This window comes from Myiozetetes cayanensis, unplaced genomic scaffold, assembly GCF_022539395.1.
Source record: "Myiozetetes cayanensis isolate MyiCay16 unplaced genomic scaffold, myiCay2020 scf9, whole genome shotgun sequence".
In the NCBI taxonomy this organism is placed as follows: domain Eukaryota; kingdom Metazoa; phylum Chordata; class Aves; order Passeriformes; family Tyrannidae; genus Myiozetetes; species Myiozetetes cayanensis.
In genome coordinates, this window is record NW_026088185.1 from 37,699,997 (window position 1) to 37,815,937 (window position 115,941).

The 115,941-nt window shown below is 49.9% G+C and overlaps 2 protein-coding genes across 4 annotated transcripts; one reads left to right on the plus strand and one right to left on the minus strand.

The window, feature by feature from the left end:
- Positions 1–28,882: 28,882 nt before the first annotated feature.
- Positions 28,883–29,625, minus strand: RPRM (reprimo, TP53 dependent G2 arrest mediator homolog). The gene has a single exon (XM_050339723.1). The coding sequence runs from the start codon at positions 29,477–29,479 to the stop codon at positions 29,072–29,074; it is 408 nt and encodes a 135-aa protein (XP_050195680.1). The 5' UTR covers positions 29,480–29,625; the 3' UTR covers positions 28,883–29,071.
- Positions 29,626–53,616: 23,991 nt separating this feature from the next.
- On the plus strand, positions 53,617–110,926 carry GALNT13 (polypeptide N-acetylgalactosaminyltransferase 13). 3 transcript variants are annotated; one of them, XM_050339674.1, is made up of 13 exons: positions 53,617–53,925; positions 62,358–62,457; positions 63,005–63,249; positions 74,261–74,429; positions 79,399–79,565; positions 81,259–81,466; positions 82,325–82,495; positions 88,185–88,302; positions 93,925–94,105; positions 97,720–97,859; positions 99,699–99,797; positions 100,860–100,994; positions 106,982–107,193. In XM_050339674.1, the coding sequence occupies exons 3-13, from the start codon at positions 63,009–63,011 to the stop codon at positions 107,165–107,167; spliced, it is 1,815 nt and encodes a 604-aa protein (XP_050195631.1). In that variant the 5' UTR covers positions 53,617–53,925; positions 62,358–62,457; positions 63,005–63,008; the 3' UTR covers positions 107,168–107,193. The 3 variants fall into 3 exon arrangements, with proteins under 3 accessions (XP_050195631.1, XP_050195629.1, XP_050195630.1); XM_050339672.1 differs by lacking the exon at positions 106,982–107,193 and adding an exon at positions 109,178–110,926 and having other exon boundaries at positions 53,620–53,925; XM_050339673.1 differs by lacking the exons at positions 53,617–53,925; positions 62,358–62,457; positions 63,005–63,249; positions 106,982–107,193 and adding exons at positions 73,195–73,258; positions 109,178–110,926.
- The last annotated feature ends 5,015 nt before the right edge of the window (positions 110,927–115,941 follow it).

Genomic DNA, 115,941 nt, shown 5'->3' on the forward strand with positions numbered 1-115,941 from the left:
CTTCAGGAGACGTGTCAGGGACTGGTGGGTTGAGGGCTGGGGTCTGTTTTGGACGTGCAGCTTTCAGGAATCCCAGAATCCCACAGTGGTTTGGGTTGGAAGGGGCCTTAAAGCTCATCCAGTTCCAGGGACACTTTCCACCCTCCCAGGTTGCTCAGCTGGGTGTGTTTCACCAGTGCTTTGCTCCAAGTCCCAAATCTGGAATTAGAGCTCTGATTTACCAAATTCACCTGGGAATCTGCTCCTGAAGGTGAAGCTGTGGGTCTAACCCTGACCCACATGATTTCCTGGGGTGGCAAACAGGGCTGAGGGTATTTCTGGTCACATCCCAGTGTGGTCCCTTCGTGCAGGACAGTTCACAACAACTTCACAGCTCTGGGGATGGGGCAGGGCAACAAAGAGGAACCTCTTGTCATGGAATCCCAGGCTGGTTTGGGTGGGAAGGGACCTTAAAGCCCATCCATCCCACCCCTGCCATGGGCAGGGACACCTTCCACCAGCCCAGGTCGCTCCAAGCCCCGTCCAGCCTGGCCTGGGACACTTCCAGGGATGCAGGGGCAGCCACAGCTTCTCTGGGCAAGGGAGGACACTCCTGCCCTTCTCTGAACGTTGAAACCTTAACAAGTGCTTTGGCCTCTCCTGCTGATCTGCCTGGTGGCACAAAAACACCAAAACCCTTTTCAAGGACATCCAAAGTTCCAGCTTTCAAAGCCAATTAAGACTTAACTGAAAAAAAGCCCTTCTCAGGCCTGCTGTCCTTGAGGTGTCATTTTGTCTGTGAAGAGGCCAGCTCAACAAAGCTATTTTTTCTGGTTAACACCTCCACCACCTTCCTCTCTGCCCCTTTCTGCCCTTTGAGACTTGACTGACAATTTTTGAAGAATTCATTCTTACACCTGGGAACGGTGCCAGGCTTGAGCAGCTTTTTTTGGGGCAGATGCTTCACACTGTCCATGTGTTTGTGCAACCTCATGCTGCTGATCACGGGTTCCTAATTTTCCCCTGGACTGTAAATTTAAAGAAAAATGAGTGGGAGGGGAAAAAGACTTGAAATATATTTTAAAACCCATCCCAGTCATTGCTGTAGGTAGGTGTGGATTAATAATGCTTATTTTAGGCCTGGTTTACTGCCCTTTCTCCTCATAAAGCCAGGATGGACCTTATCCCTTAAATCTGATTTGTGCAGTGCCTTGGGTTGTAAGACAGGAAAAGCACTTTCCAGAGTTTATTGTATTTTATGATCATATTTTGAGCTTCCCAAGGCCGTGGAGTTGTGTAACCCTCTATCCAATAAGGTCATGAATAATGGACAGGGCAAGAGCTGCCTCAATCCCTTCCTGTCTTGCCCATTATTGAGTTACAGCAAAGAAGGAGGGAGGGAAGAGGTGGGAATTGAATCACACCCTGACACTTTTGGGCCTCCACAGCTCCAGGCCCTCCCAAACTGGGTGAAGTTCAGGGGTTTTTATGCCTTCTTGCGCCATTTCAGCTCAGTGTTGGCTGTGGAAACGAAGTTAAAGGCTCATCCCAGAAAAGCCTGAAGCCTTCCAGGAGCTGTAAATGGAGGGAGGTGACGGGATCTGGGCACAGTTCTCTCCCAGAAGGAAAGGGTGGTTGGGAGTGTGGGTGATGTTTGCCTGCAAAGACTGGGAAAAGGCTCTTCCTTGATGGTTTTTGTGCCACAAACCCCCAGCAAGATGGGGAAAAAAAATGTGGGTTTGGATGATGGAATCCCAAAACTGCCTGGCTTGGAAGGGACACCTCCCACTGGACCAGGTCACTCCAAGCCCTGCCCAACCAAAAATACACTGGCCAAAATGCTGGGCTCTGCTGAAGAGCTTCAGCAACTGTGCCCTGGGTTTGTGTGGGGGAAACAAAAACTTCCCTGTGCAGAAATAAATTAAAATTTCCTGCCGGAAATTTGCCCTTCCTTTGACCGGAGAATTTTGGTTTAGTCGTGAGGTTAAATATAAATTAATCAGAAATACTATTGAAGCTGCTCCATTTGTTTCAACAAATGCTGGATTGATTTAAAGGAGAAAAGAAGGGTTTTGGAAGGCCTGCCTTATTGAAAAATGTTGGCCAGATAAACAGCAGCAATTAGCCCTTAACGAGGACAGAGAGTACGAACAGCCTGATTCCAAACTCCCGTGTTTATTTGCCGAGCAAAATCTGTTCCCATCAAACAAAAGAGATCAAAAAAATTATTCTGGCCAGGGATGAAAATATTTTGCGCTTCTTGCTCCTAAACTGAGTGAACAATTTCCATTTAAGTCCAACAGCGCCCTGCCCGCTTTTGTGCTGAATTGATTGAAATATTAATTTTCGCTCTAATATCTCAGTGTTTTTACTGTCTGTATTTTGTGGAGGTGGTTGATGTTATTCCCTGGGCTGTTGGACAAGTGGAAACTGAGGCAGGGACCCCACTGGTAAGAAAGTGAGACGTTTCTGGCTGTTTTCAGCAGCTTTTAGGGGGTGTTTGGTGTGAGGATCCAGCCCCGGGTTGGATGTGCCATTCCAAGCTGGATGTGCAGTTCAATCCCGTTCAGCTAATTGTTATTACTGTTGAAATGAAGTCTGCAGAATGAAGGCAGTTGGCTGGAACTGGCCTAGAACAGAAACTGGAAGAGTCATCCAAATATTTCTCGGAGTTGATAAGAATTTGGCCTCGCTATAAGATGAAATTACTCCTTAAACTGCAGCACAGGGAGCTGAGCTTAAAATAGCACAAGTTGTTTCCTCCAGCTGCTAAACTGCTGCTTAGTGGCCCAAATTATTCCCATTAAAGAGATATTCCTGAGCCTGCATCGTGCCCTTAAATAAGTGTTTTCCTTATGGGGAAAACTCAGGTGAAGTGAGGAAACAGCAACAGAAAGAGAAGGGCTTGGAGTGTGTGGGCAGGAATTCTGCTTGGGAATGGGGGGGTGGGAAAATTCAGGGTAGAGGCAGCACCAGCATTTAGGAATGGGAGTAATTAACGACCATCATGTGGTGAATTTTGCAAGTCTTTAAGCCTTTAATGAGGACTGGACAGCTCTGGGTAAGATGCTGGAGTTCTGAGAGGAGTCAGGGTGGTGCCAGGGCAGGTGGTGGCTGTCAGTGAGCAAGAAGCCTCTCAGTGTCACTGAAAACTGGTTTAATTATTGCAAGAAACGTGCTTAGCTGAATGCAGCACTAAAAATTTACTTTGTTGTCCCCAGCTGAGCAAAAAAGAGCTGCAAACAAGCAGTAGTTCCTGAATGCAAGAGGTGAAAGGATGTCACTGTTAGCAAATTAAAACAATTATGGGAGGGATGTTTGGCTTTATTTCTGGTGGTGGGTTCCTTCAGTCTGAATTTTACACTCCAGCTATCTTAGGGGGAAAAAAAATCAAAACTCAACCAAAAAAAAACCTCAAAGCTCCCAACACACCCACCCCCAACCAACAGCTCAGAAACTTCCTGGGTGTACAGGGACAAATCCCTGCTCAGTTCTGGAGGAAGAGCTCAAGTCAAGGTTAAAGCCTCAATATTTATTTATTCAGAGCCTGCAGGAGCTGAAAGGAGCCTCTTCCCAGGTTCTGTCAGCAGGGACTTCATTGCTGTGGGATGGGAGTGGAAAGACTCCCTAAAAACACATTTTCTTTTGAAGGTGCTGGGTTTTGCTGAAACGTCACCTAAACAGGTTGTGCTGGTGGAAGGAAGGAAGGAAGATGAGTGGGGTTAGGGGGGATGTTGGGAAGGAATTGCTGGCTGGGAGGGTGGGCAGGCCCTGGCACAGGGTGCCCAGAGAAGCTGTGGCTGCCCCTGGGTCCCTGGCAGTGTCCAAGTGCCCATGGACATGGGCAGAACAAGCCCCTTTTTGGGTGTGTTTCCATAATTTCCATAAATATCTGTCCATTTTCCTTCGTGCTCTCCCTGAAGGGAGGCAGAAACCAATGGGACTCTTCATTTTGGGGGTTCTGCTCTCTGGTATCTTTCAAGACCCAGTTATGTGATAAATTCTTCCACTTCTCATCTTGTGGCTGGGAAGAAAGGCCCGAGATGTTACAAAACTATCAAAAGTCATCATCAAAGCCTTGGCCAGATGGATTTGGAACCTCACCCCATAAACACAGGAAACGGAGTTTTCCAGGTTGTCCCTGTACCTTGATCCAAACCAAATCCAAACAGATTTCAATAAACCCTTCAAATTTACAAGGGGGCAAAAATGATGAGAAAAATCACATCCAATTTGCTTGTTCTTATCAGATGAGGTTCATTAAACCCACACCACAACATCTAAAGCCGTGAGAGGCTTTTTAGTGGCTTTCATGCAGATTTTGTGTATTTTGAGCAGGGTTACGAAGAGAAATTCTGCAACCAGATTAAAACCTTGTTAGCAAACCATCTGTCCTGTGTGCAGGAGTGGGGAGGGACCTCATTGCTCGTGGCTGAGTCCCTGCAGATCCCAAACCTGTTGGTTTTGGGAAGGTTCTTCTCCGTGTCCCTCCCTCAGAGCCGGGACGTGGCACCTCGAGGTGTTGGGGCTTGGGGACCTTTGTGCAGTCCTGGGCTCGATGTGGAAATAAATCCATGTGAATTTAACTTGTCCCAAGCCTCCTGTCTCTGGTTGCTGCTGGTTCTGCACCAGGTGGGGCCCTGACATTTAACTGAAACCAGAGAGTTGTCAAAGGCAGCTGCAATGAGAGGGAACAAAGGCTTTAATACAAACCCTGCAGGTTTTAGGCTCGCTGTGGTTAGATGGAGTTTTTTTTTCCCCCTCATTGTCTCTCAGGAGCAATGGGAGGTTGCTGGTGGCATTTTACATCCCTTTGAAAACAAACCTCCAACAGTGACAATGAAGTTTGCTTGGGAATTGGCTGTTTTTTCCCTCTGCAACGTGAAAATTACTGAAGTTGGAGTCTTTTTTTTCTTTTTTTTTTTCACTATTATCACTGTGGTTTTTTTCAGTGTGCTGTGCTTGCCATTGATTTTATTTGCTGCTCTTTGTTGAAGAGTTGGTACTTTCAAATTTGAAACCTGCCAAGACATGAATTCATCCTGGACAAAGGAGTTTGGGAACATCAGATGCCTGAGCCCCACTGGGGCCACGAGGGGTGAATGGTTGAAAAGATCAAACCCCAGCCAGGCTGGGGAGGACTCTGCTTTGCTTTCCCCTGCCAGGCTGGTGACCTCTTTTAATGAAGTCCCTCCATCTGAAATGCTGCAAAAGGGAGTAACCTGAGCAGTAACAGAGCCAGGGGGTGGTTTTTAAAGCTCTCTGGTGGCCTCTGATCTTTAAATGCTTGGTCTGGTTGCTCAGGAGGTGGATCTTGGGCTGGGAATTCTTTGCTTTCCAATGGTTTCCCTGTTTGGGGGTACAAGAATCCCCCCAGTGCCCCACTGGTACAAGATGCTGCAGTGCTGAAAGCTGATAATGGCCCAGAGGTAGATCAAAAGGATCATTTCCCACCCAAATTACAGTGATCTTCACGTCCTTGGTTGTCTTTTATGGAGGAATTTTGGGTGGGTGGTACTTGGAGACTCTGACGTGGGGGGGGGGGATCTGAATTTTAGCTGAAATGAAGGGGTATTTCAGTTTTAACATTTTAACCTCTGGCCTTTCCCATCAGGGTGCTGGGAGGAGTGGCTCTCAACTCCTTAATAATCTTCAGGATGTTCTTTCAAGGAAGGAGAAGGTCAGAGGTGGAAGCCTGGACATGAGACCTGTGGGGGGGAATGGTGTGATCCCAAATCCAGCTGGGCCCAGGCACCTCTCTCTGGGATCCAAAGGTGGAGAATTGGGGTTTTCTCCTGCTAGTTCCTGTTGCAGTCGTGTCTGGGGGTTGAAATGTGCTGGGAAGGGAATGTGGAGCAGAGCCAAGGCCAGACAGGAACAGGGTGACAGAAGGTTTGGGGTGGAGGAACCAGAGATGGGACTTCACGTGAGTGATAAAGTGATAAAGGCAATTTAAAGCAACCTGACTAATTAAAAACTCAAATCAAATCAAGGGTTTATAAATAACATGATTTAGAGCCGTTTGCCTGCCAAATCCAAACTCTGGGGGCAGCTCAGGGAAGGACAGAGGATCCCAGCCCTGATGGAGCTCAGGAGCTGAAGGTCTATGGAGCATTTTCCTGCAGCTCTGTGGTCTGGGGGATTTGGGGGCACGGATTTTGAGGTGGGGGGCAGTGTTTGGGCACTTGGCCTTTGAAAATAGACATCAAGCCTGTGCAAAGAGCGCAAGGGAAGCAAAGATGTTCCCCAGTGACAGGGCAGCACCAAAGAGTGCCCTGGAAAAAACAACTGCCCTGCAGCAGCATCGAATCCCGATGGATTTTCTGTGCAGCTCCAAGGCAGCAAGAGAGAAAAACCAGCTTATTTCAGTGGGCACAGAGTGGTGCCCCGTTCCTGCCACGAGGGGCTGGGTTAGGACCACGTGGGTTCCCAAAAGCGCCCCGTGAGGAAGCAAATCCTTTATTTTGTGCTGAATTTGGGCTGCAGAGGGCCAGGGAAAAACCCGGAGGGGTCGTGGAGGGGAGTAAAAGCCTTTGCATCCTGCTGTTACATAAACACAGGTTCTCTCCCTGTCCAAAATCGATTGTCCTGGGAGCAGCACTCCGTGCTGGCACCGGGCAGTGCTTTGTCACAAGCCATTACCCCACGCTGCAGCAAATCACAGCCACTGGCACCTCCCGGGCACCCGCGGGGCTGCTGCTCCCCACACACCTCCTGGGGCTCACAGGGCACACAGGGCACACAGGGCACACAGGGCTCACAGGGCACACAGGGCACACAGGGCTCACAGGGCACACAGGGCTCACAGGGCTCACAGGGCACAAAGGGCACACAGGGCACACAGGGCTCACAGGGCACACAGGGCACACAGGGCACAGGCCAAGGCTCTCCTCAGGCTTCTCCAAAGGCACAATGTCTGAAAAAGGAAAGAGAGTAGAACAGGAAATGGGAATATCTGCTGGAAAGGCTCTTCTGTTTCCTCTCTGCTCTGGAGCCAGGCTGGGAGAGCTGGGGGGTTCCCCTGGAGAAGAGAAGGCTCCAGGGACACCTGAGAGCCCCTTGCAGGGCCTAAAGGAGCTCCAGGAGAGCTGGAGAGGGACTGGGGACAAGGCATGGAGGGACAGGACACAGGGAATGGCTTCCCACTGCCAGAGGGCAGGGAGAGATGGGATACTGGGAAGGAATTGCTGGCTGGGAGGGTGGGCAGGCCCTGGCACAGGTTGGGCAGAGAAGCTGTGGCTGCCCCTGGATCCCTGGAAGTGTCCAAGGCCAGGTTGGAGCATCCTGGGCTGGTGGAAGGTGTCCCTGCCCATGGCAGGGGTGGCACTGGAGGGGTTTCATGTCCTTTCCAACCCAAACCACTCTGGAATTCTCTACAGATCGTGCAGAACACCAACAAGCCTTAACTTTGGAAGCTGAAATACTTTCCTATCATTGATGGGGAAATTAGAAAAACAGGATTAAAGAAGGCACAAGCACTCACACCCAGACACAGCTGAAAAAGCTCATAAATGCTGTGTGTTTTGTAAAATGAGGAGATGCTGCTGTGCTGGTGGAGGTGGGAGGAGGAACGTGGAAACCAGAGCTGGGGCTGAGGGGATGCCTGGGAAAGGTTTTGTCTTCTCATCATGTTTTGGAAAATGTAGTTGATAGGGCAAGTATTGACAGACTGGGTTAGACCAGACGTGATGTCAGCCCAGCTTTGGAGTCCTTCCCAGGCAGCTCATCCTATCCAGGGATGGGGACTCCACCTGCCCTGGGCAGTCTGTTCTGATGCCTGACACCCTTTCTGGGAACAAATTTTTCCTGATATCCCACCTGAACCTCCCCTGGCACAACCTGAGGCCGTTTTCTCCTGTGCAGAGAGGTGGAGAACGATGGAGGAGCTTTCCCCCTTTCCCCCTCTGCTCCTCATAAATGACCTTTCCCAGCTGAACCACTCAATCCATTAAGTGCTGCACTTCCAGCTGGTTTGGTCAAACCTCCCTTCCCCTCTTCCCCTTGGCTTTCCCATTCCAGTGTTTCGTGTCAATACATTTTTGGCAGAACCCACAGAGTGTTCATTCTGCCCTTTCTGGCCATCCTGACGAGGACTTCAGGCAGCCTCTGCAAAGTCTTGCTCCTGTTTTCCCTCCCTCCCAGTCCCTTTGTCAGGTTGTGATGGTCCATCAGCACCAAAGGGCTCCCCACAGTTTGGTCATGGATTGGGAAACACCAAATTCGGTCATCCCTGAGCTAACCCTGCAGCACAGGAGGTGTGGAGGGGACAGGGGGCTCCTGCTGTCCCTGTGCCTCAGCCAGAAAAGAGTGGGAGCCCTTCCCAGCGTGGCCCTGGCCTGGGCACTGATGTCACAGCACACATTAAACCCAAATATTGCCAGGAAAGGGCAAAAGCCATCAGTGGGTGTAATTTATGGCAGTGGCACTCGTTTAGCCTCGTGCCTTTAAACACACAGGGAGGGTATCAAGCAACAAAACCTCACAGCAGAGCTGTTCCACCGCACAGCAAGGCAGAAATATTTAAACTGGAGGTGCCTGGGGTCTCAGCACTGGCACAAAAAGGCTGAGGAATCGTTCCAGGCTGGCAGAGGTTCATCCCAGAGCTCCCAAACACTGCTCATCCTCCCCGAGCAGGAGGAGCTGCCCTGCCTGGGGTTGAGCAGCCCCAGAGTGCCCCTGCCCTGAATTCCCTCCTGTGGCAGGGGCTGAATCCATTCCCAGGCTGTTCTCCAGGAAAGGGGATAATTCACCACTGAGGTTTCCCTGCAGATATAAATTTTGGCTTCTGTAAGGCTTTAGGGGTTTTTTTTTGCAACCTATTTCTAGTGAAATAATCCCTCTGGGGTCGGCCTGGAGGGAAATGCTGCTGAGCTTTAGGGGAGAGGAGGGTTAGGTGGGATATTTGGGAATATTTCTCCACTGAAGGGGTTGTCCAGCCCTGGCACAGCTGCCCAGGGCAGGGGTGGAACCCCCAACCCTGGAGGGATTTAAAAGCCCCGTGGATGTTGTGCTTAATTAATATATTATTTTTCCTTTTGTGCCTTCAATTCGTGCTTTTCATCAGTATTTCTGCTTCTCTCATTGACACTGGGAGTTGTAATAAATGTGGTTTTCTCTGGTAGGTCTCCCTGGAATTTGATGTAACAAGGTGGGAAGAGTCTCAAATTGCTCCAGGAGAGGTTCAGGTTGAATATTAGGGAAAATTTCTCCCTGGAAAGGGTGGTCAGGCACTGGAAGGGGCTGTCCAGGGCAGTGGGGGAGTTCCCACCCCTGGAGGGGGTGAAAAAGTCTGAGATCCCTGGGCTCCCCAGCAGGGCTGGCATTCCATGGAACCATCCTGGGATGGAGCAGCTGGCTCAGTTAGAGGGAAATGGTTTGAACAATATTCCTCCCTCTCTCCCTTTGTTTTTGTTTCCATCAGGATATGAAGAGCTTAATATAGAGCTCAAGTGGAGCTTCTCAAATGAAGGCCCAGCTGGCAAAATGTGTTGTCTGAAGCAAAATTTCCCCCATTTGGAATGCACATGTTAAAATCAAAGCTTGCTGGTGTGTTTGCATGATAATATTTACAACCCAGGGCAAAATGAGTATTCTTATTTTAATATATTTAATTTTATGAAATACTTCTGTTAGAAGAAGCTGAATTTATAGATCTTATTTTAATATATTTAATTTTATTAAATGCTTCCAGTTAGAGAAAGCAGAGTTTATAGCAGTGTGTGACTTCTGTACAGATGGGACTCTTCTGTGCACCCAGAAATTCAGTGTTTCCCCAAATCCCTTCTCCTCCAGCATCTTTGAGCAGAGCCAAAACTCCACCACACACATTGAGGAGAAATCACTGTGTTTTAGTAAAGCATCACGTGGGGATGGAGTTTAATTTTATAATCTAATTATGTCAAATTAAACCTTTGTGGATATTGGGAAGGAATTGCTGGCTGGGAGGGTGGGCAGGCCCTGGCACAGGTTGGGCAGAGAAGCTGTGGCTGCCCCTGGATCCCTGGAAGTGTCCCAGGCCAGGCTGGATGGGGCTTGGAGCAGCCTGGGATGGTGGAAGGTGTCCCTGCCCATGGCAGGGGTGGAATGGGATGGGATTTAATGTCCCTTCCAACCCAAACCATTCCAGGATTCCTTGCTCTGCTTGGTTTATTTTTATGGAGAGAGGAGCTCCGTGGTTAAAACCAACCTCTCCCTGCTCAGGGGGATGGCTGAAAAACGTGCATTTTGGGTAAAGGTCAGATTTACCAAAGGTTTTGAGATCCAGTGTTAAGTTTTTGGACTTTTCCTCCCCTCCTTGGTGTGTGAGATCACCTGGAGCTGCAGTTGGTAGCACAGATCCAGCACTGGCAGGACTGTGGTCACTCTTTATCCAGCCCACACCACGAGATGGGGTTTCTTTAGAAATTGTTTCTGTCCAAGGGGTCATTTGAAGCCTGATTTTCATTGCAGTAGCAGGTTCAGTGAGAGTGATTCATGTGATGTTGTGTAATTGTGGAGTGAAGGAGGAGGTTTGTGTCGAAGGTGGGGATGGCCCTTCCCTGAAGCCTGTGTCCATCCTGCAGCTTTGTGTTCCTGCTTTCTGAGTCAAACCACTGAGCCTGGCCTGAGCCCAGAGCTGCATTAGGAGAAAAGCCCTGGGGGGCTGGGGGAGAGCAGCTCTGACCCCGTGGGGAGCCACATCAACCAGCAAGGCAGCCCAGAGCAGCAGCTCCCCGGGAGGGGCAGTGCCAGCTCCTAAATGGATCTGCTGCCGTCTCCAGAGCCCTTAAGAGCCTGTGAGGAGCTGAGCCAGGAGCTCTGGGGATGAGGAACCTCTGCAGAGTCATCCCTGGCTGACCACGTGTGGCCTCTGCTTTTGGCTCTTGGGGTGGTGTAGAAAAAATGGGGCCTAATAGGAATAAAATAATTAGTGGTGGTGTTTTGTTTGTTTGTTTGTTTGTTTGGGAGGTTTGGTTTTGGTTTGTGTGTTTGGTTTGGTTTGGGGGTTTGTTTGTCTTTTTTGTTTGTTTTTATTTTATTTTTATTTTTTGAGGAAGCTCGCTAAGCCCCAGCTTTATAAAGGGAAGTGCTGTAATAGCAGGAAGCTACTCCAGAATGCTTTCCAGAGAAACCAGTGACTTCAAACTCTCTTGACAAGTGTAGGGAGCTCTTCACGCTTCCATAAGACAAAGAATTGGTCTCCTCCAGTCCCTGTGAGGATGAAACAGAACCTGCTCTCTTTTGTGCTTGCTGTGACCCCACATTTCCTTTCTTTTTTTCTGCTTGATTTTCCAACTCACAAGTTTATTTTTAATGGGAAAGTAAGATTTTTAATCATCCCAATGCCATTTCAATAGTGCAAACCATGGGGTGGGGGGACCCTGGCACAGGTTGGGCAGAGAAGCTGCCCCTGGATCCCTGGAAGTGTCCAAGGCCAGGCTGGAGCACCCTGGGATAGTGGAAGGTGTCCCTGCCCATGGCAGGGGTGGTACTGGATGGGCTTTAAGGTCCCTTCCCACCCAAACCATTCCAGGATTCCCTGGGTCTAGGACAGGCCCCTTTGGGTTCATTTTGGTTCCGTGTTAATTGGCAGATGACAAATGACCCTCCCTGCTGGGCCTCCCCTCGGAATGGAGATTAATCAGTTCAAGGCACAAACAGAACAATTAAAAATCAGTGGCTCTGCAGTCATTAGAGGGCAAGATTTCATTAATGTTAATAGCTATGGAAATTAGGGAACTAATCAACCCCGGTGATCTCCAGGAGAAGCCGCCTCGGGCTCTGCTTTCATGGCCCACAGGATGGGGCCAAACATTTGGGTTACGTTCCTTGATGTCATTTTGTGATTGCTGCTCGTGGTGAGGGTGAAAATCAGGCTTGTTGCTGCTGTCTTATTTGAGTGCTTGGCAACAGCACAGAATCCTGGAGTCCTTAGGGCTGGAAAAGCCCTGCCAGCCCATGGAGTTCCCCCTGTGCCCAATGCCCACCTTGTCCCCAGCCGTGCCCCTGTTCCTGCAGGAGAAACAGGAGCAGTGTGTGCTCCAGGGCTGGAAAAGCAGGGCTGCCTGTCCTGCCTCTGCTTCCCTGTGCACAAAGAGATTTATGTTTTCCATAAAAGCAGCTTTCAGGCACTTCCATCTCGGTGAAATCATTTTAGCAGCTCTTGTCTTGGGGTTGAAAGCCGTGAGCTGGTGGCCCCGAGGCACCACTGACAGGATGAGCTCTGCCTTCCCCCCAAAAGCTGCTCTATTCCCATCATTTCCCTTTCCCTGCAGGTCAAACAGGACCTTGGAGCTGCTGGAAGTCTTAGCAGAGCATCCTAATTGCCCAGAAATGAGGAGTTTTGTGGGTGTGCTGCCACTGATCCGTCTGTTTGCTGCAGGCAGGAGTTATTTCATCCCTTAATTCAGTTTGGACACCATAAACCTGCTCTCTGCCCTGTTCCCTGGTGGGAGTGGGATGTCCAGAGCTCTTTTTTCCAGTGCTGAGGTGCCACAGGAGATCAGGAGTTCTCTGCCTGAGCCAAAAACATACCAGGAATGGGATCAGTGGAAGCCTCAACCTCTCACAGGGTTCACCCACCCCACCTCCCTCAGCAGGGAGGCTGCCCCCTCTTTTGATGTAAAAATGAAATGTGAGCTCCTGTAACTGTAGGAATTGCCCTTTATCCATCACCTGGTTTTTCCCATGGGTGCAGGACCAAAGCAGGGAAAAGTAATTTCTCCACAAGATCATTCCCCACCATCCTGCTGTTCTTTCAAAGACAGACTTGGGCCATACAACTTATTTATGTGAACTAACTGTCTTTGATAAAGCTCAGCTGAGTGTTTGTTCATGGAAAACATGTTTGCAGTTGGGCAATGATCCGTCCTGAGCCTTCCCTCCAGGATTTTGGAATCCCCAGCACGGTGGACAGAGCAGTTTCCATCTCCTCTGGATAAAATGATCAATCTGGGGCTCTTTGGCACGGGAAACTGTGACTGGGAGCAACTGGAGCAACACACTGGAGTCTGTGGCACCGGGCTGGGGGTTTAGTGCCGGGAAAATTAGGCAAGAGAACAAATCCCCCTCCCCTTCCAGCCAGGGCTCCGTGTGTGCTGAGTGTGTTCTGCTGTCCTGGCACTGCCCAGCTGATCCAGTGCCCAGTGCTGGGCAAGCTCAGCTCTCAAACACAGACCTCAGGAGCTTCTCCCACTTTGGGTCTGTTTGGGAACTCTTTCCAGTTCTGCCCTTGACCATTTTGTCTTTCTGAGTGGAGGAAATCCCGGGGTCGTGGAATGGTTTGGGCTGGAAAAGCCCTCCAAGGGCATCGAGTCCAACCATTCCCCAGCACTGCCCAGGCCACCACTGCCCCCTGTCCCCAAGTGCCACACCCACAGGGCTCTGAAATCCCTGCAGGGATGGGGACTCCCAGGACAACCCTTTCCACAAGGGAATGTTTCCAACATCCGACCCAAAGCTCCCTTGGTGCAGCTTCATTTCCCTGGGTACGTCCCTGTGATCCCAAATTCATCAGATGCTCTGATTTCACTGCAATTAATCTTTCTGGATCAGTTGACAGGCTCCAATATTTTTGCTTTCACAAGGCAGAAGGAAGGAAACCGAAGTCTTTTGCATGGTTACAATTGCCAAGGAAACCACTCCGCTGTTTCCACGGCTGGAATTTCATTTTTTCCTCTGTGTGGCAGTTGGAGAAGTGTCTGATTACAGAGCAGGAACCCTCCCAGTCTCCACGTACTGCTTGTCAAAGTCTTCATCATTTTATATCAGTTTATCCACGAGTTTCTGCCACCCATTCTGGAGCTCCTTGGAGCTGCTGCTTTTCATTTCCAAAGCTGGGACACTTGGTGGAATCCCCCAATTACAGAATTATCTGTATTCAGGATGTTTTCCAGCCATCTCAGGTCTTTTCTAAAATCACCTCTTAGCTAATTGCTTTCTTAGAGTCTTTATTTTAAAGCAGGTTGCCCTGAAGATTTTTTTAGAGTCTTTATTTGAAGGAAGGTCCCTCTGAAGAATTTCTAGCGCTTGAAAGATTTTACCAGATCAAGCAGATTCTGGAAAATCGTGGGATTCTATTTTTAAAAAGCAGTGTTATTTGTGGAAAAGCAGATTTCTGAGCACGGCAGGGAGTTTAAATGAGTTGTGGTACGAAAATGTAAACAGCAGCTTTCCAGTTGTCCCGGGTAAACTTCAAGTTGCCCGACTTTTCCTTGATATCTCTTGTTTCCAGCCATCCTTAATAACCCAAAATGTATTTTGTTGAAGTTTTCCTGACTTAAAGGCTGAGGAAAACCGATGGAGTATTAAATACAAGCACTTTTCAAAGCAAAGAAAGCGGGACCAAGAGTTTGGCTGATGGGCTTTAGCACCAAAGTGAGTTTTGTGGGTGTGAGAGGCACCTTTTTGGGTGAAGAGCAGCCCAAGGGATCATTCTGATCATTCCAAGGGGTTGCATTTCACAGCAGGGAGAGCAGAGCTGGGCTGAGGACCTGGTAGAACAACCTGACACTGGAAATACCTGGTCCACTGAATTTTTTTTGCCTTCCTCATCTGTACCTACAAATCTGGGTATAAAACTTTCCCAGACTGGCACAAGTCCCTGCTTTTCCTTGTCTCACTCCTGCCAGTGCTTGGAGAAGCCCTCCCGTGGTTTTAGGAATTCCTAGTGGAGTGGAATCCCAGAATCATGGAAGGAATCCTGGTGTTATCCAGCACAAGGCAGTTTTTAAGAGCAGGTCAAGATCAGGCTCCATCACTGTCCCTTGTGGGCTGGTGGTGACCACAGTGGTGCTGGGTTATTGTTTGACTCAGTGACCTGAGAGGGCTTTTCCAGCAATTCTGTAGTTCTGTGAATCCTTTGATTTGGAGGATTCTCGTGACATTTTGTGGGAAGAGTGAATTTGTGCCCAGCGTTTCCAGAAGAGACCTTGGATACAGGGACGTGCCTGGCAGGGAGGAGGAGGAGGAGGAGGAGGAAGGCAGGGGTGGCCCCAGGCCATGACACCATCCCAGGGGCTCTGGAGCTGAACCACAGCTGGGGCTTCAGGAGAAATGGGGGAACTTCCCCCTTGGTGGGAAATCCTGAGTGGGGACAGGCACAGGGAGCAGGCTGTGTGACCTGGAGGTAAATTAAACCTGAGTGTAAAGTTATCCCTGGGTGCAGGCTGCCCTCCCTGCCCTGATCAGCTGGCTTGGGGTTGGGTCTCCTGGGGGTTCCAGCTGTGTTTCAGTCACAGACTCCACAACACAGCCCTGATCCAAGAGGCAGCTGCTCCCTGTGCTCGTTTGGGGTGCAGCCAGACCCTTCCCCAGGAGCTGGAGCTTGGGGCTCCCGTGGCAGATGGGTCTGGGGTTTCAGCACTTCTCAAACACAGCTCCTTTTTCACCCCACGCCTGGACATGTGTTGATGAGCCGTGGTTTGAATCAGCTCCCGACCTGTGATTTTTAATTCAGCCTGTAATGGCCTTTCAGAGGGGCTTTGTGTTGGAGAATATAATTCAGGCTAATTATCCCAGGGAAGTTTTCAGAGCACTCTGCTGGCAGCCCAGATATCATCTCCATTCTCCTCTCCCTGCTAATCACTCTGGATGAGCCTTTCTCGCCCAGACCTTTCTGACCACACTCAATTTTCTCGAAACAAACACTTCATCCCCGGTTATCAGACAGCAAAATGCCTGAGAAATCACATTATATTCAGCAAAAAGCCTCGGAAAGCACAGATTGGCTCCTTCTCTCCCTCAGAGAATGGACAATAGAGGATTTTTGTATTGTTCATTTTTCTTCTGTCACAAGATCCCTCATCTTTTATTTTCCTCTCCTATATCCTGGACAGTCTCTAATCCTTTTCTGGAGCCTGGAGGAGGAGGTTATTTTTCAGTTTAAAATGAGACAGGGCTAAACCCTCCAGCCTGCTGTGAGCATCCTTGTCTGCCTTTCTTTGCTCTTTTAACTCATTCCCACAGTTACCACAGAAATGCAATCTGCACGTTCAGGATCCTGGCCCTGGCTCCTGGCATCCAGGGGCCATTTCCTGGGAATGGTGCCTCTGGCATTCCAGAACCAAAAGAAGAGAACATTGAAAACTGTTTGAAAAGAGAGTGCAAGGAGCCCCCTTTGCCATGGGGGGAGGATAAACTGGGATTTGTGGGGACACAATCCACTTGAGTCCCACCAAGCTCCTTTTTCCTTCTTGTCCTGTACATGGAATTTTTATTCTTCTCTAGGGTGAGTATTCATGCTAAACCATGATTGAAATATAGAGAATATTATCTAGCACTTATTGACTATTTGAAGCACAGAAAATTTCATCATTCTTGTGGACTTCCAATCCCTGGAAGCGTCCAAGGCCAGCTTGGATGGACATGGAGCAACCTGGGCCAGTGGAAGGTGTCCCTGCCCGTGGCACTGGGTGAGCTTTCAGGTCCTTCCAAGCCAAACCATTCCATGATTCCATGATCAGACCGGGCAGCTCTGGCTCTGCTGAGCCCAGGACACCCTGCAGGGTCCCCCAGAGGCTGCTGTGGGGACAAACCTTGACCCCCTGCCCAGCAGAGCAGGGCTGGGTGAGGTGGCCAGGCCAGAGGAGAGGACCTGCAGGTGGGAAGCTTTCCCAGCACCCTGAGCCATTTCTCTCAGCCCCACAAGCACCAGCCTGTTTCCCAAGCAGATTCAATGCAGCTGACCCAGGGGGGCTGCCCAGGGAATGCAGGATTTCATTTACAGTGTCAGCTCCAGTGACAGCTTCATCTGCCAAGTTATGAATTGGCTGCAGCAGCTTCACCTGCCAGGATGTTTCACTGGGCTGATTGTCTGACTCTCCCAGATGTTTAAACCAGCTCCTGTTCTCTAAATGAATCTAATGTTGGGCTTTTGTCCTCTCTCACAAAGGCACAAAACTCAGTTCCATTTAATCACTCCTTTGGCTCTGTGAATTGCCCCTTGTTCCTCCATCCTGGTGACGACCCCTCTGGAAAGGACCAGCTCCCGGCTGGAGAGGGAGCTTTGTTCTCTCTCTCCACTCTTGAGGGTTCCTGAATCAGAAGGAATGAAAAAGAAGTGCAGAGAAGTTTGTCAGTGGAAGCACAAAGCCCTGAAGGAAATTAATTCCCCCTATTAATGGGATTTGGAGGAGAACAGCAAAGCTCACCTTGGGAAAACGAGCAGTGGTGGAACCATTTCTGTGGTCCAGTATTCATCCTTGGACAGCAACATCTGCCAGCTGGCTGTGCTGTCACCCCCAGCATCCCTCTGGGCAGCCCCAGCAGAGGGGCAGCAGCTGCTGGAAGGGGCTTTTCTCTCCTGGTCACCCCTCCCCAGGGAAAGGGGCTTTGCAGGCTGACTGAGGGAGGTGGCACCTCAAGATTTCTTCCTTCCATGAACCCTCGGCCCCTCCAAGCTCCAGCAGGAGCTGAGGGCACTTTGTTGCTTCTTGATAAATCTCTGCAGTGCTCAGAATTAAGAGCTAAAAGGACATTTCACTGATTTGTTTTCCCTCACCCCCATTCCCTGGTTCTATCCCACTGATCTGCACCTTCCTCTTCCCCCTGAAGGAAAATGGTCCCTCATCACCTAAAAATGACCCTTCCTGGTCATCAGGGGACTTTCTGCTCATGCTGTGGGGTGGATAAAGTCACAAGATCGTGGAATTATTTAGGCTGGAAATGCCCTCCAAGTCCAGCTGTTCCCCAGCAGTGCCAAGGCCACCACTAAATGTGTCCCCAAGTGCCACATCCACAGGGCTCTTAAATCCCCCCAGGGATGGGGAATCCACCCCTCCCCTGGGCAGCTGTGCCGGGGCTGGACAACCCACAGCATCCCTGTGGCCATGTAATTTTGGGGGTCTTAAATGTGTGTGCATTTGTTTTATTTTTGAAGTATTTCTAGCTTTTATAATTTATTATTTTTATTATTTATTATTTATACCTGTCAAAGAGCGGAAGCACCAACGAACACCAATTTTTCAGCTGCTCAGGTCATGTCAAGCTGATTTAAACTTCAATCCATTGCTCAGTGTGGATTTATCCTGCACAGGCAGAGGGAGGTTCAAAGGGCTTCTCTGGTCACCCCAGAAATTTGGTTTGAAAAAAAAAAAAGCTGATAAAAAAGAGCCCAAATAAAGCTTTTTATGCACTGCTGGCTATGGGGGCTCCACGCTGTGTCACCAGCAAAGGAAGAGCAAAAATTTACTGATAGTTTCATTCATGAGCTCTTAATCAGTGCTAAAAATGCCAAAGGGAGAGAAGAAATGGCAGGAATTTTTGGGAGTCTCTGTGCTTGGGAGCATCTCTTGGAACTGTGACGAGCATCAGCCAGATTGTTATTTGGATGATGAACCACCCAAAGTGGAGGGTTTTAAGTTTCTCCTGCTAAAAATTATGGGATTTTCAATGACAGTCTGAAATGCTGGAGGAAAGTGAGTGGGAATCCTGGAGCAGGGATAAGGGCAAACCCCGGGATCACCAGGGTGCATCCACAGCCACCCCCGGCTGCTCCTCCAGGAGTGGGGTGCAGGACACAAATCAGCATTTTGGACTGGGTATGGCCAGGCTCTGCCCCGTGTGCCATCACTGGTGAAGTGACACCTGCCAACAAGAGCAATGTCTCATCCAAGGCTTTGATGGGTTGGGATTGGATCCACAGGACACGACAGCCCCCGCCGTGCCGTGGGATCAGCGCTGGGGGGTTCCTGCACCCCACAACTGCAGGGCTGGCTCTCCAGGGCAGGGCTCAGCCAGCACAGTGGGAGGGAAATGGGCCTCTCCATCTGGAGAGTCTGCAGGCCCAGAGCCCCTGGCTCGGGATGAGGTGGATCCCGTTATCCCAATGGCCTCTCCCAAGGGATCTCCTCTGCTGGATGCAGAGGAAACGAGGGGCTAAAAGCAGGGAGCTCTTAGAGAGGCCCATGAGCTGTAAATGGCAGAGCTCCCCACCCCCCTGAGCCCCCTCATCCACCATTCCATTCCCTGTTTCAGTCCCTGTTTCAGGGCTGCCATTCCAGCTCTCGGAGCACTAATGGAGACTCATCAGACCCTTCCGTATCTCCTCCTGCCCTGGGAGAGGACTCGTGGCAAACACCCAGGGCAGTGCCTGCTCTCCAGAAGGAATCTTCCCAGGATTGCTGCTCCTTGGAAGAGTGCCCAGGACACGAGTGTGCCCGTCCATCACCTCTAACTCAGCCTGTCATTGCTTTTCCACCATCAAACATCCCTCTTGGATGAGCTGCTTTACTGCTGCTTTTCATCTCTTTCCATTTTCCCAACTTGGACTTCTCTTCACAGCAACATCATGGGGTCACAGAGCTGGGGTTTCACGGTGGGAATGAGGGCAGCTGGACTCAGGGACTCCCAAATTGACTGTGCCTCCAGCATATGTTGGAGGTATGTGGTGCTCCAGCCCAGCAAGTGGCTGGAGCAGAGCACTCTGTGTGTTTTACGGCCTCATTAAGTCATTGCTGGGCTGGATTTCAGTCTCTGCCCCATCAATCATTTCCCTAAAAACGTGTCAGAAGAAAACAAAACCGTGAATTAGAAGGGAGGTGCAACAAAACTCCGTAGTGATGGTCCAGGTTTTGTGCTGCACTGTGGGGTTTTTCATGAGCCATAGATGATATTTGTACTTTCTACTCGTTAATTTGCTTTTGCTTTTAGATTTGGGAGGAAAAAATGTGTGTGGGTTTTTTTGTTTGGTTGATTTTTTGTTGGTTTGGTTTGGGTTTTTTTGGTTTTATTTTTTTTTTCCTGAGATGGAACAATCCCACCACAGAGATGCTGTTGAACACTGCACACCTCTGAGGTAGGAAATGCAGTTGTGTGTCAGCCCTGCTTGGCAGCTGCAAGAGTGGGAGCTGTCCCTGCCCAGGGCAGGGGGATCAGATGGGCTTTAAGGGCCCTTCCAACCCAAACCACTGTGGGATTCTGGGATCCCAAGCATTCCGTGGCAAACCCTCCTTCCTGGCGCTCCTTGGAATGGTTCAGGAACAAAAATGAGGATGGGTGAGCTCTGACCCCACAGCAAAGCCAGACAATGCCTTGGACTGTCCCACATTCCGGGCATTCGTTCTGCCAGAATTCATCCGGCATTTTGACATAAACCCCTCCAGAATAAAGGAAGGAAAACGCTCCTGGCTGGGCATCCAGCTCACCCAGCACCAGCTGATTGCCTCTGGCACCCCAGCTCCCCCTCCCAGAGCAGGGATATCGACCCTGCTGAGCTCAGGGAAGAGCAGGACAAATTATTTTCGGCCTCCTCTCGGAGCACTGGGTTGGATCGATGGCAGTTCTCACTTTCCCAGCTGCTGGTGACTCGCTACAACCACCCTGTTCAGGCAATTAGGGGAATGAATAGAGGAACAAAACAAGCTGTTTTCTCCTCGCTCCGCTGGACAGCGAGGCTGGAGCCAAAGCAGCAGCCCTGGATGCATGGAATGTGGTGCTGAGCCACGGGATGTCACATCACTGAGGGTGTGAGCTGTGAATGCACCTTCAAACAGTGCTCCAACGTAATGGAGTGCTCCAAATGCTACTGGTTCATAGCTGGGAAATGCCAGGATGGCAATAATTGGCAGAAATCTGTTATTAGAAGTGATTTTTCAGCCTAATTTCACACGTTCCATGGCTCAGCTGAGCTCTCACAGGTACAGGCCCGTGCCACAGGCAGTGCCCACCAGCTCTGAGGGGGAGGGAGGAGATGTGGAATCGTGGGTTCCTTCCTTTGTTTGATCGAGGAAAATCACTGGATTGAGGGTGGGGTTCTGGTTTAAACACTGGGGGGACCCTCAGCCAGGACATGGAGGAGCTGGAGCTGGGAAGGGGCTGGAGCAGCAGGAGGGGCTGAGGGAGCTGGGGGGGCTCAGCCTGGAGAAAAGGAGGCTCAGGAGGAGAGGGAACGGCCTCAGCTGTGCCAGGGGAGGCTCAGGTTGGACATGAGGAGGAATTTCTTATGGAAAGGGTGGTCAGGCCCTGGCAGGGGCTGCCCAGGGAGGTTTGGATGTGGCACTTGAGGACATGGTCAGTGGTGACCCAGGTGGTGATGCTGCTGACTCGGTGATCTCAAAGGTCTTCTCCAACCTTAACAATTCCATGATTCCACATTGACTCCCCCATGAGTTCCCACCCTTCCTGTCCCTCTCCAAGACAATGAGCTCATGCCTTTAATCAAATTCCCTGCACATCCCCCCAGTGGAGCTCCCTGGAAGCCTTTAGCTCCTATTATAGCACAAGTTAATAATATTTTCCCCAAAGCCTCCTTTTAATTAATGTGTGTTTTCATTTTCTGTCCAAGCCATGACGAATGGGAGGTGTCACTGGCTCGTGCCTGCTGTGCTCCATTTTCCAATCACACTGGATTTTTTCCCAAGGTAATTCACTTCTCACTCACGGAATACCCCGTGGATTTGCTTTGTTCAGGCTCAGAGTGTTACTTGTGTATAAAAATGGTCGTGGTGTGGTGTTTGCAGAGAGGGAAAAGGGATCTGAAGTGTGCAAAGAACAGAATTAAGATAATGTGTGGCTTCCTCTCTGCTGATGTTCCAAGGAGGTTTGACACGAGGGAGAACCAGAGAGATGGAATTGGGGATTATTTGCTGATGGGATTAATATTGGTGTGTAGGCTCAGCCTGGGGGAAAGAGCTCCAGATAATCTCAGGGATCTTCTCCGTCTCAGACACGGCTCTTCAGCAGCTCTGAGTTTATATTTGGCAGAGGGAAAGGGAGATGTGGCTTTGATCAACCATGTGGGGATTTTAGTGGAAGTTTGGGTCATGGAATCATGGAATGGTTTGTGTTGGGAGGGACATTAAATCCCATCCAGTGCCACCCCTGCCATGGGCAGGGACACCTTCCACTGGCCCAGGATGCTCCAACCTGGCCTTGGACACTTCCAGGGAGCCAGGGGCAGCCACAGCTTCTCTGCCCAACCTGTGCCAGGGTCTCCTCACCCTCCCAGCCAGCAATTCCTTCCCAATATCCCATCTCTCCCTGCCTTCTGGCAGTGGGAAGCCATTCCCTGTGTCCTGTCCCTCCATGCCTTGTCCCCAGTCCCTCTCCAGCTCTCCTGGAGCCCCTTTAGGCCCTGCAAGGGGCTCTCAGGTGTCCCTGGAGCTAAAACCAGGGACCAAGTGACCCCCCAGCTCTCCCAGCCTGGCTCCAGAGCAGAGGGATCCAGCCCTGGAGCAGCTTTGTGGGCTCCTCTGGATTTGCCCCAAATGCATTTGGGAAACTCTCAATATGTATTTTGAAAGCTTTGAGTGGCAGCTCCAACCTCCCCCTCTCCCCCCAGTTCCCTGAGGGGTAACAGGAACTGAACCCTCTCCCCTGCTGTCCACCAGCCCCTGGGCTTCTGCAGGGAGGGAATTAAAGCAAACTGCTCCTTTTCTCCACTTTCTGAAACTTCTGAGTGGAATTCAGCTCGTTTTCTTTTCTTGGTAACTTCTGAGTGGTTTTTGTGTCCAATTAATGTTTGCAGCGTGATTGGCACTCTGCATTCCCACAGCTCCAGTGCCACACAGTGATCAGCTTGGCCAGGGAATTCCAGCAGACAGTGATGGAGAGGCTGGACTGGAAAAGCAGATTGAGCTCCTTGTGAATGCAGCAACATCCTACAGGGAATAGATTCTCAAGTTTAGAGTAAAAGTCATAAATAAAAGAATTTTTCCTCTCTTCCCTATAGGGATTTTTCCACAGCCAACAGCTCTCATTGTCAAGACTTTCCCACAAACCAAAAAAAATTGCTTTATTCCATCTTGGCCTCTTCCAGCCCATCTTTTCTGGACAGACCTCATCTCCAAACTGCTTTCCACCCCAGCAGGTCGATGTGTATCACACATTCCACTCCCTTGTTTCCTTTTCTTTCTCCAGGCTCACATGTGGATTTTTTTAGGTGTATTTCTTTCTTCATCGGTTTTCCAGGTTCCTGGCAATTTCTGTTGCTCCTCCTCTCACTTACCATTTTGTTGGTGGTGTCCCAGTGGGATTTCACCCCAAATTCCAGGAACAAACCAGAGCAGGGACCACGAATCCATCCTTTATTTCCCAGCGTGGTCACAAACAGAGCTGAGATTTCACGGGGCAGGTTCTGGTGCACATTTACATTTTTCACACTGCAAAATCCTCCCTAAGTTCCTCTGAGGCCCAAAGTCTGGGGGTGAATCCTTGTGCCCATCACTTCAGCTCCTGGAGCTGGGGAAGGACTTGGACTTGGTTGGAGTGAGGGCCAAGACATCCCTTCTATGTCTTGATTTTATGATGTTATCCCTGGGGTAAATCACCTGCTCCTTTCTCTTAAGCTCTTCTAAACTCAACTGAGCATCTGTTTCCTTCTGCAGTTGCTGTGACAGGAAATTAGAGGAGCTAAAATGCAGGAAATAAACAGGGAATTTGCACTGAGGAAGTGGCAGCGATGGAATGGGAGCACAGAGCCCCCCACGCTGCCAAGGCTGGACCCTTCCCTGCCTTCCTGAGGTCCCACCGGCACCTCCTCCTCAATTCCCACTCCATCTCCTCCATCCCCATGCCCTGTCACTCCATCTCCTCCATCCCCATGCCCTGTCACTCCATCTCCTCCATCCCCATGCCCTGTCACTCCATCTCCTCCATCCCCATGCCCTGTCACTCCATCTCCTCCATCCCCATGCCCTGTCACTCCATCTCCTCCACTTTGCTGTGGGTTTGATGGCCCTGAGGTTCCTCCAGTTGGGCTCCCTGGAGACACTTCCAAAATAGAAGCAAGTAGGGGGAAAAACCCCTCCTAACCTGATTATGATGGAGTAAAGGACAGAAAAGTGATATATTGCTTTGTGTATATGTCATATCATGTGCTCATGACACTGTTTTTCCATGGGCTAAAAATACATCCCATAACTGTGGAATGGGTCCCAAGCTGCTGGTGGCTGAGTTGATGGATAAGCTCAGACCTGAGGAGCTCAGGCTGCCTTTGGTTTCTGCCTTCAGAGGAAGTGTCTGGTCCCCAGTGATAAAAAAATCTAATTTTTGGCATCGAAAAATAGAGGTGTTTCATAAAAGAAATCAGCCTCCTATAAATATATTAGTGATCACAGAGTGAGTCATGGAATCATGGAATGGTTTGGTTGGAAGGAAACTTAAATCTCATCCCATCTCCACCTCCTGCCATGGGCAGGGACACCTTTCACCAGCCCAGGATGCTCCAACCTGGCCTTGGACACTTCCAGGGATCCAGGGGCAGCCACAGCTTCTCTGCCCAACCTGGGCCAGGGCCTGCCCACCCTCCCAGCCAGCAATTCCTTCCCAATATCCCATCTCTCCCTGCCCTCTGACAGTGGGAAGCCATTCCCTGTGTCCTGTCCCTCCATCCCTTGTCCCCAGTCCCTGTCCAGCTCTCCTGGAGCCCCTTCAGGCCCTGCCAGGGGCTCTCAGGTGTCCCTGGAGCCTTCTCTTCTCCAGGTGACCCCCCCAGCTCTCCCAGCCTGTGTCCATATTACAGAGGGAATAAGTGATGTTGGGTTCACCAAAATCCCTTGGTCTCAGTGTAAGGTCAGGGAAGGAGGGATGGGAGAAGGTGGTGCTGGCACAACTTTGCCTTGGAGCACAAGTGGAGGGTTGGGAGGAGATAAAAACCAGACCTTGATGCAAAGAGGTGCCTGAACAGTTCATAATAGTTCCTACACCAGGCACAGAGTCCCATGTCTGTGAAATACCTGTCCCATGGGGGGGATTGGCTGGAGGAATTTGGCTGCCAGGAACAGCTCATGGGCAGCTCCAGAAAGTGAGGGTTTGGACAGTACCTTCAAACCTTAATTATGGGGATGGCACTGCTGGTTTGTCTTCTCAAAGGACTGAAAGCCTGGCTGTCCCCTGGGGCTCCACGGGCTGTTAGACATTGCCAGTCCTGGCTGGAATCAATGGCAGCAATCCATTCCTGCACAAACAGGGCTGGGAGGGAGGGAGGGGAGCCCCTCTGATGATCCCTCTGGTAAGCAGGAACGTGGGCTCACGTGGAAGGAGGGAGTGCAGCTGAACAGGAAGGGTTTTGGGGAGCACACTCCCAGTCAGGGCTGGGAGCCCCATTCCCAGCTGTGCTGCAGGATCCAGGATCACTCCATGGCTACTTCTTATGATATAATTATAAATATTAAGGCAAATCGTGAAGCTGTAACTGTCACTTAGAGCCAAGTTTGGTGTTTTTTACCTGCAAATGAACTGCAGGATCTTATTTCCCTTCTTGGAGCTGAACTGCTTTAAAAATCAATGGGAGTTTTGCCTGAGTGTGAGGTTGGAATAAACCTCCCTCCACCCACGTGTGTCTGAGCTGCCAAAGTGCACCTTGTCCTCACCCTTCAGACAGTGTTGGATCATTATTACCCAAAAGAGGTGGAAAACAGACAATTAAAACTGTACAGCCATCCAGAGCAATTAGGCTGAGAGCACTCCCAGGGTTATCAGGCAGCAATTGCAGGTGCTGGAGTGCTTTTAAGGAGTGTCTCCCATCTGAAACACGGAATCAGCCACTCCAGTGGGCCCTGGGGAGCTCTTGGTTCCTGTCCTGGGGGATCAGCAGCACTTTGGAGGTGGGAGGGTGAAATCCATCACCTGCAGTTCCTGCCAGGGGGGAGCAGGGGCAGCAGGAGTGCCAGGGTGAGTTTGGTGGGGGTTCATTCCCAGGGCTGCTCTGGCTCCAGTGTTTTCCAGGCTGTGTGGGGCAGTGGCCTCGGGCTCTGCTGTGCAGACACCACGATTTTCATTCCAGGCAAAGGCAGTGGTGTTCCCACTGCGTGGACAGTAATTAGGAATTCAGGCAGCCTGGGGTGAGGCCACTTCAACCTTGACTTCAGGAAAGGCAGATTGGAGCTTTTTCATTGCAGCACTCAAGGAGAATCACAAATACACCCTGAGGGACCTGCTCTGGTTGGGGCTGAACAGACTTTTTGGGTGTTGTTCTCTCCAAGCAGCTGAAGTGGGATGCCCTGGAATCCCAGAATGGTTTGGGCTGGAAGGGACCTGAAAGATCACCTTGTTCTAGCTCCCCTGCCATGGGAATCCCACTGGGAGAGGTTCTGCTGCAAAGTCCTTCCCACCCCAGCAGTCACTGGGAATTGCAAGGGCCAGGGCTGCCTCAGAAATTGGAAATATTCCCTATATGGGATCATGTTTTAGCAGGGCCTGGAGGGACAGGACACAGGGAATGGCTTCCCACTGCCAGAGGGCAGGGATGGATGGGAGATTGGGAAGGAATTGCTGGCTGGGAGGGTGGGCAGGCCCTGGCACAGGTTGGGCAGAGAAGCTGTGGCTGCCCCTGGATCCCTGGAAGTGTCCAAGGCCAGGTTGGACGGGGCTTGGAGCACCCTGGGCTGGTGGGAGGTGTCCCTGCCCATGGCAGGGGTGGGACTGGATGATCAGGAGACAGCAGGCTGGACTATCTGACCCTCAATGGTCCCTTCCAACCCAAACCATTCCATGATTCTCCCGTTCTCTGATCTGACAGCAATGGCTGAGCTGCTCAGGTCTCCCAGCTCACTCAGCTGTCTGCTCCTCTGGGAATTTCACGGCTGGAAACATTATGGGAAGCAGGAATGCACATCAGTGAAAGGCCCCTGGAGTTTTGGTGGTAAAGGGAACATTCTCAACCATTTCAGCTGAACACAAAGGCACAAGCACAGGGAAGCAGGGCAGGGTTTGGACTGTCTGCATTCCAGCTCTGGGACTGTGGACCCCCCTGTGTGTATCCACACTGTTTGACCCCAAACACACCCATTTCCTGGCCCCTCAGCACCCCAAGGAGGTTTGTTTCCAGGAGCTGAGGGAGCTGGGCTTGATGACCCCACAGACTCCCCTCAGCTTTCCAGGTGTTTTCCCAAAAACACCCCTGAAACGCCGAGTGCAGCTGAAAAATCCCCATTCACTGGAGGTTCCTGCCCCTGGAACACGCAGGGCAGGGCTTCACACCCGTGTTGGAAGGGAGCAAGGTGCTCCCTGGGCTGGAGGAGCAGCTTCCCAAGGCAGGGAGTGCCTGGAGCACCCAGAGCACGGGCAGAACCTGCCCAGCCCCCTCTCAGAGCTCCTCCATCCCCCGGGACAGTGTCGGGCTGAGGAGATGCCAGAGCTCTGGGTGGGGTCTCAGAGGTTCTTCTTCCCCTTCCACCCTCCTGCCCACCCAGGGGTTATGAATATCCCAGCTCTCCATCCATTCCCTGTGCCCATTCCCAAATCCCCATGGTGTGGACATCGAGAGAGGCCCAAGCGCCTCGGATGGACTGGATGTGTCTGAGCAGCTCTGCATCCACCCCTTTCCCAAGTGTTCCCTGCCTAAAATGGAGCTTCTTTTTAGGGATTAAGGAGTCACAAGAGCTGGCTTAGGTGGGGGGTCCCACCTTCTAAGGGTTCCTGAGCACCAGGGAAAGAGGGATCTCAGGCTGAGGCTGAAATGCCACAATTTTATAGACAGAACCAGGAGTTTACTTTCCCCCAGATTTATGGTGTTGGGAAGAGCTGTGGCCTCTGGCAAAGGTTAAACAAAGTGTATAATTATATAATGTATAATCCAAGCCTTCCCTATAATTAAAAAAGGATGCCCAATGAATCCAGCTCCCAGAAAGTGTCCAAGCACTCAATGTGCCTTGCAAGGCAGGCTATGGGAATGATGTGCTCTCCATAACACCACCAAGTGATGCATGTTAAACAGCTAGAAATGCTCTGTAATGACTGAAACATCTGTATTAGTTTTCCCTCTTACTGTATTATCTTAAAATTCTGCTTTGTCTAACATTCCTCTGGCACTAAAGGGGTAAAGAAAGGAGAGTTTTGGCTAAATTTCTCAGGGCTGTTTCAGATGAGATGGCTCAGGAACAATTTTTTTTTTGCTGTAATGACGAGTCCACAGTGTGTTTGTTCCCCAGAGAACAGGCAGATCTGTTCTTTGTCTTTCCCTTAAATGTAGCTGTAAATGAGGGAGCACACGGGGAACTGAACTCCCTTGGGATGCTCTGCTTTGTCTCACTTCCCATCAGAAGATGTTGTGTCAGGCTCCAGCTTTATTTCACCCCCTCCCAGCTCAGGTGTCAATGAGTTTCACCTTGTCCATCACAATTTAAGCTCCTGATAGCATCTCCTGGAGGTGTCTGGAACACTTTGGTGGCTCAGCCATCTCGGCACCCAGGGTGAACCAAGCAGCCTGGAAATCTGGCTGGCTGCTCCAGAAAACTCCCTGATCATTATCGGCATTAAAAATAATCGACAATTAGCATCTTACTGCGGGGCTTCGGGGGTCGTGAGAGCCGCTATCTCACGGACACGTTGTCTGAGCCTATTTTGCCCCCAGCCCGCTGCCGCGTCCTCGGCAGGTGTTCGTGCCGGTCCCACTCCCCTCCAGCAAGCGCGGAGACATCAGTTTATCACCGAGCAGCCGGGGGAGCCCCCGGGGATGTGATAAACAGCTCCGAAAGATGCTCTGGTGCCCCCACGGAGGGAAGGGATGGAGAGAACAGAACCCCGTGCCGGCAGCAGCTTCTCCCTCCCGAAAACGTGACCGTGCAAAGTCACCTGTTGGCCAGCTAGGCTTTAAAAAACCGACGTATTGTGGTTTTCCAGAGCCAAACCCGGACTGAGGGGATGCAGCCGGGGTGGTTTGAGTTATTTCCCTGGCCACAGCCGGGAGCCGCGGGATCCACGGGGCAGGAGCGCGGTCCCAGCATCTCCCCCGCGCCCAGGGATGCGCGTCCCGCGTCCGCCCAGCCTTGTGCGACCGGGGAGGGCTGGGAAAGCGCTGGGAAAGGGAAATTTTAGCACAGCTGCGAGGAAAAACCTGCACGGACGGGCCCCGGGGGGAGAGGGAAGGGTTCACCCCGGTGCATCCCGGCCGCCCCCCGCGCCCCTCCGCGGCACCCCGGGACGCGCAGGGAGGGATGGAGGGATAAAGGCGGACGGAATAAGGACCCCCAGACCTGTTGCCATCAGAGCACGCTTTACTTGGCAGCCCGCGGGCGGACGGGACGGGCCGGGCGGCTCCGGGCGCCCCGCGCGGCTCCGCGGCCTCCGGGATCCCGGGAATCGTCCGTGGGGCGGTTTTTGAGGAGGAAAAAGCTCCGAGCCGAGGCGGCGGCGTGTCCGCAGCGGGGCCGGGCGCCGTCCCGGGGCCGGGCGGTCAGTACGGCCCCACCACCACCGCCTCCACCTCCTTGGACGGCCGGCGGTCCTTCACCAGGAAGTTGATCATCCCCTCGGACTTGATGAGCAGGTTGCAGCCGAGGAAGAAGATGCCGAAGACGACGGTGAGGGCGAGGACGCACATGACGGCGATCTGCACGACCCGCATGATGTACAGGCTGCGCTCCTCGGCCGCGCCGCTGCCGTCGGTCACCACGGAGGCGGCGGTGCAGCAGCGCAGCGCCCGCTCCAGCTCCAGCGCCGCGGCCCCGGCCCCCGCCAGCAGCCCCGCGGCCGCCGAGGAGCCGTTCGGCCCTCCCTGCAGCCCCGCGGCCCCGCCGAGCGCTCCCGGGAGCCCCGGCGGGCCGCTCATGCCGGCCGGCAGCCCCGCCGAGGAGCCGTTCATCCCTCCGATCCCGCAGCGCCGAGCCGCTCACCCCGCCCGGCAGCCCCTCCGCCGCCGCCGCCGCATGCAGGCGGGCCGGGCCGGGCCGGGCTGAGCCGTGCCGGGCCGGGCTGAGCCGTGCCGAGCCCACCCGAGCCGAGCCCGACAGAGCCGAGCCCACCCAGCCTGGCCGAGCAGCCCTCGCCGCGCTGCCCGCCCCGCCCCGGGGAGAGGGAGGGCAGAGAGGGAGGGGAGACGGCTCGGGGGACGGCAGGGAGCGGGGAGAGAGAGGGAGGGGACGAGTTTGGGGGTGGGAGGTGGGAGAAGGGAGGGGAGAGGGTTGGCGGGGTGGAGGGAGGGTTGTGGTGGGAGGGAAGGAAAGGAGGGGATTTGGGGGCTGGAGGGAGAGGAAGGGTTTTGGGGGTGGGAGAAGGGAGGGAGAGGGTTTGTGGAGCTGGAGGGAGGAGTGGGGCGGGGAGAGGGGAGAGCGGGAGGGAGAGGAGGTGGTTTGGTGGGGGCTGAAGGGATAGTTGGAGTTAAGAAAGGGTGGGGAAGGGGGGAAGAAGGAGAGGAGAGGTTTTGGGGGCCGGAGGAGAGGAGGGGGATTGGGGAGCGGGAGGAGGGAGCGGGATTGGGTTTGGGGGGTCGAAGGGGGATCGACGTGGGAAGGGGTCGGAGAGGGGGAAGAAGGACTGAGGTGACAGGGTTTGGGGGGCGGAGGGAGAGGGTTTGGGGAGCGGGTTTTCAAAGAGCAGGTTGGAGGGGTGTGGGGAGGGGGATCTGGGGGAGCAGGATTTTGCCAGTGGGTTTTGTGCAGTGGCTTTGGCAAACGGATTTCAGGGATGCGCTTTTCCTAAGGGAGGGAGCTTTGGGAGGTGGCTCTGAGGGAATGGGGTTCGGGAGTGTTTTTAGGAGAACAGACTCGCAGATTTTGGGGAAGCAGGATTTCCCAAGTGGGTTTTTAAGGAACGGGTTCTGGGCTGTGCATTTCCAGGGAGTGGATTTTGGGAGTGTTTGGGGGGAAACTTGTTTTGCAGGAGGTTTCTGCAGAGATGGGGGCAGTGCCAGTCCCGGGGCTGCGAGAAGAGCCAGCCCAGCCCTCTGGGCATCTGTGGGCTCAGTCGGGTGAACCTTCCCCTCCCCAAAGACCCTCCCCCCGGTCTGTTTTCATTGAGGGTTCAGCCACGGGGAGTTTTTCGGAGCCTCCCCGTGTGCCCAGGTGAGGTGACACCGGGAGTGGTGACACCGGGCTGGTGGCAGTGCTGTGACACCGGGGCTGCACTTGGCCACGGGGGCACCGGGACTGTGCACCCCTGAGACCCCTGCCCAGCCCTGGGGAGGCACCCGAGCGCCCCAGGGACCAAAACGGCTTCCCAGAGGCACCCAAGTGCGTGGGAATTGCTGGGAATTCGTGTCCCCACTCAGCAGTTCTCAGGGAGTGCCCAGCCCTGGTGCTGCTCCTGGGACCAGCTTTCCCATCGGAGGTTTGGAGGTTTGGGGGATAAATGGAAGGTGGCAGGAGCTCCTGACAGCTGGGATGGTGGTTTGGGAGGGTGTCCTGACACTCCAGCTCCCTGGGATAGGCAGGACAGTCCCTCCCGTGCTGGGCTGAGTGATAACTTGGGATATTTCCTGGAGGAGGATGTGGATGCAGGCAGAGCTTGGAGCTGCTGCCATGGTTAACCCTGCCCTCTCCCTGCCTGAGGGGAGATTCCATTATCCCAAACAGCCCCAGGAATGTGTGAGGGGGCTGTGAGCAAACCCTGCCGTGGCACGGGGAGGGGGTGAGATATCCAGGTGGCACCTCAGGCTGTCCAGGGGTGGTCCCCATGGGAATGAACCCGCAGGGAGGCCGAGGCCAGCACGGAGAAATGATGTTTTCTGGACCTCTTGCAGTCAATTTGCCTTTGGTGGCTGTTTCATGTGTGGATGTGGCACCTGGGGACACGGGTTAGTGGTGGATGTGGCAGTGCTGGGGAGCGGTTGGGCTCGATGGGCTCAGAGGGCTTTTCCAACCTAAACACTTCCATGATTCTCTGATTCCATGGATAACAACCATCCAGAGCCTGGCTGTAACCCGTTCCCATGTCCTGGTCTCGATGCAGCCCATCCCCCTGGCCCCTTTGGGGTGGCAGTCCCCATGTGGAGCCCCCGAGGCCGTGCTGGCTGTGCCGCTGGTCCAGCACACGGCACGCGGTGGGAACACTTTGTTTTTCCTGCTGGAAAAGAAGACAGTACCAATTCTAATCAGCAATGGGAGTGCTGGCAGTTATTCCAGCCAGAGGAAAACCTGGAAGAGATGTTGGAACTCCACATGATTCCCGTTTGCAGCGTGTGGTCTCTCTGCCTCCCCGGCAGGACCCTCGGTCAAGGACTGCCCTCGCACCCCTCTCCATCTCCCAGCTCTTGGCACCTCAGCAGGAGCTGGGAAAATGATTCACACCCCTAAATTATGTCAGGAAAACGGATCCCATCCCTGAGCTATGATGTCTGGGAAGTCCTGTGTGTGCTTTCAGCTCTGGGAAGCTGAGAGCAGGGAGAGCTGGATCCATGGGCCCTCTCCTGCTCTGTGGATCACCAGCAAGTTCTCCACGGATTAATCACTTGCAATTCCTAAACTGAAAGTGCTTTGGGAATGTTTTCTGACTGGTGAGTCTCATGGACCCCTAAGGCAGCAGCATTAGGGGGGCTTTGCAGCCTCATGGTAGTGGCCGTGTCAAAAAAGTACGAAAAATGTGCCAAAAATGTACCAAAGAGAGAAATTATGGATAACACGATTCCTTTAACATTAAGATTTCATCTTTATTAGTTTTCTGGGATAAGGAAACAGTATCAAGAGTAGCCTTGGTCTGAGCAGGCCCACCCAGTGGAATTTCACAGCAGGATGTGATTTAACCTCTTGTCATCCCTGTCACCGCTTTGCTTGGTTTTATCCTCGTGGTTTGCAAGATGGACTTGGATTAGCATTGAAAAGCAAATTGTATTTCATCTTTCCAGTGAAAAAAGGGGCTAAAAGATCTGAGGCAGTGCAGTGTCAGTGGGTGCAGAGCCTGTCAAGGGAAGGGAAGGGAAGGGATCACTCCCCTTCCCTCTGGGTTTGTGGATCACTGGGAGGCACCAAGAAATCGTAGGTGATTTAAAGACTATTTTGTAGAGTTATGGGATGGGAAAGACTGTTCTCATGTGCAGTGTTCTGATGTGGAAAAACCATCTGGGAAAAGAAGTGTGTGGGGGGGGGAACCACAACAGCACTTTGTGCAAAGGGACAGAGTTGGGGAACAATCCCCTGGAAGAGGCGACACAGCCCTGACTCGGGGGGTGAGGCTGGGGGGCAGTGGAGCTCCGGGTGGGATTGGTGTGGAATTGTGGGGCTGGGGGGCAGTGGAGCCCAGTGCTCCAGGTGGGATTGGTGTGGAATTGCCCAGGGATGGCACCACCATCCTGTGTCCCTCACAGCAGGAGCTGGGGAGCCAGAGCAGCTCTGGCCATGCAGAGGCTCCTTGGGTACCCACAGGGTCAGGTTTGGGGGCACCAGGGCTGTGTGTGGGGTATGGGCACCCCAAACTCACCTGGGGAAACCCCTGGGATTGTGGGTCAGTTGGGTCGAGGCATGGAGATGAGGATGGGAGGGGAATATGGTTGGGGATGGAAATGGGGATGGGGAGAGGAATAGGATGGGATGGGTTTGAGATTGGGATGGGATGGGGAAGGAATGAGGATGAGGACAGAGATCGGCGGGGGGATGAGATGGGATGGGGATGGGTATGGGATAGGGATGGGGACAGGGATCTGTGTTTCAGCCCCCTTGGCTGGCAGCATCCAGCTTCCAGAACAGAGATTAAAACCATTCTGGGGAGTGAGGGAAGGTCAGGCCAAGCTCTGCCGCTGTCCTGAGGGGCTCCAGGAGGATCCAGCTCCCCATGAGGTGCCTGCCCAGCACCAGAACCAGCACTCACCCTGCCCACCCCCGCTATGCCTCGGGGACAGCAGTGCCCGGGGAGGGGACCCCACACCCGGCTGGGGTGCTGGGACACACCGAGGGGACATCCCTGTCCCAGCTGTGGGATCCTGTCATTTCCTGTCCCTCCCATCCCTGTCCCAGCTGTGGGATCCTGTCATTCCACACATCCCTGTCCCGGCTGTGGGATCCTGTCATTCCACACATCCCTGTCCCAGCTGTGGGATCCTGTCATTCCCTGTCCCTCCCATCCCTGTCCCAGCTGTGGGATCCTGTCATTCCCTGTCCCTCCCATCCCTGTCCTAGCTGTGGAATCCTGTCATTCCCTGTCCCTCACACCCCTGTCCTAGCTGTGGAATCCTGTCATTCCCTGTCCCGGCTGTGGGATCCTGTCATTCCCTGTCATTCCACACATCCCTGTCCCGGCTGTGGGATCCTGTCATTCCACACATCCCTGTCCCAGCTGTGGGATCCTGTCATTCCTCACATCACTGTCCCGGCTGTGGGATCCTGTCATTCCCTGTCCCACACATCCCTGTCCCGGCTGTGGGATCCTGTCATTCCCTGTCCCTCCCATCCCTGTCCCAGCTGTGGGATCCTGTCATTCCACACATCCCTGTCCCAGCTGTGGGATCCTGTCATTCCACACATCCCTGTCCCAGCTGTGGGATCCTGTCATTCCCTGTCCCACACATCCCTGTCCCAGCTGTGGGATCCTGTCATTCCCTGTCATTCCACACATCCCTGTCCCAGCTCTGGGATCCTGTCCCGCCGCGTCCAAGCCGTTCCAAGGGATGCGGCGCGGGCCGGGATTGCGGGCCAGCAGTGACACCTAGTGACATCTGGGACACCGGGACACGGGCACAGACTGCCATGGATGCGGGCACAGGCATGGCCACAGCTCCGGGCAGCCCCTGCTCCCACGGCTTCCCTTTTCCCAGGGCAGAAATGCCATTTCTGAAATCACAGGCACCTGCCTTAGCACTGCTCTGTCACTGCCCAGCTCTGCTCCCCTCCCTCAGCTTCCGACTCCTGGCACCGACTGAACAGGCTGGAATCACACAACCATGGAACCCTGGAATGCTTTGGGTGGAAGGGACATTAAATCCCATCCAGTGCCACCCCCTGCCCTGGGCAGGGACACCTTCCACCAGCCCAGGATGCTCCAAGCCCTGTCCAACCTGGCCTTGGACACTTCCAGGGATGCAGGGGCAGCCACAGCTTCTCTGCCCAACCTGTGCCAGGGCCTGCCCACCCTCCCAGCCAGCAATTCCTTCCCAATCTCCCATCTCTCCCTGCCCTCTGGCAGTGGGAACCATTCCATTCCCAGCATGGAGCACAGCCCAACTCTCCAGTGCCAGGCTCAGGACACACTGGGTGGATACTGGAGGTAGCACATGCCTTGAAAACCTTCAGGACAGGGGAAAAGAGGGAACTTAACGTGGTTAATGGGATTTCTGGGAAGACCTGCGGTGCTGGGAGGTGAGGGGGGGGCTGTCCTGTCCCACAAAGCCCACCCCAATCACTGAGCCCTCCCCTCCTGTGCCTCGCTGGCTCTCACGGCTCCAATGACCACCAGTGGAAACATCTGGGTTAAAAACAGACTAAAAGTAAACTGAAATGTTTTTGTGACTGGTTTAGACAAGGTGTAATCTGGTATTTAAGAGCACTTTGTGTTTGCTCTTGCTGAGAGCAGCAGCAGTGGGGATGGGAAGGTGAAGAGGATGGGCAGGCACTGCCTGCAGCCACCCCACTTCCCTATGGGAAATACCCTGGGAATCACAGGGACTGATAAAAGCCCCGAAAACTCCCCAGCGAAATTTTAGAAACCTTGCAGCTTGGAGGGTTTTTTTCATATTTTTTCCCCTACATTTTCGCTTGGCTTGTTATCAGAATTTGTTCTGTTTTGATCAGGGCAATGAAAACAAGGCTTGGGCTTCTCCACCACTTCTTGTGAGGACGTGAGAAATTGGGTATTTATAAAACATGTCAGTCAGGGGATGGAGGAAACTCTGGGAGCCATTCCGGGCGTGTTCCAGCGGTAATGAGCTGTAAATACACCCTCGTTTGGTGGCTGAGTTGAACCGTATTTATTTATCCTGCTTAGACCTGCAGGAATATCTGTGTTGATCAGCTCCCCCGAGCCCCTCATCAGAAAAGCTTAATGAAGAGAACAGGCAGGTGTTTTTAGGAGCTTTTCCCGTTAATTCTGAGGCAGGATCGTGCCAGGATCCCTCTCATCCTGGGCTCCAGCAGGGAACCCCTGCTGGCAGCAGAGCTAATGCCCCTCCACAGGGTCCTCCAGGCTCGGGGTATCAAAATTCACAGCTTGGTTCTCCTCCACTTTGTTAGAAAAAGTGGAATAATCTGGAATGAAAGTGTGGGAAGCAATCCCATGGATTGGTGAGGTTTGATTGAGTTCACAGGGAGAGCAGCCCTGGGGGTGTTGGGGGATGAGAGGCTGGACGTGCCCTGGCCACGTGAGCTCACACCCCAAAACATCCCCCCTGTCCTGGGGGGGTCACCTGGAGAAGAGAAGGATCCAGGGACACCTGAGAGCCCCTTCCAGGGCCTGAAGGGGCTCCAGGAGAGCTGGAGAGGGACTGGGGACAAGGCATGGAGGGACAGGACACAGGGGATGGCTTCCCACTGCCAGAGGGCAGGGAGAGATGGGAGATTGGGAAGGAATTGCTGGCTGGGAGGGTGGGCAGGCCCTGGCACAGGTTGGGCAGAGAAGCTGTGGCTGCCCCTGGATCCCTGGAAGTGTCCAAGGCCAGGCTGGAGCAGCCTGGGCTGGTGGAAGGTGTCCCTGCCCGTGGAACGAGATGAGCTTTAAGGTCCCTTCCAACACACACCACTCTGGGATTCTATCAGACCAGGGTAAAATTAACACCTACTCTTGAATTACATTATTTTTCCATTCTTTTTTTGGGGAAAAGCAACACTGAGGGAAGCACCATTTTAAGGAAAGCAGCCTTGGAGCTCTGACATCAGCCACATCCCAAGTGCCATCTGTGAACAGCTGGGAAGTCAACCTGCTGGTGATTCCCAACTCCACTGCCTCGTGGGGTGTTACCCCTGAACAAATCCAGAGGCTGTGTGGGAGAGTTTCCAGCTGCTGCAGATGTGCTCTACAAAATTTCCAAGCAAAGCTCAAATGCACAGTGTGAAAATGCCAAAAAAAAAAAAAAAAAATCCCTGGGAATGAAAACCTGCTTTAAAATCCCTGTTAGCAGCTTGATCCCAACGAGTTCCTGTCCCACACATCAGACTGTGCAATCTGACAATACATAATCAACATTTACTCATTATTTTAAGCTTCCCAGATGCCTTGGATCATGGGATAATGGGGAAAACTCTGCTGTCCCCTCACAGGGTAGCAGCTGAGAGTGGTTTTTTCAGGAGGACAATCAAAAATCCCATTAATCTGCCAATGCCATCAAATCCTTTTCCTATGCCAGTGATATTCAGTCACTTTTTAAATGGATAAGCAATGAGGGGGGTGGTATTTTAGTAGGATGGAGTGATCTCCTGCTTTGGGAGCTGTGAATGGAATAAATGGAATAAATGGAATAAATGGAACCAGGTTCCAGGGGTCAGCCCTTCCCACCTGCTGGCCATCAGCTCCAGGTGCCCTGGGCTGGGGCAGAGCCCTGGGGAAGGTGGAACAGGGTGTGCCTGGATAAACCAGAGCTCTGAGCTGTCCCAGGAGATGCTGGAGCAGAGTTTGCCCTCCTGGAGGCACAGCATGGAATGGAAGGTAGGACACACCATTTTTGAGTGTTATTTTGTGAGTGAGGGCAGGGGGGTGGGGGAGGATCGTTGTGCTCTTGGGTGTTCTCCCTCCAGACCAGTCTGCAGGTCCTGCTGGTTCCTCAGGAGGGAACTGGGATGGGAGGTGGAGAGGAGGAGCCCAGGGACCTGCTGCTGGTTCCCATCTCCAGCAAAGCCTCCTGGCTCTGGTTGGAACAGTTGAATCTGCAGCTCTGTGAGCGTGGAGGGATTTCTTTGAGCAGGGAAATCCCCAAATCCTGCTGCAGCCCCTGTAGTTGCTGCTGCTCAGGTCTGGGCTGGATTTTCCCAGTACCTCTGGTCCTGCCTTGCACCCTCTGAATTTATTTGCCATTTCTTGGTAACGTGGAAAAGGCTTTTTCTGGTGATCCCAGCAGGGAAATCAGGGCTTGCAGAAACCTCCTCACTGTGTCAGTGATGCAAAGACTCTGAGACTCCTTTCCACCCTGTTCTTCACTCACATCCTGTGCTTTTTCAAGTGTTGCAGTGTGCAAATAATGCTTTCTATGTGCTCGAGGTGCTGAGACGAAAAATAATTGGCTTTCACTTCGTTTGGGTTGCTGTCATACAAACACCAAGTCAGCACTCCAGGAAAAGGGAGGTTTCTGTACATCTCAGCAAGAAAAAAAGAGGCTATTTCTGTGGGTGAACATTTGATCCACATGCAGTGAATTCAATATTAAAGTGTGAAATTCAAACTCAGAGTACTTTAAGTTAAAATCTTGTGTGTAGGCTTTGTGTGAGATAGAGGTTTATTTGCTTTAAAACTCAGGGTTTTTTTTTTAAGAACCACGTGTGTAATTGTTTAACTTTTGATTCCTATCAGACACATAGAGTGGGTTGGGTTGGGAGGGACCTCAAAGCCCATCCAGTCCCACCTCTTGCCGTGGGCAGGGACATTTTTCCAGAGCAGGGATGAGGATGGAGCAGCTCCCAGGTGCTCAGAGTTCCCCGGATTTGTCGGCCCAGCAGCTCCCAGGGGTTCCACTCTGGAGCTGTGTCTGTCTCAGCTCGGCAGCTGTTGCCAAGGAAACACCTGAAATCAAGGGCAGTAACCAATTAAGTGTGTTAATTATACTGGGAGGCGCCATGAGAGCCAAACCAGCCTGGCTGAGCTCTGGATGTGATGGGGGGGAGATTCAGACAAAGAAATTGTGGAATTTGTGAACAGGGGGGAAAAACAGTGCCTTAAATCCCAGGTGGTTTGGGAAATTGCTGCAAGAGAGGCTCAACAAGGAAACATATTTGGGTAAATTATGTGTTATTGGATTATTAATGTCCAAAAAGAAAAGGAAATTAGAGAAGAAATTGTTAAATTAAGCCTGACCTTGTTAAGAGGAGTGTTTTGATCCCCATGTGCTGCTGGTGATGGGAGGAAAATCCACACCAGCCTCTCCCTGGCTTGGCTGAAGAGTTGCCCTTGTCTCTGTAGTGGGAACAGGGATTTTCCACAAGTTTAGAGGAAAAACTCAGTTGTGCTTCACCTCTATCGATTGTTTCACATGAAGTGCCTTTGGAAGGATGGGAAATGTGCTTTCATTTCGAAGAGAGAGCCCTTTCCTGGCAGTGCTGGGGGCTCAGGGAGCTGTGGTGGCTTCGTGGGTCAGTGGGAATGGCTGAGCCAGCTCCCACCTCTGCTGGATGGAGGCACAAATTAAACCATCCTCAGGAAAAGCAGCACGAGGGACAAACTGCTCCGTTATCCCAGGAGCCACAGCGCAGCTCCCCAGTGTTTGATACAACTTCATGAGTTGTTCTCAAGCCTTGATTGCAAGAGTAGCATTTTTGAGCAGGCTGGCAAAGCACTTTATACCCTCCCTTAGGCTGAGGGAACGATAAAACCATTTCTTTGTGTGTCCAAATATCAGAAGGGGAAAATAATCCATTTTTCCCGAGCTGGTTGTTGTTGGTTGTTCCTGCTTTGGAACAGGGAGCTGCTCACGGACAGAGCTGTTGTGTGGTGGTTGCTCCAGCAGTAAAAACGTGCTTATCTCCTGCTTGGGCTCTGCTCCAGCTGTCACTGGGAGCCAGGGATGCAGCATCCCACTGGGAAGCAATGCATACTGGAGGCTGAACTGGGAGCACTGGTGTGGCAGCTCTTGGGAAACCTGCTCCCAGCTGGAGTCACTGGGCACTGCCCTGGCTCTGGGATGTGTCCCAAAGCCACACTCAACCCCAGGGAATGAGACTGGGAGGTGTTGAGGGACTGGGTGGGGGTGGAAAGCTTGGCTGCTCCGTCCATCTTCCCTCCTGGAAAGGGATTTCCACGTGGTGATGTTGGTGAGAGCCGGTGTGGGAGCTGCCCTGGGGCTCCAGCCAGCACCTGGATGGATGGATGGATGGATGGATGGATGGGTTCCAGGGATCTCCTCCCATCCCAGACCTTCTCTTGGTCAGGTTTTCCTGCAGTGGAGCAGAAGGAAAGCTCTGAGTGCCACGTGGGCAGGGCCAGTGATGGCAGGGATGGCATTCCCAGTGCATTCCCTCAGCTCAGACTGGGACCAGCAGGGCCAGTGATGGCAGGGATGGCATTCCCAGTGCATTCCCTCAGCTCAGACTGGGACCAGCAGGGCCAGTGATGGCAGGGATGGCATTCCCAGTGCATTCCCTCAGCTCAGACTGGGACCAGCACAGCCTGGAGCTCTGGGGGGCTTTGCCATGGAGAGGGAATGACCTCAAGCTGCACTAGGGGAGATTTAGGTTGGATACTGGGGGGATTTATTCCCCAAAAGGAGGGTTGTCCTGACGGGCAGGGCTGTGCCAGGGTGATGCTGTGCCCTGCTAATTAGCCAGGTTAATCCTCAGTGTTTAATTCAGGGCTAATTACGGAGATCCCAATCACAGTTCATGGCCCAGGCCCTGCAGCTCCAGCAGGGCTGTTTTGGGAACGTTCACTCCTGGATTCCACCCCCCAGGCTCAGGAACTGCACCAGCTGTGGCTGGACCTTTGGGAGACAGGTGGGAAAAAGCAGAGGGAAGAGGAGGGAAAGGGCAGAAACCTTTTCCAGGGGCTGGACATCATCTCCTCCCTGGTCTGTGCAGCTCCAGACCAGCTGTGGTTTCACCCCAAGCACAGGGTGGGAGTTGAAAACCGTCTTTTATTCTGGAGGTGTGAAATAAATACATCTTCTATTCTGGACATGGGATGTGTCAGAGGCACAGGGGAATCTGGAGCAGAGGAGCAGCCCTGGGGGGGAACAGCCTTAAAAATACTTCAAATAACCCCTAAAGCCCCTCTGCCTGTGGGGTTTTTCACATTTATCCCGGAGGGAAAGAGGGGCTGTGACTGCAGCAGGAGCTGAGGGGGGGTTGGGCAAAGTGAGTTTGAGTTTTTAGGGTGGGATTCCTGGAGAATTGGGGGAAGGAGCCTCGGGAGGAGGGTGAGAGAGGCTGGAGGGGACTCTGGAGCACCACGGACAGCACAGGGGAGGTTTGGGGATGTGAGGAGGTGACAGGAACACCCACGGGAGCAGCAGCTCCAATCCAGGCTGGGATCCCACAGTGGGCGTGGGAAGAGCTTTTCCATAGGGATGAGGACGTTTCTCTTCCTGGAATACTGGGATAGCTGATGTTCCCTGCTCAGCTCAGCAGCCTCAGCCCCACACAGGGACCACGCTGGGCAGGGGGTGCAGAAAAACACAAACCATCTTTCTAAGAAATAATCTCCAAAGGAGATGTTTTCCACAACATTGATTTGTCTTCATTGTCTTCATCAATTCAGAATTTGTGTGGGAATGTTTGAAGCTCAAGAGCAACCAGCTCCCACAAAGAAATAAACTCACTGTCCAGAAAGAGCTACAAAAATCAGGAAAATGCTCAGCTAAGCAAAACATCAGGCACAGGGGAATAAATGTTAAATATGGAGACAAAGACGGGGGAGTTCAGCACAGGATTTGGGGGAAATAAATATTAAATATGGACACAAAAATGTGGAAAATCAGCACAGGATTTGCGAGAAATATTAAATATGGACACAAAAAAATCTGGGAGCTCAGCACAGGATTTGGGAAACAGAAATATGGACACAAAAAAATCTGGGAGCTCAGCACAGGATTTGGGGGAAATAAATATGGACACAAAAATGTGGGAGCTCAGCACAGGATTTGGGGGAAATAAATATTAAATATGGACACAAAAATGTGGGAGCTCAGCACAGGATTTGGGGGAAATAAATATTAAATATGGACACAAAAAATGTGGGAGCTCAGCACAGGATTTGGGGAAAATAAATATGGACACAAAAATGTGGGGGCTCAGCACAGGATTTGGGGGAAATAAATATTAAATATGGACACCAAAAATGTGGGAGCTCAGCACAGGATTTGCAGACACTCTGTGCTGGCAGCATTTAAAAATTAAATCCAGGAAGGTTTAATGTTTAAACAGGTGTTTAAAATTCCCCCTGGGCAGTTTTGCCAGTGGTTTGTGGTTGCTGAGTGTGCCAGGCCAGGCTGTGAGTGCCCCTCATGCAGCCCAGCCCAGTTTAACCAGTGCTGGGCATGGCCTGGATGCCAGGGGTGCTGGGAGGGGGCAGGGGCTGGAAAGCAGGACAAGATGTGGGGGTTTAGCCATCAGAAATGATCAGGTTAAGCCAGGACAGCTCAGGCTGGGCTGGGATCAGCCCTGGAGCCTCCTGAGGAAAAGCTGCTCCTGCTCACACGTGTCCCCACAGCTCAGCACAGGGAAGGAGCCCCCAGGTGGCTTTTGGGAGGGCTTAAAATACGGGAATCTGCCCTGGGATGGTGGATGTGAGTCCTGGTGGCCTTTAAAGCAGAGTGACCTCCGGGTAAAAACACCCCTGTCCTAAAATTTCAGTGCACAGGCTCTGAGGGGTTCTAAAATTAGGGGAGAGACCTTCCCCCAAAAGCAGCATTTCTGTAAAAACACAGGAAAATAAACGTGCTCTTCACACCTGCTGAACCTGCCAAAGAAACAGGCACGAGGGTGAGGGGAGCCAGCAGGGAGAGCTGGTTTAATCACAGAATCCCAGCCTGGATTGGGTTGGAAAGAGCTTTAAGGATCATCCAGTGCCATGGGCAGGGACACCTTCCCCTCTCCCAGGGTGCTCCAACCTGGCCTTGGACGCTTCCATGCTTGGCAACAACAATTAGAGCTTGGTTGTGGCTCAGAGAACGAGTTCATTGGGAAGGAACAGTTATTTTTTTATAGCAACAGTTAATTGTAAGCAAAACGAGAAGGGAAAATGGTCTCACAGGTCTCCAACCCCTGTGCTGCCTCAGCAGGGAAGGGAAAGCAGCACCAGGCCCAAAACACAAAGCTTTTATTTTTTGGCTGTTCCTTTTTAAGGCCCTGGGAGAACAATGACATTAAAGTAGGTCTCATAAATAATTCACCCCCTGGCTTAATGCCTTTTTTGTGCACGGGCCAATTATCCAAACAAACACCGGGCTTTCTGTAGAGCAGGAAATGGAAAAAGTGGTTCCTGTGACACGTTAGATGTGCTCTCCTTTGGGCTGTGCTACCAGGTACAACTGCAGGGCTTCTCTCTCAACCATTCTTCAAATGGGATTGCCAGAAAAGGTTCTTCTTTTTCATTTTTCTCCAGGAGAAACTAATAGAGAAGCTGTCATATAGTTCTGAAATCAAATCTCGACCAGGTTTGCTCTGGCTCAGTGAAAAAAAAAAAACAACAACCTCCTTGATCTGTTTCCTTTTAGTGAATTCCTGCCAGAATTTGCATTTCTCTTGAAAATATTGTGCTTTATAGTAAAGCTTTGAACAAGCATGTTAAAGTTACCAATCCTAAACGTGCTTTGTGCTTGTTCATAAAAATAAGGGACTTTCAGTGCATTATTCCTAAATGTGATTTTTTAAGACCCTCTCCCTGCTGGTGCTCGTGGTGGGTCAGAATCTGCAAAGCCTCCCCACCTCCAGGGGTTGAGGGAGGTGGTGCTGACCAAACCTTTGCTTTATTAAATTATCTCATTGGTACCTGCCTTTGTAAAATCCCTCTCCTGTATGAGGTGAGATTGGATTAATCTCCCATTCCAGCAGTGGGCTCGTGGCAAGGAGTGTCTGTAAAGTTTTATGCCTCCAATATTGGGAGAGCTCCGGTGACCTCAGTGCAGAGCGCTGGGATGGGAGGGATTTGAGCTTTCCCAGGTGACAACTCCACTGGTTGGTTTAAGTGGCTCTGGTGCTGCAGAGGAGGCTCTGGAGCAGCACTCGCTCCTCTGAGAACCCCGTGAGGGGGTGGAGCTGTTGGGTGTCCCCGCTGGGGTTGGAGGTGTCTCAGAGGAGGATGAATGGCCCCGTTTCCCTGCTCACAAATCAGCCCCGGGCTCTGTAATTGCCCTTCACATCCTTATTTATGGTCCCTTTGCTCAGAACGAGGCTTAAGGCTGGGAAAACAGAAATGTTTAGTTAATGGATTTTTCTGAGCCGCTGCAAGAAATTTATTTGTGTTATAACTTCTCCAAAGAGCCCGGTTTTAGAGCTGTGTCCCTTTGCCAGGAGAGGCAGATCCCAAAAGGGATCTGCTCAGGTCCCTCTGCCAGAGCTTGGGAAGGGCAAGGGATGGGAAAGGAGGGGGGAGTGTTTGTATTTGGGGTCTCTGAGGGAGCTGGGGGGGCTCAGCCTGGAGAAAAGGAGGCTCAGGGGGGACCTTCTGGCTCTGCAATCCCTGATGGATCCAAGTGGGAATTGGGCTCTGCTCCCAGGGAACAGGGACAGGAGGAGAGGGAACGGCCTCAGCTGTGCCAGGGGAGGGGCAGGTGGGACATCAGCAGGAATTTCTCCTGGAAAGGGCTGTCCAGAGCTGACAAAGCTGCAGTGGCAGAGTCCCCATCCCTGGGAGTGTTCAAAAACCGTGTGGATGTGGCACTTGGGGACACGGTCAGTGGTGACCATGGCGGTGGTGCTGGTTGGGGGTTGGACTTGATGATATTAAAGGTCTTTTCCAGACTTAACAACTCTGTAATTCTAATTGGAAAAGGAGGTGAGCAGCATTTCTGCTGCCCTTTTCTTTCAGTGCTCTTTGGGACTCTGCCATAACAATTTATATTGTTCAGGAGTGGAAGGCTGGGGTGGCACCGAACTCCCCTGCTCAAAATTCAAGGATCTTCTCCCACCTCAGTGATTCTACAGGTGTTCCACCACAGCTCCCAGAGGATTTAGAGGAAAAAAAAAACCTAAAAATTACATTCTAGCCCAGGGATAAGAGTCTTGAACTGAAAATGCCACCAGAAAAGCTCAGCAGAATTCTTTCTCATCCTTATTTTTGTTGCCTTCTGCCTCCTCCAGTTCAGTCTCAGGTTTCCTATCTAGGTTGGGTGTTTGGGGATTTCTCTGTCTCACACTGTGATTCCTTCCTGTCTGAGTTCCTTTAGAAAAGAACTTCAGGAACTTTCCTTTCTGGCTCTGCCTGATAAGGGCTGCTCTTGGAAGATCAGGTGTGTTTTTCCCTTTTTTCATCTTTCCCTCCCTCCCAGTGTGATTTCTCTCCCCTGGCCAGTTCTCTCTCCCTCTGCACAGCACATCTGTCTTGTCTTTCCCTCCTGTTTTCCTCCCCTTGCTCCCACTGTTCTCTCCAGTTCAGTTTGTCTCATCTCCATGAAAATATTCACTCCCACTTCCCTCCAGCTGCCTCCACCCAAGCTTTTACTCTGCTTTAATTTAGACCTCGTGGATATTTCAAGTTAAACAACAAAAAAAAAATTACTGCTTTTGCTTAAAATGAGCTCTGCCTGGGCTTGTGAGGCATTTTGGGGCAGGACTGATGTTCTCCACACCACACAGTCCATGCATTGATAACAGGCCTGTTACTCTGGTTCTCTGATCTCATTCCTTCAAAGTTGAATTCCCCACACCAGGATGTTTAGTTAACAGTTTAATTCATCACTAACTACCTAAGAAATTTCCTTATATGAATTATTTTAATTAAACAGCCCCCTTTTTATGTCTATTCCTCTTTTTTTCCCCTTTTATAACAGCAGATTATTGTTAATCCTGCCTTATGTGGCATCAGTTCTCGGCTGTAGGCAGGGTTGGAATGGAATCCAAGGGAATCCAGTGTCTGAAGGGACATGGGATGGAGACTAAATTACATCCTTATACCTTTGATACGTTATTTGACTATGAATTTTTAGACAAACTGGAGGGCAGGGGGTCTTGCAGTGCCTGAAAAGCACACGTGTATGTGAGACTGTTTTATGACCACTGGAATTCTTTTTTTTTTTTATTTATTTAGTGTTGCATCCGGGGGTAAGAAATAGCTATTTTCTTCCAGGGATCCAGGAGCAGTCACAGCTTCTCTGGGCAACTTAATTTGAAGGATTTTCCCTTCTTCCAAGTTCCTGATTCTGTTAGAAAGTCTGGAATCAGGGAGCTCAGAGCTGGGCAGCTGATCCCAAATCCAACTGGCACAGAGCTCCACTTGTAATCCCTTTATTGTGCAGACTCAGGATTGGTTTTCATGGAACCAAAGAGCAGCAGGTTGGAAGGGGAATCCCAAGGACCATCTGGTCTGATTTTAACTCAACAACAGATCACTGTCCTTGAACTCATTCCCACCTTTGTGCTGCTCCAGGATGAGTGAACCCACACCCACAGCCACCTGGAGCAGCAGGAGGGGTTGAGGGAGCTGGGGAGGCTCAGCCTGGAGAAAAGGAGGCTCAGGGGGGACCTTCTGGCTCTGCAATCCCTGACAGGAGGGGGGAGCTGGGGGGGGTCGGGCTCTGCTCCCAGGGAACAGGGACAGGAGGAGAGGGAACGGCCTCAGCTGTGCCAGGGGAGGGGCAGGTGGGACATCAGCAGGAATTTCTCCTGGAAAGGGCTGTCCAGCACTGGCACAGCTGGAAGTCCCCATCCCTGGAGGGATTTGAAATCCATGTGGGTGTGGCACTTGGGGCCAGGGGCCAGTGGTGGCCTGGGCAGTGCTGGGGGCTGGTTGGACTCGATGGTCTTCAAGGTCTTTTCCAACCTGAGCGATTCCATCAGCCTGGGATTTCTTTGGGTGGAGTTACAGCCCTGAGCTGAGGCAGGAAGAAGTGAAATGGCTGAGAGCAGGCTCTGGATCCTGCCAGGCGTGAAATTCCGACAGCAGCATCCAAGGAGGCAATTAAGCCACTTCCAGGTTTGGATGTTACTTGGAGACGGGCTCCACCACGGCAGCTGCTCTCCCAAGGTGTGGGTGGCATCTTCCCACCACCAGAAAGATTTCAATGAGCTGCCTGCTCTCCCATGGATTCACAGAGTGCAAAATTAAACCAAACCAGTGCGCTTTTGAACAAGGGAAATTCTGCAAGCAATAGGAGTGACATTTGGGTAACGCCTCGGGAAAACATTTGGGAAGGGTTCTTACCGAGGGAATGGACTTTCTCCTTTTATAGCACACTTCATTCCCTCCCCAGGAATATTTCTGTGAGTGTTGTAGGTACCGAGGCCAAACCCCTCTGCATTTAAATGGAGGGAACTGAGACACCGAGTTTGCACCACAATGGGTAATAACTGTTCCTTTATTTGTACCTAAGAACATCTGCGGGTTATTTTCGAGCCAAAAAAAAGCTTGTTGGTTGCTATTCTGGGTGTAAAAACGTGATCTCTCACTTCAAACGTGGCAGAAGTCATGACAGGAGCAAAGCAAACCCCCGGGGAATGCTGTACCTGGAATATCTGCTTCCCTACCAGCAGCGAGGTCACCGCCGGGCGTGATCGATGTGCTCTCAAAACGAAACATTTCCCCGGGCAGAGGAGCCATTAAGGCTGAATTAATGCCGTAAATATCTAACAGCCCACTTCAGGTGAATAATTCTGATTAAAACATCAGGTGCGACCGCTGAAACCTAAACCCAGCCTGAGCCCCCGCAGAGTGGGGCGTTTATTTATTGCCACCTTTATTTCGTGAGCAGCAAGTGCGTTTAGGGGCTCGTTTGGGTCACAGAGGGTGATCTTGATTGAAAAAAAAAACAAAACAAAACACAAAACCTCTCATTTTACTTGTGAGTTCCAGATATGAAATTATCCGTGTGAGATAGAAGAGAGGAATGGAACACAGAGAACTCCTTTTGCTTTCTCAGAGGAAGATAAAACTTCTTCACCCCCTGTCAGGGGAGTCACTCAGACATCCCCAGGTTTTTCAGCCTCCCTTTTCCCTGGGGGGATGATTTGTTTCGTGGCTGATGAGTTGTTTCGAGCGTGACCTGCACGACACCAGATCAAACTCCTGGCACCGTTTCGTGTCTTCCGTTTGAGACTCTCATTTCTTTTGGTTTGATTTTATTTTCAGGGACTCTAAGGGGGTTTGTAAAACACTATTTTTTCCTCTGAGTTGAGACGGAAAAGGCAGGAATTTCTCCTCGAGGCTTCTGGGGTTTCCCAGAGGCTGAAACCCCGAAAGCAGTTCCATGGTGTGAATTCCAGTCATTTTTATTTCTAATAACAATTGTCTGCCTTGGTCTCTGAGTTCCAATATTCACAAAGCATCGTTTCTAGAGAAGGTTTTGAAGTACAATTTGCCCTTCCCGGAGACAGAGATTGGAAGCACAGATTAAGGAAAAACAAACAAACAAACAAACCAAACAATTGCTAGGATGATGCTGGTAACAGAAGTTTGAATTTTAAAACAGATCATTCAGAGGGGAAAGATGAATTGTGTCGACAAAGAAAAACGAGTTTTACTAAAACAATGTCTTCATTTATCCTGGGAGTTTTACTGTGGACAAGCTGAGGGGAGGATGAGATGGGATGGAAATCCTGCTGGGGTTTGGCAGAGTGGCAGATCTTTATCTGACACCCAAAACGTTCCTGAGAAGCAAAAGGAAATATTAAAAGCATGGAAGTGGGATGCATTTTTAGACAGAGCACCAAATCCTGCCCTGCACAAGGGGAGGTGTGTTAAACTGGCTGAGCTGTGTGACCCGAGGGGGTGGGATTGCAGCTGAGGTGCCCCAGCAGTTGTGTGTGCTGATTTTGGAGGAGCTTTAGCAGGAATTCAGGAGCTGGGGGAAGGATCCCTGAGGCTTCACCTGGGTTAGCACATTAAACTGGCCTGGCACCATCCTCTGGCACTGAGAGCACTGGCAGGGGATGGGGATGCCTTTTCCTCCACTGGTGAACGTGGAATCTGGTTTGGCATCTGAGTGCAGAGCCAGAAATGTCCTTTAGAATTTGGTTTGCTATTTATCTGCTCCCAGGACACTCAGAGAATCACAGAGGGGCTTGGGGTGGAAGGGACCCCATTAAGGACTCTGTGTTCATACAGAGAAGCAAAAAGATTTCTGTGTCACATAACCAGTTCACTCGATCTTTTAAGGGTGATTTGCATTCTAAAATCAACACTAACCCACCTTCTCTCCACTCTGGGAAGGTGGCAATATCACCTGGGGGTGAAAAAAAAGCGCCCTAAAGTCCCCTTTCAGTCACAAATGAGTTTGCTCAGCTTTAACTGAGTTCAGGTGGTTTTATGCTGCTTTTAACAACCAGCCAAAACAAAACCACTCCTGGCCTAAAATTATGGTAAGTTAGAGGTAATGAAAAATCTGGGCTTCAGACACTCCCCCACTGAATGAAATGGCTTCACTGAGAAGGGGAGAGAACTAATAAAGTCGTAATAAATGTCAGGAAGATGGGAGGCCTTTATTGGAAAAAACCTCAAGTACTGCTTTTAACAACTGGAGCTGTCAGGGATATAAATGATAATGGGCATTGAGGGAAAGGAAGTTATAAATCCTTCATTTTTGAGAGGAGTTTGGATCAAACAGGAAGGAATGGGTTGATGACAAAATTGATTCTCTGGTAATGGCAAATGTGTGGAGAACAGTGTTTGGAATGCAGAGCTAAAGGGGTTTCCCCACATATTTTCTCCTCTCACAAGTGCTTTGCATCAAAGGTGTCCCTGTCCTTTGGATCATCCTCACCCTCAAACTGAGAGTGAGGATGGGATCTGCCATCACTGGCTGGGGCTGGGCAGAGGGTTTGGGGCCAGTTTCAGCTGCAAACAGCGGGATGTGGTGCCCTGAGGAACCTTCTCCAGCACAGGCTGGGCCACTGAGGAAACCCAGAGCTCAGGGTGCTCCTCACCTGCTTCTCACTGGAGCTGAGACACAATTCACTGGAATTTAGGGCTCTTTTTTCCCTGTGGAAAGAGCCTCAAACTCGGTGTAAAGGCTTAGACTCAGCTCCATGCATGTTTCCAGCTTTACCAACCTTGCTCACCTTTCTAATTTGAAGCAGAGGGTGCATTTAATTAAGAAGCAAAACATGGCCCAGCATTAGTGCCCTTATTTCACTGCCACCAGCAGGGAGATATCTCCTGGTCTTTAATGAAGAAATCAGAAGCAGAGGTAGAGGATCCCCCAGAGGCAGGAGCAGCCTGGGGTTCACCTGGATAAAGCAGGGAGGCAGAGCCAAGGCACAGGGACATGAAATCACAGCCAGGTGACACCTGTCTGAGCAGCAGCTCCAGTCTGAGGGACCTGAACTGCTGCCAGTGCAGGTGATTTACCCCTTCCCACACCTCCTCCAGCAGCTGAGAGCTCTGAGTGTCAAACCCTGCCCCAAAAATCCTCCGGGATTGCTGTTGGAGGCATTAAGGGAGCACAGGGAACACGAGGGGGGCTCAACCTCCTCACCCAGGGCAGGAACATTCCTAAGCTTGTCCCATTTCTTCTCACACAGAACAGGTTGTGTTGTGTGGGCAGCCCCTGTTGGAGGCTGGGATTAAGGGATGCTGTTCCAAAGGACATTGCAGGGGGCTGATGAACAGTTACATTTGCTTTACCTGTGGCTGTGCATTTGAAGAGGTAACACAGCCAGAGCAGTAACAGTGAGTGAGTGGAACAGGCTGCTGTTCCCTGGGAAGGAATGGATGGATCACTCTGGAAGGCAGCACCCACTGCACAGCTGTCAGCACTGTTTTATTTCTTAGGTGCTAGGAAAGGGTTCTGTGTTTTGGGTAATTATTGATGTAAAACTCAGATGAAAACAAATCATCTCCTCCCTCCAGCTTTGTTTTCCTTTCTGCAGATCAGACCCCAGTCACAGGATCTGTTCTGGGAAACAAACACCCAGACATTTATTCTCCAGCAAAAATAGAGTTACCTTCTGGCATGACAGATTGGCTGGGAGGTCAGGGTAGATGTTCCAGCAGAGCCAGGAATGCGTTTTCTGGCCCAACACTAAAACCACTTGTAAATAATGCAGTGCCAGATTTGAAACACTTGCCAGGAAAAAGCCCTGGTTTGATTGAAGTGCTGCAGAGCTCCAGCCTGGGAGAGCTTTGTCACAACCCAAGCACTGCCCAGAGGAGCTGTGGCTGCCCCTGGATCCTTGGAAGTGTCCAAGGCCAGGTTGGACGGGGCTTGGAGCATCCTGGGCTGGTGGAAGGTGTCCCTGCCCATGGCAGGGGGTGGCACTGAATGGGATTTAAAGTCCTTCCAACCCAAACCATCCTGGGATGATTTTTTTTCTCCCCCTGAGCAGTGCCTGGATGCTGTTGTAGAGCACAAACATCCACTTCCCAGGCTAATCTTCCTTTTAGTTGGTGGAACAGATACCTGCTGTCTTTATTCAGGAAAATAAACCTCCAGGTGTTACTTGGGCAGTGGGACCACACAGAGCTTGAAAATAAGAGTTTAAAAGGTATTTTCTGTGGCAAAAAGGTTTTATACTTCACATGTCCCCAGCTAGATTCCTGTAATAGAGGTTATTTCCTCTGTGCTGCCACGATTTCTGTCTTGGGCATTGGCTTTATCCCTCTGCTAAAGGTGTCATGGGGAAAAAAAGAATGGACACATTTCATTGAGTGGCTGGCAATGATCTGGAGTGGATGTTTGGAAAATGGGCTAAGGAAGAGCAGAAATATAAAATAATTCTGGAAAATGGGCTAAGGAAGAGCAAAACTATAGAATTCCAGCTGAATTCTTCCAGGAATGTCTCTTCACACCCATTTCCATCTGCTGGGACTTTGGGTTTCAGCAGCAGCTGAAATGTTGTCCAAAAGCACCTGAGCCCCACCAGGACAGCTGGGATGTGCTGCTGGGTGCCCTCACTGGGGGCTCCTCCAGCCCAAACCATGGAGAATCATTTATATTATATTTTTTATGGCATCTGGGATTTCATGGGCTTCACTCTGTCTTCTCCTCTGGCCTTCACAGGTGGTGGGTATTTTTTTTCCCTACTAGAACTTTTCTTTTTCTCTCCCAGAGCAAACAGGAATCCTGAACATCCTCTTTGTTTCCAGATGCATGAGTGGTATCATGGTCAGGTTATTGCATCCCAGAATCCTGCAGTGGTTTTGGGTTGGGAGGACCTTAAAGCTCATCCCATCCCACCCCCTGCAACGGGCAAGGACACTTTTCCCAAACCCTTCCATGAGCAAAACTGAAGGATTTTTGTGCTGCTCTTCCAAACAGGTGCCAGCAGGACTGAATTAATAATTCAGCCACTGAATTTTGCTGTTCCTTTTCTATTTATCATGTGGTGATGAATAGAAATTATTTCCACATAATAGAATGTAATAGAAATAATGAATGGTGCCAAACTGTGTGGATCATTGTTTGCTTCTGCTGTGGTTTCCCACTTGGAGCAAACACCTTACTCTGAGGATTAGGAGGGAAGAGGGAAAGGATACCCTGCACTTGCACAGGGAACATCCATTTGTGCATCTCAACGTGCTTTCCAGGAAGCAATTAATGCTCTCACAGCGCTGAGGGGCTGGAGATAAGAAAGCTGCAATGCAGAGGAATTGACTGGCTCATCCTCAGGGACACAGGGAATGCTGGATTCCCACTCTTGCACTGCTTTGCTGGCTCTGAGTTGACCTCAGGAATCGTTTAACCCTTTACTGCATATCTCATATACAAGGAGCAATTAAAAAACTCTGAGCAATTATCTCAGAGTGGGTTTTGGGAAGTGTAAGAGGCCTTCAAATCATGTAGTCAAATATTTCAGATCAGAGTGAAAAAATGTGTTTATTACTTGTTTTATAAGGGGGAAATTGCTTATATTACTTATTTTTGTAAGAGGAACAGAAACACAAAGTGCCAAGAGGTTTCTCATCCTTGCATCAAAGCACTTCAGTTTGTGCACTCACTTTTCAGTGTCAAAAAAAAGAAAGATATTATTCAACTGACAACACAAGGCTGTAAGCCAGGAGTTTCTGGCTGTGCTTTGGTGCTGCCAAGGCTGGTCACAGGCAGGGGAGGGAGAGGAGGGCAGAGATTGCTGGATCCAAACATCAACCTTCCTGGACAGGCTGGGAGAGCTGGGGGGTCACCTGGAGAAGAGAAGGATCCAGGGACACCTGAGAGCCCCTTGCAGGGCCTAAAGGGGCTCCAGGAGAGCTGGAGAGGGACTGGGGACAAGGCATGGAGGGACAGGACACAGGGAATGGCTTCCCAGTGCCAGAGGGCAGGGAGAGATGGGAGATTGGGAAGGAATTGCTGGCTGGGAGGGTGGGCAGGCCCTGGCACAGGTTGGGCAGAGAAGCTGTGGTTGCCCCTGGATCCCTGGAAGTGTCCAAGGCCAGGCTGGAGCATCCTGGGCTGGTGGAAGGTGTCCCTGCCCATGGCAGAGGTGAGACTGGATGGGCTTGAAGGTTCCTTCTATTATTCCATGATTTATCCACTCCTCCCTCCGGGAATGTCTGTGCAGTCTTTATGTGGCTCCTCACGCACTCAGGATGATCAGCATTTACCTTTTTGCTTTCCTTTTCTCCCGAGGGATGTTTCCCTCAGGAGGGCAGCGTGCAGGGCCGGCCGGAGCGGTGCGGGGGGACGGTGCGTCTGTGAACCCAGCCCTGCCCTGCTGGGACGGGCACAGCGCTGGGCGAGGGGCAGAGGAACCTTTGGCATCGACCTGAGATGTGGTGCCGTAGATGTGCTTCAGTGGCCCTGCCTTCCCCTGCTCCCCTCAGCACCCCCCTGCTCCCTCCATCCGCCCCCCGCTGCCCCCGGCATCACTGCCCGCTCCCCTCGCTCTGCTCAGCTCCCCTTCCCACATCCCCCGACGCTCTCAGCCCCCCTGCCTTCCTCCCGGCTTCCCCCATCACCCCATCCCACATCCCCCGATCCCCTCAGCATCCCCTGCTCTCCTCCTCACCCCTCCCGGCTCCCATTACCGGTTCCCCCGACCCTCTCAGCCCCTCTGCCTTGCACTCGGCTCCCGCATCCCCCGATCTCCGCTCCTCCATCCTCCCTCCCCGCATCCCCCGATCTCCGCTCCTCCATCCTCCCTCCCCGCATCCCCCGATCTCCGCTCCTCCATCCTCCCTTCCCGCATCCCCCGATCTCCGCTCCTCCATCCTCCCTTCCCGCATCCCCCGATCTCCGCTCCTCCATCCTCCCTTCCCGCATCCCTTCCTTCCCCCGCCTCCCTCCCCGCCCCTTCCCCGCCCGCGCCGCCCCCGCCCCTTCCCGGCCGGCGCTGCTCTCGAGGCGCGGAGCCTCCCCCGGTACCTGCCCGTCCTTCCATCCCTCCATCCATCCTCCCATCCCTCCATCCTCTCATCCCTCCATCCCTCCATCCTCCCGGCCTCTCCGCCGGGCCGGGCCGGGCCGCACCCCGCGGGTTCCGCAGCCATTGCCGGCCAAGGCGGTGCCGATCCCGATCCTGATCCCGATCCCGGCGGCCCCGGGGGCCGCGCTCCCCCCGCACCTTCCCGGCCATGCGGGGGAGGCGGGCGGCGGCTCCGCGCTGAGCCCCGGGCCGAGGGACAGAGCCCCGGGCAGAGGGGGCTGAGCTCGGGGCTGCTCCGCAGGTAAGAGCCGGGACCCGGCTCCTTTGCCGCTTCCCGGGGGGCTGTGGGGCTGGCGGGGCGATGCTCTTGGCGCTCCCCCGCCCTCATCCCGCTGCCTTTGCTGCCGCTCCCAGCGCGGTTGGTTAATCGGGGATCAGCCTGACCCGGAGCGCGATGTGTGACAAGCCGGGATTGAATCCCAGCCCTGGCGCGCACGGATTTGCTCCGGGATCTCCCCCCAGGAACCGACACCGTCTCCGCTGGGTGAGGCTGCCGGGAAGGATCGAAATATCCCTGGAAAACCACGGGCAGAGGCTGTGTGTGGTAGGGACGGAGCAACGTTTTGGGCTTTCAGCCGTGAGTTTCCCTGGAATAATGTTTAGGGCTGCCATAGGTTTCCCTGGAATAGCGTTTTGGGCTGACGGTGGTTTCAGCCGTGGGTTTCCCTGGAATAGCGCTTTGGGCTGATGGTTTCAGCCGCAGGTTTCCCTGGAATAGCGCTTTGGGCTGATGGTTTCAGCCGCAGGTTTCCCTGGAATAGCGCTTTGGGCTGCCGGTTTCAGCCGCAGGTTTCCCTGGAAGCCGCTCAGCCCGGCTCGTTCCCGTTTTTCCCAGCGCTCACACAGAGCAGGAAGCACCCGCTGCCAGCTCGGAACACCGGGAGGATTTCACTGCCCGCTGATATTCCTCCTACATGGATACAAACCGGTGTAAATGGGATTTGGCACAGCTGCTTGAAGCTGGGGTTTTTCCTAAAAAATTCTGAAGTTGGGATGCCAAGCGTTTTTCCGAGGATCGGGTGAGCGCTCCTCCCGAGCTAACGGCAGATAAAGTTTATTTTGCAGCGTTTGAGAAGAAAATTCGCCAATCCGAAATAGCAACGAGGAAATAACTGTTAGAGCTGCTGGTGTTTCTTCTCTGTTGCAAAATAATGGGCCGGATAGTTCTTTGGGTGCTGGAAATAGCAGGAGGAAAGATTAATGCGAGATTAAGGCAGGCTCGGGATGATGCAGAGGAGAGCAGGAGGCAAAGATTATTTTAACTGCTTGGTGGCTGCTGGACTTTGAGGAGAGAGATGAGGCCTTAATGATTGTGGTTTTCAAGTCTGTTTTGATTTTGCTGTCATGCACATCTGTGGTCTTGGTGTTCTGTGTTATCAGTAGAACCAAAAAAGGTGATGCCGAGAACAGCTTAAAAAAAAATCGATATAACTTCAGAAGTGGTGCTTTATCTCTTGGTGATTTTTTTAGCCAGGCCTGTTACTACAAAACCTTTTGGATTTTATTTATTTTTTTTAGTATAAAAAGTGGGTTTGGATGGAATTAAACTGTTTGCAACACGGCATCAACTCGGATTGCCCTGGGGTTGGTTTTTGGAGGTTTATTTCTTCCTGGAAATGGTGTTCTAAGGAACAGATTATCTGCTGTGTGTCCTACCTTTGTGTTCACACCCGAGTGAGCCGTGTTTGCAAGTTCCCAGAGATGTCTGTGCTGGCAGCAGACGCTGATGCTCAGGGAACAGGGTGGAATTCCACACTCCCGGCCTCCTGTTGGACTGTGGATGAGCTTGAAGAAAATCTGAGTGTAAATAACTGCTTTTCCTGCCCAAGCGAGGGACTGGAGGGAGGAAATCAGCCCACGGGCTCTGGGCTTTGGGGCTCTTAACACCCTCCTCCCACCCATCCCAGAAACAGCGCTGCTTCCTCAGGAGGGAGAGGTGACAGAGCTGTTCCCACCATCTGTACCCCAAAACCGCCCTTCCTGGGGGAAAATAAAGTGTAAAAACGTTCCTTATCAACCTCATAAGCAAAAGCTTAGGGCTGTTTTGTGTGTGGGAATGTGCATTGGTTTTGGGGCGAGGCATGGCAGGAATGACCAAACCCCACTGTTGGGTGACAGAACAAGTAAGGCCCAAGAAGAAAAGCAGAATTGCTCTGGAAATAAGAAACAAGGAAAACTTGGCGTGTTTTTCTATGTAAGGCACAACTCCAGGGGGGTTTGTACACCAGTAGGTAAATTCAAGAGAATATTTTGCCTGAATATGGGGGAGAATTGAGTTCCATGTGGCTGCACATCACTTTTATGAGCACAGGAGAATATGTTTAGCTTTTTGGTTTTTTTTGGTTTGTTTTGTTTTTAAATCCAACATGGTGGAGCTGGTCAGTTCTAACAAATCTGCTCTTCAAAAACTTGGAGATGAGTGGAAAATACGAAAGGATTTGACTGTGCATATTCTGCTTCTCTTGTGATGACCAGTTTTAAGTTGGAGGGGGTGTGATGTGATAACTTATTGATTGTACAAACAGCCTTTTTAGTACTCAGGGACTGGTTTTTTTCCAAGATTTGTTCTGTTGGGATGGGAGAAGTGAGGGAATAATGATTTTTGTCCATGGAGCACAGAGTCTGATGACGAGCAGCTGGGGGGGCTCAGCCTGGAGAAAAGGAGGCTCAGGGGGGACCTTCTGGCTCTGCAGATCCCTGACAGGAGGGGGAGCTGCGGGGAGTTGGGGAGTTCCCTGCTCCCAGGGAACAAGTGGTGGGACAAAAGGAATTGGCCTCAAGTTGCATCAGAGAAGTTTTAGGTTGGATATTGGGAAAATTCCTTCCTGGAAAGGGCTGTCCAGCCCTGGCACAGCTGCCCAGGGCAGGGGTGGAGTCCTCGTCCCCCCATGGATTTAAAATCCATGTAGTTGTGGCACTTGGGGACATGGGCCAGTGGTGAACACGGTGCTGGTTGATGGTTGGATTTTATGATCTTAGAGGTCTTTTCCAGCCTCAAGGATTCCCTGATCTGTCAGTGGCACTGCTGCAGTTTTGGTGTGATGTTGATAAGCAGTGGTCCCACAACTCCTGCCCAGCCACACGTTTGCCACAGATCCGTGGGGAAATATGCCTGTACAGGGAGGCTGCTTGGCTGTGTCCTTCCTCCGGTACTTGTCCCTGAATCCTGGAATATCCCGAGCTGGAAGGGACCCACAGGACCATCCAGTCCAAGCCCTGGCCCTGCACAGACACCCCAGCAATCCCCTCCTGTCCCTCAGAGCGTTGTCCAAACCCTGGTGAGCTCTGGCAGCCTTGGGGCTGTGCCCACTGCCCTGTGGTGTTTCCTGATCGTTGGATCTCTGCCCTGCCTTGCTCCAGCATTTTCCTCCTGTTTGATGAGCTGGAAAACTCCTCCTGGGTGGGACCTGTCAGGCTGTCAATACCACTTGTCACTTCCCGGCTATGTGGGAGAGCACCCACCATCTGAAGGCAGATAATTATAATTCGGCTGCTAATTAGCTGTGAGGAGGCCCTGCAGCAGCCTGGGGGGGATAAATACCTGCCTCACCTGGGGATGGGAGACTGCAGAGAGGGGCAGATGCCAAATCTGGATGGCAAGGAGAAATCTGGGAGGGTGGCAGCCAAAGCTCTCCAATGTGCTTGTATCCCTTGTCAAGTGGGCTGAGCCTGGGGAAAGAACCTGGAAAAACGAGTGGGAGGAGGACTTGGAGCTGCTAATCCGTTATAGCCCCTGGGGTTGTCTTCTGCTGTCTGGGGATTGAGTTAATTGCCAACGTTGAGTCCTTGCAGAGAAGCTGTGGCTGCCCCTGGATCCCTGGGAATGTCCAAGGCCAGGTTGGACAGGGCTTGGAGCAACCTGGGCCAGTGGAAGGTGTCCCTGCCCAGGGCAGGGGGGCTGGAACAGGACAGTCCTTAATATCCCTTCCAACCCAAACCACTCCATGAGCCTACAACGTTCTTTTAAGGTTTGTGGGACATTTTTAGTCTTTATTTTTAGTTGACTTGAGGTTTTTGGTGCTTTGAGCCGACATGTTGGTAGAACAACCTGCTTTAGCACGAGGTCGGTGCCTGAAGGCAAGGGCTTTAAAGGAGGGGTAAACCCAGATCAGTTCTCCCCAAACTTGCCATCCTTTGCAGGGTAAATGACTTGCAGGGAGGTGGCTCTGAACACAAAAGCTCTTCCTGTCTCTCTTCGGGGATGTGGTGCTCTGAGGGCTCGGCTCGGGCACGAGCTGGTGCTTGGCATTGCCTGAACAAAGCAGCACAAAGCACAGGGTGGGCTTTCATTCCGGAGCGCTCGGCTTGCATGAATTAATTAGTCTTTTCCACTTTAATTTCTGAGTCACGGAAATGCATTCTGAAGTGAAGAATAGGTCTGTTATCAAATGTCAAGCAGCCTATTTCAGGAAAGGAGAGAGGGAGAGAAACCAATTCTTGAGGCACAAAACGCTGGGTGGCTCTGACTAGAGGTACCTAATTTCTATTTTCACCCTCTTTTTTTCTTTACTGAAAGAGTTCCCGTGTCGATCTCGGAGTCTGACGGTTCCAGCACGAGAAGTTCTTCTGACAGCTGTACATGAATTAATAAGCTGCTCACGGCATTAAATGCTGCTGTGTGGTTTTTGGAGGTGTGTGTAGTCAGCTTCGGTCAGACCCAGCTGGCCAGAAGATTTTTGCAGGCAAGATACAGCTTTAAATATGGTATTTAAAAATTAAGGGGCGTTTAGAAAGAGAGGGTTGCAAACCTTCCTGGCCAAATCTCTCTGTGACCGACGCTTCGATGTTGTTGTCTGGGAGCTGCGGTGAATCACAGGGACAACTCCGAGGAGCAGCCACACTCATCCTTTGATTTATTAGAGCTGAAGGCTGGGAATCTTGGAATTCAGGCGAGCTGAGCTCTGCTCTGCCTCCCTTGAGTGGGGAAAAAAAAAAAGAGAGATTTGTGATCGCTTTTATTTCCTGATGGGAATTTCTTCCAGCGAATCCCGCGGTGGGTGCTCAGCTCTCGACCCCTCCGTGTCCCGGGCTGATGGAAGGGCTGTGACGGAGCAGATGAGCTGCAGGGCTCCGCTCGGAAAGCCTCCAGCACTCCTCGCTGGAGGGCTCTGGGGATGCTCTCGCTCCTCAGTGGCATTTATTTCTTAAAAACCCTGTGTTCTGCTGCTCCCCCGAGCTGGGGGATCATGAACACCAACAGCGCTGCGTTAGCGCCAGGATTTGCCGGCAGCTGGAATTTATTGTTCGATTAACGGGCTCATAAACGAGCTGGAATTCTCATCCACAGGGCTCTTGTGGTCCGTGTCAGAGCAGTGTCTGCGGCCGTCCTGAGGTTCCTATTCCTTCACCTTCCGCCTAAATTCTTTGGAGTATGTGTGAAAGGAGCACTCGAGGCTGTGAATGAGGCGCTTGTGCCACACAGACGTGTCAAGCGGGATGGATTTCAGCGCTGGAGGAGGTGTTAAGTCACATACATTAAAAGAATGGTCTGCGTGACGAATGGGAGATTCCCTGGAAAACGCAGCACGCCTCGGTTAAATAATGAAAAGGCAGGAAATTACCTCTGGAGGAACAGCGGCGTGACTCCATCCACTGTGCACAGCGCTGGAAATGTGCCCCGAGAACCTCAGCCGAGGCAGATTTCTACCCTCCCTGCATGTTTTCTTCCCCTCAATACTTTCAGAGGGATGTAAAGGACGAGAGGAGGAGGAGGAGTTGCTCTCTTTGTGGTTGATGCTGTGCAGAGGTCCCGGGAAGGTCTCTCTGTAGCTGTGGATGATGTTTAATGTGATGTTTGGCCAAACCTGGTTTAGAAACCAGAAGTACCAATAACACCAGATTTTCAGGAACGTTTTTGCTTTCTGTGAGGTGCTGCTGAGCTGCAGTGAGAGCCCTGCTGTGGTTTGGGTCACAGCCCTGTCCCTTGTCCCCTGAGAACCAACACAGGGGTGGATTTTGGGCTCTCTTCAGTTCCTCTTCCACTGCCACCATCCCAGTGGTTGGAGTGAAACTTTCAAGTGGGACTGGGTCTCCTTGTCCTTGTCCTTTGGGAGGCTTTGGAATGCTGCTGGATTCCTGGTGCCCTGTGATCCCCTTGGCACTGCCCAGCACATCCAGCTGCTCCCAAATGGCTGTGGGACCTGCAGGATCAGCTCTGGGAGAGGCTGCAGGAGCCTGGAACCACTGGAGAGCAGGAAAAACAACTCCCTTCCCCACCCTGAGAGCAATCCCCAAACCTCCCTGCAGCTGGGAAAGCCAGGCTGGGCTCCCCAGTTCCATTTGCATCCGGTGACTGATGGGGAAACTGGGGAGCCACTGGACAGCCTGGGAGGGATTTTGGGGAGCCTGGTCCCAGGGGAGCAGCCTGGGAGGGATTTTGGGGAGCCTGATCCCCAGGGGAGCAGCCTGGGAGGGATTTTGGGAGAGTCTGGTCCCTGGGGGAGCAGCCTGGGAGGGATTTTGGGAGAGTCTGGTCCCCACAGGAGCAGGCCCTTGGTTGCCAGGCAACCCCTGGCTGATGCTGCACAGCAGCTTGCTGGGGATGCAGGCAGATGTGGCCACATCTGGCAGAGGAAGGAGGTGTGGGATTCCTCCCCACCTTTGCCTCTCACAAATGTTAGATTAAGCTATGTTTCTATCAGGCCCAGCTCCTGGAAGTCCCTCATGAAGCTTTTAAGGTGGCATTAAGAGCAATGTTGGCTTGAAAACTGATGTTCAGCCCTGTTTTGGGTTTCATTCCATAAAAGAATTGGACTGTTTAGGTTTGAAACCATTTTCCCATGCTAATAATTTGGGGTGTGCATCCTTCCTTATCCAGGCACCCAGATGCCATCAGTCAGTTCTGTGTCCCTGGGAGGACAGATGGCCAGCACAGGTTGCAGTCTCACAGGTTTTTGGAGATCAGATGAAGCAGTTTTGATGTTAATTTGGAAGATGCAATCACAGTTGTAGGATGTCGCTGGACTCAGACTCCAACTGGGTGAGAAACTGGACAGCTCTGCTGATTTTCTGTGGGGAATGTTTGCCAACAGTTTATTTCTGTCTGGCTCGAGGATTAGGACACTTAATTTGTGTGGAGCCCTAAGAGTGACAAGAGATTAAGGGGCTGTTGGAGGATGTGCTGATCCTGATTTACAGAAAGTGGCCATTTGGGAAGGGAAGGACTCTGACCTGCTGGGGAGAGGCCAGGGGAGGACACAAGGGTGGTCTGAGGGCTGGAGCAGCTCTGCTGGGAGGAAAGGCTGGGAGAATTGTTCAGCCTGGAGAGGGGAAGGCTTTGGGGTGACACCCCATCAGTCTGGGAAAGAGCCTGGAATTACCCCAGATTTCACTAAAACAGTGAGACTGGCAGAGCTGGTGGGAAAATTCTGGCTCAAGAATTGGGGTTTCTGTTGGATCAATGTTTATTTTGCCTCACAGAGGTGCTGTGAAAGTGAGTTAGGAGCTTTGGAGGCAGCTGGATGGAGTGGTGATGAATGTTGTGGCTTTGAGCCCCCTGAGAAAATTAAATATTGTTCATTCCGTGTATGGCCTGGCTGGTGGGGAACAAACAGGGGCCGTGTGGGGACTCACAACAGAAATGCTGAACAATTGCTTTGTTTTAACAAATTGTAGCTGCAGAGGTGTGGGGTTTTTTTTTCAGTAAATGAGAAAAGCAAGTCAAGGTTTTACATCTCCAGTTCTGCCACTTATTCAGTGGATTCAGGATTTGCAGCCTCCATAATGTTGTCCTACCACAGCACTTTATTGTGGCAGTTTTGGGAAAGGCTGGCAGTGCAGATCATTTCTAAATTTGCATCCTGTTTTCTGTAACAAAAACCTGCTTTTATTGCTTCTAACACTGCCAAACTGCAGGGTTTGGGGGCAGGAGTTTCCCTCGCTGCTCTGCTGCAAGATAATGTTTTAAAATTAGCTTTATTCTTGGAAGTGGTGGCTGAAAACCTCAGCATTTTTTTACCTTCCTCCTCTTCCTGGAAGCCTTGCTATTCTGTATTTTACTTACAGTAAACGTGGTCTTTGAGAAGCTTCATCTCTTCTGAGGTCTGGAGGGGGTTTTGTTACAGAACCACAAAATCCTGGAATGGTTTGGGTCGGGAAGGACCTTTATAATTCCCTTCCTGTAACAAAACTGTTCCTGGTGACCAGTGTGGAGATGAATTTTGCTCCCCTGAAACACCAATTCCTGAGCCCTGAAATCCTAAATCAACTGCTGTGAGTGCCTCAGCAGGAAGAGCCACTGATTGTGTTGATCCTGAAGACAGATGGAAAATGTTATTAATGATGACACAGCACAATAATGCTTTGAGAGTAATTTAAAAAAAACTTTATTCAAATCATTCCAGCTCTTCCATCCCATTGGTTCAGATGAGCTGGAATTAAAATGGAATGGAAAATGTAAAGCTGCCGGTTGTGATGCTGCTGGATTGGAGAGCTGAGGGGTTGGAGTCAGGATGGAAAACTGCAATGGATAAAGTATTCCTTCCTGGAAAGGGTGGTCAGGCACTGGCACAGCTGCCCAGGGAGGTTTGGAGTGCCCAGCCCTGGAGGTGTCCCTGGCACTCAGTGCTCTGGGCTGGGGACAGGGTGGGGATGGGCACAGGGGGATCCATGGGCTGGGAGGGCTTTCCACCCTCAGTCATCCATGAAAATTGAATTTAATGTTTTCTTTTATAGGTGCTTGGAAAATTCTCCAGCAGTTCAGTGCTGAGGGGGTGCTTTGGGAGCATGGCCGAGGCAGGACTCCCAGTCCTGGCCTGGAGTGCAGGTTGTGATGGTGAGTGGGAGGTTTAATTACAGTCATCTGAACAATATAAATTCCATCCAGGGTAGAGATCAGAGAATCAGACTGGTTTGGGTGGGAAGGGACCTTAAATCCCACCCAGTCCCACCCTCTGCCATGGGCAGGGACACCTTCCACCAGCCCAGGATGCTCCAACCTGGCCTTGGACACTTCCAGGGATCCAGGGCAGCCCCAGCTTCTCTGCCCAACCTGTGCCAGGGCCTGCCCACCCTCCCAGCCAGCAATTCCTTCCCAATATCCCATCTCTCCTTGTCCTCTCCTGTCCCTCCATGCCTTGTCCCCAGTCCCTCTCCAGCTCTCCTGGAGCCCCTTTAGGCCCTGCAAGGGGCTCTCAGCTCTCCCAGAGCCTTCTCTTCTCCAGGTGACAAGATAAAAATTGCTTATAGCATTGAGAGATCTGCAGTAGAGAGATCTACAGCGTAAAATACGTGGAGGGAAGTGCAGATTTGTGTTCTGATAAGAAAGCAGTGCCTGGTGCTGTGACTGTGACTGTGACCGTGCCGTGTTTGTCTCCCTGCAGGGCGATGCCCGTCCCTGCTGCCAGGGCGGGTTTGAGCTGTGGGGCTGTGATCCCCTCACCCCCACGGTGCTGCCCTGGCTCCGGAGCCATCCCCTGGCAGAGGATGAGGAGGTTCATTTACTGCAAGGTGGTTCTGGCCACGTCCCTGCTGTGGGTGCTGGTGGACGTGTTCCTGCTGCTCTACTTCAGCGAGTGCAACAAGTGTGATGACAAGAAGGAGAGGTCGCTGCTGCCCGCCCTGAGGGGTAAGTGCCACCTCTCAGATAAATGCATTTATTCCCTTTAAGTGTCTTTAACCTTTGTCTTAATGGCTTTTCCAACCAGACAAAATCCCAGGGCCTGAATCACTTTCTGTGCTGCTTGGGTGGTTTCTCAGCAGCTTCAGCTGTCTTTGTGTGTCATGGGATGGTTTGGGGTGAGAGGGGCTCAAATGACCATTTCAGTGATGTGTTGGAACGCTGCTGTGTTTATTTCCATAAAAAGCGAATATGAAAATGTAAATATTAAAAAAAAATAAATATAAAAAGTAAATAACGTAAATATAAAAAAAAGGTGAATATAAAATGTAAATATAAAAAAATAAATATAAAAAGTAAATAACGTAAATATATAAAAAAAAGTGAATATAAAATGTAAATATAAAAAAATAAATATAAACTGTAAATAACGTAAATATAAAAAAAAAGTGAATATAAAAAATGTAAATATAAAAAAATAAATATAAAAAGTAAATAACGTAAATATATAAAAAAAAGTGAATATAAAATGTAAATAGAAAAGGTAAATATAAAACCGTAAATAGAAAAGGTAAATATAAAACTGTAAATAGAAAAGGTAAATATAAAACCGTAAATAGAAAAGGTAAATAGAAAAGGTAAATATAAAACCGTAAATGGAAAAGGTAAATAGAAAAGGTAAATATAAACTTGTAAATAGAAAAATGTGAATATAAATGCTAAGTAGGCACTGGAAATTAAAAAAACCCACAAAAACAACAGAGTAATTTTTCATTTTAGCAAAATGCCTTCTTTTATTTCTCCTGGAGCTATTTGTGTTTTACTTCAGGAGTTAAAAATGTCGTTTAAATTTAAGGAGCTCCCAATCCAGGCTTCGAAATCCTCTCTCCGGCAGGGCCGGGGAGTTGTTCTGAAGGAGAGGGAGTTGTTTTAAAGCACCTGCAGACAAAGCACCATCACCTTTGTCTCACTAATAGTTCGTTTATGGGCTCTGAAAAGCCCTAATTGAGGATGCAGATGATCTGTAAACATAAAATTACAGGCTTCCCACAAGGGTGTTAAATAAGACACGAAAAGAATCGATAGAGCAATAGAAATTTAAATTGACGTGGTAATTTGAAGTCATTTAATTAATAATTAGGGAGGAAAGATTCATTCACGACTGAGGAATTTGAAGTGGCATCGACTTTATGACAGAAAACTCTCTAATCTTGAGTTTCGAATTCAAAATGCTGGTTGAACCAAGTCTTTTCTGTTTGGAAAACTGGGATTTTTTTTTTCAGACAGATTTTGGCAGGGTTTTGCCCAGATTAAGAGTAGAATATGTAGTATTTTTAGATTTTATATATAATTATAATATTACATCTTTGTATTTTATAATATGTAAAGCTGGGGGGAAGTAAAATCTTGCTCTCTAAATAATGCTACGAGGGCTGTGATTGAACCAGTAATTGTAAATGTGATTAATTAATTAGTGTGAGCAAGGAGGTGACATTGGAATCCTGAGTGCTGGTCTTTGCAACCTGAATAATTCTCCTTGTGGTGGCACTGGGTGTTTTAGATTTTAATGAAGTGGTGACACACATTTAGTGTTATTTTGGTGCCTTTTGGGCAGAAATTAGTAGAAATAATTAAAGTGCTATTGTGAAGAAAGCTCAGCGTGGGAGGATATTCACTAATTTAATGTATTTATGTGTTTTGAAAGACAAAATATCTGTGTTATGGTGGTAGGAAGCAAGTGAAGGAAATACTTGGGTGCTGTAATGAAAGTTTGGGGTTCTGGCCAAGTTTAGGAAAGGAGGCTTTGATTTTTGGGGGTTTCCATGGCCACATTTTCCCTCCATCCCTGTAGGCCCTGCACTGTCTGTACCAACGTGAGCAAATATCCTTAATATAATAATAGTAATAATAATAATAATAATAATAATAACAACAGCCCAGGAAGCTGTAACAGTGGGGATTGCCTGGAATTGTGGCACCAGCTGGTTGGGAAATCACATGTCAAGAGCTGGGTTGGGTGTTGTGGCAACACATCCAGTGGATTTGTGGGTTTCCATCACAGGGCTCTTAAATCCAGGGGGAATTGCTGTGGGGGAGTCACTTTCTGAGGGCAAACTTCAATATAATCAGTGGATGCTGTAATAAATGTATATTATATTTACTTGTTGGTAACATGCAGGTAATCACATCCTGGCCCTTGTGCTCTCCCTGGTTTGAACCTACAAGCTCCAGCCAGCAAAGGTCCTGTTTTCCAGCACACCATGGATGCACTGGCAGATATTCCTTCCTGGAGCAATATTGCTCCATAAACTCCCATTAATTCTGATTATTGAGTAGTTTAAATGCCAGCTACCAGGAGGGAGATTGCCAAACCGGTTTGGAGGGAATTGGGTCTGGAAAAACGTCTTTAAATCTGTGATTTGTGTCTCCTGGAGATGGAGCTCCATGTTCTGTCCGTGGTCTGTGTCTGTGGTGTGGGTGAATCCCCCTGAGTTTGTACAGATTAAGAGTTTAGTGGAACAGCTTCACTAAAAGTTCGGCAAGGGAGGGGAAAAAAAAAGGTCTTTTTTCTGTGTGTGTGGTGTTTTGAAATGTTGTCAGTAGTTCTGTGGTTAAAGTGAAGTCAGATCTTTGCTGTTCTCCAAGGAAAAGGAAAATCTGTCCCTCAAAGTTGGTAGGAACGAGCAATGTTCAGTTTTATTGGATTTCAGGGATGTTCCTTCCTGATTTTGGAATGGGGCTTGGAGCAAGCTGGGCTGGTGGGGGGTGCTGTGGGTGGATCAGGAATGGGCTTTAAGGGCCTTTCCAACCCACCCAAACCATTCCAGGATCTGGTGCTTTCCAGCATTTATCCATTCAAACAAGTGTTGGGTTAGAAAGCAGCAGGAAAACCTTTTAGGAATATTGAGGGAAACTTTTAGACTTATGAGTGTGAAGAGTAAGGTTCTTGTTCTAATAAGTAGATACAATAAAAAAAAATCAAGTTTAAAGATGAAAATTCATTTCAGCTTTTTTTTTTTTTTTTTTTTTTTTTAAGCTCCTTTCAGTGTTATTTTTCACCCTCCTGGTCCTGCTGTAGTTTTTTCCTGGATTTTTTTACTTTAAAAGAGCAGAGTGCTCTGTTATGCTGCAGCTGGGGAGATTGATATCCTTTATATCCTTCCCTGTTTTACCCCCATGCTGAGGGGAGCAGCACCTGCAGATTGGACACAAGTTCATTTTACACATCCCATTAATTATTCCTTGTGCATTGGTCTCTTCCCTAATTGTCTGTCTTGCCTTATCTGAAGCTTTTTTTTCACTCTCACTCTTGGTTTAATTAAAGCATGATACAATCCTGTAGTGTGGAAATTCATCCTCTTGCCTTGTAGTTCATGACTTTATTGTCAGGACTGCATTAAAGCTGAAAATGAGGGAGATGTTTAACTCCTGAACTGCTCCATTCCTGCCCTTACAATTCCAGGTGTATCTTCCCAAGGTTGTCTTTCCTTCTCTTCTCTTGTAAATTTTTTTAGATGAAATCAGAGGATTTTGGTGCAGCAGGTTCTGTCCTAGACCCAGCCTGGTCTGCTGTTGGGAAGGAAGGGGGTGTGACAAGATGGGCTTTAAGGTCCCTTCCAACCCAACCCATTCCACGACTCCATGAGCTGTCCCAGCCCCTGCTCCCCCTCTGGGTTTGGAAGAAGTTCATGTGTGCTGGGCTGGTCTGAATCCTGAGAGGATCAGTCCTGGGGTGAGGCTGGGACAGGAACAGCCCTTTCCTCGAATTCCTCACTCCAGGGCTGGGCAGAAAAAGCTGCAGGAGTGCTTTGGAAAAGGAGTATTTTTGGCTGAGTGAGAAAAGTGACCACTGCCCAGAGCTTTGCAGGAGTGAACCCCCCCAGAGCAGCCTGCTGTGCCCTGCTCTCTCATCAGCACGGAGGAGTGGCCACTTTCAATTCACAAACAGTTACCCAGATACATTCCTTGAAAGGAATTCCAGTATCAACTAGTTTGGCAATTCTGGTGCAAATTAAGAAATTGTGGAATCCTAGACTGGTTTGGGTTGGAAGGGACATTAAAACTCATCCAGTGCCACCCCCTGCCATGGGCAGGGACACCTTCCACCAGCCCAGGTTGTTCCAGCCTGGCCTTGGACACTTCCAGGGATCCAGGGGCAGCCACAGCTTCTCTGCCCAACCTGTGCCAGGGCCTGCCCACCCTCCCAGCCAGCAATTCCTTCCCACTATCCCATCTAAAACAACCCTCCTTCAGCTTAAAGCCCATGGGCAGGACACCCTGTGGAACCATCCCAGGGAATTCAGCTGGAGCTGTCCCAGGCACTGGGATAATCCTGCTCTGCAGAAGGTGCTGAGTGACCAGAGCAGTGTTCTCTGTGTGATGTTGACATCTGAAAAACCAAATAAAACTTCAGTCAGAAAAGGCTTTCTCCATTAAGAGATAAGAGCCCTTTGCAATAAAAGCTTGTCAGTCTTTCATGGTTTAGGAATAATTGAACCAGGTTAAATTCTCTTGTTTTCAGCCTTTATGGAGCTCCAGTCTCCCTTCTTTGCTCCTCCAGTGGAAATCAGGAGTTTAAATAGGGCGTTTTGGGGCCTGGTCCTCGTGGGTTCAGCAGTTTGTTCTACTCCTGATGGTCTTAAAATTTAACTGCATTGAGTTTTCCACTTTTAAACCCCATAAAATGGCAATTTGCCACATGTTGGTCCTCAGTGGAAGCTGTAATCCCGAGTGGGACGTGCTGTGACTTTGGCAGGGGCTGATTTGGTGTCTTGAGTCTCCTGGTCATCTGGAGGCGCTTTTTGTCATGAGGTGTTCCCATGGAGCTTGTAGCTGGTTTTGTCAAACACTGGGGGGCCTGGGTGGTTCTCCCTGCTGGGACGTGTGTGCTGTCACTGGGACGTGTTTCTGCCACTGGATTATGGGATCAGGGAATTGTTAAGGTTGGAAAAACCCTTTCAGATCCTGGAATCCAACACTGAAGCAGTACCCAGGTGCCACACCCCCGTGTCTTTGAACATCTCCAGGGATGGGGACTCCACCTCTGCCCTGGGCAGCCTCTTCTAAGCTTTGCAACCCTTCCCATGGAAAATATTCCCTGATATCCAACCTGATCCTCCCCTGCTCTTCAGGCTGATGTTATCCGGGGTGTGCCAGGGTGGAGGGTTTTGGAGTTGGCTCCATGAAGGAGAAAGACAAAAGTAGCTCCCCTGGGCAAAACTGGGGTAGGAAGAGGCTTTTTTGGTGGCTTTTTTGGTGGTTCTGACTTCTCAGAGCTCTGGTTCCCTTCGGAGAGGGGGAGATGTGGGTCTTGGAGAAACATTTCAGGCAGGCACTGGGTTGACTCTCCTGCAGGATTCCATATCCAGGGTGTTCACTGTGGAGGGATCTGAGCCCTCCTGAGTGGTTGACACTAATCCTTAAATGTGACATGACAAGACAATGGATTTGAGAGATGTGCTGTGTAAAAAGCCTTGATATTTATATATTATATTTGCTGTACTTCAAGAATCCCTTTGTTCTTTCACTTTGAGGATGCTGGAGGCATTTCTATACATCCCAAAAAAACCCCAGAGTGACAGTTCTGTTTGGTTGGGGGTTTAAATATTCTTTTTTTCTTTTTCCTTTTATTTCAGTGGTTCAAGTATTTTTAATTTTTTCACCGTATGTTGACAATTTCTAGGACTCCTGTGTCTACCTGTACGTAAAATATTCCTTATAGAAAATGCACAAAGTGAGTTTTTATATGTTAATTGCTACTTTTGGGGGGCTTTGAAGATGATTGTATTCAAGGAAAGCATTATGCCACTGCTACAGTGGGGATTTCTTCAACTGCCTTTAAACTGCTGCTTATGTCAGCTTTAATTAAATGGTTATTCCTGAAATCATTTTCTTTAGGGAATGTTTGGGACTTTCTGCAGATGCAGAAGTTGCTGTGACATTCTGAGGGTGTGTTAAAAGAAAAGATAAAACCAAAAAACCCCTTCAGAGTTGTGAACCACAAATAAGTCAGAGGATGCAACATAAACGTGGTTTATCCTGTGTTAAATGTTATGGGATGAGGGCAGGGTCAGTCTCAGGGAAAAAACTATTTACCCACAAGGAGGTTGTGCCCCTCAAATCAACCCTGAGCTAACCCCCCCTCACTTTATTGTTTGGTTGTGCTGGTCCAGGGCACAAGGAATAATGAAAAATAATAAAAATATCATTTAAATGTTCTGAAATCCAGAATCCCAGGGTGGTTTGGGTGGGAAGGGACCTTAAAGCCCATCCAGTTCCACCCCCTGCCTCGGGCAGGGACACCAGGGAGGGTGATAAACGTGGATCCTTTCAGTTGGAAAACTAATCACACAAAACCTGAACTGCTGGGTGATTTGGAAGGTGAACTGGGCCTGGAGATTGACTTAAACTCTGCAGTTTGGAGGTTTCTTTCTGCTTTTCTGGGCACACACTGAGAGCCACCAGTGGGGGGGTTACCTGCTCGTTCTGGGGGAATTTCAGAGAAATTCATAAGTTGATTCCCCATCAGAAATGACAGAACCAGGTGGGATCATTTAGGAAGGTTTTCCCCTTCCTTTTCCACAGCTATGGTATCAAAATTCAGACTGTAAAAGCAGTGGGAAGGTGAGAACACAGAGCTGGGAGCTCCAAACTGTCCCTGAACCCCTGATCCTGCCCCTTCTTGCAGGTCCCCTTGGTACAAGAATTCCCAGCAGCAATTACACTCCCTCCTGGCAGCAGCTTTTAATTTGACCTTGCAATATCACAGAGAGCTCAGCTATTAACTCCACTCCCAAATTGCTGCCTTTTTTTATGGTTTTATATTAGGAATGGCCATCGTTCCGTTGTCTGCAAAAGGCACCTGAGAGTCTTCAGCAGGAGAGGTCCTGATGTCCTTGATTATTATGATGATTTTCCCATCAGACCTTTCTGCCAACTCAACCTTTACGTTGTTCTTTTGTCAGGAAGGACGTGGAGCCACTGGAACAGATCCAGAGGAGGCCCCAGAGCTGCTCCAGGGCTGGATCCCTCTGCTCTGGAGCCAGGCTGGGAGAGCTGGGGGGGTCACCTGGAGAAGAGAAGGCTCCAGGGACACCTGAGAGCCCCTTGCAGGGCCTAAAGGGGCTCCAGGAGAGCTGGAGAGGGACTGGGGACAAGGCATGGAGGGACAGGACACAGGGAATGGCTTCCCACTGCCAGAGGGCAGGGAGGGATGGGAGATTGGGAAGGAATTGCTGGCTGGGAGGGTGGGCAGGCCCTGGCACAGGTTGGGCAGAGAAGCTGTGGCTGCCCCTGGATCCCTGGAAGTGTCCAAGGCCAGGCTGGAGCAGCCTGGGCTGGTGGAAGGTGTTCCTGCCCATGGCAGGGGTGGCACTGGATGAGTTTTAAGGTCCCTTCCAGCCCAACCCATTCTATGATTTTGGGATTTACACATGGGATTATATTTATTTTTTTTTCCCAGCAGGAAAGGCAGCCCAGGGCTGTGGTGTCCATGGCTGCAGTTGGGAAGGACTGTGATCCAGGGAACACCATTCCAGTTTGCATTTTGATGTTCCCCTGGTTTGGGTTGAGCACTGCAAGAGGAGTTGTGAGAATCTGGTAAATTAAGGAGCAGTTTAAGGAATGCTTGGGAATCTTACTGGCTCTTGTGAGGAGGAAAATATTATCCTCCTGATGGAACAAATATCTAAATTAATTTGAATTTCATTGACAACCTCTGTGTTTTCTTGCTGTTCTGAAACCTTCCAATCCCAGCTTTGAGCCTGTTAGTGTGTGATTTCCCTGTCCTGTGTGGAATTCCCTGGATATCTCAGCTCCAGGCAGTATTTCAGCCCTCGTGTTACAAATGTTTGTTCTTAAATGTGTTCTTTTCAGGGACCAGGAGTAATGACTCTGCTTGTTGAGTGGTACTTCTTTGCTGCTGTACTTCGTGGAGCTGATGCCTTCGAATTTGTTTAATTTAAAGTCTTTTAATCTTTCTCCCCTGTAGCACAGGGTGCCATAACGATGATGAGAACACTTCCATTAATTCAGTTAATGCTTTCCCCAATTGCCAGTCCTCTCCTCGTGGCAGCCACGTGGAGCTGCTGTGGAGCACAGGAGATGTCCCACCCCCACAGCCCCTCTCCCAGGAACAAACAGATTTATGGATCCCTGATTTTTATACAAAAGTATAAAGAGTTGCTGCATTTTTTGGGTGAGAAGATGCCTCCTTTCAGATCTTCTGGTAGAAACACCAGCCCCTATCCCTAAAAAGATTCCCCATCCATCCCAAAAGGTGGGTTTTTTTTTTTTTGGAACTCTGCAGCTCAGTGTTATTCTCTCACTCCAGACCTCCTTACACCTCTTCAGCTGTTCTGCCTCCAGGCTACTGGGAGCAGAGGCAGCGTGGGCTGGGCTGTCTCCAGACAACATGTGTACCAGAAATGCTAAAAATGTCTGATTTCTGGCAGAAGTTACGAGTGCTGATGCTTTTAGTATTGAAAAGCAACTCTTTTTGTGGAATCCTGGCACTCTTGTGTTGAGAAACACTGCGAAGTAAATGATCTATTTAATGATGTTTATGACAACTTTGCAGGATTTATCGCTGCTGTGTAATTAAAACTGGAATTCTTTATGTTCTGGATTAAGACAAGTCTGTGTGTGGTTCTGAGCAGCAGAGATTCATCACGGAAATGGCAAATCGATCCTTGACTTTATTGGGTTCTGTGTGCAGTTTATGGCAACAAATTATTGGGGAAGGAATTGCTGGCTGGGAGGGTGGGCAGGCCCTGGCACAGGTTGGGCAGAGAAGCTGTGGCTGCCCCTGGATCCCTGGCAGTGTCCCAGGCCAGGTTGGAGCAGCCTGGGCTGGTGGAAGGTGTCCCTGCCCATGGCAGGGGTGGGAATGGGTGGGATTTAAGGTCCCTTCCCACCCAAACCAGTCTGGGATCCTGTGAAATCTGTACATTTGTAGCAAAGCAATCAAGGCTGTTTTACTTTGCAGCCAAACTCCTTTTCTGGGGTGATTTCTCGTGGTTTTGAAACCAGAGTGATCCCTGCAAGGAGCTGTGCACTCTGTCCCCCCTGTGCAGTTCCAGGAGGAGCTGCACTCACTTCCCACTTCTCCAAGGAGGCATCTCCCTGAACTCCACGTAGTAGTTGCACCAAGGAGCAGTGATTCAGCACTTCTCCTCGTGAACTTGCTGAAGGGAATTGCAACTATTTTGGAAGAGTGCCTTCTTTTATTATTCAAAAGCAAATCCATCCACCAGACCCAGCTTTACCTGCAAGGCCAGGGGCGAGCAGCTCCTCTCCGCTGCCTGTCCTGGAGCACACGGGGTGAGGGAGCTGACTCCAGGAGTGCCCCCAAGGAATGGAAGTGCTGTTTCTCCAGCATTCTGCCTGCAGTTATTTTTCATCATCTGTCAGCACAGACAGAGCTCCTTTGGAAGGGAAATCAGCCCCTCACCGGCTTGGTGTGAGTGCCGAGGTCCTCGGGGCAGTGGGGAATGGAGAGCATGGAATTCAAGATAAAGAAAGGGAGGAAAAGCCAAGCTCAGTGGATTGCAAAGCCTTCCATTTATTTAACAATTCAGCACAGGCACTGCCCGGGGACTGCTGCCCAGACACACACAGCAGCTCCGGGCAGATCCTAGGATTTATGAGCCTTGCCGGGGTTTTGTTGTTTTCTCACCCCAAATGTTTGTTTTCCTCCCTCATCCTTGGCCTGCAGGACCTGCCCTTTGGTTTGAGCCGTGAGTGACCCCAATAACCCTGCACACCCAAGGGGGCAGCTCTGCAGGGGCTCAAGGGCAGGGATGGGGATCCATCCCTGTGCATCCCACCTGCCACGGCTGAGCCTGGCTGGGAACACCCCCAAACCTGGGGGCTCTGTGGGGGAGTCAGGAGGTCAATCCACACTCAGTCATGGGTTTTATCCTTGCCCTGGATCAGGAGCAGCACCTGCATGTGCTGCAACAGGAGCTGGGATTACAGCAGAGATGAAACTGCTCTTGGATTGACCTCGAATCTTAAGGTGGGCACTCCAGTGACTGCTGTGTGCCGTGGGATTCCCTTGGGATGGGGGCTCGGGGGTTAACATGGATTGGGGTTGGCAGCATCCATTTTTCCATGTCTGAGCAGATCCCTCTCACCTGGAGCTGGGACTGGAATTTGTGTCTGCACTGCTAGTTAATGTCATTAAAAAAAATTTTATATATATATATAAATATTAAATAATTAACTTGTTATTAATACAATCAACATAAATATATAAAATACAAAAATAACAGTAACAGAATAATATTAAATTTTATTTATTTTAGAAAACCAGAATTTTATCTCGGAGAATTTGTCTTACAGCCCAAACCATTTGGAAGTGCCACTGGGAGGGAATATTATAATTATTTCTGCACATGGGATTTTTCCTTTCTGTCCTTCTGCTGTCAGGATGTATCTTGTTTATTTTGCTGTGCTTATATGAGATGATACTGTGGTTTTCCTTAAAATCCAAAATACAAATATTTCCCTAAAATAATCCCTAATAACATGTAAAAGATTCTCTGTAGGGTTGGAATATTATAATTTCCTCTCTGACACTGAAGATTGTTTAATTATTTACCAGGATGGGATTTTGCTGTTGCATGCCTAGGAATTAAAACTGAACAAAAAATAGAAGGAACTGGTTAAAATTAGATTAATGTACATGTTCTTCAGGTATTTCCAGCGTCCATAGAAGTGATTTTCAAACCATTTCTGTCTCTGGTTCTCTGGGATCCTGGTGGAAATCTCTTGGGAATTGTCATTTATTGTTGTTGTAATCACAGCCAAGAGCTGCAGGTGAACAAATCGGGGGGGATTAATCATCTTAGGGTAAAACTAGATGTACATTGGGATCTGGCTGGAGAGCAAAGCTCCCAGTGGAGCAGGGAAAATGGGTGTTTTTATTGCTTTTTAGCATTCCTTGTTGAACAGCAAACCCTGCCGAGCCCCGCAGGATAAACCCGACTGGGAGCGGCTGTCGCTGTTTGTGTTGCAGCCGTTATTTCCCGGAACCAGGACGGGCCAGGAGAGATGGGAAAGGCCGTGCTCATTCCCAAGGATGACCAGGAGAAGATGAAGGAGCTGTTTAAGATCAACCAGTTCAACCTGATGGCCAGTGACCTCATCGCCCTCAACCGCAGCCTGCCCGACGTGCGGCTGGACGGGTGAGCGCTGAGGATCATCCCATCCCATCCCATCCCATCCCATCCCATCCCATCCCATCCCATCCCATCCCATCCCATCCCATCCCATCCCATCCCATCCCATCCCATCCCATCCCCTCCCACGGGCAGGGACACCTTCCACCAGCCCAGGCTGCTCCAACCTGGCCTTGGACACTTCCAGGGATCCAGGGGCAGCCACAGCTTCTCTGCCCAACCTGTGCCAGGGCCTGCCCACCCTCCCAGCCAGCAATTCCTTCCCAATCTCCCATCTCTCCCTGCCCTCTGGCAGTGGGAAGCCATTCCCTGTGTCCTGTCCCTCCATGCCTTGTCCCCAGTCCCTCTCCAGCTCTCCCTGGATCCTTCCCTTCTCCGTAACAAACACCCTCTTGTGCCTCTTGTCACCTGGAACGATTTAAATCCTTTAATCTTCAGGGAAAACTTTATTCCTGAGGTTTTGAAAAGATGAAACCAGCAATGCCTGCTTTATAAATTTCCAGAGCTCTGCTGTCAGGTGTTAAAGATTGACATTTTAAAGCTGATCAAGAGAAAATGCTGCCAATGCCAAAATCTGCCTGTGGGATGTGGCTTTCCTTCCCTTTGGTCCACAGACGTTTTCTGGAGCATCTGTCAAGGATTTCTGCAATAGTTTAAGAACTGAAGGGGTATTTTGGAGGTTATTTTTATTTTGATTTTTAATTTTATTAACTTAGGGTTTGTGAGGGAAGCCCGAAGTTTGTGTGGTGACCTGGGGGCTGGGGAAGAGCTTCAGGGAGAGTTTCACCAAGTCCATTGAGTTACTTGCAGTGGAATTTGCAGAGGAAAACTTCTGTATAACAGGACATCCTCCACCTGGAATTTCATGTGTGGAGTGTTATCCAGAGTTCATGCTTTTGGAAGGAAATTTTTAGAGGTGGGATTTTTTTCCCCCCAGAATTGTTATAGAAACCTTGAGTTTATTGGAATTCATCTTTTTCCAATTCATTTTTTGCTTTATTTTCCTTTTTTCCCCTGTTCTATAAATCCCATGGTCTGATTTGTAGGTATAGCAGCTTATAACCAATAAAAATTGAGATAAATGAAAGCAAAGCTGATCACTCACACACAAGAGATCAGGTCTTCTAAAATCTCCCATTACTTTGGCTTTTTAAACTGAATTGTCACTTGGCTCAAGTCCTGCTTATTATGCTTTGATGGAAATGAAATCTTTTGGGTTCCCATGAGATTTTACATAAGGTTAATGCTTTTTTGCCTGGATTTTATTCCTAAATGCCTGCAAAGAACAGAAGGGGAACAGGAATATTCACCTCAGTGACTGGTTACGCTCAGCTGGAGGGAAAAGGGCTGTTTAAAACACTGAGGGAAATGTGTCTAAATGCATTTTCTTGATGAAAAGAAGTTCTGTCTTCTCTGGTGAAAGGACAGAAAGCATTGAGAAAAATAATTTCCCCATTTCCCTCTTCAGACAGAAGCTTTCTGTACATCCTCTGTCTTTAGGGAGTATCAAGTTGTTCCAAAAGCCAATTTATAATGGTCTGCTCTTAAGGAAGAATATGATTTTATGGTTAATATGTTTAGTGTGTGACAGAGAGACTGATTTTTATTGGCATGGGCACAGAGGGCCCAGGTTTGCACTCACTTCATCAATGCAAGGTTCTGCTGCAGGCTTTGGGATGTTCTTTGTGGCAAAGGAAGGTGAGGAGAAGAAAATAGAATAAAAAAACCCCTGCTCTTGCTGGACATGTCTCATGGGGAATCCGTGCTGAGCTGTGTAGGTGTGGGTGCTGCTGAGTTTGGGGTGATCCTGGGCTGGTGGAGGGAGGGATGTGGAGGTGTAAAGGTGAGGAATCACAGGGAGGATATCGAGGGGGAAGTGGATGCAGTGTCTGGTTGTGGTGCAGCTGCACGAAATGCAGCTGAAAACTCCAGGTCAGAGAGGTCTGAAGTGATCTGGAAGGTGGGGTCAAGAACAAGTGACAGGAAAGTGTTTCACCCTGGAAATACTGGGATGATCTCCCCAGGGAAGGGGTGGATTCTATCCCAGGCTGCTCCAAGCCCCGTCCAGACTGGCCTGGGACACTTCCAGGGATCCAGGGGCAGCCACAGCTTCTCTGCCCAACCTGTGCCAGGGCCTGCCCACCCTCCCAGCCAGCAATTCCTTCCCACTCTCCCATCTCTCCCTGCCCTCTGGCAGTGGGAAGCCATTCCCTGTGTCCTGTCCCTCCATGCCTTGTCCCCAGTCCCTCTCCAGCTCTCCTGGAGCCCCTTTAGGCCCTGCCAGGGGCTCTCAGGTGTCCCTGGAGCCTTCTCTGCTCTGGTTTGTGTGGGAAGCAGTTCCCTCACGAGGACACCACAAAATCCCCTCCCAGGAGCTCTGTGGGTGCAGTTTGGCTCTGGGGTTGGTGTTTTAGTTCCATCTCCTCCGTGTGATGTCACACAGACAGTTTAATTTGCCTCCCATGACGTCCGGAGTTGTCCCCAAAGAATGTCCCTTGACTGCCCCAGTCCTGTTGGGAATGGCCAACTTGAAGATTTTAATCAGTGCCAGCTCTGATTTGAAGTAGCTATTGATTAAACCTTAAACCAGTTTAATTCATCAGAGAAATGCTTAATTTTATTTCTAAGTATTTGCTGCAGCAAGGGAAGAAATTCATCTTCAATCTTTTCTGGCTGAGTAAGGTTGCAAGTGCTTGTCTCCAAATTGCTAGACCGTTATAATTGGATTTTCTTACTGAAATGTAGGTTGAAATTAGCTCCTGTGTGAGGAGCATCCACTCCTGAGCAGAAACATCATGATTTTGTAGAGAGGAATCATGGCTTGAATGTGATGCCACAGTTTAGTGTTGGATTCTGCAAAGCAAAGCCCTTGAGAGGTGGTCCCAGGGTGGGGGGAGAGGATTGGGAAGCAGCAGTTCAGGACTAGCAACCAATATCTGTGAAAATTTGCTGGGTGAAACGCCTGTGAACATCTCCCTGTGCCTCAAATCTGTGCTCAGAGCAGGAAACCTTGATTAGATTCTTTAGGTGAGACCACTGGTTGTTGTTGCTGCAGTTCAGCCCAGATAAAGGAGGGTAGATGGTTTTATTTTGGGGTGTTCACGTCTAATCCATTTGTCCTGTGGGATGCACTGCAGGAAAATGTGTGGGATTGACACAGTTGAGGGAGCCCAGTGTTAGGTCAGCTCTGCTTTTCCTCAGCAGCCCATCCCAGGCTGGTCCCTGTGTCCCCCCTCTGGAGCAGAGCCCACCCTGCAGAGCCTGGGATGCATTTTCTCCTTTAACAGCCAGGGCTGCCCAGGCATGGAATTGGTCTCGTGGTGTGGAGCAGGTCAGGAATGGGCATTCCTGTGTTTGCTGCTCTTGGCCTGACCAGGTGTGAGGAACAAAGTTCAGCTTTCACACTTCCCCTGGAGGGAAATGTGGGAATGAGGCTCTGGGTCCGGACTGAGGAGTTGGAAGAGGTTGTGGAATCACAGACAGCAGCAAGAGAACTTTAATTATAGTTTCATTGCTAAAACTGAGCCCTTAATGATTAAACTGTTGGGCTTGGTTTAGTTTTTTTAGGGGATGGGCTGTGAGATGAGCTGGGAGGTTCTTTCCTGGGAAGGTGATGAAGGCCCTGGCACAGGTTGGGCAGAGAAGCTGGGGCTGCCCCTGGATCCCTGGGAGTGTCCAAGGCCAGGTTGGGTGGGGCTTGGAGCAACCTGGGACTGGTGGAATGTGTCCCTACCCATGGAACAAGATGAGCTTTAAGGTCCTTCCCACCCAAACCAGTCTGTGACTCTGGTTCTGTGAAAACCCTGGTGCAAACCTTGCTGCTCCCACGATTTGCCCATATCCAGTGGGAAGAACGGGAATAGGGAGAGTTGTGCTCTGTTTTCGTGTCCCTGATCACGGGAAACATGTTTTCCTGCCATTCCAACAGCTGCACTGACTCCATGTGTATTCATAAGGTGACAGCTGGTGGCTGCAGGAATGAAAACAGGGATTGTGTGAGTTAACAATCAGTGAGCATTGTACAGTGCAGGGGGGAGGGAGGGAGCCTGTGAGGAATGGGAGACTGATCCATCAGTTCTTCAGCATGGGCTGGATTTCTGAATAGGAGAAATCAGTCTGTGAGTCACAGTTTGGTTTCAGTGAGGGGTTGTATCTGTTGTGTGCCCACAGTCCCTGGGCAGGGGCTCTGAGGCGTGGTGGGGGTACAGGCTGTGGGGAGCTGTGTCCTGGAGCTGGGGAAGGGGCTGAGGGAGCTGGAGGGGCTCAGCCTGGAGAAAAGGAGGCTCAGGGGGGACCTTCTGGCTCTGCAACTCCCTGACAGGAGGGGGGAGCTGGGGGAAGTTGGGCTCTGCTCCCAGGGAACAGGGACAGGAGGAGAGGGAACGGCCTCAGCTGTGCCAGGGGAGGGGCAGGTTGGATACTGGGGAAATTCCTTCCTGGAAAGAGGTGTCAAACCCAAAGAGGTTGATGAGCACCAGGGGCAGAGCAGGACCTTGCCCAGCCAGGAGTGAAGTGGAACTCAGGGTATGGATCAGTCACCTGTGGCTGGGTTGTGCTTGTTTTCCACTGCACTTCCTGCAAATGGGAATGGCTCTGAGAGCAGGAATAGTGATGGTTCATCCACTGTGTGCTCGTGTTCTTACTGATCTTTGCTGTTTAACTTCTGGAGTGAGTCAGAGACCTGGGAATATTGGTGTGAGGCAGTTCAGTGAGAACTAATCGATGTCTCACTTCCTCCAGAGGGTTGGTAGAAGCCAAACCTTCCCATGCAGAGCAGCCTCACGTCACAGCAGTCAGCATTTCGGTCCCTGTGTCTCCAGTTTGCCTCCTCCCTTCACCTCCATCCTCCTCAACCCCCTGCAGGTTCCCCTGGGGCGCTGCCGTGGCTGCTTCCTGGGCCCTGTTCCCGTTGTTTTTAAGGGCTGTTTTAAAGATTAACCCACCTCTCCCCGTGGCTCTGCCGTGTCTGGGGCAGGTGCAAGACGAAGGTGTACCCCGAGGAGCTGCCCAACACGAGCGTGGTGATCGTGTTCCACAACGAGGCGTGGAGCACCCTGCTGCGCACCGTGTCCAGCGTCATCAACCGCTCGCCCCCGCGCCTGCTCCGAGAGATCATCCTGGTGGACGACGCCAGCGAGAGAGGTGGGGCTGCCACGCACCCATGCCCGTCCCAGGGCTTCTCCTGGAGCCAGCCTGAGGGTCCTGGGAGGGTCCCCTCCTGAGCAGGGGGTGGAGTGTGGCTGCCAGTGGGTGCTGCTCGGGTTTTGGTGTTTCTCGGGGGTTTTTTTTGAATGTACTTCCAGTTTTTTATCGTGTCCAGTAGTTGTGGCTGCCCCTGGATCCCTGGAAGCGTCCAAGGGCAGGTTGGGCAGGGCTTGGAGCAACCTGGGCTGGTGGAAGGTGTCCCTGCCCACGGACAGACGAGCTTTAAGGTCCCCTCCAACCCAGACCTTTCCACAATTCCATACAATGATGAGAAGCAGAAGTGTGGGCAGAGGTGGAGATGCTGACAGGGAGTGACAGGGGGTACAGGTGGCTCCTCAGGGTGTAGCTCATAAAATCCCAGACTGCCTTGGGTTGGAGGAGATGTTTAAAGGTCATCTGGTCCAGCCCTGCCACACAGGGAGGGACACCTTCCACCAGCCCAGGCTGCTCCAACCTGGCCTTGGACACTGCCAGGGATCCAGGGGCAGCCACAGCTTCTCTGCCCAACCTGTGCCAGGGCCTGCCCACCCTCCCAGCCAGCAATTCCTTCCCACTCTCCCATCTGTCCCTGCCCTCTGGCAGTGGGAAGCCATTCCCTGTGTCCTGTCCCTCCATGCCTTGTCCCCAGTCCCTCTCCAGCTCTCCTGGAGCCCCTTTAGGCCCTGCAAGGGGCTCTCAGGTTGTATCCAGAATTTCACCACAGCTATTTTTGCACTGCAGTTTAATGTTTCACATTCCTCTAAAGGTCAGTCCTTTTCCACATCTCTTCCTGTCTCTCAAGCCCCTCATTCTGTGATTCAGATTTTCCTGAACATCCAGACTGAGCCAATTTCACAGAATCCCAGGATGGTTTGGGTTGGAAGGGACCTTAAAGACCATCTCATTCCAACCCCTGCCTTTATTGCTCCTATTTGGGGTTCATTTCTTTTGCTCTTGGGTTTTTTTTCCAGTTCTTTTTTTAAACCCAGGCTTTAGAAAGAAAACTGTCTCCTGTGAAACTGATGTTACCTGGAAAAGGAATCACACAACGTTCTTTCAATGGAATCAATGGAATGATAAATTTTCCTGGAGTAGCCAAATGAGCCTAATGGCAAACACAACCTGGAACTGCAGCTGCTCCAGGGACAGAGGAGGATGCAGCGACTCCGTCCTTCAGTTCTGCCTCATGGAGCATTAACTTAACTCTAATTACTCTCCTGCATTTCCCTGCTCATTAAGTGGTTTAATGGTTCTCTGTTCCAGAAGGTGGAGGAAGATTTTAGCCAAGTAACTCTATTTTTTTCTAAAAGCAGCCGAAGAGCTCAAATGGTGAAATTCATCCAAAACGACCCCTTTTGTATCGAACCATTGGCGATTTGGCCAAAGTGTCTTTGTTTTGCACTCACTGTTTGCTGGGTTATCCCAAGAAATAATTGACTGTGATTTATTTAAAATTCCTGTGATTTTACCAGAGAACCCGAGAATGGGTTGGGCTGGAAGGGACCTTAAAGATCATCTCGTTCCAACCCCCCTGAGATGCTCCAGCAAGCCGGGGGTGGGCTGTGTGTCCTTTGGAGCCTTCAACAGCTGCTGAACCTCACTAAAAATCACATTTCCTCTCTGTTCCCCCCCCCCCAATTATATCTGACAGAGTTTCTGAAGGCCTCCTTGGAGAACTACGTGAAGACCCTGGAGGTGCCCGTGAGGATCATCCGGATGGAGCAGCGCTCGGGGCTGATCCGGGCGCGGCTCCGCGGGGCCGCCGCCTCCAAGGGCCAGGTCATCACCTTCCTGGATGCCCACTGTGAGTGCACCCTGGGCTGGCTGGAGCCCCTGCTGGCCAGGATCAAGGAGGACAGGTGAGGGACCCTGGCTCCAGGGACAGGGGGCTGCTCCGGGTTCTTCCCCGTGCCAGCAGGAGGGGCTGAGACAGCTCCCCGAGCTGAAGAGGAAGAGTTTGGTTCGGATCTATCAGATTATTCACTGATGTTGTATCAGAACCTGATTTCTAAATAAAAATGTGATGATATTCCCCAGGGTCTGGGTGGTCCCACCCCAATGGCAGCTTTCTCCTGCTTGCTACCAGGGACAGCTTCTTGTCTGTCTGACCTCCAAAACTCACTGCATTTGCACCCTTTTTTCTTCTCTTTTATTTTTTTCCCTTCTACCCCCCTTTTTTCCATATTTTTTTTTCCCCCCCTTTTTCTCCCCTTTTCCCTCCTTTTTTTCTTTCTTCCCCCTCCTTTCTCCAATTTTTTTCCCCTCTCACCTTTCCCTCTATTTTTCCCCTTTTTCTCCCCCCCTTTTTCTACCCACCCTTTTTCTACCCCCTTTTTCTACCCCCTTTTTCTCTACCCCCTTTTCTACCCCCTTTTTCTACCCCCTTTTTCTACCCCCTTTTTCTCTACCCCCTTTTTCTACCCCCTTTTTCCTACTCCCCCTTTTTCTACCCCCTTTTTCTACCCCCTTTTTCTACCCCCTTTTCTCTACCCTCCCTTTTTCTCTCCCCCTTTTTTCTCCCCCTTTTTTCCCCCACTTTCCTCTCCCCACTTTCTCTCCCCCTTTTCTCCCCCTTTTCTCCCCCCTTCCTTCTCCTTCTTTCCCTCCTTCTCTCCCCTTTTCCCTTCACTTCCCCCAAATCCCTGAACACCCCCCTGCTGACCCTGGAACCCCCCCCAGTCAGTGCCCAGCTCAAATCCAGCTGCCTTTTCCCGCAGGAAAACCGTGGTGTGTCCCATCATCGACGTGATCAGCGACGACACCTTCGAGTACATGGCGGGCTCCGACATGACCTACGGGGGCTTCAACTGGAAGCTGAACTTCCGCTGGTACCCCGTGCCCCAGAGGGAGATGGACAGGAGGAAAGGGGACAGGACCCTCCCTGTCAGGTGAGAGCTGCCCTGGGCCTGCTCTGTGTGTGCTTCCCTAGAGAACAGCTCCGAATTCCCAAAGTCCTCCCGGGATCACGGCAGGGAGTTGTGGGTAGCAAAGGGCAAACTCTGACCTGTCCTTAGTGCTGCAACAGAGCTGAGAAAAACCCATTTCACCTTCTCCTCACCGGGCTATAGTGCAAAATATCTCTGCTTGCTCAGCTCCCTCCCTTCAGATTTCTGCAAACAGCCTTTTTATTACATTTTTTAACCAAATATCACGAGGGGTTTCTGGGCGTTTTGGACGCTGAACCCCCTCATTCAGCTGTGATGATTTGCTCTTAAAGCTCCAGCTTCCTTAGGAAGTGGAACTGATGACTGTGCACCCTGAGTCAAAAATGATCTAAGAGCGTTTTTTTAATTACCTTCCCTCCCCCCAACCGGCTTTTAGCTGGGATTTTGGGGGATTCTGGGGTGTTAGTGAGCAGAGAGGGGGTGAGGGGTCAGGGGACCAAGTGCCACATGTGCCAACAGAATTGATTACTGTGCACCCTGAGTCAGAAATGATCGAAAAGCCTGTCCTGACCCCTTCCATTTAATTGCTGGAACCACAGAGTGGAACAAAACCTCTTCCCAAATTCTAAATGAAGCTGAAAGGGAACAAATTGAATAAATTACTGGTGAGGGGTTATTTGCTCAGCTCGAATGGCTTCTGTGGCTTCATGGGAAGTTCAGAAATAGATAAAAAAAAGGGTTTCTGAGTAGATGTAATGGTTTCAAACCTGTGGGAGATGGGATGGAGTGGGCAGAATTCCAATGCTGCACATTCCTGGAGCAGGGAGGGAGAAGGAGAGGCAGCTCAGGGAATGGTGTGTCCAGGTAAGGTAGGGATGGAGGGGCCAAAAAAAGCCTTTCACCATTAATTCTGCCAGAAAATGGCCAAAATCTGTCCTTGTTTGTCCTTCAAAGCCTGGAATGAGGGAAAGGTTGGATGTTTTAGGTTTTATTCTCAGGAAGAGTGAGGAGGGTTGCCAGGAAGTCGTGAATGGAGGGAGGGGCTGAAGCTATTTTGGAGTCAGGAGAACTGTTTTTCTCAGGATCTAAAATATTCTCCCTGGGCTGTGAATTCAGGCAGCAGCTCCTTGATTAAAGCTCAGGTGTGGGTGGAAGTTGGGAGAGTTAATTAATTACCCTAACGAGCTGCAGAGCCTCTCTGTGCTCCGTCCATCCCAGCTCTCCTGAATCCACTCGCACAGGGAGTTTCCAAAGAAAGGCAAATCCCAGTTTTTATTTCCTTCCCTTGAACTGGAGTAGGGCTCAAACTTAACCATCCTCCCACCAGCCTTTAGCTGGGATTTTGTGGGATTCTCCCCTGGGAGGGTGTTGGTGAGCAGAGTGGGGCTGAAGGGTCAGGGCCCAAGTGCCACGTGTGCCGTAATTGTCACTCACACAGGAGCTGCAGAGTGAAGAGGAGGCTCCTTGTGCTGGATTAAGGCCAAAGTGTTGGGGTTTAGTTTAGGCATTTCAGGCTCTCTGGTGTCAGAAGGATCCCAGGATGATGGAATCATTTAGGTTGGAAAAGCCCTCTTAAGACCATCGAGTCCCACCATCACCTCCACCGTGCCAACACCACATCAGAAATACCAGAAATTCCACAGCCAAAGAGTTGAGTTCTACCCTCAGGCTGTGCCAGGGGAGGGGCAGGTGGGACATCAGCAGGAATTTCTCCTGGAAAGGGTGGTCAGGCACTGGCACGGCTGCCCAGGGAGGTTTGGAGTGCCCAGCCCTGGAGGATTCCAAGGCAGGCCTGGCCGTGGCACTCAGTGCTCTGGGCTGGGGACAAGGTGGGGATGGGCACAGGGGGATCCATCCAGGGCTGGGAGGGCTTTTCCACCCTCAGGGATTCTGTAATTCTGTGAAAAAAATTACATTTGAGCTCAGTCACAAATAGTTTTGGTGGCTGCTGCCACTGGATATTCAAAAAATAGGGGTATAAAATCACCACCAGCCTAAGCCAGGCCAAAAATATAGAAGGAATTGGTGAGTTCATTTTTTTATTCCATGTTGATTTCCCTGTTCTGTAACATCATTTCAGCCTCGTGTTTTTATTCCTATTTTCCTTTGTAATCAGTGGAACAGGCAGAAAACACAAACCTCCTTGGGTAACCCCTGTGTGCATGTCTGTAAAACCATTGCTGCACTCCAACTCTGCTCTTTGGTAACTTAAAATCCATGTAATCTGCTCAAATTTCCTCTGAAGAATTTAGCTTCCATAATCACAGGGATAAATTCCCACCTTTGCTCTCTAGATTTAAAATCATAACACAGGCATGGTCACACCGAGGGTTATTTTACATGTGATTTATTATTTATGTGTAATTCGTATTGTTGGGGAAGTGTTTTTATGGAAAATTGAGGAAAGCTTAGTGAGAAGAGCTGGCTGGTGGGTCTGGATAGAGTTGAGCCATCACATTCCCTAAATTAACTCATTAACCCCAATGGAATTAAAGGCAGAAGGTGCTGAACTTGTGGAAAAGGGTTCCTGACTCTTCCCAGTCCGTGGATCTGAGCAGTGCTGGTGGATTTGCTGAGGGAGTTGCAGGAGCTGAGCAGTTCTCAGTCCTGTATTGGAATCTCTGGATTTGCTGGGAAGGGTTAATGAATTCCATGACTCTGCCGTTCAGCACAGCGGGGAGGGAGCTCCTGACATTCCTTAGAAAAATGGGATCCTTTGCCTTATTTTTAGCACAGGGAACGTGGGGATCCACAGGTGCTGCTCCTGCTGCTCAGGGATACCTTGGACAGCTCCTTTCTCATCCAGGATCCGTTCCTGGATGCTGTTCCTGGGCCCTCCAGGAGAAACCCCTGACTTACAGATTGTTCTGGGGACAGAGCTGCTCAGGACAAATCTTTCCCTGTCTGACACGTGTTGGGATCAGCTGGAACGTGTTTTTTTCCGGTGTATTTGCAGGAATGAAGTGGGAGCTGTGGCTCTGGGAGCACATATTCCCTGAGCCTTGGAGCGTGCAGGGATTGCAGGGCTCAGTGCGGGGCTTTGTGTCTCACTCTGAAGGTCCAGCAGCCCCCAGGGACTCGTGGCAGTGGGTTTATAGGTGTTTTTTTGTTTGGATACCAAAGTCTGTTCGCTGCTGTTTGGCTGCTCCTGAGGGTCTTACCTGTTTCCATGTAAATGCTGTAATTCCACTGTCACCGGAGTAACCTCCGGCTTTGCCACACTTGGAAATGAGCAGACCTCGTCAAAATGGGTTATTTTAGAGTGCAAAGCCCGTTTTTGCTGCTCAGGGAGCAAAACCTGGATGGTTGCCCTGGGCAGAGGTGGAGCCTAAAGCTGAATCTTCCCGGGGATGCTCCGGTGGCTGTCGGAAGGTCTGGGAATTCCGGGAGCGGAGCGGCTGCTCCTCGGGTGGGGCCGGTTCAGCTGGCAGAGCTCACGGGCAGTGCCAGCCAAACCCAGCCCTGACAACCCTTTCCTCCCCCTCTTCCCGCTGGGAAATCCTTGCCCAGCATTTGTACTCTGCAGAACGTCCTTTGCCTTTGAGGGGAGTCTTTTTTTCCTGCAGCAGCAGAGCCCTTGTCTGTGCTAGAGATCAGCTCCCAAACATCTCGTCTGACAGGGATTAAAAACATGAAGTGTTTCTGTGCTGGGCTTCTGCAGTCTCTGCTCAGCACATTTTCATGGATATTTCCATGCCTGCCCTTCAGGTTTTTAAGCTGGAGGCACTCCAGGCAAGTATTAGAAATACTAAAAATGCGGATTTGTCCTGGAAAATCTTTTCTCAAGTATAAATTAGATATTGGGAGGAAAAACACAAGATTAAATATTAGGAGTGTATTAGAATCATAGAATATCCTGAGTTGGAAGGGACCCACAAGGACCATCAAGTCCAATTCCTGGCCCTGCACAGGACACCCCAAAAATCCCACCATGTGCCTGAGAGTGTTGTCCAAATGCTCCTTGAACTCTTGGTATTGTGTTTATTTTCTTATAATTAAAAATGAAAACTTAATTATTAAACTTAGAGTTGACTGCAATTAATCCTGCCTGGGTGATGCACAGCAGTGGTTGAGACTGGTTTAAAAACCTTATTGCAGGAGAAATTCATAGTGGTCTTTTTTATTAGTGGTTTTGTGACTGTTGGAGCCCTTTGAGCAGTGCATGCCCAGGATGGGATTCCTTGTGGGATGCAGGGTGAGGTGATGTTACCTGGAATTTGGGAGCATCCCATGGCAGGAGTGGGGTCCCTTGGATGTCTCCTCCCATCAGGGTGTGCTGGGCTGGGCTGAGGCATCAGTGGGATGCAGCAAACCTGGGGTTTGTGTGGTGCAGGTCCAGGGGTGGGAATCCTGAGGGCTGCAGTAACTGCACAAGTGGGAAGCTGGGATGGTATCCAAAATCAGACTGGGTTCAGATGGGGATCAGAGTTAACCTGGAGCCATTACTGGGGTGGTCACTGTGACTGCAGTAGGTAAAGCAGAACTGGGAGATGTGGAACTGAGGAAAAGCTGTAGGAACCCTTGATCTTCCTGCCTTTGCTGCTGGGATGGGCTGAGCTGGTGTCACCTCCCCCACCTCAAAATCCTGTGTCACCCACTTGGCTGTTGGTTTTGAAGCTGAGGATGGAAACGTGGCTGATCCTTGATCAGGGATCCTTGATCCTTCCCTGGGAGGGTGGGCAGGCCCTGGCACAGGTTGGGCAGAGAAGCTGTGGCTGCCCCTGGATCTCTGGGAGTGTCCCAGGCCAGGTTGGAGCACCCTGGGACTAGTGGAAGGTGTCCCTGCCCATGGCACTGGATGAGCTTTAAGGTCCCTTCCAACCCAAACCCTTCCATGATTCCACGACACCTCAGTGTGCTGCAGGTCCTCCCCACCAACTCCCATGGATTCAGGAATGCTGAGAGCTCAGCAAACAGGGCTGGGACACATTTGGGCTGAACCTCCACCCTCTTTACCTGTACCCCCGAGTCTGAGTGTGGGGATGTTTTGTAGCTGGGATTTGGGATTTTGGGGGGGTGGGTGTTCCCTCACTCAGAGCTGTGCTCCTGCCAGCTGGGGTGGGCATTCCTCAGGAAAACACGGAGCAACCACGGACAGGGAAGTAGGACACCCTCACACAAAGGGAGCTGCACTCCCATGGATTTGCTGTTGTAAGGATTTATAATCCTGTTAGGAGAGATTAGGCCTGGTAATTTTATGCACATTTAGTCTGCTCTGAGGCAAAGCCGAGGCATTAAACTCCTCACTGAGCACTCCAGATGGGATTGGAGCTGCTGCTCTGCACGCAGGGGGCCAGCATTCCATCCACCTCACCACCACAGTGCTCCCAAATAACCTCTGGAATGCGATTGGACGGGTAGGGAATGACCCAGAGCTGTGGCTGGGACGGGACTGCCGTGGATTTTGGGGGAGAGCACAGAGAGCACAGGCAGATTGTCCCTTCACTCCTGGTGGCTTCTGTCCCAGCTGTGTGCATAGCAATGCTGTGTGCATAGCAATGCTGTGTAGTCCCGCTGTGGGAGGTAGTGAAATGTGCTGTAGTGTCGCTGCTCAATTCCACAGTGTCTTTCAAAAGGTATTTTTTCTTTTTTCTTTTCTTTTTCCCTTTTCTTTCTTTCTCTTTTTTTTTTTTTGTTTTGTTTTGTCGTTTTTGTTTCTTTTTTTTTTTTTTTTCTGTTTGTTTTCAACTAGGACCCCTACTATGGCTGGTGGCCTATTTTCTATTGACAGAAACTACTTTGAAGAGATAGGAACTTACGATGCAGGAATGGATATCTGGGGTGGCGAGAATCTTGAAATGTCTTTTAGGGTAATTGCTGTTTTCCTTCATTTTCTGTCCAAAAACCCCACAGTTGTGCTGTACCAGTTCCTACCCCACGCTCAGGGCGCTCTTAGGTGGCTTAATTTGAATTTCCAAGGATTTGGGAAACACCTCCTTGCAATATTTCCACCCTTTTTACTGCATGAAATATTTTAATGCTCTTTGGGGGGATGTTTATGCTTTCAAAATTATGTGTATTTTAGTAATTCCTTCTTACAAGAAACAAGTCTTCCTGTGAGCTGATACTGATGACAGATATTGATATAAATTTATATTTAAAACAATACAAATGTGTTTTAACAGAAGTTTTGGAGGTTGTGACATCATGAACTTGCAAGTTCTGGCTGGGATTTTTGGGGCTGTGTGAGGGAAATTCCCCATCCTGCAGAAAATCCCTGTATTCCTGCTGGGATAGGTGTGTTCCCATGGCATGGATAACATCTCTGAGGGAAATGCATTCAGTAACTGCCCTTTAGACAGACAGGAGAGCTGGAAAATGGGGGCTTTGATAAGTGGTGGTTGGAAGGGGTGTTGGAAATGGCTTTGAACTGCTCTGATGGGGCACAATTTACAGTAATTCCGGGCAATAACCCCTGGGATTGCTGTCTGGGACCCACAGCACGTCCTGGAGAGGCCCTTTGTCCCCTTCTTCTGTCTTTGCTGTTCAGCCAGGACCATTTCCCGTGACAGAAACCCCTTGGAAGGTTTTGATGAAGGAGGTATTTCTGGACAGGACCAACTGAGAATTTAAAGGCATTTTTGGGCCATTTCTCTCAACTTTATTCGTTCACTTTGCAGCAAAATCAAAGGGTTGAGTTACTTCTGCTGAGCCTGAGTGTTTTAAATGAGGAATTTTAACATTTTTCGGTGTGCAGACCCCTAAAACACTCCTTGGTTGTAGGCATAAAAAAGATAATCCCTGAAAGCCCAACTCCAACACAAAGGGATAAACAAAGGAGGTTTTGTAAAGGGTCTGTATTGGAGAATATGGGGTGGGGGGAATATGGCAGGGGGTTGGAGTTTTAGGGTCCCTTCCACTCCAAACCACTTTGGGATTCTGGGGTTCTGTAAATGCGTGGTATGATACAGAGCAGGGATCATTTATCCAGCTTCCAGCAAATGGTAAAGAAATGACCTAAATGGGACATTCCTAATTCCTGCTCTTGTTTGAATAATGGTCACGTGTTTTGGGAAGCTTTCCCGAGGAGCTGAGCAGTTTAGTGGGGTTGTTTTGTCTTCCCCTGGTGCTGCTCTGCTCTGCCCTCTGGCACTGGGAAGCCATTCCCTGTGTCCTGTCCCTCCATCCCTTGTCCCAAATCCCACCCCAGCTCTCCTGGAGCCCCTTCAGGCCCTGCAGGTGCAGTGGGGTCTCACCTGAGCAGGGCAGAGGGGCAGAATCACCTTCCTGTTGGTCACGTTGCTTTTGTTTTCCTTACATATATATATATATATGTAAATATATATGAAGGAAAACTTTCCCTTCCCTAAATAACCATTGCCAGAGCCCTGTTTCAAACTGCACCTGAATTCTATTCAATGTTTCTCTCAGTGAGCCAGAAATGGGCTTAACTTCTATAAATTCAGTGAGAACAGCAGCATGAAGATCTTCATTTCAGCTTTAAATTATAAATCTTAGTCCCAGATACGTGGAGGGACAAAGACCAACAATATCTGTGCTCTCCACAGAAATCCCAGGGGATAAAGGCAGGGCAGCAGCTCTGCCCTTGCTCTGATAATCAGAAGTAGAAGAATATAAGAAGAATGCAAGACTATAATAAGAATGTAATCAGAATATAAAATACTTTTTGAGGCTGAGGGGAGGGTAGCAAGAAGACACGAATTTTGAGGCATGAATTTCATATCAGAGAATGTGATTTTATGTTTCCAGAAGGTTTTCCCACTTAAATTTAAGGAACCATTGCCAGCCTGGAATATTTGCATGGCCTAAGAGAGGGCTTGGTGTTAAGAGTAGAAACAAAATGACTAAAGTGATGAATTTCCAGCCCTGGGATATTGCCATGGGAGGGCCAGGGAACTTCCTGGTGCTGTTTATTGGAATTACTGATTGCAATTAATTGATTGAAATCAAATATTCAGGTGCATTGAGTCCTGCTGGGTCAATGACAGAAAAGGTATTTAAGACCCCCCTGATGACACATCTGCAGGAAATTGGGAGCAGAGAGAACTGAGGGCTTGGGGAGGTTCCTCCAGCTCCAAACCTGCCATTATCCAGCAGGATACCTCTGGAATATCTCATGGAAAACAGGAGACCCTGTTGGGATTTGGAAAATGTCTGTAGTGGGGTTGAGCCATCAGGGTGTTCCTGGAGCTCTTTTTATTTTGGGGGTTTTATCATCAAATGGGAGGGGGGAGTTTTGATGTTGGTCCAGATACCCCAAACCCCCTGTTTTGTGAATCCCTGAATCCTCTAAAGCCTCTCCCTCCCTGGATCACATCCAGGGTTCCATCCCCTGGACCATCTCATCTGCCAGCAGCAGTGACAGCATCCCAGAACAAATGCCATTATCCCAAACATCAGCATTAAAAAGATTTGCAGCCCTTTTTGGGCCCCCAGGAATTTTGAGGATGGCTCTGGAGCAGCATCCACAGGGGATAATTTGATTATTTCTGGGCAAATCAATATTTTGGCTTTTTGCTGTGCTGCTGCTCGCTGCTGATTGCTCTGTAATGAGCCCTTTATGGGATGTCTTTTAATAAAGGCAATTGGAAAAAAATAATAATAGTCCTGGCAGGAATCTCTTCCAGCTCCGAGAGTCTGATTTAATCATGAAAACTTCATTTGTTCTTAAGCCTTATTTTTATTTATAGAATTCCCTAAACATTTTTAATTTTCTGTTGTGTTCTCTAAATGTTTTTTCCCAGTTGGAGAATGCCCTGAGAACTTGCTACTCAGAAAGGAGCTCATGTGGCTTGGGGAAGGGTATTAAAAATAATCTCTGCATCAGGAAAAAAAAGATTATTCTTTAGAATAATCCAAGTAGGCCAAAGCAGGGCTGGGGGAAGGAAATGTGTGCTCTGACAGGGGTAAGATGAGGTTTATTTGGGATTTCTAGCAGCTGCTGGAAGTGCAGAAGAGGACATGGGAATGTGGATTTGCTCAGGGATGTGACAAGTTCTTCTTGGGCTCCGAAGTTTCTGTTTGACTGTTATGGGAGTTCTTCCAGGAAATGAGTAAAGGGCAGGGAGGGTTAATCCACTTGTGTCTTGGTGTAGTGTTCAATTCAAATGTTTCTTGATGGAAATACTGATGGGCTGGATCCCTCTGCTCTGGAGCCAGGCTGGGACAGCTGGGGGGGTCACCTGGAGAAGAGAAGGTTCCAGGGACACCTGAGAGCCCCTGGCAGGGCCTAAAGGGGCTCCAGGAGAGCTGGAGAGGGACTGGGGACAAGGCATGGAGGGACAGGACACAGGGAATGGCTTCCCACTGCCAGAGGGCAGGGAGAGATGGGACAGTGGGAAGGAATTGCTGGCTGGGAGGGTGGGCAGGCCCTGGCACAGGTTGGGCAGAGAAGCTGTGGCTGCCCCTGGATCCCTGGAAGTGTCCAAGGCCAGGTTGGAGCACCCTGGGCTGGTGGGAGGTGTCCCTGCCCATGGCAGGGGTGGCGCTGGATGGGATTTAAGGTTCCTTCCCACCCAAACCATCCTGGAATTCTATGGATGCTTTCCCAGGTACAGCAGATCAGTAACAGCAATCTCACCCTGCCTGTGTGTGAGGTCTCACCTTCAGCTGCAGAATTCCAGGTGTAGGAGAGCACTGGAACACATGGAAATAACCAGTTTTATCCCAACCCCTCCTCTGGATTTTGGGATCCCAGGGCTGTGTGGGCTTAGTTGGGTCCCGGGGCTGGTTCGTGCCTGGGAGGTTATTTTGGAAGTCCAGTGTGACCTTGGAATTAATTCTGCATGTTGGGGAGTGGAATTTGGGGAATATAAATCCCTAATCACCTGGCAAGCAGATGGAAAAGCTCTCTCTGTGCTTGTCAATATTCCTCAGCTGTGTGAGTGCATTAACTCATTGGAGGAGCTCAGTTTGCTCACAAATTGTACTTCAAATGTGTTTGTGTGCTTGCATTTTTCCCTTTCTTTGAGCTGCATTAATTTTCTCTCTGTCAGGATTCTTAGGATTCCACAGGGAAAATACTCAAGATGCACCAGTTCAGCTGATTTCATTATAGAAATTTTTGTCATTAGGTTTTTGAGGATGTTTTTCTCCTGTTCATTATTTACACATCATGCATTCCAGGGGCTGTGTGCAGAACAGATCCCTGAAATCCCACAGTCCTCTGTCAGGATGGGAACCTGTGGAAAGCAGTTGCTTTACATGGGAGTATCCAGGAAAGTTGCTTTGTCTGAGTTTCTTGAATAACATTGAAAAAGGTCCTTTTCATAAGAAGAGGGTGCAGATTGAGCCACGCTCCTGTTCCAGCTGTCACAGGGAGCAGGTGGCACCAAGGAGAGCCAAAAAAGTGCTTTCCAAGTGTCCAGGAACAGGTGTTAAAGAACAGTGGTGTGGGAGGAATTTCCTGCCAGGGAGAGCAGCAGAACTGGTGGGGGAGTTGTGTGTCCTCCTTGCTGAGCTGCCCAGTTCCTCCCAGCTGCTCTGTGAGTGCACCAGTTTGGGTATTTTGGGTTCATTCCGTGGCTTCCTGGGATCCATCAGCCCAAGGTCCCACCTGAGCCACCCGAGCAGCCAAACAGGGTGTCAAACACAGGGATACTGGGATGCTGTCCTGGCTGATCCCACAGAGCCACATCGCTCCTCATGCTAATGAAATTAGGGGAGAGGAGGGAGCCCTAATTAAATCAAATCTGCATTAGGTTGCCATGGGAACTCAGGTCCGTGTCAAGGAGCTCTAATTACAAGACTTCACCAATGTTCCTGCTCAAACCACCCAGTGGCTCCTAAACTTGGTGGTTTATCACCAGGAGGGGCCTGGTAATGAAGAATGAAATTTTATATATATTTATATATAAAAATGGGTATGTATAATATATATTATACAAATATTATATACAATGTAAACATCATGTAGTTTATATACAATATATAGTATATAACATAAATATATATTATTGTTGCATATTATATTCTCATATGTAATATGTGTAATATATTTATATGTATAACATATATATAAAATATATATTATATAAAATATATGTTTATATAAAATATATAATATAAAATATATAATATATTATATATAAACATATAATATATAAAATATATATAATATATAATGTATAAAAATATATATAATATATATTATATATAAAAATATATATAAAATTTTTTGTATCTGTAAAAGTTCTTCCCTGTTTCTCTAAACATGAAATACCAGAAAATCCATAGCCTGCATTCCTCCCTTAGAGGCTGTCCCCTTTCTCCGTGGGATGAGGCCAGAAAGCCAAGTGACCCCTTCCCACCAGTGTCCCCCATTTCACTGCCACCCACAGCTGTATCCCTGCAGTTTCCATAAACCCTTCCCTTCAGATTCCCTGTTGAGTTTTGGCCCCTGGAGATCGGTGGGTTCCTGTGAGTGCCCCGTGCAGGGTGTGTCTGACCCCGGTTCTCCCGTCCCCTCTCAGATCTGGCAGTGCGGGGGCTCCCTGGAGATCGTCACCTGCTCCCACGTGGGACACGTGTTCCGCAAGGCCACCCCCTACACCTTCCCGGGGGGCACGGGCCACGTCATCAACAAGAACAACAGGAGGCTGGCAGAGGTGTGGATGGACGAGTTCAAGGACTTCTTCTACATCATCTCCCCGGGTAGGGCGTGGATTCCTTGGCCTTGCGGTCTGTGGTGCTGAGAAGTGGAAGTGTGAGGTGTGGACGTGTCGTGGAGCCATGGAATGGTTTGGGTGGGAAAAGCCATCTTAGATCACTGGAGTCCAACCAGCCCCCAGCACTGCCCAGGCCATCACTGACCCCTGTCCCCATTGCCACATCCACAGGGCTTGGAAATCCCTCCAGGGCTGGGCACTCCACTGCCCTGGGCAGCTGTGCCAGGGCTGGACAGCCCTTTCCAGGAGAAATTCCTGCTGATGTCCCACCTGCCCCTCCCCTGGCACAGCTGGAGACCATTCCCTTTGAGATACAATAAATATAGAGCTGGAGAGGGACTTGGGACAGGGGTCTGGTTTTTCTGTGAAGAAAAACCACCATTCCCTTCTGAAACGAGCCCAAATCTGGTGTTTCTAAACATGCCCTGCCATCTTTACAGTCACACATTCCCACGTTTGCCCAAGGTTTTGATACAAAATTCCAACAGAGAACCCCTGGAGACGATTTCATTGAAAGAAAAGAGTGAAATTAGGTCAATAAATATAGGTGGTCTTGGTATTTTCTGCTCTCTTTTGAAGTGATTTATTAATATGCTGTATTAATTGAGAGATAAAATGAGATAATTATGTTCCCCAGGATTAACAAGCAAATGGAGGAGAAAAGATTTAGCAAACAAAATTACTATTCTAACTGAAAACTCTCCATAAAAATGCATAGGAAATAGTAGATTTTTTTTTTTAATAGGTCATTCCTAAAGATCAGAAATTGTCCCCAATATTTTTAATCTGCTTTCTTATCCTTTCCCCTTCGTTTATTAATCAGAAAAAGAGAGATCTGTGCATAATTCTGCTTGAGAACAAAGCAAGTTGCAATGTTAGTAATTAGGTCTCTGAAGCTGTTATCCATCAGCACAGGCTCATCTTCCCACTCCTCCCCTGGGACCTGATTAATTGGATTCCTTAGCTGATATCCCAGGAGAGAGAGGAGCCAGTGGTTCTTCACCAGTGAAGAGTATTAAATATCTCTCTCAGCATAATTAGGGTGCACACCTAATAATTAGACTCCAAATTAAAATTTGATCAATAGACCTGCTTGTAAAAACAGAGCTCTGCTGAAGAAGAGCCCATCTGAAATTTTTGGGGGGGCCTTGCACGTTTTTTTAAACTGATGCCTTCCCTTGTCCTAAGGGTAGGGAAAACCTCTTTATTTCTGGGCCTCTGGAATGTGGCCATGGATGTACTCCCTGTTTGTTGCCACGTGCTGAGATGAGTCAGGAACTTGAACTTTTAATAAATCCAACCTAGACTGAAAAAAGGAAAAGGGGAAAAAAGAAATCCCCAAATATCCCTGCAGTGAGGAACACTTGTCTGCTTGGTTTAGTGGAACACTGCATTGACAGGGAGTTTTGGGTTTTCCTTGGAGCCTGGCTCGGAGCTGCAGCTCCAGCCACGAGCCAAACAATTCAGGAGGGCTTAAAAAACCCTCAGAAATGCTGGATACGCTCAAACGGGATTAAAGGAAAGCCCCTTTCTTAGGAAAGAAAGGAAAAGGAGGAATTTGCTCTGTGAAACAGGAGCTGGTGTGTGGCCCTGCCCCAGCTGGAGTCGGTGATTGGAGCCGTGGAGTGTTTGGGATGAGGTTAAAATGGTCCTGGGAGGTGGAAATGGGAGGGATTTCCCTCCTAAATCAGGACAAACCCTGGCAATTGTCTGGCTGCAAAAAGGGTTTTTCCCTGTCTGCTGGGGAAGGCACCGTGCCCAGAGGGGAATGGAGATCCCCATCCTGGAGATGCAAAATGTGCCCAAAATATTCCTTTGTTTTCAGCAATCCTCTCTCCTTCCCCCATATCAGGGATTTATTGGCATCTCTATTAAGTCACCAAACCATAGCAAACCCCTCATATGGATAAAGTTTTCCAAGTGTTAACTTGTAAATATATAAAACAATTCTCAGTTCTTCAATTTCACTCCAGATGATTTTTTTTCTCCACCTTCACCATCATGAATCAATCTCTCCTCGCTCAGAAATGGCACATTTTGCCAAATTTGGAACTGTGCCCTGGTCTGCCCATTTTTTCAGGATGTGCCTCTTAGGGGAGGAAAAAAAATCAGGTGTAAATACAAGCCAGCAACCGTTTAATTTGTGCTGCAAACACATCTGCTGCTCCCTGGAAACAATCTGCTGCTTCCCTGAGATGCTTTAAATCCATCCTTTCTGCAGCTTCCCCTGGTGTTTCATTCCTTTGTTGCACCCAAGGACGTTTTCCTTACGTTTCCTTATTTAAGTGGGAGCAGACTTGAGTCATTCCTTATTTTTATGTTTCCTGTGAGTCCCATCGATTATTCAGCAAGTGGGGACAATAAATAGGGATTGATTTATAATGGCCTGGCTTTAAATGGAGCAGGAGGGAATAGAGAGGGTTGCTGGGATCCATAGAAATGAGGTCCTTGCTGGGAGGCAGAGCAGGGGGTGTGTGCAAGTTGGTGCAAGGTAAGGAGAATATATATATATATAAAATAAAGGAGCTTTGGGATCAGGGAATGCTATCCATGTGCATTTAGGCAAGAAAGGGAAGACTCCTGGAAGAGAAAGGGGGCTGATGCCCAGTGCCAGACTCAGCAAAACCTCCCCATCTCAACATCTGTTAAAATGGAAAACCAGGATTTATTTTGCTGGAGTTTGTTTAATTACAGAAATCTAAGTGTGAAGTTGAGTTGGATTGAATTTCAGGGCTGAATATTTCCACTTGCTGAAGTTTATAATGTCGTGTTTGCCCAGAGCCTGAGCAAGTGCCACCTAAATTCCCTGGCACCACACAAGAACATTGGGCTCCTGAGGGGCTTTTGCTGATCCAAAGCTGGTGGAGCATCAGTTGCTCCTGGCCATTGTCAGCAGCATAAAGTGCTTCCAGGAGCACTTGGATTTAGCCTGGAGCAAGAACTGGCAGCTGTATTTCAGTTAATTATCTAGAATTCCATCACCTCCTACAATTACACAGAGATACATTAACCTGGTTTGTAACCAGCACATATTTGGAAATGTGGGTATGAGTGAGGATCCAAAAGGAGGGGTTTGGGTAGTAATGGACACTCTTACTGTGGTTTGTACTGAATTTCTCTAAAAATTACCATCACCCTCTTCTTCAAGGTGTGATTTCCTGTCAGAATATTCTGCTATCCTTGGAGCTTCACTCGTGTGAAGGTTTCAGAGTAAGATCCCATAAATAACGGGAAGTAGAAGATGATGGAAATGCAGGGTGGATTTCAGAGATGAATCTGGGAGTGTTGTCCAGCCTGTTCCACTTCAGGGCTGGGAGCTGCTGCTGCTTTGCCAACCCTGATTGGACCACAGCCCTCTCCAAAATGAGATTTAATTGGGCTACAGGGAATTTTGGACTTGCTTTTGGTTCACTTGGAAGTGTCCAAGGCCAGGTTGGACAGGGCTTGGAGCAGCCTGGGCTGGGGGAAGGTGTCCCTGCCCACGGAAGGGGATGGATCGAGGTGAGCTTTAAGGTCCCTCCCAAGCCAAACCATTCCATGAGTGTGGGATTCTCTGATGGTTTACTGGGATTTTGCTCAGCTCTTCTCTGGCTGTTCCAGGTGTGGTGAAGGTGGATTATGGAGACGTGTCCGTCAGGAAGGCCCTGAGGGAAAGCCTCAAGTGCAAACCCTTCTCGTGGTACCTGGAGAACATCTACCCCGACTCCCAGATCCCACGGCGCTACTACTCCCTGGGAGAGGTACGGGATGGGCACGGGGACACGGGAAACGGGAATGCAGGGAACCAGGAGGGTGGGAAACAGGGAATGCAGGGAACCAGGAGGGTGGGAACAGGGAATGCAGGGAACCAGGAGTGCAGGGAAATGGGAATGCAGGGAACCAGGAGTGCAGGGAAATGGGAATGCAGGGAACCAGGAGTGTGGGAAACTGGGAATGCAGGGAACAGGGAATGCAGGGAAATGGGAATGCAGGGAACCAGGAGTGTGGGAGACAGGGAATGCAGGGAACCAGGAGTGTGGGAAACAGGGAGTACAGGGAACCAGGAGTGTGGGAGACAAACCGGGAATGCAGGGAACCAGGAGTGTGGGAAACAGGGAGTGCAGGGAACCAGGAATGCTAGGAAACAGGGAATGCAGGGAACCAGGAATGTGGGAGACAGGGAATGAATGCAGGGAAGCGGGGATACAGGAAACCAGGAGTGCAGGGAACCAGGATTGCTGGAAACAAGGAATGCAGGGAACCAGGAGAGCAGGGAACCAGTAAGCAAAGGAAACCACTGAGTAAAGGAAACCAGTGGCACAGGAAAGCAGTAAGTGCAGTAAACCAGCCAGTGCAGGAACCCAGCAACTACAACACTAACTCACCATCCAAATTTATCTCTGAAATGGAGCAGTGGACGGGAAAAGTGAGGTTTGGGACTAATGTTCTGACATAATGAATATGCAGCAGTCCAAGGGGACTTTCCATCATCCCTTATTGTTCAGAAAGAGGCTAAAAAAAAAGGCTTTTTGGGGGCTTTTTTAAAAAAGAAGTATGTTTGTTCATTGAGTGTTTCCCAGCCAGGCTGCCTGGAGCTGAGGATCACAGACATTCCTAATAATGCCATGGGTTTATAGCACCAGGAGCTGAAATCTCTTTAAAATTCAGCTAATTCACTGCTAAAAATGCTCTATTGAGTTGTACCTACGCTGACTTTTAAAAGCTCTTGAATGGGTTGATTTAAGGGTAGAATAACAATCAAACAAAAAAATGGCTTTTTTTAACACCCAGGAAAGTAATTTCCCATTGAAACTTGCCTTTGTAGTGAGAAATAAAAGGCACTGTTGGGTTCCCAGTGAAATTATGGCAAAATAAAGTGAAATGTGGGTTTACAGCGAGGAAAGAACTCGTCTAACAAGTGTCAAATAACGTGGGTTTGTGCCACATTGTCAGGCTGCAAAATAGAGCTGGGAGAAAGTCATAAAACAGTTATTAAAACACCTGATTTTTGCCAAGGTGGCCTCAGTTTCCATGGAAACAGCAGCTCAGGGGCTGGGAATTCAAACTCCTGCCTGGCTGTTCCAGCAGCTGCCGGCAGAGCAGGAAAGGGGATTTTGAGCCCCAAAGCAGCAGGAATGGGCAATTTCTGAGCCATCAGAAGGGCATTTTTCAGTCATTTTTCTCCTTTTCAGTGGAGACTTAGGCAGGGTTTGAAGCATCCCACCTGGCAGGGCAGCAGGGGGGTGACCAGGCTCGTCCTCAGCTCAGATCCAGGGAAAAATGATGCTCCAAACTCACTCTGGAGTACAGGGCAACCTAAATAAAAGGAGGGTCCAATGAGATTTCCCTCAAGTGCTTTTCACACTTAATATGTAGTTTAAAAAACTCATGATACTCTTATTGTATTTATTGTCACCTCCTCTGGGTAATGTGATGTATTTACAATTTTCAATGAATAAATGCATTAAAATAAATCAATACCTATATTTGAATGCACAGAAAATGTACTTTCTGCCATAGAAATATAATTTTTTTCTGCACAGACATGGCATTTACAGACATTTCTTTCAAGGAATGTTTGACCTCTTTTCTTCCCTCAGATCAGGAATGTTGAAACCAACCAGTGTTTGGACAACATGGGCCGCAAGGAGAACGAGAAAGTGGGGTTTTTCAACTGCCATGGAATGGGAGGAAATCAGGTAAAGCAGGGAAAAAGAGAGGAAAGGTGTGGTTTTTGTACAGTAATTGGTTCAGGGTGGTGTGAGAGCTGGAATGTTACCCAGGTAGGGCTGGGGGCTCATCCTGGGGACCCTCACTGGTCCTTAGCTCATTATAAAAATATGAGTGAAAAATAGCTGTGTAATTTTTATATTAAAACATAGTATTTTACAGAAACATTTTTAGATTTTAAAATATCTTTAAAATATTTTAAAATATTAATACTTTAAAATATTTAGAATATTTAAATTCTATTTTATACATAACTAACGTAATCAACATCCCAAAATGTTTTGGATTTGGGTCAGAAGAATTTTAGGAGGACTCAGCTATTTCTTTGAGCCATTTATTTTATCTTTCTCTATTTTATTTTATCATCTTGGCCATTTCATATAATTCCAGCTCTTGAGTTGTGTCTCTGATATCTGGAGTGTTTCTGTGGGTTACAGTGGATCTCTCCCAGTTTCCCTCCTTGGTGCTGAGCACCAGGACAAGGGAATTCCTGCCACTGCTGGTTGGGGGTTGAGGCAACAGCAGAACAGGTTTTATGTGAATTGTCCAAAATGTGAAGGTTGTGCAGCCCTGGCAGAGGCTGGAACCCCATCCCTGGGGGAATGTTTTACCTGTCACACTGGAATGTGTGAAATCCATTCTTTAATTAGCTATAAAATGCAGGGTGTCCTCACCCTCTATTTTTAGGTGGCATTAATATCATCGTCTCTGTAATTAGTATGGGTGGGACCAAAGCCAGCCTGGGAATTCTACATCAGCCTAATTAGCATTCACTTTTCTTCTTGTCATGGTGACTTCTCCAAACCCAGCTTCCCTAATTGCCAGTTCAGACATCACTTATCCCTGGAATCAGAGATTCCCAGAACGGGTTGGAAAGGACCTTAAAGCTCATCCCATTCCAACCCTGACACCTCCCACTGTCCCAGGTTGCTCCAAGCCCCATCCAGCCTGGCCTTGGACACTTCCAGGGATGGGGCAGCCAGGCAGTTTGGGGTTTTGTGAGCCCCTGTCCCTCCCTCCCTGTGTTCCAGGTGTTCTCCTACACCGCCGACAAGGAGATCCGCACGGACGATCTGTGCCTGGACGTGTCGCGCCTCAACGGGCCCATCCTCATGCTGAAGTGCCACCACATGAGGGGCAACCAGCTCTGGGAGTACGATGCCGAGGTACCTGGGGGCTGGGGACAGCCCAAGGGATGGGGGTGTCCTTGGCAGAGTCCCAGAATAGTCTGGAAAAGCCCTCCCAGCCCATGGATCCCCCTGTGCCCATCCCCACCTTGTCCCCAGCCCAGAGCACTGAGTGCCACGGCCAGGCCTGCCTTGGGCACCTCCAGGGCTGGGCACTCCAAACCTCCCTGGGCAGCTGTGCCAGTGCCTGACCACCCTTTCCAGGAGAAATTCCTGCTGATGTCCCACCTGCCCCTCCCCTGGCACAGTTGGAGGCCGTTCCCTCTCGTCCTGGGGCACAGCCGTGTCCCCTGCCCTGGCACAGGGGGTGCTGGGGGCGTCTCCTGGCACAGCACAGGCTTGGCAGGGCAGGGCAGTTCAGCCAAACACCAGCTTTGAAGCTGCATTTTAATTTTGCATACAATGATTCTGTAAATTTTCGTTTTAGAAGGGTAAAAAAGCCAGTTATTGCTTATAAAGGTTCACTTCCAGCAGCTGGCGTTGTGCTTTCTTACAAAACCAAAGAAGTATTTTGCAGTTTTTAAATAAATGAAAGTCATATATTCATATCCATTATATTTATATATTATATTTTATTAAACAAGATATCTTTTTTAGTTATATTTTATTAAACAAGATTTTTTTTTTTTTAGTTAAAGTCTTTTCAGCTTATTTCTTATTTATAATAAGATAAGAAACATGGTGGGCTATGGTGAGATTGAAAAATTGATACAAAATACATGCAAATATGTCAGGATCTTATGGACAAATGATCCTTCTTTTTAAGTGAGACAGGAGACAGCAGATGAGAATTAAAATTCCTCCTTGGAAAGGGTTGTCCAGCCCTGGCTCAGGAGTCCCTGTCCCTGCAGGGATTTAAAAGCCCTGTGGATGTGGCACTTGGGGACAGGGGGCAGTGGTGGCCTGGGCAGTGCTGGGGGATGGCTGGACTTGGTGTTCTTGGAGGGCTTTTCCAGACTAAATAATTCCATGATTTTAATTTGAACCAATTTTTCTCTTTAACAGGAAGTTTCATTTTCTCCCTACACAAATTCCTTGGAGATTTGACAAGGTTTAGGTGGTTTTGAGGACATTCATTCCAGCAATTAACACCTAAAATTGAAGGTCTTACACCCTCCTCCCCTTCATTCCTGCAGTAATTGATTTTTAACCAGTTTTTAATTGGTTTAAATAGACATTAAGGGCCTGACCAGAGGCTGAGGACGTGGAATTGGGGTCACAGGTTCCAGATCCATCCCCAAACCCAGTGGGAGTCGACATTCCCTTGCTCCCAGAAGGTCCAGGCAGGGCTCTGCTGGGATCCAGGGTGGCTTTGGGATTCTGTCTGGAGAATTCCTGAGGATCCCAGTGGATCCAACCTCCCCTGATGTGTCACAGCAGCACCCTCTGCCACGTGTGGACCACTCTTTTAAGGCATAACACTTTAAAATTCCAGGTTTTCCCACTCTTAGGTTGGGAGATTCCAAGTTCAGCTCAGTGATGCCTCAAGGGATAAACTGAAAAAATGTTGATTTAAAAAAATGTGTTATCCTGGCCTCTTTCCATGGCTGCACAGGTAGGGAAATACTGATGGATTTAAGATATGCAGTCTTCTAGAAAGGTATTTCCAGCATTTCCCAGCAATGGCTGTTTCACCTTTCTGCCTGGAAAGCTGGAATTCTGCCAGCCAAATATATAATAATGGCCAGTCTTCGCGAGCGAAGATCCGGGGAAGGTCTTTCCACCTTCCAGCCTGCGCATTGGATTTTTTAGGTGAGACACAGTGTGCGCGGAACTGAGCCCACCCTTTAATCCTAAGGTTCATCTGCCGGGGCCAAGCGAGCTTGGACGGTGGCAGCGAGGTCCTTAGGACGTAGGTGGGTTGCCTTTAAGGGCTAACGAGCCCCACCTGCCCGGGAGTGGCCCTGACCGGGAATCGAACCCGGGTCTCCGCGGTGATAGCGCGGCGCCTTTACCACTAGACCAGCAGGGCCAGCCAAATATAGTGTGTTTAAGGCAGGAAACAGGCTGGTTTTTCTCTTAAGTTGAGCACTTCAGCCCCACAGTGGAGAGTTTCCCAGGAGCTGTGTAAAACCCAGCTCAGCCATGAGATGGAGCTCATAAAACAGAAATACCCCCTGTTTTTCCAGCAGGATCTCCCAGGCTTTGCTGCTTGCTCTGCTGGGGAACAGCCCATTGCTTTCTATACCCCTGTATTTATTGACAGAATATTTTCAGTGTCAGTTTTAGTCTGAGCATTCAGGCTTCAGCTTCCCCATCTTCCCTTTCATTTCAGTATTGCTGTTTGTTAAAGTTTATTAGTGTAATTTTAGGTGCCAAACATACCTGATATCCAGTATTTTTTCAGGAGAAAACAACCAGCTTGTGATATTTTCATATTTTTTTCCCAAACAGTTACAAGACGTTGCCTGAATCCCTTGTATCCATTAGCTTGTTTTTTCAGTGAGATTACTCTAATTATTACCTTTGTTTGCTTATTCAGGACTTGAATGGAGGGGGTTTTGGGTGGTTATTCTGTGGTTTCAGACCATATCCCTCCTCCTGCTGAAGGTATTTGGGAGTTATGGACAGCAGGGCTGGGGATGTGAATAACCATCCCAATGGATTTCTCAGCACTGATTTTCAGGCAGTTGTTATTGATTTCTTGCTGTTGTTAATTGTTTGATAATGTTCTGGTTTAGTTTAATGGATGGTATTTAAGTGTATAACACATTATTATGGCAGCAGCCTGGGCTGGTGGAAGGTGCCCCTGCCCCAGGCAGGGGGTGGAAGCTTTAGGGTCCTTTCCAAGCCAAACCAGTCTGGGATTCCAGGATTCCATGCTGAGATTCCTGGCCCTTTCCCAAGTGCCCATCCCTCGCAAGGGCAGCTCCATCCATCACCTGTCAGTGGGATGTGCCAAACAGGATTCATCCACAGGCTTCCTGTCGGCACTTTTACATCATATTTATAATATATAAATGTATTTGCTCTGGGGTGGGGTGGGAAATGAGGAGGGGGATCAGCAGAAGGATCTGGGAATTCTGTCAGGCTGGAGCCAGAGTTGCTGCATCGGTGCCTGACCTTGCTTATCTTGGGAATTTGGGGTTGTCCCAGCTCTGCCAAGCAGTTGGTTGTTTTACCTCATGTGGGGACTCTGGGCTGGGTGGAGAGCCCTGTGCAGGAGCAGCTGGTGTTTGGCTCCAGAGGAAGCCCGTGGGGCTGAGGTGGAAGCATGTGGAGAGTGTCCAGGTCTGTGCTGCCATTCCTGGTGCTGTAAATGTGTCACAGCTGATGGGGAATCCTGTATTTCCTCGTGCCTGAGTGGTGACATCAGGATTTACTCCTGATGGATTCCTTGGGATTTATTGCAAGGCTGCCAGAGTTCAGGGAGTGTTTGGGCAACACTCTCAGGAATAGAGTGGGATTGTTGGGGTGTCCTGTGCAAGGCCTGGAGTTGGACTGGATGATCCTTGTGAGTCCCTTCCAGCTCAGATATTCCATCATTTGGTCCTGCATAAGTACCACTCTTTGTCCGTAAACACGGTGTCGGTGCAAAGCCTTGGATTTCCATTCATGGAGAGTTGAGGGACCTCACACAAGATGTTTGTTGACTCACTGACTCCAATTTCCTTTTGTTTGCCCTTCCATCAGTACTTTGGGAAATGGGAATATAGCTTTGAGGTAAGTTTGGTGCTAACTGTGACCCCTGTGCCAAATCCCAAACCCTGGAATAGCATCTCCCTCCTCCTGCAGCAGTGCCTGTAGTGACACCTCTTACTAGTGACACCTCTTATTAGTGACACCTCTTATTAGTGACACCTCTTATTAGTGACACCTTTTAGTGCCTTCCCATAGAGGCTCCAACGTGCCAGTCCTTATTTACCAGGTGCTCTGGAGCCAGGCTGGGAGAGCTGGGGGGTTCACCTGGAGAAGAGAAGGATCCAGGGACACCTGAGAGCCCCTGGCAGGGCCTAAAGGGGCTCCAGGAGAGCTGGAGAGGGACTGGGGACAAGGCATGGAGGGACAGGACACAGGGAATGGCTTCCCACTGCCAGAGGGCAGGGAGAGATGGGAGATTGGGAAGGAATTGCTGGCTGGGAGGGTGGGCAGGCCCTGGCACAGGTTGGGCAGAGAAGCTGTGGCTGCCCCTGGATCCCTGGCAGTGTCCAAGGCCAGGTTGGACGGGGCTTGGAGCAACCTGGGCCAGTGGAAGGTGTCCCTGCCCATGGCAGGGCTGGCACTGGATGGGCTTTTAGGTCCCTTCCAACCCAAACCATTCCATGTAGCAGAGAAAAGTCTGCTCAGATTACCAAGAAGATGCTTGGCCCTGTTTTTACCCCTGAACAGTCCACTGACTTTAGGGGTTTAATATAATACAAACGTGCAACACAGAGATTCCCAAGTAATTAATTTATGTGCTCTGCTCTCCCTGAGAAGAGTCCCGGACAGGAGGCAGAGGGAGCAGTGATACATAATGGAACAAACCCCACAGTGACACTCACTCGAAGTGGCATTATAAGGACACTTGTCCTTGATATTTTTAGTGGCCTCTTTATGCTCACATCACTTTTTCCCTTATCGAGCCAAAAGCATGGAGAGGGGAACAGGCAGGAGGAGCATCCTGGCAGCACCAGCCCTGGGGAACCTGCAGGGATGGGCAGAATTTAGGGGAGTAGAAGCTCCCCTCCATCCCAAGCCACCTGGTGTTGGCACCACGGAGGAAGAGCTGGAACGGTGTTTGGGGAAGAAAATCCTTATCTGATATGTGAATGTTTAATTCAGTGTATATTTTTGATTTGGTGACTCTCAGATGGGCTCCAGGGTGGTTGGTGCAGGGTGTTAGTGAGAGATGTTAGTAGAGATAGTAGAGAGATGTTAGTAGAGATAAATAGATAGTAGAGAGATGTTAGTAGAGATAAATAGTTAGTAGAGAGATGTTAGTAGAGATAGATAGTTAGTAGAGATAGATAGTCGAGAGATGTTAGTAGAGATGGTTAGTAGTGAGATGTTAGTAGAGATAGTTAGTAGAGAGATGTTAGTAGAGATAAATAGTTAGTAGAGAGATGTTAGTAGAGATGTTAGTAGAGATGTTAGTAGAGAGATTTTAGTAGTGAGATGTTAGTAGAGAGATGTTAGTAGAGAGATGTTAGTAGAGATAGTAGAGATAGTTAGTAGAGAGATGTTAGTAGAGATAGATAGTTAGTAGAGAGATGTTAGTAGAGATGGTTAGTAGAGAGACGTTAGTAGAGATAGTTAGTAGAGAGATGTTAGTAGAGATAGTAGAGATGGTTAGTAGAGAGATGTTAGTAGAGATGGTTAGTAGAGAGATGTTAGTAGAGATAGTTAGTAGAGAGATGTTAGTAGAGATAGTAGAGAGATGCTAGTAGAGATAGTTAGTAGAGAGATGTTAGTAGAGATGGTTAGTAGAGAGATGTTAGTAGAGAGATGTTAGTAGAGAGATGTTAGTAGTGAGATGTTAGTAGAGATAGTTAGTAGAGAGATGCTAGTAGAGATGGTTAGTAGAGAGATGCTAGTAGAGATGGTTAGTAGAGATAGTAGAGAGATGTTAGTAGAGATAAATAGTTAGTAGAGAGATGTTAGTAGAGATTGTTAGTAGAGAGATGTTAGTAGAGATAGTTAGTAGAGAGATGTTAGTAGAGAGATGTTACTAGAGATAGATTAGTAGAGAGATGATGGGGGAACTTCATCTCTCCCCAGATCCTGCTGGGCAGTGGGAACTGGGGGGGGGAAGGGGCTGGATCCAGAGGCACCCTCAGCTCTGGATCATGGGATGTGAAGTGAATTGGCCTCAGGAGTTTAACGTGAAGCTGAAACCTTCTCCATACACATTCCTGTGGATATCCCTGCATTCCCACCAACCCTTCCCTCAGGAGCTCTCCCAGCTTTTCCCCCTCCCTCTGCTCATCCTCGAGTCTGATTGACCCCTTACCCAAATCTGTACCCCCCCCAAACCATCCTTACAGACCCACACCTTCCTGCACGTCATCACCCAGTCGTGCCTGACCCTGGGCCGCGTCGAGGGCGGCGCCCACGGCCCCACGGTGGAGGCGTGCGACGGCAGCCCCCTGCAGACCTGGATCCTCAGGAACTACTCCCGCCTGGAAGTCTTTAGGAAGGTTTACTACAGCCCCACCGACTATTTCCTGTAGGGGAAGGGGGAGGTTGGTATCGAGACGCGGCGAGCGCAGGGCGCGGCGCTTTTGAGGTGTTCCCAAAAACTTTCAGTTTTTGGGAACACCTCAAAAACGCCGCGCCCTGCAGGTCTTGGTGCTGCTTAGTCCTCCTTAGTTCTTAGCAGTGTTACTTGTAAATAGTTGTAGGTGAATTCAGGTGGTCGGATCTCCTGGTGGTGATGACTCTCGCTCGTTGGATTTTCTCGTAGAATTTCTCTAAAAAATGTTTTAAAAATTTGTTGTAGAATTTTTCTGTAGCGGTTCCATAGAATTTGTACAGGCTTTTTCATGGAATTCTCACAGAGTTTCGTAGAATTTTCGTAGAATTTCCGTATGATCCCCTGAGTTTGAAATGTCCTTATTTAAACAATGAAATTCCTGATTTTCAGTGGTTGAATCCTAGGGATGTTGGAGCCAGAGAATGTCAAGCCATCAGGAAATAATTTGGGTCAGGCTGGGCTGTTTGGGGGTCAATTCAACTTTTCTCCCCTGTCTGGGAGGCTCCAGAATTTTCCTGCCCCTCCTTGTCCCCCTGTTTGTTCCTTTGCTGTGTTTGATTGCCCAGTGGATGATCTCAGGCAAGGTTTCAGTGCTGGAATTGCCTGTTCCTGTGGTTGTTGGGATTGGGGCAGGGTCACAGTCCTTGTGGAGCTGCTGGAGAGAATCCAGAGGAGGTCACAGAGCTGCTCCAGGGCTGGATCCCCTCTGCTCTGGATCCAGGCTGGGAGAGCTGGGGGGTTCACCTGGAGAAGAGAAGGTTCCAGGGACACCTGAGAGCCCCTTGCAGGGCCTAAAGGGGCTCCAGGAGAGCTGGAGAGGGACTGGGGACAAGGCATGGAGGGACAGGACACAGGGAATGGCTTCCCACTGCCAGAGGGCAGGGAGAGATGGGAGATTGGGAAGGAATTGCTGGCTGGGAGGGTGGGCAGGCCCTGGCCCAGGTTGGGCAGAGAAGCTGTGGCTACCCCTGGATCCCTGGAAGTGTCCAAGGCCAGGTTGGAGCACCCTGGGCTAATGGAAGGTGTCCCTGCCCAGGACAGGGGTGGAATGAGATGGGCTTTAATTTCCCTTCCAACCCAAACCAGCCCTGCCAGCACCATCCAGCTCCTTCCCCACCCTCAGCTGGGACACAGCTGTGCTCTCTGGAGTGTCCCAGTGTGTGGCCTCCCCAGCTGTGGCCAGATGTGCAGCTGCTGACCTGACGTGTGTAGAGGTTCATCTCCTTTGCATCTGACAGAGGTCTAAGTGGTTTTTAGGAACTGCAAGACCTTTTCTGAAATAAGAACTTGGTAAATGCAGCATTTCTTAGCAGAGGGGCTCGAGGAGGGTGTTAATTGCTGTGATCCTGTGTGTGAAACCCCTGGATCAATCCAAGGAGTGATGGAGGGAACACCCTGGGCTCAGCTGGGACTCAGCCTGTCTTTGTGCATTTAAATGCACAGCTTGATGTTTGACTTCCCTGGATCTCTCCAGGAATTTGTTCTCCCAGTGCTTTCAAACGGGTGATTTATTCCTTCAGAATAAGTTCTGTCTCCTTCTGATGTCCCATCCCCCAGAAATACAACGTGGTGGGAGCAGAAGGGGATGGGTGTCCTAAGGAGGAGAAATGTGTTAAAACACAGGAGTTTTCATGTCATGTACTTCCCCCAGCAGTAACCTGTGCACCAGCAGAGCTCTGCCCTGAAATGCTCCACATTTCCACGTTGCTGGAGACGAAGCTCCTTTATCCAAGCTGCTGTTGCTTTGGAATGGTGTTTCCTGGCACTGTTTTTGTCCTTTCCTGTGCCATTTCCCCTGGCTGGGTGCAGCAGAGGGGCAGGGTGTCCTGGCTCCCCGTGGGAGGGCAGTGGGAGCCGAGTGGAGGAGCTGCCCTGGAGCCCCACGAGGGATCCCACGGCCGGTGCAGTGACTCGAAGGGGACTGAAATCAGCCCCCAGATGCCACTGCCATTCCCAGCAGTGATTCCCCGTGTCTCCTCTCTTGCAGAAGCTCACCCTGAGGCACGTGAACAGCAACCAGTGCCTGGCAGAGCCGTCGGAGGAGGACAGGCTGGTGCCCACCATGCGGGAGTGCGGGGACGGCCGCTCCCAGCAGTGGCTGCTGCGCAACATGACCCTGGGGGCCTGAGCTGGGCACTGCCATCTCCTCCTCCTCCTGCCCTCCTCCTGCCCTCCTCCTGCCCAGCCCAGCCCTCTCCAAACGCCACCCGAGCCACGAGGCATGTTCCAGGTCTGGGGGTGCCCCTTTGGCTGCTCCAGGAAGCTCCTGTGAGCCTGTGGATGATGAAGCACGTGCTGGTGAGCACACAGATGTGCTCAGAGACGGTTCCAGAGACACCAGAGAGGTGTTGCTGCATGTCCCACACCGCCACAGGGAGGTGGCCCAGCATAAAAGGCCTTGTGACACCAGTTGGCACCGGGAGCCACCCTGGCAGGGGTGTCTTGAGCTGGGGGTGACGGTGCTGGTGACCCTTGGCAAGGCCTGGAGGGTGTTTGCTGATCTCTCATGCCCAGTGGGAGATCTGACAGCACCAAACTGAGCAGCAAAGGCACCAGGCAGAGCCAAAGCCTCGTGGTTCGTGCCAGGAAAGAATGGGACCTGGTGTTTGGAAAACTGGGCAAAGGCTGCACTTGAAGAAGGAATTCCAGCAGAGGAGGCAGCAGCAGAAGACACAGGAATGTGGAGAGGAAGGAGGGACACACGTGGTCCTTCAGAGCAGCACAGAGGGAACTCTCCTTTCCATGGGAATGGAACTGTCCTCTCCCTGGGAATGGAACTGTCCTCTCCCTGGGAATGGAACTGTCCTCTCCATGGGAATGGAACTGTCCTCTCCATGGGAATGGAACTGTCCTCTCCCTGGGAATGGAACTGTCCTCTCCATGGGAATGGAACTGTCCTCTGCCTGGGAATGGAACTGTCCTCTGCCTGGGAATGGAACTGTCCTCTCCATGGAAATGGAACTGTCCTCTCCATGGAAATGGAACTGTCCTTTCCATGGGAATGGAGCTGTCCTCTCCATGGGAATGGAACTGTCCTCTCCTTGGGAATGGAACTGTCCTCTCCATGGGAATGGAACTGTCCTCTGCCTGGGAATGGAACTGTCCTCTCCATGGGAATGGAGCTGGCTGGGGCTGGACCTGGGGCTGCAGGGGCAGATGGAGGGACTAAAACTGCCCCTCTGGGACCAGCAGAGCCTGGAGAGCCCCCAGCCCTGGCTGCCCTCACACAGCAGTGTCTCCCTGTCCAGGACACAGGCGGAGCTTCATCCCTGGATCCCCTGCACGGAGCTGGATCCGCTCCCAGTTCTGCTCCCAGAGCAATGACAGAGGCTGATTTCTCTTTTCTGATGGTTTTGTGGCTCAGTCCCTTTGTTGGTGTGGTCCTTGATGGTCCCTGGTGGGATGTGGGGACAGGTCCTGCCCATACAGGTGACATTTCCCATCTATATTGGGGACATTTCCTTTGGTGACCACCCAAAATCCATCTGCTGCACTCCAGGCTGGGTTTTTGACAATAGTCTGTGGCTTCTTATTGCTCAGAGGGTTGAAGAGACTGAAATCCCAGGGCAGTGTGATCCCAGCCCGGGGAAGGGGCGAAATGTTTCCCAGGATTTCACTCCCACTCCCTCAAAAAGGTCTGTAAATGCACTGGGTCATTAAAAAGGACAGTATTTTCTGTATAATGCTCTGGTTGGAGTGGATTAATTGTGTCATAAACAGATGCATTATAAATTTATAGCTGATATTTTCTTGATACACGTCATTAAATGGAAGGCAGGAGGGTGTTAATTGGGAAGGTGATTGCTGTGCCTGCATGGAGCTGGAGTGTCATGGAGTAACTGGGATTGAAGGCTCATCTTTCAGCCTTCCTTCTCAAAGCAGGGCCAAACTCATCCAGTGCTCATCTCCAAATCACCCCAGGAGTACAGAATGTGGCTTAAAAGCACCAAAAAAGGGGGGAGATTGTTGTTGTGCTCCATAGAAAGAGCACAAAAGCCCCGGGATCCGATTTAAATAGTGATTTCCATGCAGGAAAAGACAAATAAATTATTTGTTCATCTCTTTCACCAGGGCTTTGGCCACTCACAGAGCCCAGGTGGGGTTCCTGTGTGCAGGCACTGGGGTTTGGGGCATTGCAGGAGGAGCTGGAGATCTTGGGGTGGCTCCAGTGTCCCCCATGGACACCCCTGGATGTGAGGAGTGACATCCCTTGTGCTCTCAGCGCTTCCCTGGCCCATCCCAAGGTTTGCTGGACGTTGGAGCTGGAGGTGATGGCAAAGTGCAGCTTGGGGGAGACCCCAAAAAACAGGCAGAAAAGGGTATTTTTCTCCTCAGGATTGCTGTGAAGGTAAATTTTATTCTGAAGTGATCAGATTTCAACCAGCACATCGTGGCTAAGGGATGACACACCGTAAATGTCCCAAGGGAGATCATTGCTCCCTGCCCCCCTTGGCTGTGCAGCTCAACATTTATACAGTTTGGTAGAATTAAAACCTGCTGGTTTGGTTTTCTTCGGGTGCATTCATCTTTTTCCGGATTGTTTTTATCTGGTAAAGGGGTTAGGTGCTAAAAACCCTGAATTTCCACCCAATAACTGCAGTTTTAGGGCTTTATTTCCCCACTGAGGGAGGAAATGGGGCAGCAGAGCTGGTGGGGGTGAGGGCTGAGAGGGGACAGGACGGGGTGAGTTGGACCAGGGGCTGCAGCTGTCCCCAGGTGGAGTTTAGGGCTCAGTTTTCCAGAACATCTTAAAGGATTTATAAACATAAATGAGAATTCATCCTCAGGAAACCAAGAGGGAGAGAGACCAGTTCGTGTCCTCGCTGTAGTGGAAGTGATTTCTGAGAACCTTTAGCACAAATATTAATATCTAAGAGCGAATTATTTCAGATTTTACTGTTAATTGCTAGACAAAATTAAGCCTTTTCGGGATTTCCAACTACAAAAAGTGACAGTGGTAAGTGTTGTAAGTGAGAGGAAATGATGTGCCCTTGATCTGTCTATAAAAATGATAATTACAAGAAATTATATAATTATAGATACACATATATGTAATTATATATGTAACAAATTATAAAGATGATAAAGATTTGTAATAACAAATTTTTGAGTTTTATAGTTTGATAAATATAATTTTATAACTTTATATGTATAGCTTATGTATTTACATGTAGTTTCATAATTCCTCCTCCTCCACTTCCTACAGTGCACTTTGATCAACTCATTTAAAAAAGGACTAATTAATCCCTCATTTAATAAGATTCCCTCCATCCAGAGGAGCATCCTTGCTCGTAAAAATACAGAGGGAACGCCCAAATTAACTCATTTTTATCAAGATTTCCCTGTTTCAGGTTGTCTTTGCAGAGGCAGGTGTGGGTGTGTTGATCCCAAGCACCAGCTCACAGCTCACAACTGTGAGCACTGATTATTAAACTGGTTTGCAAAGGTGCAATTAACTGCCAAGCTGGTGTTAATTATGGATGAGAGTCATTTATATGGATCGTAAAATAATCCATTTAGAAGTGATGAATGCAGACGTGGAGGTATTTTCCTTTTTTGGGGATTTCTCAGAAATGTTTTTAATTAGGACTGAGGGCAGAGTTAAACTGCAGAAGGGAAACAACCCACATCTCATTTCCCTTAAAAACTGGGTTTATGTCTAATTCTGAGGTCTGTTTTAGGGTTTTAGGGAGCCAACCCCTGGATAAGCTCCGTGGGGCATCACTGAAGGTCAGCAAAATCCTGACTCCAACTCCTGTTTCAAACTGGGAAGGTTTTGCACAGGAAAATGGCAGGATCTGCCCTAAAATCCCCATCCAGGCAGTCTCAAAGCAGTGGGACTGGATGACACCCGTCTGGGGACTGTCTGTGTTAATTCAGGTCATAAATAATCAGTTTGATCATTTTATTTCTCATCAGCTCCTCCTGCTTCCTCTCACGGACTGGATCAGAAGAAGCCTGGAAAAGCTTCCAGGTGCTGAAATTAGGGAATAAATGGAAACAGACAAAATATCTCCAGAGGTAACAATTGCCCAGGGGACTTTAAATGGAAGGAAACACGAACTCCTGTGTGCTGGGTGGGAAACCTCACCTGGAATGTTCAGGAGTGAAGTCAGGCACATCCTGGAGGTTTGGATTTGTGAGCTCAAAAGCACAGGAAGGACATGGAGCTGCTGGAGAGAGTCCAGAGGAGGCCACAGAGATGCTGCCAGGGCTGGATCCCTCTGCTCTGGAGCCAGGCTGGGACAGCTGGGGGGGTCACCTGGAGAGCCTTTGACCAAGACTGTATTTTGAGTGATATTTTTACCATATTGGTCAAGACAAGGTTTTAGGGTATTTTTCACACTGAAAGTGGATAAGAGGCAGTACTGGACTATGACACCTAAACATGGGCCACGCTGGGGGCTGGCTGGGAGAGCTGGGGGACACCTCTGGCACCTGGGGACATGGTCAGTGGTGGCCTGGGCAGTGCTGGGGGATGGTTGGACTCCATGGTCTTGGGGGACTTTTCCAACCCAAATGATTCCATGATTTGCTGATTCTCCAGGGGCTGCAGCAAAGGCTGCCCCAGCTCTGCTGCTCCTGCATTATCCCTTTTCCAGCCAGGAGTGCCTGCCTTCCATGGCTGTGGAACTTGTGCTGGCCTCTGACACAGCCACTGCTGCTCCCTGCCAGAGCCAGGGCCCCAGGACAGGGAAATGTGAGAATCCCAGAATCCCTGAGGGTGGAAAAGCCCTCCCAGCCCATGGATCCCCCTGTGCCCCATCCCCACCTTGTCCCTAGCCCAGAGCACTGAGTGCCACGGCCAGGCCTGCCTTGGACACCTCCAGGGCTGGGCACTCCAAACCTCCCTGGGCAGCTGTGCCAGGGCCTGACCACCCTTTCCAGGAGAAATTCCTGCTGATGTCCCAGCTGAGCCCAGCCCATCCCTGGTCACCCTGAGGTGTCCTCAGGGAGCTGCTCAGGATGCAGAACGTGGTTCCTCAGCCCCGGGTCTGCCTTTGGGATCCATTTGCTCCTGAACTAATTTGATGATTCACAGTGGAATTTTCTGTTCTGCATCCCAGGAACATTCAGCATCTCCATGTGCATCTGAATTGGAAATCCCCACATGGATTTCCTGAGTGGCTTTGCATCCAAATCAGTCCCTCCTTGTGCTGCTGGGCACCATCCCCTCCTCCCACCCCAGGGGAAGGACTCCTGGAGTCAATGGCACAAGTGATTCCTGAGGAAAATCAATCAGCTCGTGGTTTGGGTGAGGAAAGAGTGTTCTGGGCTCTTCCTTCCTCACTCTGTCTTTAGTGAGAGCTGGGTTGGCTGAGAGGCAGCACGAAGGAACAGCGTCAGGGACATCAGAAGGAATTAGAGGTGAAGGCACAGTGAATTCCTGGGTGTTCCTACTTTTTGTCCTGTGGCTCCGGAGTCATGAGATGAGCAGGGACTTCCATCACTCCGGGGCTCCTGGCTGGGGGCACAGAACTCCCCTAGGACCTTCTGGGGCAGCGTGTTCTTGTCACCAAGAGCCTTCCCGTGGCAAAGGACATTTCCTCGTGTCCATCATTTCCCTTTCCACTCACACTATTCCCTCACCTCACCTCACCGCAGAACATGGACTCTGGGAACGCTCTTGTCTCCCCAAAAGCAATTACAGTGTTGATTTTAATGTCAGTAATTAGCAGGGAATGGCTCCCCTTGGACTGTTGTCGCTCTGCAACCATAATGAGATTAATAACATGGACTCTTTGCCCAATTGCAACCTGAAGATGGGAAAGAGGCAAGAGAGGCCTCTGGGAAATCCGGAGGGATGGAGGAAGGAGAAAGAGTGGGAAGGAAAAGGAGAGTGGAAGCTGGGGAGGATGGATGGCCTGTGAGCCAAGAGGGTTCTGGCACTGCTTAGCTGGAGTTTGGGATGAATTCCACCCAGAATTTCTTTTCATCGGGTGGGAAAAGTAACAAACATGGTTACTTTTGTGTTGCAGCAAGGAAAGTGAGGTAGGGAACAGGAGAGATGGAATGGGAATAGAAAATAGCAAAGTGACACTCATCTTGGGAGAACTAAATTCATTCTCCAAGAAAATAAAAAAATAGTGTGAGACAGAAATGCAGTGGCAGGAAAAATCCTCAGAACCCATTTCTGAGGAAGGTGAAGGGATAATGGTGAGAAAATGAGGTGTGGTTGGGTTTATTGCACAAGTGGAAGCCGACAATGCCAATTTTCTCTGTACATCCCTTGGCACAGGGTCATGGAGCCGATGGCCCGGGTGGGCACCAGCCCTGGAGCACCAGGAGGAGGAGCAGGTGAGGAGTGAAGGGCCTTGGAATCACAGTGAGCCTTCCCAGCATCACCTTCAGCCCAAATGGCTCTGTGATTCCATGGGTATTTACTGCAATTTTTGGACTGATTTTCCACTGCCCACCGGTCCCAGCCAGGCCTGAGCTTTGTGGCTGTGCTGCATGGAAGGATCTTGCTGCTGTTTCCTTGTTCTCATCTCGCTTGGGCTGCTCTCCAAAATCCTGCTCATGCCCTTCCCTTTTGAATGATGGATACAAGGACTGCCCCAGTGTCCCACTGGCACTCGAGTGCCAGGTACAGGGATAATGACACATTCCTGGACCTGCTTCTGCTCTGCTTTGGTTTGCAAATATCCACCAGGTGGGACTTTCCCACCACATCATTTTCATGGACTTCCTAGATAGATGGGATATTGGGAAGGAATTGCTGGCTGGGAGGGTGGGCAGGCCCTGGCACAG

What these genes read in the sequence shown, in the direction of transcription:
- RPRM (XM_050339723.1), bottom strand. Translation starts at nt 29,479, where the DNA reads ATGAACGGCTCCTCGGCGGGGCTGCCGGCCGGCATGAGCGGCCCGCCG.
- GALNT13 (XM_050339674.1), top strand. Translation starts at nt 63,009, where the DNA reads ATGCCCGTCCCTGCTGCCAGGGCGGGTTTGAGCTGTGGGGCTGTGATC. An exon ending in GCCAGGATCAAGGAGGACAG is followed by an intron (nt 81,467 to 82,324) that starts GTGAGGGACCCT and finishes CTTTTCCCGCAG; the next exon opens with GAAAACCGTGGTGTGTCCCA. An exon ending in ATGGAATGGGAGGAAATCAG is followed by an intron (nt 99,798 to 100,859) that starts GTAAAGCAGGGA and finishes CCTGTGTTCCAG; the next exon opens with GTGTTCTCCTACACCGCCGA.